Genomic DNA, 144179 nt, shown 5'->3' on the forward strand with positions numbered 1-144179 from the left:
CTGATTTTCATTGCTGCATGATTAGCAACCACACCTTCAGCTGCCTAGTTCCAAGGTCTCAAATTCAATAAAAAGTTCTCTATCTCTCTTGCCTTCTAAGATCCTCAAAACATAGCTGTGTGACCAATGTTGGTCATGTCTCCTAATATCTTGGTGACTCAGTGATAAATTTTGTCTGACAATGCTTCTGTGAAGTGCATTGGGATGCTTTTACTATGTGAAAGATAATATTTAAAGTTAACATTGCTCAAAGTCCAGTATTTTTTTTATTATAAAAAAAAGTCCAGTATTTTTTTATTATAAGTTTAGAGTGCCCAATTCAATTTTTCCAATTAAGGGTCAATTTAGCATGGCCAATCCCCCTAGCCTGCACAGCTTTGGGTTGTAGGGAGAATGTGCAAACTCCACACGGACAGTGGCCCAGAGCCGGAATCGAACCTGGAATCTCGGCGCTGTGAGGCAACAGGGCTAACTCACTGCGCCACCGTGCTGCCCTAAAGTCCAGTATTTAGCAGCATTATATTGGGGGTGCAAGACTTTAGTTATAAGTTGAGACTGGTGAAGCTAATATCAGTGTCCTCAGTGGAGAGAACGCTAAGGAGAGATTTAATAGAGGTATTCAAAATTATGAAGGGTTTTGATTGAGTAAAGAGGGGAAAGCTGTTTCTATTGGCCAAAGGAATATAAGGTTAGACCGATGGGGTAATGTGCAGTGCACTAATATTGGCATAGAACCATGTTGGTGACCTGTTTCTATGCTGGACATTGATGGTATTTTCCCGTGCCCCCACAGCAGTTTTAATGGTGAGTGGTGAGGAGGTTGACAATGTGGTGGAAGCTCCAAGAATACATTTCATGCTGGCTTAAAACTATGGCAGGATATTCTGCTCTTGACCGCCATGGCATGTTGTCATTCCCACTGGAGGCCAGTTTACATCCTGATAATAGGATGCAGATGAAGGCCCTACCTCGCCACCTGATCACCTGTGCCATCAGTGGGAAATCACATCAGTCCAGAACACGTATGGACCAACGTGGTGTGTGTATATCGGCACATACCTGGGGATGCCTCAACAGTTTGAGATGGAGATCTCCAGTGACTGGACCCTGGAGCACTCAGCAGTGGGTGGGAGCAGCATTTATCAGGTGGATCTTCCAGCTTCAGTGTATTCGAGGAGATCCATCCTCCAGCTTCAAAGGTGGGTATGTTACATCCAGACACCTTTTAGAAATGGCGCCCAGCGATGATGGCACTGTGAAACCATCCAGCCCACATCCGTGTGCGAAATGATGCAAAACCCCCCAGTGCATTTTAAATAAGGCTGCAAGTCAGGCAATATGATGTGAATTTCCACCAGCCTTCGCAGCAGGAAACACTTTATCCACATCCACCCAGTCCCTGCCACAGGATTTAGTCCTGGAAGGGAAATTTTCACCCATAGTATTTGATGCAAATGTCGGCCTCGCCGACAGTTTTGAGAATTAGTAAGAAAACTTAGCCATTTCTGACTGTCTAGGTTCAGACATAAAGAAGATGCTAGAGAAAAACCCATGGAATCAGACACTGGTGAGACCGTCCTTGTGTTAAAGGGAGAGAAAAAGAAAATGGCAAATGGAAATTCAGCAAACATGCAAAATTTGGATAACATAAGTGTGTTAGGGTAAAATGCATGCAAAGTTTTCCTGCCGCGTCTAGATTTTAGCTTTTGGAGTGGGCACATTTTTTGTTCATTTAATCCATACATTTACCAGTTTCATTTTAAAGGCAGCAGGGTGGATGGCACAGAGGCTTGTTGGACACTGGCAGATCCAGCAATTGCCATTGGCAAACACCAACTCTGCATTTCCCGCATGATGTTTGTGAGTTTGGAGGTTAAACCTTGTCATATCTAGCCAATTAGAAAGCTGGATGTGGCCAATTACATTTCCAATTAGTAAATATAAAATAAGTAGGCAGAGTAGTTTGTCCTGTGAACTTGATACCGGTCCCCATACGGTATGTGAACTTAATAATATATTTTATATATTTGTTAAGTGTTAAAACAAAAAGCAACTTGTGAGTTTTTTGAGCACTGGGACTGGTTTACTCCCAGTCACTTAATAGCAGTGTGTACATATGAAGTAAATTTACACGTAGGAAATAAATTAACTTCCAATGTGTGTTGGGTATTTTGAAGAAATAATTATTGAATCATACATCGCAAATGAAGGCTATTTGGTCCATTGTATCTGTGCGTGTGAGTTTTCAACAACTTTTATATAGCACCACTTATATTAAGTCCCAGGCATTTCTTGGAAACGTTATAAATGCACTATGACGCACGCAAACCACATCAGCAGATATTAGGATAGATGGCCACAACTGGTCAAAGAGGTGAGTTTAAGATTGCCTTAAAGGACGAAGAGGAGGTGGAAAGGTGAGCTTGGGGCCGAGGCAACTGGAGGCATAACCATCAATGGTGGAGTGATTAAAATCAAGGTTGCTTAAAAGACCAGAATGGGAGGATTCCAAAAACCTGGGCACTGTGGGGCAGGAGGAGATTACAAGACGTTGGATGGGCAAGGCCATGAAGGGTTTTGAAAACATGTATGAGAATTTTAAAATAAAGTTGTTTCCCTGACCAGGAACCAATATAGGTCAATGAGTACAGGGAAATGGGACTTGATGCGGTTATTTGGATAACCCCAATTTTACAGAGGGTAGAAGGTGGGGGAGCAGCCAGGTGTGCATTACAGTGGTCAATATAGGTAGCAAAGGTGTGAATGAGGGTTCCATTAGCAGATGAGCTGAGCTGGAGCAAAGTCCAAGGTGGGAATAGGTGGACTTTGTAATAGTACAAATAGCAGAAGCTTATCTCGTGATCAAATGTGACCCTGGTTTATTAATGCGTGGGGCTGAAATGGAGTTACAATAATTATACCTTGATCTGCTCAGCTATTCCTATTGGATATGACTAGGTTAAACGTGACAATGCAGATGCTTTCTGTATTTATCTCAGGACTAAAAAACGAATGTGTTTCAGAGAATCCTTGTTCCTGGTGTGTTACTGTGATGATATGCCTAAGCTATAATATATATGTTATACACGACCTCTGACCAGTGTGAATCTGCCATGCGACTCTGTACCTCGGAGTAGGGAAGTAGTGTTGGTGAGTAGATATATTTTGCAGTTGCTCTAGAATAATTAGTTAGTGTTAGTAGATTGTAATCATAGAATTTACAGTGCAGAAGACCATTCAGCCCATCGAGTCTGCACCGGCCCTTGGAAAGAGCACCCCATTTAAGCCCCACACCTCCACCCTATCCCCATAACCCAGTAACTGCATCTAACCTTTTTTTTTGGACACTAAGGGCAATTTAGCATGCCCATTTTTGGACTGTGGGAGGAAACTGGAGTACCCGGAGGAAACCCACGCAGACACTGGGAGAATGTGCAGCCTCGGCACAAACAGTGACCCAAGCCAGAAATCAAACCTGGGACCTTGGTGCTGTGAAACAACCATGCTAACCACTGTGCTACCGTGCTGCCCATGATATATTTATTCCAGTTATCTTTACCACGCATTTGTTTTATAATTATTTCAACTAGTCAAGAACTAGATGTTCTGGAGTGCATCATTCCACACGAACATGACCTGGTACCAGGACTGAAGGTTGGTGATTCTTAGCAAAATCCATGAAGGACATTTAGGAAGAAAAAAGTGCAAGAAAAGAGCCGAAGACACAGTCTATTGGCCGGGCATCAACTGAGATATTGAAGCAATGGTAAAAAACTGCACACAGTGCAGAAGAGTGAACGGCTGCACACAGCACAGGAAGCTAAAAAACTGCACACACTGCAGGAAACTAAAAAAACTGCACACAGTGCAGGAGAGTGAATGGCTGTACACAGTGCAGGAAACTAAAAAACTGTACCGGGTGTAGGAGCGTGAACGGCTGCACACCGTGCAGGAAGCTAAAAAACTGCACACTGTAGGAAGCTTCAGTTCAAACTGCTGAAAGAATCAGTCACTCCCAAGTTTAGAGAGGAAGCCAATCTTTGGAAAAAGGAGATTTGATAAATCCACAAGGGGATTTGAGGATAAATCCATGAGAATGCTCCAACCATTGCAACCAGTTGACACAGTCAGACTGAAGATTCCAAAGGGAATGGATGGTCAAAGTTTGCAATGGTACTGTGACAGGCAGGTCCACATTTGTATCTAATAATCATTGGTGATGGCATAGTCTTAAGGAGAAACAGAAGAGCTCTGCTGAAAGTTCAGCAACCTTTTGTAATGCAACCGCAAGAAGATGTTGTGAGCTATCCTAAGACAGCTGAAGAAGATACAGTTCAGCATGAAGAACCACAGCAACAAGACAAAGACGCATCAATGCAAGAAGAACAAGTAGCATCCACAACTTCAAAGGAAGATGAAGTAACTTCACAAATTCAACTGCCACTCAGAAGATCAACAAGGCAAAGACGTAAACCTGAGACTGAATTTGTGACTGTAAATGGTTAAATGTTCTAAAGATTTATGCATTTAATATTGCATTGTAAAAATGAAGTCATGAATGTAAATAACTACATTTCCAAAGGAAAGGGAATGTAATGATATACATAAGCTACAATGTTATGCACGACCTCTGACCAGCAGGTGGCAGTGTAAATCTACCCTGTGACTCTGTACCTCTGAGGAGGGGGGCGTGGTGTTTGGGAGTAAGTTGTGTTGGTGGATAGACGTATTTTGCAGCAGCTCTAGAATAATTAGGCTTAGTTTGTAATATATTTATTCCAGTTATTTTTACCACGTATTTATTTTATAATTTATTTTAACTAGTCAAGAATTAGATGTTCTGTAGTGCACAATTCCTACTAGCCAGTGCACAAGAACATGACATTACCTAGTTAATGTTGGGCAAATACCTTGTCCTTCAATATTGAGACAGAATTGTTGCTCGGTGATCTCCACAGAAGGAACACCAAGGGAAAAAAGGGTTGGTGGGTAGGTTGGCACGTAAGCTGCAGGTTAAGAACAAGATAGTGCCGCAAGCAGCCACTTTGGAGGGTCCCTAAACAAAGGGAGACCTCGGAGTGCAGGGGCGCACCCACGAGGCGTACACACAGTTGGTGGCCATGTTGGGTGTTCCCTGGACAAAGGGAGACCCCAGAGCGCAGGGGCCCAACCTTATGGTGAGAACGGTGACCGTGGACATTTTGGACAGCCCCTAACAAGGAGAGTGCAGAGGTGCGTGCACCAGGTAAGTATTGTTGATCCCATATGAATGGGATGGGGGGGGAACCACCCCCACCCACCCAACCAAGATTATTACCTGGAATGCCAGGGGACCTAATGGCCCGGTGAAAAGATCCAGAGTCTTCGCCCACTTAAGTTTGAAAGCCGACACAATCTTCCTGCAAGAGACGTACCTGAGGGAGAAGGGCCGACCGGGTAAGGAAGGGCTGGGTGGGACAGACATATCACTCGTGTTACAGGGCAAGGGCTAGGGGAGTAGCCGTGCTGATTAGCAAGATGTGATGGTGTTCATGGCAACAAGGATGGTTACGGACCAAAGGGGATGCTACGTCATGGTCAGCGGTTCCCTAGACTGGTAAACATGTATGCTCTCAACTGGGACGACACAAACTTCATAAAAGACCATGGTGGAAATCCTCAACATCGACCCACACCGAATCGAAGGGGGGGGGGGGCGACTTCAACTTCGTACAGGACCCACTGACGGACTAGTCAAACCCCTAAACGGGGAAAAATACAGGCATAGCTGGGGAACTGGGATCTTTCATGGAGCAGATGGGGGCAGTGCACCCATGGTGGTTCCTGCATGGGTAAGAGCGAGGCACTCCTGGGGAACCCGAACAGGGGAGGGACAGAGCTGGGAGGGTTCTACCATTCAAACTAGCCCAAAGTAAATTTCACTAGCTGGGGACACCGATTGACCAGGACTGGACACGGATCCATAAATGAAACCTGACAAGTCAGCCGGAGGAAGTTAAAAACGACCTACAGAGGTGGGATGCACTCCCACTTTCCCTGGCAGTCAGGGTGTAGATGATCAAGATGAACATACTGTCAAGGTCCCTCTTCCTGTTTAGAACAAGCTGCTGAAAGGACAGAAACTCCGGCACCTTCAGGTTAAATACTTTCTACGCAAGGAGACGACTAGGTACCCGAGGGCCATGAGAGACACTTTACTGGAAGAACTACAAAACACGGACAGTAAGGAGAGGGAGAACAGTGGAGCCATCTATGGGTGACTGCTGGAAAGGGAAAGGACACCATTGGACGGAGCTAGGTAGAAATAGGAAGACGAACTTGGGACGGAAGTGGGCTGGGGACTCTGGAGTGAAGCACTAAGTAAGGCCAATTCTATCTCCTCCTGCGCAAGGTTCAGCCTCATGCAGTTTAAAGTGGTGCACAGACACACCTAACTAGAACCCAAATGAACAGGTTCTTCCCGGAGATGGAGGATAAATGTGAACGGTGCCAGGTAGGTCTGGCAAACCACACCCACATGTTCTGGGCCCGCCCCAGACTTGGCGGGTTCTGGACAGCCTTCTCCGAGGTGATACACAAGGTTGTGAGGGTGGAGCCGTGCCAGAGAGTGGCGGTCTTTGGGGTTTCGGACCAATCAGAACTACATATGATTGACGCCCTGGCTTTTGCTTCCTTAATCGCACAGCGGAGAATTGTCTCAGTTGCTGATTGATGAGTTGGGTGTTCTGGATCACATACAAGTCACCAACACTTGAAGTAGTGCAACACTATTTTATTAAAAGGTTACCTATTTAAACATACTTGAACTGTGGGTAAATACAATACTAGCTTTAACTAAAGACCTTTGCCTTGTCCTAACCAATTGATGCACTTAGCACATGGTGAATGTCTGTGTTGCAGGCTGTGAGCTCTGTCCTCCTAGCTAGCTGCTACTCGAATGAGCGGGAACTCTGATGCCCCCTGTCTTTATAGTGCGTGTGCTCTCACTGGTGATTGGCTGCGGTGTTGTGTATGTTGATTGGTCCCACTGTGTGTCCATCAGTGTGTGTCTGCACCATAATATACTGGTGTATATTATGACATTCCCCCTTTTACATTAAAAAATGTGCCTGCGTGACAATAAATAGTGTGTGGTGAATGTTCCTGACTGTGTGTGAAATATTTACAGGTCTATGTACATAAAACTAAGCTATTTACATGGGAAGGTGCCTGGTGCAGAAAAAACAGTGTGTCACACAAATAACGAGATGAACACTATATACAAACCACTTGAACGATTAAAAGGAAGAACAGAACAGACCAGAGAGTCCATTGGTGCACAAAGTTCACAAATTAAGTCTCTGAGGTGTGCGACGAATTCTGGTTGACCGTCTCAAGGGTGGCACACCACTCATCGTCTGGATCGATGCTGTATACCGACAGCGGCTGGTGTCTTTGCTTCAGGGACAGCCTGTTTTTCATTACGACACCGACTCAAAAAGGTGCCTTCGGTTCCTCGGTGTCACTGCTGTGTGGGAGGTCGGAATCGGACTCGTGGGTTGAATTGCCCGAACATTCCTGCGAGGCTGGCTGAAGCGATATGAATTGGAAGGCTGAGCTGCTCGACAGCAGCCAGCATAGTGGCCAAGTCTTCCACATCGTAGGCATTGTCGAGATTTTGCGGGGCATTGCCGCTTTAAATGGGCGGAGCCACAGTTGCCGCACGTCATGACGTCAGCTCGTTCGCTGCTCCACCGCGCATGCGCGGTGCGATCATGCATGGTGCGCGCCTGCGCATTACATTCCTCCACGTCGCCGCCCCCTCGTTTGGTGCATACAAGCGTGGGAGTCCGCGAAAAGTGCGCGAAATAGCCGCCCTCATCCAGGCTGAGGCCCTGGAGGTGCTCAATCACTTGGACCCATTTCGCCTCGTGGGGACCTTGCCACGCCGTTTCAGCCGCTTGTATATCGGAGTACCGACTGGTGGCATTTTCATGTAGGACACAGTTCTCGATGGCGGTTGCTAGGGTGAGTTGCTTTACTTTGAGGAGCTGCTGACGTAGGGTGTCCGACTGAACATCGAAAACGATCTGGTCGCGTATCATGGAGTCGGAGATGGGCCCGTAGCAAGATTGCGCAAGGATGCGGAGGTGCCTTAGAAAGGATTGGAAAGGTTCGTCCTTACCTTGCAGACGCTGCTGGGCCACGTAGCGTTCAAAACTTTCATTCAGCTCTACGCTGCAGTGAGTGTCAAATTTGAGGAGAACTGTCATGAACCTCGTCTTGTCTTCGTCATCTGCAAAGGTGAGAGAGTTGAAAATGTGGATGGCATGGTTCCCGGCCGTGGAGAGGAGAAGAGCAATCTTTCTGGTGTCCAAGGCACCCTCCTTGTCCGTGGCTTCGAGGAAGAGCTGGAAGCGCTGTTTGAAAATCTTTCAGTTGGCCCCGAGGTTGCCGGCGATGCTGAGCGGCGGCGGCGGGCTGATGTTGTCCATGTTGCAGGATGACGGAATGCTGGCGGAAGGCAGATCACTTGCAGGTAGGTCTAAGAAGTGCTAGTATGCAACCACTCCTGGTATCATGATGTGCTCTGGAACACATACAGGTCACCAACACTTGAAGTAGTGCAACACTATTTTATTAAAAGGTTAACTATTCAAACATACTTGAACTGTGGGTAAATACGATTCTAGCTTTAACTAAAGACCTTTGCCCTGTCCTAACCAGTTGATGCACTTAGTACATGGTGAATGTCTGTGTTGCAGGCTCTGTGCTCCTAGCTAGCTGTTACTCGAATGAGCGGGATCTCTGATGCCCCCTGTCTTTATAGTTTGTGTGCTCTCACTGGTGATTGGCTGCGGTGTTGTGTATGTTGATTGGTCCCACTGTGTGTCCATCAGTGTGTGTCTGCACCATGATATACTGATGCATATTATGACACTGATCAGCTGCAGACTGATTGGCAGACCTGATAAATTTCTCCACTTGGAGAAGATCAAGTACACCGTCCAAGGGTCGAAAGAGGGCTTCCACAAAGCGTGGGACCATTCACCGGCCTGATCCAAGAACGTTTTGAAGCCAATAGTGATTAGGAAATGAGGGGGAACTGAGGGCAGAAAGCACAAAAAGTGGAGAGGGGTAGGGGGCGGGGGGAAAGAGAGAAAGACAAGGAAGGAACCCAGTGGAGTAGCCGAAAGAGACATGGGAAAAGAGGGAGGAGGGGACCAGGCAGGGACCCCCCCACCTAGTGAACCCACAAAGACAACCGGAACCGCATACGAAAAGAGTGAAGCACAGCAATACGACGGCCACAGTGCAGGGGGGTGCTAGAAAGGAGCCGACTTTCAACGGGGTGGAGGGGGGGGGGGGGGGGCGATGGAAGGAATGTGTGTAAAATTTGTACATAAGAAACAACATAACTTGTAAATATCATGTGCTTTATATGTTAAGCTGTTATTCTGTAAAAATTGGAAAATGACAATAAAAATATTTAACAAAACGTAATAATTACATTCACCTTGACGTCTGCAAGCAACTGTTGTCTCACTTTACATAACACCTCTCTCCTCCTTTGCTGACTCCCAGGCGCAAGCAATGGCCCAATACCAGAATCAGAGGGATGACATTGCAGAACTGGGTGGAAATGATCTGTCACCAGTTAATGCACCTTTGGTCAACAATTCAGAGCCAAGGAGAAGTTCATTTAACAAGAATTAATATTTTGCATCTTGAGAGAGCATATAAACCAGTTCTTTAGGGGACAAAAAGAAAGGGAAACTTTATGTTGCTACTTACAGGAAGTAACTATACACTAAGGTAAATCTGAGTATTGTATGATGTATGTTAGGTTTCACACAGTAGTTGGGACTCACTGACACCATTCTTTCTTAAACATTTACTTCATGATGTTAGAGAAGAAATATCCAAACTACATAAAGTACAAATATTGCTGGGAATCATAGATTTGCCCATGAATGTAGCATGTCAATACTCCTTTGTCTCTAATGATATTGATTTAAAAAATGGATTCACCAATAGGATCCTTGTTATAGCATTTTATTTAATTATATTTTGACAACTATTGACTGCCATGTTCCTAGGACCAAGAGGTGGCCATTCAGCTCCTTGATTTTATTCCAGAATTTAATTATATAATTACTGAAAAGAGAGACACAGTGCCAACGTTTTTCATCGTGTGCTCATTAGGGTGAATGCCAAATTACAAACTATCACAACAATTTGCACTACAAGAGAAACGGTTGCTGATTGGCTGTCAAGCAACTCTGGCCAAGCCATTGCCATGGAGACATTGGGAACTATAGGCTCCTCCGGTTACTTGGTAAATCAAAAAGATGCAAAGCTGGAATATATTCCTTTCTGTTAGCAGAAAATGGATCTGCTCCTGTAAGATTTCAGGGTTTCGAGGTATAAAACTTTTTTCCTCACTTGATCCATAAGGTATGAATAAGCAGTATTTATGAATCAAGTAGAATTTATTGAGCAAGATTTTATGTATATTTTAACAGGAAGCAGTGAAGACCACGCAGAAGTTAAGAGTTCGTGAAGTTGCCAGCACAAGTGATCTCTTTTTTTTTGTCTTTGAAGTCATGTTAAACTGTGTCCAGAAGAGTAATAACCCAGAAGTCATGATTTCATTGTGTCAGGAAGCATGATGGTTTTCCAACTTTCATTCTCCCTTATTCATCTCTTCCATTGATGCAATTCGTCTTGTGTCGTCCCACCTTTGAAACCCCTGTTTCATAAATAGTAAACTGAGCCACAGCTCGATCTCTTACTTCCTTGGGCCATTCACAGTTTGCATTCCTTTGCAAACAAAGTGTACATTTCCTTTAGATACAATATTCACAATTCCACATTATCTTGTAAATAATACTTCATACCATAATATCAGAAAATAAAGGTCTACTTTTAATACAGATGTCCAAATATAGTTAATCAATTAAATCAGCACATGGGCTTTGTTTAAAGGTAGAGTGTCATTCTAAGTTCAAATTACTGTAAGAGTCATTCCTGTTAATTTCCTTTGTTCTAATTTCTTTTACTTTTGGTCCGTGGACCCATAATTGGAATGTGCCTTTAAGAAGAAGAGTACTTGTTGGGACTGTGTGTTTCTGGATTTTGTATTCTGGGAGAAACCAGAATTGTCAGCACCGAGTAAATCTTGGGAATCGGTTTCGGAGGAGGTCAACTGGTGGGTTGGCCAGGGAAAATGTTCTGCCTGACAACAGTCAGTGATTGGTTCCTGCCAGATGTTTTTGTTTGGAGGAACCTGTCAGTAGCCTCGAGACCAGAGACTTTCAAACTCAGGGTTGCGACCTGCGGGTGGGTTGCAGACAGGTTTTGGGAGGGTTGCGGCGCTCGTTTGTGTTCCCGATCGCGGGAAGAATGCCCAATTGCCGCGACCAGCTTTTACAAATGCTGGCAACAACGGATTTTTGAGATTGCCGACCATCCTGTGCATGCTTGCCGGATCAAGCAGTGCGCAGGCCCGGAACCCAGCGACGTGGACAGCCTCCTCCTGGTGTCAGCGTGCTGTCCAAGGTCAGATTTCCTTTTCAGCAAACGAGGGAGTCCTCCCCTGGAAGGGCGGCGGAGAGCAGGTCATGCGCCCTGTACACTGGCGTCACATGTTCTAGGCAGGAGAGAGATTTCTCCATTTTGCAGCTGCCAGCAATGCTGGTGTGACTCCCTGGGCCTCTGGTGAACAACTGTCATGCGAGAGTACCATTAAGAACTGGGTGTTTATCAAATAGCTGTAGTGGATGTACCTGTAAGAAATGGGTGTTTATCAAATAGCTGCAGTGATGTCAGAGTGTGGGTGGAGCTGGGCTGTCTGTCTGCTTTACTTTCGCTTTGGGCTGAAGCTACAGGGTGTGTTTGGTTTCGTTTTGCAGATTGGGAGCTGCATCCAGAGAAACAAGGTGTAATTCTGGTCTCTCTCTGTACGAAAGGAATGTCTTCAAATCACTTGCTAATCTAAAAGTGACAACTGCTCTCAGTAGAGAATTTAAACCTGATCTCTGTGTTAAAGAGGGTATTTGTCTTATGGATGTTGCATGGAAAGATTAAGGGTTACTTATAGACTACTGTATTCTTTGGGGGGAGTATTTGAGTTGATAGTTGCTAAGGTGTTTACTGTGTGTGTTTAAACTGGATTCATAGAATAAGCATTGTGTTTTGTTTAAAAATACTTTTAGCTCGCTGTTGCACCACTCCTGTAAAGTGGGCCCTTGTGCTCTCCATAACCAAAATCTATTCAACTTTATGGGTCAGGTGAACTCCACGATATACTTTGGGGTTCTCTAAACCCTGGCCCGTAATACAACGCATGAAGAAGAAGCTGAAAACAGGAACAAAGCAGCATCAAGATGATAACTTGAGATATGGGATATTAATTGTTCCACTACAAATCACGATTCAAAGTTCATGAGTGTGATATGCTGAGAAGTACTGACAAATGAAAGTTTAAAACCCTCAAAACTTCAAAGACATTTGAAGACTAAACATGACGAGTTTGAGGGCAAACCTCTATTTTTTCAACGGATGCAGTGAAATCAAGTGACATCATGAGGATTAAGCAGGCTCATCAGTCGCATTAAAGGCAAGTGAAAAGGCATGGATAACAAAGGTCAGCTGATGTGGGTCGCAAAGGTCATCAAGCATGAGTCATGAAGGCTGGCCGGTTGGCAAAAATGGGTCCCAGGTACAAAAAGTTTGAAAAACACTGCTCTACGCTCTCCAAGGAAGAGGAGCTGTGTTTTCTCCCTCTCTTTGCTGCTGGTTGCTTGCTGTCTCAGTGAATCTGCAGTGAAGATCTATACAAGCTGAAGGAAAAGAAAGTATCCAACTGAAGGCATAACTTTTAGAAAGAAACTAACTGGAAGACATCCATCTGGATCAAGGATCCTTTTCCTTTTATTATATTTTATTTGCTTCTCAACCACGTCTGCTTTGTGGAATTGCTTGTGCGCTAGTCTAGGGTGTCATCCAATAATATTTAGTTAGTTATTCTGTCAAACTGTTTTACAATATGCACCAAATTGTACTTCGGGCAACTAGGAGAGCATACAGCCGCATCAATCAGACTCTAGAAACTCAAAAGCCATAAAAGAGCAAAATACTGTTTCTACTAAAACCTTCCTGTAAAGAATTCCTGCCAGCAACAGTTCAAACTGAACCACTTATTTTCAATTTTGGATAAAGAATAAAATCCATAGATATTACAACCTCTAAAAATGAGTAGAATTATCAAACTCCTACACTATGTAAAGGAAAAGATTTATTCTAGCACGCATAAATAAGTCATGTTACAAGGTTGACTGATTACCTTCAATTGGTTAATAATGTGACTATTAGTGCATTCAGGGCTGTTCAACAAGTGTGGGTACTACCTGTGTTGGAGATTGCAGTGCTGTGGTTAGACCTGCCTTCAGATGGAGAATTCAAGAATAAGAAATAGGGACATGATTGGGAAGTTTGCAAATTATGTGAAAATTGACCATGTGGTTGATAGTGCGAAATGCGAAACAAAAATCTGTAAATTGCAGGAAGATATCAGTGGATTGTTCAGGTGGACAAAAATGTGGAAAATGTAATTCAATTTGGAGAAGTGTGAGATATTGTATTTGAGAATGACAAACCAGGGGAGGGCTAGCCCTCCCAAACCTACAATTCTACCACTGGGCGGCGACGGCCGAGCGAATAAGGGGATGGATCAAGGAGCCAGAAGCCGAGTGGGTGCGCGCGGAAGAGGCCTCCTGTAAGGGGACCTCCCTCCAGGCCCTCGCCATGGCGGCACTCCCATCCCCACCCAAAAAACACTCCAGCAGCTCGGTGGTGATAGCCACCCTCCAGTCCTGGAACCAACTCGGCAGCAATTTGGCCTGACCAAAATGTCGGACAAAGCTCTCATCTGCAAAAATCATAGGTTCACATCAGCACTGACTGACTTCAAAAGGTGGAGACAGGATGGAGGGACACTGACAGTCAGGGACCTATACACCAACGGCAGGGTCGCAACACTGGACGAACTGACAGAGAAATTCCAGCTAGCCAGGAGGAACGAGCTAAGGTACCTGCAGCTCAATAACTTCCTACGAAAGGAGATAAGGACGTACCCACAACCGCCACGACAGGCATTACTGGAAGAGTTACTGGACGCAAGCATATTAGAGAAAGGAAACTAGCGACATGTATGACCGACTGGTAGAAAGGGCCGACACCGTACTGGACGCAACAAGAATGAAATGGGAGGAGGACCAGGGGATCGAAATAGGGTGGGGACTCTGGAGCAAAGCACTGCATAGGGTCAACTCCACCTCCACGTGCGCAAGGCTCAGCCTGGCGCAACTAAAAGTGGTACATAGAGCCCACTTAACAAGAACCCGTAAGAGTAGGTTCTTCCCAGAGGTGGAAGATAGATGTCATCGGTGCCAAGGAGGCCCGGCCAACCACGCCCACATGTTCTGGTCTTGCCCCAGACTTGTGGAGTACTGGACTGTCTTCTTCGAGGCAATGTCCAAAGTGGTGGGGGTGATTGTGGAGCCATGCCCGAAAGTGCCGGTCTTCGGGGTTTCAGACCAGCCAGATCTATTCCTGGGGAGGAGGGCGGACGCCCTTGCCTTTGCCTCCCTGATCGCCCGCCGTAGAATCCTGTTCGGCTGGCGGTCAGCAGCACCACCCAAAGCTGCAGACTGGCTGTCTGACCTCTCGGAATCTTTCCAAATGGAGAAAATCAAATTTGCCATTCGAGGGTCAGACGACGGCTTCCACAGAACGTGCGAGCTATTCACGCAATTGTTCTGAGACCTGTTTGTGGCCAACAAACAAGCAGAAGAATAGCCAGGTAGCCAGGAACCAGGGGAAAGCAGCCAAAGCATGAGAGGGGGGGGGAGGGGGGGGGGGGCAGCTAAATCTAAGGGGAAGGAAAGGCGGACCACAGGGGGGGGGGGGAACGAGGGAAGAGACAGGGAACAATAGAGGAGAGCCAGGGAGGTAAGTGGGGGGGGGGGGGGGGGGGGGGGAGGGAAACTTGACATCCACAGGAACAGAGAAAAAGGAGAATACAGGTGGAGGACGGGAGGGCCGGCGGAAGCGGCAGCATGCACGAGAAAACAACGGCGGCGAAATCCGACCGGGAGAAGCGAGGGGCAACACCGGCACCAGACCCACTCGAGGATTGCCCTCCGGAATTGTCTCTCCAGCACAAACAGATGCCTACTTATATATATATCAGATCCTGTGTACATAACGGCAAATATACTCTGTGCAAAAATCAAATAAAAAACATATATTTTTTAAAAAGAGAATGATAAACCAGGCAAGTGACTAGGTTTCTACTGAAGGTAGCAAGATAGGATGATGAGGTGGTCAAGAAGACATTTGGGATAATTTATTGGCCAAAGTCTGGAGTTTAAGAGCATGGAGGTTATGCTAAAATTGCATCAAATACTAGTTAGATCTCAGATAAAGTACTGCCTGTGGTTCTGGTTACTGCCTAACAGAAAGATGTGATCACGCTAGGGAGGATACAGAAGAAATTCCAGGATGTTGGCAGAAATTGGGAATTTAGGTATGGGGAAAGCTTGGCTTTGCTAGGTTTGTTTTCTATGGAACAGAGGAGACTGAGGGGAGATTGAATGATTTACAATAAATTATGAGCAACCTGGGGAAGGTGGATAGGAAGGCAGAGGTCAAGAACAAGGTTTATCTCCAGGATTGAGGATTGTGTTCCGGACATTATTGGGGAGGACCAGACGGGGTTTGTTAAGGGTAGGCAGTTGGTGGCCAATGTAAGAAGGTTGTTAAACGTCATCATGATGCCCCCGGAAGGTAGGGAGGTGGAGGTAGTGGTCGCAATGGATGCAGAAAAGGCTTTTGATCGAGTAGAATAGGATTATCTGTGGGAGGTACTGGGACGGTTCGGATTTGGGCGGGCCTTTATTGACTGGGCCAGGTTGCTGTATCAGGCTCCTGTGGCAAGCTTACGGATGAATAGGACAACATCGGACTATTTTGGACTGCACTGGGGGACGCGACAGGGATGCCCCCTCTCCCCACTGTTGTTCGCGCTAGTTATAGAGCCGTTTGCAATTGCTCTGAGAGCCTCAAGTCGCTGGTCCGCCAGGGGGTTGGTGGAGCACAGAGTCTCGCTCTATGCAGCCGAAGACCCAATGGAGGGCATGGAAGAAATCATGAGGATTCTAGGGGGATTTGGCCGGTTTTCGGGGTATAAGCTAAATATGGGGAAAAGTGAGATGTTTGCGGTCCAGGCGAGGGGACAGGAGAGGAGATTGGGGGAGCTGCTGTTTAGATTAGTACAAAGAACAAAGAAATGTACAGCACAGGAACAGGCCCTTCGGCCCTCCAAGCCCGTGCCGACCATGCTGCCCGACTAAACTACAATCTTCTACACTTCCTGGATCCGTATCCCTCTATTCCCATCCTATTCATGTATTTGTCAAGATGCCCCTTAAATGTCACTATCGTCCCTGCTTCCACCACCTCCTCCGGTAGCGGGTTCCAGGCACCCACTACCCTCTGCGTAAAAAACTTGCCTCGTACATCTACTCTAAACTTTGCCCCTCTCACCTTAAACCTATGCCCCCTAGCAATTGACCCCTCTACCCTGGGGAAAAGCCTCTGACTATCCACTCTGTCTATGCCCCTCATACTTTTGTAGACCTCTATCAGTAGGGGGAAGCTTTAGGTACCTAGGCATCCAAGTGGCGCGGGAATGGGACCGGCTGCATAAATTAAATCTGGCCCGGCTAGTAGACCAAATAAAGGACGATTTTCGGAGGTGGGACGCGCTTCCGTTGTCACTGGCTGGGAGGCTGCAGACGGTGAAGATGACTGTCCTCCTGAGATTCCTGTTTGTATTTCAGTGACTCCCCATCTTTATCCCGTGGTCCTTTTTTAAATGGGTCAACAAAGTGATCGCTGGCTTCATTTGGGCGGGCAAGACCCCGCGAGTAAGGAAGGTAATGCTTGAGCGGAGTCGGGGAGAGGGCGGGCTGGCGCTGCCAAATTTTAGCAACTATTACTGGGAGGCGAATATAGCCATGATCAGGAAGTGGGTGATGGGGTAGGGGTCGGCATGGGGGCGTATGGAGGCGGCTTCATGCAAGGGCACCAGTCTGGGGGTGTTGGTAACTGCGCCTCTTCCGTTCCCGTGGTGGTGGCGGCCCTGAGAATCTGGGGGCATTGGAGGAGTTATGTGGGAGCAGAGGGAGCATCGGTCTGGTCCCCAATCTGTAATAATCACCGGTTTGCCTCGGGAAGTATGGATGGGGTATTCCGGATATGGCGGAGAGCAGGGATTGAGAGGATGGGGGACATGTTTATAAAGGGGAGCTTTCTGAGTATGAGGTCGCTGGAGGAGAAGTTTGGGTTGGCGAGGGGAAACAAATTCAGGTATCTGCAGGTGCGGGACTTCCTCCGTAAACAGGTGTCAACCTTCCCACTCCAACCGCTAAGGGGGATTTAGGACAGGGTAGTTTCCAGAGGGTGGATAGGAGAAAGGAGCGTCTCTGACATTTACAAGGAACTTATGGAGTCAGAGGAGACGCTGACCGAGGAGCTGAAGCGCAAGTGGGAGGAGGAGCTGGGAGGAGTGATAGTGGATGGTCTATGGGCGGATGCGTTGAGTAGAGTCTACACGTCCGCAACATGTGCCAGGCTCAGCCTGATACAATTCAAGGGCGTTCATCGTGCTCATATGACAGTGGCCCGGATGAGCAGATTCTTTGGGATGCAAGGCTGGTGTGCAAAATGTGCGGGAAGACCAGCGAACCATGTCCACATGTTCTGGACATGTCCGAAGCTTGGGGGATTTTGGCAGTGGTTTGCAGATGTCATGTCCACGGTGTTAGAAACAATGGTGGCACTGAGTCCAGGTGGCGATTTTTAGGGTGTCGGAAGACCCGGGAATCCAGGAGGAGAAAGAGGCAGATGTTCTAGCCTTTGCTTCCCTGGTAGCCCGGAGATGGATACTATTAGCTTGGAGGGACTCAAAGCCCCCGAAGTCAGAGACCTGGTTATCGGACATGGCTAGCTTTCTCTGTTTGGAGAAAATTAAGTTCGCCTTGAGAGGGTCACTGTTAGGGTTCGTCCGGAGGTGGCAACTGTTCGTTGACTTCTTCGCGGAAAACTATTCGCAGAAGGGGGTAGGTTAGTTTAGCTTAGAGTAGGGGGTTAATAAAGGTGGGACCTGTAAGGAAGGGAGACAGCTTTTGCACTATGTTTATAGTTTCATGTACATTGTTTATTTTGTTGTTGTTACAATACCAAAAATACCTCAATAAAATGTTTATTAAAAAAAACAGAACAAGGTTTATAAGGGGTGGCACGGTGGTGCAGTTGTTAACACAGCTGCGTCACGGCATCAAAGACCAGGTTTTGGTCCCGGCCCCAGGTCACTGTCTGTGTGGAATTTGCACATTCTCCCCGTGTCTGCGTGGGTCTCACCCTCACAACCCACAGATGTGCAGGTTAGGTGGATTGGCCACGCTAAATTGCCCCTTAATTGGAAAAAAAAGAATTGGCTTTTTAAAAGCCAATTTTTAAAAAAAAAGAACAAGGTTCATAGATTTAAAGTAATTGGTGGCAGGATTAGGGGAGTGTTGAGGAGTAATGTTTTCATCCTAAGTCAATGTTTGACATTGCTTTGTGCCAAAATAGCTAAGCGCCCCACCCACACAAATGTAAAACTCAACATTCTTTTGGTATAAAGTACTCTGGCACTCAATATTGCCTTTGTGTACAGTCACTCCCCATAAATAGCCACACAAAGTTCCTCTTCCTTGTTGCATTTTTCGCAGAAAGAGCAGGTGCTTTATATGTTCTCTCAAATTTGAAAAAGCAAGAGAACTGAAACATTGGTTCTTGTTAAATGAACTTCTCCTTGGCTCGGAATTGTTGACTAAAGGTGCATTAACTGGCGACAGATCAGCACTTCCTCCTAGCTCTGGAATAAATCATCCCTCTGATTCTGGTGTTGGGCCGTTGCTGAGCTGTGGCTAGGTGTCGGCAGAGGAGGAGAGAGTCGCTGTTACTGTACTGAGTCTGATGACAGTTTGCTTGCAGAGGTCAAGGTAAGTGTATACTTTATATGGAATGAAAGGCATACTGCAGTTATTCAATTGGCTCTTGAAACTGTATGGACAGCTCCATCGAGGTAATTGACGAACACTCAACTTCAGAAAATTCTCTGATTTTATTCACCACCTGCTGTGCAAAGTTACACACAATATCAACTGGGTGGACTTGTAAACGTAACTCATGGTCGTAACTCATGGTTTTACTCACTTAATAGCTGCATGTGTGAGTGGGGTGTGCAGTGTTTGGGTGAGTAGGTTTAATTGTAAATTTGGCACTGTGTTCTGAAAACATTGACACCAGTCAGAGTCCAGGCTCCTCTCACTGAAATCTACATACTCTGGGTGTTTCGCCAAAGTGACGATTCCATCAAATACGATCCTAGAGTGTGAAGGAATTTGACAGAAACTGTTATCATAGCTGAGCTCCATCCTGTCCCCGTCCAACTGCCACACCATTATACACTGAGGTTCAGTACACAGATATTAAGAATGTTGTATTGCAGCAGCCATTTTGTACGGCCCCCTAACAAAGGGAAACCCCGGAGTGCAGGGGCACGTCCACCAGGTAATGGTGGGACAGTCGCCCCCACCAGGATAGTCTCATGGAATGTAAGGGGACTTAACAGTCTGGTGAAAAGATCCAGAGTCTTCACCCACTTCAGGAGCCTGAAAGCCGACATAATCTCCCAGCAGGAAACACACCTGATAAGAAAGGGCTTGGTGGTAAGAAAGGGCTTGGTGGGACAGACGTATCATTCATGCTACGGGACGAGGGCTAGGGGAGGAGCCATACTAATTAGTATGAGGGTGAGGTTTATGGTTAAGGACCAAGGGGGACGGTATGTCATGGTCAGCGGTGTCCTAGACGGGGCACCGGTAGTGCTGGTAAATGTGTAAGTGCCCAACTGCGACGACACAGACTTCATAAAAAAGGTCATGGCGGAAATCCCCGACATCGACACACACCGACTGATGATGGGGGGCGACTTTAACTGCATACAGGGCCCGTTGACCAACCGATCAAGGGCCAGAATGGGGAAAAAGACAGGCAATACTAGGGAACTGGGAACATTCATGGAACAGATGGGGGCAGTGGAACAATGGACGTTTCTGCACTCCGGCGAGAGGGAATCCTCGTTCTTCTCACCGGGTATACACTGGAATCAACTTCTTTGCAGTAGGGAAATCGGTGCTTCCAGGAATAGTAGGAGCGGAATACGCTGCGATACTCATCTCCAATCACGCTCCGCACAATATGGATGTGAGGTGAGAGATGGGCCATGCCAATGCCCCACATGGAGGTTGGACACGGCCCTCCTGGCCGACAAGGTCTTCTGTCAGAAAACATCACAGGCCATAGGCGGCTACGTGACTAACAACCGGAATGGGGAAGTCTCACCTTCCACATTCTGGGAGGCACTAAAGGCTGTGATCAGAGGGTAAATTATAGCCTACAAGGTGCGCAGAGACAGGGAAGAGAGGGTAGCCAGGCAACAGCTAATTGAGTCCATCCTGGACGTCAACAGAAAATACTCTGAGGCCCCGACTGTAGAGTTGCTGGCAGAGAGGAAAAAGCTACAAATGGACTTTAACCTGCTATCCACTAGGAAAGAAGTGCCCCAATTCTGCCAGACACGGGGGACCATTTACGAACACGGGGAAATGGCTGGCCGCCTACTGGCTCACCAGCTGAGAAAGCAGGCAGCCACGAGAATTAGCGCAGGTAAGAGACAGCAGGGGCAGACTGGTTATGGAACCAAAAGAGGTCAATCGGGCATTTGAGATCTTCTACCGAGGGCTGTACACCTCCGAACCCCCCAACGGGAATGAAACAGGTCCTTGACGGGACTGGACTTGCCATATGTGGGGGAGGACAGGCGGGGGAACTGGAAGCACCAATAGATCTGGGAGAAATCATGGAAAGCATAAGCTCCATGCAGGCGGGGAAGGTGCTGGGACCCCCCCCCCCCCACCCCCCCCCGCCCCCCCCCCACCCCCCCCACCCCCGGAGGGACACCAGGGGTGATCATCTCCCTGGACGCAGAAAGGGCCTTCAATAGAGCCAAATGGAAGTACCTCCTTGAGATACTGGAGCAGTTTGGGCTTGGAGCAAGATTCACCTCCTGGGTGAAAATAAAATCCTGTACAACGCCCCCAAAGCGAGCATTCAAACCAACACCACCAGCTGCGAATACTTCCAGCTACACAGAGGCACAAGGCAGGGATGCCCACTGACCCCGCTCCTGTTTGCCCTAGCAATTGGACCCATGGTGATCGTTCTGTGAGATGAAAAAAGCTGGAAGAGCATCTAAATGGGAGGCACAGAGCACAGAGTCTCACTCTATGCGGATGACCTGCTCCTCTACGTCTCAGAACCGCGGGGGGGCCTGAGAACAATCATGCAGCTCCTGAAAAAATTTGGAACCTGCTTGGGTTAAAAACTTACCTGGAAAAGAGCGAGGCAATCCCGGTGAACCCAAACGGTGGAGGGACGGAGCTGAGAGACTCCCATTCAAATTAGCCCAAAACAAATTCCGCTACCTGGTGATCCAAATAGCCCAGGACTGGACACAGATCCATAAGCTGAATCTGACCAGCCTGGCGGAGGAAGTCAAAATCACCTACAAAGGTGGGACACAATCCCCTTCTCCCTGGCCGGGAGGGTGCAGACGATCAAAATGACGTCCTGCCGAGGTTCCTATTCCTGTTCTGATCAATATCGATTTTCATCCTCAAGGCCTTCTTCCAAAACATAGACAAAACGATCATGCCGTTTGGCAGAAAAGTGAGGGGATGGATACCTGAACCCACCACGGAATGGGTGCGCATGGAGGAGGCCTTGTGCAAGGGGCAACCCTCCGGGCCCTCACCACGGCAGCACTCCCATCCCCTCTGACGAAGTACACATCTTGCCCAGTGGTGGTAGCCATACTAAGGACGTTGAATCAAATGAGGCACCATTTCGGTCTGACCGGAAGATGCCCCCCATGGCCCCCATCTGCGGAATCTTCAAATTCCCACCAGCCATGCTAGACACCACCTTCAAAAAATGGAGACAGGGTGGGGGACGCTGACAGTCAGGGACTTCTACATGGGGGACAGACAAGCGACACTGGGAAAACTGACGGAGGAACTGGAAATGACAGAACAGGAACATAGACACCTACAAATAAAGCATTTTCTCTGCAAAAAGACTGTAGGATACCCCAGGGCCCCAAAGCATTGAGGAGAGTCAACTCCACCTCCTCCTGCGCAAGGCTCAGCCTCATGCAGTTCAAAGTGGTGCACAGAGCGCTCCTAACCAGAACCCGAATGAGTAAGTTCTTTCCGGAGATGGAGGACAAATGTGAGCGGTGCCAGAGGGGCCCGGCCAATCACACTCTCACATGTTTTGGGCTTGCCCCAAACTTGTCGGGTTCTGGACAGCCTTCTCTGAGGCAATGTCCAAGGTTGTGGGGGTGAGGGTGGAGCCACGCCCAATAGTGGCAATCTTTGGGGTATCAGAACAACCAGAGTTATACACGGGGAAGGGGGCCGACGCCTGGATTTTGCTTCCCTAATCGCCCGCCGGAGAATCCTGCTCAGCTGGTGATCACCCACAGCTGCAGACTGGCTGGCAGACCTGGCGGAATGTCTCCACCTGGAGAAGATCAAATACACCATCCGAGGGTCGGAGGAAGGCTTCCTTAAAGCATGGGGACAATTTGCCGGCCTGTTCCAAGATCTGTTCGAGGCCAACAGCGACTAGAGGAGAAAATGAGAGTTGGGAGAAGACAGACAAGAATATACAACTCTGGGGGGAGGAAGAGAGGCAGGAACTCGGGTGAACTAAAGGGAGAGGCACGGAGGGAGGGCGAGGTGATGGAACACCCCCCGGAACCCCTCCCAAACCCGCAAGGCAGGCAGTAAAAAGCATAAAGGGAAGACGGAGGGAAAGGAGAGAATAGGAGCCAGGGGACAGTACACCCTGAATGGAAAAGGTGGGGGGGGGGGGGTGGGGGAGGAAGACAGATGACATCAATATGTATACAAGAATCACACGTACTGTAAATATTAAACTTAAAATGTTACTGTATATAAATTGAAAATATCAATGAAAATATTTTAAAAAATATAATATTGTATTACATCAGTAAGGACAACTTGACTTGGTAAAGCTGGTTTGTTGAAGCTCGGATATTCTTCTATCAATCATGACTCAGTGGGTAACAGGTTCACCTCTGGGTGGTGTTCCAGTCTCATGATAGGACTTGAGTACATAATTTAGCTTAATTGAGGGAGTGCTGCATTGTTGAAGGGGCAGTACTAAGGGAGTGCTAAACAATTGGATTACAGAGGAGTGCTGCAACTTCAGACACAGACGAGAGAGTGTTGTATTGTTGGATAGGTAGTTTAGAAGAAGTACTGGACTGGCAGAGGGGCAGTGCTAAGAGCATGTTGTCCTGTCAGATGGGGAAGGCTGAGGGAGTGCTGCAATGTTGAAGAATTAGTACTGAGGGATCATTGAACTGTTGGAGGGGAAGTACTGAGGGAACTTTGCACTTTTGGAGATGCTACAGGGAGGCAGTTCCAAGGGAGTTCTTCATTGTCTGGGGAGGAGTAGTGAGGGAGTTCTGCACTATTGGAGGGGCAATATCGAGGAGTGCTGCACTGTCAGAGTGGGAGTGCTGCACTGTCAGAGCGACAGTGCTGAGGGAGTACTGCACTGTGGGAGGAGCAGTACTGAGGGAGTGCTGCACTGCCGGCTCTGGAGGAGGGAGTGCTAATGGAATACTGCACTTTTGTGAAGGTGAGGGGTGGAGGTGGTGAGTGGAGTGCGTTGAATGTAATAACACTGATGTTTTTATTTTTTTCACTCAGAGCGGTGAATCTGTGGAATTTGTTATCGCAGGAAGTAGTTGGGGCCAAAACATTGTATGTTTTCAAGAAGCAGCTGGATATAGCACTTGGGGCAAACAGTATCAATGGATATGAGGGAGGGAGGTGGGATTAGGTTATTGAGTTGGATGATCAGCCGTGATCATTATGAATGGTGGAGCAGGGGCGATGACGGTCTTGTGCTCCTATTTTTTATATTTCTATGATTTGCTGAATTTAAATGATGGTTTGGATGATACATTTAACTGAGGCCTTCTCTGTTCAACTGGACATAAAGTAACCCCAAGATATATAAAATACCCTGAGCACCTTTTGCAAAATTCTCTGTGGTGCATGCCAAATTCACCCCTCAACCAACAACCCGATTAACTGGTTATTTATTCTCATTGTTGTGTGCAAATTGGCCAACATATTTCCTACATAACAATAGTGACTACAATTTAAATATAAATTCCTGATCGTGTTTGAAATGCTTTGCGGTGTCTTGTGAAAGTCACTACAGAAATGCACGTTTGTTTTCTATCTGGTATCTGTGACTCCATACTACATTGGGTGTTGCCTTTATCCATCAGGTGTGTGGGGGTTGGAGGGTGAGTGGGGGTTGATGTCCTACTCTTTTAGCTAATTGTGAAACTTCTGAATGTTTTGTGTCTTTGACCTGACTGTTTAAGTTACTGTGGTGGAAGGGGAGCCCCACCAAAAAGTTTGGTTTCAGTTGTGAATCATGAGTGTCATCTGCCAGGAAAGTCTCATCCAGGAACACTCATCGACTCGCCTCCAAAGTGACCAGGAGGACAGTATTTTACCTCAATGTTTAACAGCTTCAACTTTCAGATCACTTTTTTAATTAAGATACTCCATGTTTCACTCTTGAAGCTCCTGTGAGGCCTTTGAGTGTAAGCATGTGGTACTCGTATGTAGTTCAGGAGGAGGGTACTTGGAAGAGCTATCCAAATAGCACCCCCACCCCCTGCTCTTCCCCAAGGCCCTGCAAATTTTGTTGACTTCAATACTTATCCTTACCTACAATACTTGTAAGTATATTTACTGCTTTAGTATCCAGCATAATTCAGTAACAAAAGACATTAAGCAGTCAGAATGTTCTAAACATACTTACCAATCTGTGCTTTTGTCACAAATGTAACAACGCACACAAAAAGATTTAAGTTCATCTACACGTGCCCTGTGAATATGACTCTTTAAATTTGTCCCATCTGGATTTTCAGTTAGCTCCATGTGGTTATTGGTGAGCATATTTGGACTACATTATGCTAGAATGAGGCACAGGTGCTACAAATTAATGTTTTGTTTCACTCATTTGTCAGCAGGATCTAAGTTTGGGCTGTGTTACAAGGAGATGCAGAATCTTCTTTCAAATACCACCCCTTTAAGTAAATTTTATAGCAGATATTAAATATGGAAAGAAAAAATGATTTTACTGTTAAGTGATCGAAGGGAACTCTGTGTTTGCTTTCCCTAATCTCCACATGTAACATAAAAGCATAAGCAGTTGGCCATTTGGCCCTTTAAGCAGACTCTGCCATTCAATAAGATCGTATTGATCTTCTCTCTCAACTCCGCCTTGCCACATTATCGCAATATCCCTTCATTCCCATAATACCACAATGTCTATCGTTCTCTGTCTTGAACAGTCACTCCAGGGAGCATCCACAGCCCTTTGGGGTAGAGAATTCTAAACACTCTCAACCCTTTGAGTGAAGAAATTTCTGCTCCGTTAAGTCCTAAATGGCTGACCTCCTATTCACAGGCTGTGATGTGGTGAGCCACGTATGGCTCTTGTATATACTCACTGTTGTTTTATTATTACTATTGTCATCGACATCCACTATTGTATATACTTACTGTTGTTGCTGTTGAATTGTTGTGTTGATGCTGCTGTTAGCTCCGCCTGTGGCTCCGCCCCTCCGAGAAGGTATATAACCGGCCGATCTGAGACAGGCTCTCAGTGTGGGAGAAGCTACAGGTTGGCACACATCTAGTTGATTAAAGCCACTGTTCTTTGGTACAAACTGTCTCGACTGAACTGATGGTCATCAGTGATATCCAGTTCTAAACCTCCAGCCAGGGTAAGCTTCCTCCCAGCATTTACCGCATCAAGCTCATAGGAACACAGGAGCAGGAGTAAGCCATTTGGCATGTTAATCCTTCTCTCCCATTCAATACGATCATGGCTTTATATCATTGGCATTGAGAAATCATCAATCTGTGCTTTAAAAATACTCCATGACTGCGCTTCCACAGCCCTCGGGGGTTGAGATCCAAAGATTCATAACCATCTGAGTGAAAAACCTTCTCCTCATCTCGGTTCTATGTCCCTTCCCCTTTATCATGAAATTGTGTAACCTGGCTTTAGACTCCCTAACCAAGGGAGACATCTTGCCTTCATTGACCTTGTCTATCCCTTTAATCATTTTGTAGGTTTCAATGAGATCACCTCTCATTCTTCAAAACTCTGGAGAATCCATGCCCAATTTCCCAAATCCCTCATCACAGGACAGTTCTGCCACACCTGAAAAAAGTCCTGTGAACCTTCATTGCACTTGCTCTATGGCAATAATTCCCTCCTAAGATGCAGTCTAACCAAGGTTCTATCCAACTGAAGCAAGACTTTGCTATTCCTGTACTCAAATCCTCTTGCAATAAAGGTTAACATATCATTAGCCTTCTTAATTGCTTGCTGCATCTGCCTGTAACAACCTATTGATGTGGATGCCAGGTCCCCTTGCATATCTACACTTTCTAATCTCTTACCAGTTAAAAAATACTCTGCACATCTGTTACTTCTACCAAAGTGGATAACCTCACAGTTTTCTATATTATCATTGATATATATTGTGAACAGCAGGCGGCGCAGTGGTTAGCATTTCTGCCTCACGGTTCCAAGGTTCGATCCCGGCTCTGGGTCACTGTCCGTGTGGAGTTTGCACATTCTCCCCGTGTTTGTGTGGGTTTTGCCCCGCAACCCCAAGATGTGCAGGGTAGGTGGATTGGCCACGCTAAATTGCCCCTCAATTGGAAAATGAATTGGGTACTCTAAATTTAAAAACAAATATTGCGAATAGCCAGGTCCCAAGTACTGATACTTGTGCTACCCTACTAATTACAGCTTCCCAACGTGAGACTGACCTGTTATTTTTACTGTTTTCTGCCTGTTAACCAATCCTTAATCCATGCCAGTATATTACCCTCTATCTCATGTGCTTTAATTTTGCTAACCAATCTCCTTTGGGGTACTTTATCGAAAGTCTTCTGAAAATACACACTACTTCCACCAACTCCCTCTATCAATTCTGTTAATAACATCCTCAACAGATTCATCAAACACTGTCTCATTCATAAATCCATGTTAACTATGCCCAATCAGTTCATTATTATCTAAATGTTCATTTATCAAATGCTTGTCCTTTAATAGATTCCAACATTTTTCCTACCACTGATGTACGTATAAGAGTCCTTCCTGTTTATTCCTTATTTCCATTTACTTTCATTTTTGCCGTTACATTTTTGATCCATGGACGATTAATGGACATGTCTCTTTAAGGCAAGAAGCCTGTATCTTTAATTCAAGCAGTAAGAATCTGGAAGGCTGTGCTAGTTTAAACAGAAGCTGCAGACTGGCTGGCATCAGTGACGGAGAGCTGGGTTGGGACATGGTTTGATTGATTTGGCTGGTGGCCAATGAATTGGCTCATAAGGCTGTGCTCTGCCTGGGAACAGGTGATGGTTGGATCCTATTCCGCTGGGATGATTTTCAAAAGTCCCATTGTTTGAGTTTGCTTTCACTTTTGATTATGGCAGCACAGTGAAAGACAGATCCAGCTAACTCTCTCCAGAAAGATCCAGTTCACTCTCGCCAAAAGCCAATGTGAGGGCTGACTCTCTCTCCAGAAAGTCTCTGGGTGCTGTTTCCCTGGAACTAGAGAGGCCTGAAGACACACCACAAAGTGAAAGCACAGTTTCAGGGGAATTCAGGTGCCTCTCGGGGAAAGCGGCACAGTAGCACAGTGGCTAGCACTATTGCTTCACAGCACCAGGGGCCCGGGTTTGATTCCTAGCTTGGGTCACTGTCTGTACAGAGTCGACACGTTCTCCCCGTGTATGCGTGAGTTTACTCTGGGTGCTCCGGTTTCCACGCTCAAGTCCCGAAAGACGTGCTTGTTAGGTGAATTGGACATTCTGAATTTTCCCTCTGTGTACCTGAACAGGCGCCTGAGTGTGGCTACTAGGAGATGTTCACAGTAACTTCTTTGCAGTGTTAATGTAAGCCTATTTGTGACATTTAATAAAGATTATTATTATAAGCTGTGAGTAATGCATTTCTAACTTGGAGTACTTGAACAAATGAATCTACAAAGAAGATCATTACTGACTGTATCTGCCAGCTTGCTGTGAGGAAAAGTATGCTAACGACCACTTAGAATTTTTACCCCTTTCCACCCCTCTGTGTGTTTGTGTGTTAAAGTGGTATTGGGTATCAGCTTGGCATTAACCAGTTGTATTTACTGCATATTTCTAATTACAAATTAACCGCAATCGTGTTTACATTTACAAACCTGATGACTGATTTATTGGGCAGCCAAAGGCCAAAGACTTGAGGTATTTTTATAATTATTGGTTAATTCACATGTGTTGTGACTCCGGGACACGTGGGGATGGAATTGGATGGAATTGACCGCATGCTAGTCCAGGATGTTGTAACATAAGGGTCACAGGTCTGTAGTCCCCTGTTTTCCCTCTCTCTCCCTTCTAAAATAGTGGTGTACATTACGGCCCGTCCCAGGTGAGGTTCGACAAAGGGTATTAACCTGGGCGAGACTCCTCAATATGGTACCAATCATCCAGAATACTCCCCCAAAATTGTACACCCCTGCATGAGGAGGATTGACTGGCGCTGTGTCTTTATAAACCAACCCTCTTCTGGGAGCAAGAAAGTTTTAATCTAACAATGTTCCCTTTCCCTTGGATTAAGTTCCCAAACACAATAGTTATGTCTAAAATGAGCCAATTTAACCAGGATGTCTTCAGTGAAGATAGCTTAATGGTAAAAACTGGGCGGCATGGACTGGTTGGGCCGAAGGGCCTGTTTCCATGCTGTAAACTTCTATGATTCTATAAATAGTTAAACACGTAAGTAAGTAAAGTCACCATAGTCCCAGATGACCATAGGCTGCTTTCCCCTTTGAGGGGGAAGAGTTGACTGGTGGTGGTTGAACCTGAGGATCGTCACAAGGGGCAGCACGGTAGCATTGTGGATAGCACAATTGCTTCACAGCTCCAGGGTCCCAGGTTCGATTCCAGCTTGGGACACTGTCTGCGGAGTCTGCACATCCTCCCCGTGTGTGCGTGGGTTTTCTCCGGGTGCTCCGGTTTCCTCCCACAGTCCAAAGATGTGCAGGTTAGGTGGATTGGCCATGATAAATTGCCCTTAGTATTGGGTGGGGTTACTGGGTTGTGGGGATAGGGTGGAGGTGTTGACCTTGGGTGGGGTGCTCTTTCCAAGAGCCGGTGCAGACTCGATGGGCCGAATGGCCTCCTTCTGCACTGTAAACTCTATGTATATGTAAAGGCGGGGCTTCATGAATAACCTCAACTGGTACAGGAATTGAACCCACGCTGCTGGCCTTGCTCTGCATCATGGAGCTGTCTAGCCAACTGAGCTAAAACACATACATCACATTTAATTCAGGTTATAAGTAAGAATTGAGACCATAGTAAGTATATGTATATAAAAGATATATAGAACAGTCCTTGAGTTGTGAGGCGTAAATGGTGACGAGTTGTGGCTGAGACAGGTTGATTTTAATAGTTTTTTCTTCGGTTCAGGTATTCTGTAGTTCAGTGGAGAGATTTCAGTTCTTCTTCCGCTGCGATCCTTCTGTTGGCTGATTTACATTCACAATCAGAGAAAGATTTTTTAGATGTTCCAGCAACATATGGCTATTTTTGCAGGGGCCTGCCTTGTTTTTAGTATCGCCTTCAGTGTGACAAACGTCCAGCTGCATTTTTCACATCCCACACATTGAGACTGACAGACAGATTGTGGGCATCTCTCTCACTAGCGTTTAACCCCCATCTTTGTGTATTCGAACTGGAGTCCACAGTCTAGGCAATTATACCCAGGGTCTTTGGATGAGATAGTCCTTATGTTCCTTTGCCTTTTCCACAGATGGTAATCCGTCTTTGGATGCTTTTAGAATTTCCTTGTCTGAAACCACGGGAGAGGTTCCATTGTTCCTTTGAGAATAACACTACAGCCATTCCTGTCAGTAGCTGGTAGTACATTCTCAGTCATCTTGAAGGTCTGTGTCCTTATAAAGCTTGGGGGCGAGATTCTCCCGAATCCCCGTGATGGCCCGACGCCGGCGTAAAAAGCGACGCAAACCACTCCGGCGTCAGGCCGACCGGACGTTGCGGAATCCTCCGCAGTTCTGGGGGCTAGGCCGGCAGCGGAGGGGTTGGCGCTGCGCCAACTGGCGCCGAAGGGCCGGCGCGAATTAGTGCATGTGCAGAACCGCCGCCGTATTCTAGAGCATGCGCAGGGGGGTGTCTTCGCCGCGCGGGCCATGGCGGAGCCCTACTGAGGCTGACGCAGAAGGAAGGAGTGCCCCCATGGCACAGGCCCCCCCCCCCCCCCCCCCCCCCCCCCCCGAGGACCGCACCAGCCAGCCTACCAGCCTAGTCCCGCCATGTGGGACCATGTTCAATCCACGCCGGCAGGACTAGTCAGAAACCGATGGTTGCTCGGCCCATTGGGGCCCGGAGAATTGCCGGGGGGGGCAGCTGCCAACGGCCCTCAACTGGCGCGTTGTGATCCCCGCCCACCCCTGAAAACCGGCGCCGAAGAATATGGCAGCCGTGTCGGAGCGGCGGGGTGGGATTCCGCCGCCCCCCCCCCCCCCCGGAGATTCTCCGACCCGGCGGGGGGTCGGAAAGTTTGGGTCTTTTTATAGTCCCATAACTACTTATATAAATCCAGGGTTTTTTCACCATCGTGAAAACAGGTAACATTTGCTACCTTCAAAACTACAGGAACTGTTCCAGAATCTATAGCATTTTAGAGGATGTTCACCCAATGCATCCGCTCTCTCCATAGCTGCCTCTTTTAACACTCTGGCATGTAGAATATCAGGTCCTAGGGACTTTTCAACCTTGATTCCCATTAATTTTTCCAATGCAACCTTCTTTCTTACTATGTATTAATTTCTTTCTAAGCCTTTGGAGCTCTAATTCTGCGAGATTTCGTGTCCCTTCAGTGAAGACAGACACAAAATAATAATTTGGCTTCTCTGAAGTTCTTTTATGCCCCATTATAAATTCTCCTGATTCTTGGGACTGTAAAGGTTTCTATTGGAATGTAAAAAAGAAACCAATCATCAAGGCCAGGATTCTCCAAGCCCGCGCCGGATCGGAGAATCGCCGGTCACGCAGGAAATTCCCGACACGCCGCTCAGCCAGGACGTGATACTCCGCAGTGAACCGGCCGAGTTCCGCCGGCGTGGTTCCAACCTGGTTCTACCCGGCAGGAGCTCGGACCCGCGGCCGTGGGGGCCATCCTGGTGGGAGGGCGGGGGGAGCAGATTCCCGGGGGGGCCTACATGACAGCCAGGCCTGCGATCTGGGGCTACTAATCGGCGGGCATGCGCAATGGCGTGATGCCGGCGTGAATCACTCCAGTTTTCACGCCAGCGTCAACACTTAGCTGGGATTTCGGGAGAATCCCAGCCCAAGTTCACTAATAATTATTTCAGTCTTGTACAATCCTGAACTTTCTTTGTTCGCCATTTATTTCAGTCTTGTACAATCCTGAACTTTCTTTGTTCGCCACAGGTGACTGATGCTTTGTGTTTTTGTAGGAATGTATAGTTGTTGTAAACTATGTAATAATTCTTCAATTCACCTTAGCCAATTTACCCCTCATATCTTAATAATTCCCTTTGTTCAAATTTAACATCCTTGCTTCAGATTGAAATTCCTCACTTTTAAGCATAATGTAAAATTCCATCATATTATGTATCCCTAAATGTTCTTCTATTATAAGATTATTAATTAGCCCTTTCTCATTACATAATACTAGATCTAAAATAGCCTCTTTTCTAGTCACTCCCTCAACATCCTGTTTTGAAGACCACTCCTAACACAACCCAGAAACTCGTCCTCCACAGCAGTAGTGCTGATTAGGTTTTCCCAGCCTATATGCAAATTAGTAACTCATGTTTACCATGCTAGATGCTTCTCTAATCTCCTGATTAATATCATGCTAATTCTCCCAATGCCTGCATGAGTCTCATCCCCACAACCCAAAGATCTGCAGGGTAGGTGGATTGGCCACCCTAAATTGAATCTTATTTGGGGGAAAAAAAGAATTGGCTACGTTTGTGGTAAACCACTGTATTGTATTGTATTGTTCTGTTGTATTGTTACATGCCTGGGCTTGTCCCTGCTGGCTCCGCCTGTGGCTCCTCCCCTCGGGCTCATGTATAAAGGTGGCCAACCTCCAGCCCTGCCCTCATTCTGGGACCGGCTGCCAGCAGGTGTCTTTAAGCTGATTAAAGCCACAGTTTTTCTCCCGACTCCTCGTCAATTGATGGTACATCAATTTAATCAGCTTAAAATTTTCAGATGGATCCATCGCTAAAACCTGATCGCCAGGAGCTGGACCCCCAAGCAGCCGACGCCACTATTACGTTTGAACACTGGCTACGCTGCTTCGATCGTACGTCGTGTCCTCCGCGATCGCCGTCGTTGAGACCCACAAGCTGCGAATCCTCAACTCCCGGGTGAGCCCGCAAGTATTCCTTATCATCAGGGACGCTGACTCGTACGAGGATGCGATAAAGCTGTTGAAAGGACAGTATGTTAAGGTAGTCAACGAGGTGTATGCTAGGCATCTCCTTGCCACAAGGCGACAGCGCCCCGGAGAAACGCATGCCGAATTTCTGCGCGCATTGTGGGTACTCGGCCGGAACTGCAGTTGTAAGGCGGTATCGGCTGCCAAGCACACACAGCTGCTGATCCGGGACGTCTACGTCGCAGGCATGAAATCGAATTACATCCGCCAGCGCCTACTAGAAGGGGGTACACTCGACCTCCAAGAAACAGTACGGATTTCGGACTCATTAGAAGTGGCCTTCCGCAACTTGGATGCCCACACCTCCGACCACGCGGCACCCTCATGGACGTCGTGGGCACTGCCATCACCCGACCCGAGGGCGCCGCAAGCCTTTGCCACGCAGCAACCTGCCAATCCCGGAGGCCCAAAATGCTACTTCCGTGGCCAGGGTAAGCACCCCAGGCAACGCTGCCCAGCGAGGAGCGTGATCTGCAATGGGTGCGGTAAGAAGGACCACTTCTTTAAAGTCTGCCAGGCCACTTTTTCAACGCAACCTGCCACATGCGACCCGTGGTGGCCGCCAACTTTAAAAAAAAAAAAAAAAAAATTTAGCGTACCCAATTCATTTTTTCGAATTAAGGGGCAATTTAGCATGGCCAATCTACCTAACCAGCACATTTATGGATTGTGGGGGCGAATCCCACGCAAACACGGGGAGAATATGCAAACTCCACACGGACAGTGACCCAGAGCCGGGATCGAACCTGGGACCTCAGCGCCGTGAGGCAGCAGGGCTAACCCACTGCGTCACCGTGCTGACATGTGGCCGCCATCTTTGCCGCCATCTTCAACGCCACCCGCGACCGATGGGGGCCGCCATCTTTGCCGCCATTTTCAACGGCACGTGGGGGCCGCCATCTTCGACGCCACCCACCACGTGTGACCCGTGGGGGCCGCCATATTTGCCGCCATCTTCGACGCCACGTGCTACCTGTGTGGGCCGCCATCTTGACCGCCATCTTCGACGCCACCCGCCACGTGCGACTCACAGGGGCTGCCATCTTTGATTCGCCCCGCCGCCTCCCAGAACCCCTGCTCATCCGATCGGCCCACCCACCTTCCGAAGGTCGCCTCCATCACCCTCGACCAGTCTCCACCTCATCACCTCGCCAAATCCATGATGGCAGTCCGGATCAACGGTCACGAGACAACCTGCCTGTTCGACTCCGGGAGCACAGAGTTTTATTCACACAGATACGGTATGGCGCTGCTCCCTCCCAATCTTACCCGTGACCCAGAAAATCTTCCTGTCTTCCGAATCTCATTCCGTGGAAGTTCATGGGTACTGTGTTGCAACCCTTACAGTACGGGGCGTTTGAGTTCAAAGGGTTCAAACTCTACGTCCTCCCACAACTCTGCGCTGCCGTGCTACTAGGTCTTGACTTCCAGTGCCACCTCAAAAGTCTTACCCCGGAGTTCGATGGACCCCTGCCCCCCCTCACCGTATTTTACCTCTCGACCCTTGAAGTCACCCCACCACCGCTCTTCGCTAACCTCACCCCGGACTGTAACCCGTCGCCACTAGGAGCAGGCAATACAGTGCTCGGGACAAGGCCTTTATCAGGTCGGAGGTCCAGCGACTCCTGCGGGAAGGGATCATAGAGGCCAGTACTAGCCCCTGGGGAGAAGCACTGGATGGTCATCGACTACAATCCGACCATCAACCGGTACACGAAGCTCGATGGGTACCCTCTTCCCCGCATATCTGACATGGTCAACCAGATTGCGCAGTACCGAGTCTTCTCCACCATCGACTTGAAGTCCGCGTACCACCAGCTCCCTATCCGCCCGGAGGACCGCCAATACACTGCCTTCGAGGCAGATGGCCGCATCTACCACTTCCTCAGGGTCCCCTTCGGCGTCACCAATGGGGCCTCAGTCTTCCAACGGGAGAAGGACCAAATGGTTGACCAGTACGGGCTGCGGGCCATGTTCCCATATCTGGATAATGTCACCATCTGCGGCCATGACCAGCAGGACCATGATGCCAACCTCCCAAAATTCCTCCACACCACCCAGCTCCTTAACCTCACATACAATAAGGAGAAATGTGTTTTCCGCACAACCCGCCCAGCCATCCTTGGATACGTTGTGAAAAACGGAGTCCTAGGGCCTGACCCCAACCGCATGCGCCCCCTCCTGGAACTTCCCCTCCCCCACTTCCCCAAGGCCCTGAATAGATGCCTGGGGTTCTTCTCCTACTATGCCCAGTGGGTCCCCAATTATACGGACGAGGCCGCCCACTCATTAAATCCACCCTTATTCCCCTGACGGCTGAGGCCCGCCTGGCCTTCAACCGCATCAAAGCAGATATTGCTAAAGCCGCAATGCACACAGTAGACTAGTCCATCCCGTTCCAAGTGGAGAGCGATGCGTCCAACTTTGCCCTGGCCGCTACCCTCAACCCGGCGGGCAGAACAGTGGCTTCTCCCGTACCCTCCAGGGCTCCGAAATTCGACACTCCTCCATCGAAAAGGAAGCCCAAGCCATTGTGGAAGCTGTTCGACATTGGAGGCATTACCTGGCCGGCAGGCAATTCACTCTCCTCACTGACCAACGGTCGGTTGCCTTCATGTTCAATAACACACAGCGGGGCAAGATCAAGAATGACAAGATCCTAAGGTGGAGGATCAAACTCTCCACCTACAGCTATGATATCTTGTATCAACCTGTGAAGCTCAATGAGCTCCCAGATGCCCTATCCCGCGGTACATGTGCCAGCGCACAAGTAGACTGACTTCGGGCCCTCCACAATGGCCTCTGTCACCCAGGGGTCACCCTGTTCTTCCACTTCATCAAGGTCTGCAACCTGCCTTACTCCATCGAGGAGGTCAGGACCATGACAAGGGATTACCAGGTCTGCGCGGAGTGCAAACCGCACTTCTATCGGCCAGACAGAGCTTACCTGGTAAAGGCCTCCCACCCCTTTGAGCGCCTCAGCGTCGATTTCAAAGGGCCCCTCCCCTCCACTGACCGTAATGTGTACTTCCTCAACATCATTCATGAGTACTCACATTTCCCTTTTGCCATCCCATGCCCTGACATGACCTCTGCCACGGTCATCAAGGCCCTGCACAGTCTCTTCACCTTGTTCGGTTTCCCCACATATATCCATAGCGATCGGGGTTCCTCTTTCATGAATGATGAGCTGCGTCAGTTCCTGCCTAGCAAGGGCATCGCCTCTAGCAGGACTACCAGCTACAACCCCCGGGGAAACGGACAGGTGGAGAGGGAGAACGCGATGGTCTGGAAGGCCATCCTTCTTGCCCTATGGTCCCGAAGTCGCCCTGTCTCCTGATGGCAGGAGGTGCTTCCCGGTGCGCTCCACCTCATCCGGTCGCTCCTGTGTGCCACCACCAACGTGACCCCTCATGAGAGGATGTGTGTTTTCCCCAGGAAATCCACCTCCGGGGTCTTGATCCCGTCCTCGCTGACGGTCCCAGGGCCTGTCCTCCTCCGGAAGCATGCGAGGAGCCATATGTCAGATCCACTGGTCGAAAAGGTCCTTTTCCTCCATGCTAACCCCCAATATGCCGACATGGCACACCATGACGGACAGGAGGACACAGTCTCCCTTCGGGATTTGGCACCCGCAGGTTCCCTAGTGACCATCACCACTAACCCCGACCCTACACCGTCTCCCCCATTGCTACTCATCTACTACAAGACGCAGAAGACGACTCTCTCCCGGACACACAGGCCTCGACACCTCATCCGACACCAGTGTCCACACCACAGCCGGGACTGAGGCGGTCACAGTGGAAAGTCAAAGCCCCCAACAGATTCGATCTATAACTCAACCCATCCACTTCACCCCCGCGGGACTCTTTTTGAATGTGGTAAACCACTGTATTGTACTGTTGTATTGTTACATGCCTGGGCTTGTCCCTGCTGGCCCCACCTGTGCCTCCTCCCCTCGGGCTCATGTATAAAGGTGGCCAACCTCCAGCCCTGCCCTCATTCTGGGACCGGCTGCCAGCAGGTGTCTTTAAGCTGATTAAAGCCATAGATTTTCTCCCGGCTCCTCGTCTGCCGTCAATTGATGGTACATCATACTTTAAAGTAAATGTTTACATCATGGGGAGCTGAACTCGCTGGTGAGACCGGCTCCTCCGAGTTCGGGGTGCCATTTTGAAAGGATACCCCGATCTCAAAGTGAGCTTGAGGCCTCCCCTGCCCCCACCCCCACCACGGACAATTCCATCCCCTGCAGACATGGGCATTATGCCTACCCCTCCCCCCCCCCCCCCCCCACCAAATGAGCGCATTCCTCTATGGAGTTGCTGAGGGCCCCCATTTCAGGGCGTCCACAGGTCCCACATTTCCCAGAACTGGTCCCAATGACTCAACAGCCTGATTAATGCCCTCGATTAGGATCCTTAACAATTTTATATGCATCAATTAGATCTCCTCTCATTATTCTAAAGTCTTGGAAATATAAACCGAATCAATTTATTCTCTCCTTCTAAGGGAAGTATATTCTTCCTTCAGTAAGAAGGAGAAAACTGTATATAGTTCACCAGATGTGGGCTTATCTAATATTTTTACGAAATATAATTGTAGTAACATTCCCTGTACTCCAATTCTTTTGTAATAAAGGCTAGCATACCTAATTGCTTGCTGTACCTGCCTGTTAACTTTCTGGAGTTTTGTGCGTTAAGGTCCCTCTGAATATGAACATTGAGAGTTCCTTGCCATTTTTTACTTTTTTCCTATCAAAGTGGATAAGTTCAAACATTATATTCCATCTGCCATGTGCTTGCTCTCTATTCTTTAGCAGCCTCTTTGCAACGGCCTCACAGCTTAAATAGATATTAGGCACAAGAAGAAACTTTTATTTGTACCTTGCAGTGACTTAAGAGATTTCTCACACTAATAAAAATAGGAAAATAAAGAATGACAACAGTTTACCACATCACCAACACTAATCAGACCACACCTAGAATACTGTATACAGTTTTCCCCCTTATTTAAGGAAGTATATTTGCATTAGAAGCAGTTTAAAAATATGAACTAGGTTGATTCCTGGGATGAAGGGATTGCTTTATGAAAGGTTGAACAGATTGGTTTATATTTGAGTTTAGAAGAATGCGAGATGACTCGATTGAAACATGTAGGGCACGAGCACTATGAGGCCGGTGAATAGAGGGAGAGGTCGAAAACGAGAACCGCGCCAGACACCAAACGGTTTGCGATGCAACCAGCCAGCTCCCGTAGCTGAAATCAGGATCCCGCTGTAGGGTGGCGACAAACCTATTATCACCACTTAAGCTCTATTTCCATTCAATGAACCCATATACAACGGGCTCCCGTGATCCAGCGGCCTCACCGGCAAGTGGTCACGCTGGCGGCGATTAGTACACCTTTTTAAAAACGCGAACCTGGCGGAAGGGCTTGAGTGAGAAGCCGAGGAGGTCAGTAGCCATCTTTGCTCACAGGCAATGAACTCAGGGGCACTGAGCTTGCCGTCCCAGTGCTCGGCAGGGGGTGGGGCAACTTTGGCTGGGGGGCGCACCCTCAGCTAGGGGGCCACCATGGGGGGGGGAGGAGGGGGGGTGCTGGGGGGGGGGGCAAATCGCTCAGCTCAACCATGCCCACCCCTAGATCCAGGATATCCCTTTTCCCTGCCCATCTGCCCCACCGACCACCCATAACCCCACCGACTGCTGAGACTTCTGATCGTGCGGCTGAGGCTATTGCTGAATTGGCAATCGTAGTTAAGTGAGCACGTCACCCAGCCCAAGAGGATTCCTGTGGGTGGATGGGCCATGTGGGATTTATTGCCCAGCATCCTAATCAGACTGCAGTGCCTGGACACTGTGGGAGGCAACATAACACACGCAGCTGCAAACATCCAAAGACCCAGGGGATGGGTGAGTGCTAGGGGGAGGAGACCAGCGTCAGGTCCAGGTGAAGTTATGTGCAGGTATCTGGGGTACAGGGTCTGAGGTCTATTGAGAGGGGCCCGCCGCAGCTGGGAGTGCGTGAAAAGGGTGTTCCGGGTATGGGAGAGGAGGGGATCAGTGGGGGAATGGAGGGTCCTGGGGTGGAAGACATTGCTGTTTGTCAGTCTGACACCTTCTCCCAATTCCTTACAAATCTTGAATGGAATGGATGGCATTTTAGACCCAGCAGAACTTGCCCTAGTGCTGCTGCTGGCAGACCAGGCCGTCAGACGCCAGAGACGGCGGCGGCAGCAGACCCTGCAGAGGCTCAAGGCAGTAGCCCATGTGCCGTACCCCACCCCACACCCTGAGGATCTGGCCACCTATCAGGCCAGGGTGAGTCCCAGAGGGGGTGGCCCGCGACGGCCCAGGGTGTACAGGCATCGCTGATCGTTTCAACAGATGACGGACAGCGTGTGCTGCAGGAGGCTCCGCCTCAACAAGGGGATAGTGCGGCACCTGTGCCATGTCCTCGTGGACTTGGCACCACGTGGAGGAGGGGGCCATCCGCTTTCTGTGGCTGTCAAGGTCACTGCAGCCTGAACCTTTACGTCTGGGGATCATTCCAGTGCTCAAGCGGGGACCTGTTTGGCATCTCGCAGTCCACCTCCGACAGGTCACGGATGCCCTGTTTTCCTGGGTGGAAAACTATATGAACTTTGAGATGGACCAAGCCCAACAAGCTGCCCGGGCAGCAGGATTCTCCACCATCGCCGGGCTCCCCAGCTCCAGGGGCTGATAGACTGCACGCATGTTGCCTTGCACTCACCGGGCCATCTGGGCAGCACGGTAGCACAGTGGTTAGCACAGTTGCATCACAGCTCCAGTGTCCCAGGTTCGATTCCCAACTTGGGTCACTGTCTGTGCGGAGTCTGCATGTTCTCCCCGTGTGTGCATGGGTTCCCTCCGTGTGCTCCGCTTTCCTCCCACAGTCCAAAGATGTGCAGGTTAGGTGGATTGGCCATGCTAAATTGCCCTTAGTGTCCAAAAAGGTTAAGTGGAGTTACTGGGTTACAGGGATAGGGTGGAGGCGTGGGCTTGAGTAGGGTGCTCTTTCCAAGGGCTGGTGTAGAGTCGATGGGCCGAATGGCCTCCTTCTGCACTGTAAATTCTCTATGATTTTTTGGGAGTGCACACATTAACAGGAAGGGGTTCCACTTCCTGAACATACAGCCCATGTGTGACCACCACTTGTATCAAGCACGTATGTGCATGTTTCCCAGGGAGTGTGCACGACAGCAACATCCTGGGGCAGTCAGACATCACTGGCCTCTTTGAGGACCACTCTAGGATGGACAGCTGGCTCTTGGGGGATGAGGGCGTGGCTAATGACACAAGTATGGAGGGCGGAGACCGAAGCAGAAACCCGGTACAACGAGGCCCATGTGGCCACCCGGGTTGTCATTGAGCTGAATATCGGACTGCTTAAAATGCAGTTCTGATGCCCCCAATGCTCTGGTGGTGCCCTGCAGTACACCGCCCGGAGGGTCGCCCGCTTTATGGTGGTCTGTTGGGTCCTCCACAATCTGGCACAACAGCGAGGCGACATGCTGGAGGTTGGTGATGAGGAATACGTGCTCACCTCCAAGGAGGAGGACGATGATGATGAGCGGGTGCTGGACCAGCAGGGGCTGGAGGATGATCCCAGGGATGAACCGGAGTAGCAGTCGGAGGCTGCAGGACAGGCGGCAGCGGCGAGGGTCCGGGAAGCCCGAGGGGCCAGGGAGGCCCTCATACTAGCCCGCGTCACTTAGACGTGGCGTGGTTTGACATTGCTACCTTCCCCACCCTCTGGAGAGATGGGCCAAGGGTCCAGAGGTCAGCCTACAGTGCAGAGGCAAGTGACAGAGGCATCATACTGGTTGTGGTGTGGTGACCCCCCCCCCCCCCACCCCCAGTGCCCTCAGTTGGCCTTAACATGCTTAGCCTTCCTTGCTCTACCGCAACATCTAGGTGTGTCGCCCTGGTGGGTATCCTCTGGGGCCGGAGGGCCCCAGCGCACTTGGCGGCACATGCACAGCTGTGCTGACTGCGTGTCGTGGCCTCATCAGAGAGGTGGAACTCAGGGGAGCTGGTGGTCACCATCCCTATTCCATTGGAGCACCAGGGTTGGCACCCAGTGTGCCCTCTCCTCCCGCTCAGTGCCCATAGCACACTGGGGTTCACCTCATGATGGAGGGGCAGCTGGTTCGGGCCCCGGCTGCCCCTGCATCATCTGGCTTTGCCAATCCTGGCAGCTCCCAAGTGCCTGCACCATCGTGTCAACACCCTCGGCGATGCTCCTCAGTGACTGGGACATGCTCTGCAGTGCCTAGGTAATGCCCACCTGCGACTGGGACAAGCTCAGTAGAGCCTTGGGCATTCCCATCTGAGAGCGGGGCATGTCGTGCAGAACCTCAAAGGTCAGCCTGGTACTGGGTCACATCCCCCAGTGCATTGGGCATTCTGCTGAGACCCTCAGCCATGGCTGTCTCCGGCTGTGCCATGCCTTGGACATCTTCACTAATGGTGCTGACATTGTGCACCAGGCTCTCCACTGCAGTCGCCACCTTAGCAGTGTTGGCCTTGGTGCCACTCCTTGCTGGTATCATTTCCTGCGCTCGTAGACTCTGGGACTCCTCCAAGCAGCTATGGACCTGCCGGAGTGTCCCTGACATCTCCCTCTGAATGTCCCGGCCGCTCCCCGCCGCTCCCCAACGTCTCCATCAGCTCCGGGAATACCTCTTCCACAGGCTCAGCATGATCCAGCAGCCCTCCGACTGCTGTCTCGCCTGGGGGTTCCTGCCTCCACCTGATGTACATCAGCAACTGTGTAGTACTCACCAGATTGTGCCCCAGAAGCCTGACCACTAACGTTGCCCATCAAGGTGTGTTTATCTGCACTGGTGGAGGGTGGGGATGACCGCTGTGAGCTGTGATCATGGCAAACTCTGAGTTCTCCTCCGAGGTGGTCGCATGGGAGGGGGCCACCTCAGATCGGCGGCGCCATCGGCTGGAGGACCTGTGGGAGAATGGACATGTGGTCAGTGGGAGGGATGGGCCAGTCTGTATGGCAATAACGACTCACGTGTGACAGGTCCTCCGGATGGGGCCCTCACCTTTGCGACGTGCGCCAACCTCCGCATCGGTGGCCACTCTGTCCTCGGCCATCCTGTCACCTCCAGCACCTGCTCCTCGAAGGTTGTGGGGATTGTCATGTGTGGCACCCCTCTGCCAGTCTAGGCCCTCTCCCGGCGATTGTGGGAGAGCTTCTTCTGTGGAGACACAGAGGGTATCGTTAGCCGCAATGTGATTTACAGTGGTTGGGGGGGAGGTGAAGGCAGGGTTAGGGGTGGGGTTGCAGGGAGATGGGGGTGAAGGAACGGTTCGGGGCCACATGGAGGGTTTGGGGGGGGGGGTTGCTCGCATGGGGCCGGAAAGGTCTCGGGGGGGGGGGGGGAGGGGGGGGGGGGGGGGGTGCGGTGTTGGTGTTTATTCAACCGTCTTGCCCGGTGTAGGTCATTAACCTTTCGCGGTGCTGGAGGCCAATCCTCGTCCCAGGCGGCATTGGCTGCCCTATGGCTAATCCACAGGGATCCTAGAGGGAAACAGGAGATCCTTCCTCTACCCGACCGCATCTAGGAGCCTCCCCAGGTCCGCGTCTTCAAATTGTTGGCCAGTCGTCCCAGCGCCATGATTGCGCAAGTGCTGTTTAAGTGCTGCTTGACCCTTGGGGCGCTACAAGCGAACCTCGCCATCGGTAATTACTCCTGGTGGAGGCACAGCATCGCGGGGGCCCAGAAATTGCCAGGTTGGGCCTGTTGCTGTCATGCCAATGGCGTTTACCGTACAATTTGCATGCCTATGCTGACGTGCAGTGTGGAACGCATTCAGGCTGCTGTCAAGACATCGGAGCATGGCATTGCATTGGGCACCCGCACCAACCTGGGATTTTGGCTGACGCGTGTTTCCCTAATTCTGGCGTCGCTGGATGGTGAATTCAGCCCTAAGTCATGAATACATTCAAGCCACGACAGACTCTGAACTATAGGGGAGGCTGGCAGGAAGTGCAGTTGTGGCCATGATCAGGTCAGTCATGATATTATTAATTGATGGAACAGAGCAGGGGCCATGTGGCCTACTCGACCTCCTATTTGTTATATTCTTATTATATGTATCTTAGCACATCTCGGTGGCTTATTATTTTGGAGTGCAGTAATTGTTATGTAGGGAAATGTGGCAGACAAATTACATGCAGTGACAGCAATGTGATGATCATCCAGTTAGTGTGCTTTATTCAGATCACGCAGCTTGTATGTAGTGAGTCACCCAGTATCTGAAAGAGACAAGACCGATTTCAAGTCATTGATAAAAAGAATCAGAGAGGGAAATGAGAATTTTTTAAAATTTTTTATTTTTTGCAACATAAATTGTGGAGAGGAACGCACTGTCAAAAAAATCGATCGGGCTGCACGGTGGCGCAGTGGTTAGCACTGGGACTGCGGCACTGAGGACCCGGGTTCGAATCCCGGCCCTGGGTCACTGTCCGTGTGGAGTTTGCACATTCTCCCTGTGTCTGCGTGGGTTTCACCCCCACAACCCAAAAAGATGTACAGGCTAGGTGGATTGGACAAGGTAAATTGTCCCTTAATTGGAAAAAAAAATAATTGGGTACTCTAAATTTTTTTTTAAATCGAAGCAAATTCAATTGGAACTTTCAGAAGACAATTGATAAGGAGTTGGAGGGAAAAGATTGCACGGTTATGGGGAAAGAGGGAGCGAGTGGGATTTATTAGATAGTATGGAAGGTGGCAGGTATCAATGCCTGCAGGGGGAAAATAAATCAAAAATGGCCCATGTGCTTGTGTCAGGAAGCAGTCTCTTGTTCCACCACAGAGAGGATGAACACAGAACTCCAGCTCACAGGGTGCCTGGGCAGAGTATCACCATTCTGGGCATAGCTGAGTTTCTTGGCAGGTCATTGCTGACATCTTGCAGCTTCCTGGAGCAAGACGTCCTTCCCAGGGGGGCATATATTGCCAGGGCAGCTGAGGTCACCAAAGCCCGGAATTTTGTTGTCTCCCTCCAGGAATCTACTGGTGACATCTGCAGCATTTCACAATCTGCTGGCCACAAGTACACAACCCAGCTGATTGATGCCATGATTGCCAGAGTAGCCATTTACATCCTCCTTTGTTACTGATGAGGTCAGCAAGAAAGAGAGTGCCCTTGGTTTGCTGCACTGGGAGTACAGGGAGTCATGGACCGTACACATGTGACAATCAATGCATCCTCAGACTGAAGACAATATTCAGGACTGAGATTGATAGATTTTGACTGGTAAGAACATCCAAGGCATTTGGAACAAAGAAAAGTAAATAAAGCTAAGGTACAAATCAGCCATATTCTAATCGAGTGCTAGAGCAGCTGTGAGCAGCTGAATAACTTTCGTCTGTTCCTAAAGGTGCTATAACCTCCTCCTGCCTCACAGTGCCAGGGACCCAGGTTCAATTCCCTGAGGAGTGGGCTTAGGAAGGCTACTCTTTCAGAGGGTTTGTGCAAACAGAATGGGCTGAATGGCCTCCTTCTGCACTGTAGGGATTCCATGGAATCTATTCTACAACCAGTGAATACTTGGGTGAGGTATTGAAGATGTCAACATGAAACTCTGATAAAACTTGGCTCTTTTCCAGGAAATAAGCACAGCAATACTGAAACCAGAAACCTTATTTTATTCTTTTAAGAGATGTGGGTGTCAGTGGCTGGGCCAACATTTATTGCCCATCCCTAATTTCCCTCGAGCCTATTTCATAATAACTTGTATATTTATAACAAGGTTGGATTGTGGTTTTTAAAGAAAACGTCAAGGCGTACCTTTTGAAAACAATTTATTAATTCCTCAGGGATTACTCAGTGCAGAGATCTGCAGCAGGATTCTCCCGAATCCCCGCGAAGGCCCGACGCCAGCGTAAAAAGCGGCGCGAACCACTCCGGTGTCGGGCCGACTGGAAGTTGCGGAATCCTCCACACTTCCGGGGCTAGGCCAGCGCTGGAGAGGTTGGCGCAGTGCCAACAGGTGCCGAAGGGCTGGCGTGAGTTAGCGCATGTGCAGAATTGTCAGCGTATTCTAGCACATGCGCAGTGGGTGTCTTCTCTGCGCCGGCCATGGCGGAGCCCTACAGTGGCCGGCGCGGAAGGAAGGAGTGTCCCCACGGCACAGGCCCACCCGCAGATCGGTGGGCCCCGATCGTGGGCCAGGCCACCATGGGGCCCCACCCCCGGGGCCGGATCCCCCCGCGCTCCACCGAAGACCGCACCAGCCGGCCTACCAGCCAGGTCCTGCCAAGTGGGACCATGTCTAATCCACGCCGGATGGACTGGCCAGAAACCGACGGCCGCTCGGCCCATTGGGGCCCGGAGAATTGCCGGGGGGGGGGGGCCTCTGCCAATGGCCCCCGACCAGCGTGGCATGATCCCCCCCCCCCCCCCCACCCCCAAACAACCGGTGCCAGAGAATGCGGCAGCTGACGTCGGAGCAGCGGGGCGAGATTCACGCCTCCCCCACCCCCCCCACCCCCCCTCCGGGGATTCTCTGACCCCGCGGGAGATCGGAGAATCCCGCCGTGATGTTTTAAAGTTCTAAACCTTTCTAGATTACAATAATCAAAATAGGTGGTATACATTTGAAAGGCATATGGAACCCAAACTTATTTAGGGACAGACTTTTTAAAATTTGTTCATGGAATGGAAGCAAAGTCATCACTTCTTGCCTATCCCCCAATTATCCATGAAGAAGTTTTGATGAGCCATGTTTTTGAACTACTGCAGCCCATGTAGTGTATGTACACCTACAGTGCTTTAGGGTAGGAATTTCCAGTAGTCTGATCCAATGTCAATGAAAGAACAGATTTTGTTAAGTCAGTGTGTGACTTGGAGGGAACTTGGGGAAAATGATATTCCATACAACTGCTGTCCTTGTCCTTCTGGGTGTTAGAAGTTGCAGGCTTGGGAGGTGATATTGAAGAAGCCTTGGCAAGTTGCTGCAGTGTATCTTGAAGATGATACATACTACTACCGCTGCCTTGCTGGTGGAGGGAGTGAATGTTTATGGTGGTGAATGGGCTACCGATCAAGTGTCTGCTTTATCCAGGCTAGGGGTGAACTAAGATCAACAGATTTTTGTTCAGCAAGGGACATAGAATCAAGGTAGGTAAATGGAGTTAAAATACAGATCAGCCATTATCTGGTTGAAGGGCAGAACAAGTTTGAGAGGCTGAATGGTATCCTCCTGTTCCTATTTTTCTGGAAACACTGTCCTACAAAATCTAAGCTCACACACAACGAGATGAGTAAATGTCTACAGCAGAGGAGGAGGGGAGTGAAGGTGGAAAACCAAGCAATTGTTTGTAAGATTGTGATCACTTTTATTAAAAGGAATATACACGGGTACATGAAATATTAGGAAGGAAAGGAAAACGCTTATTGTCACAAGTAGGCTTCAAATGAAGTTACTGTGAAAAGCCCCTAGTCGCCACATTCCGGCGCCTGTTCGGGGAGGCTGGTACGGATATTGTGGTATAGTGCTTAACTTTCCTGCCTCTGTGCCAGAAGCTTCGGGTTCAAGTTCCACTCCAGGACTTAACGATCATGGAAGTTCCATTTATAACATGGCCAAAAAGGTTGAGTATCAATCTGCAAATCCTTCCAACATATGCCAGTGATAGGCAGTAAGAGTGAGAGAGATTCCTGGTTAACTATATGATGGGAAGAATGTTGGAGCCCCTGCCACGCTCCATTGCTCCAGATTACAATATGCATGTAAAAAGTGTATGTTGACACAAACTCAACTTGTTGAGTCACGTATCCAGGAAGCAAAAGCTGTTCTCGACGGGTTCAACTTTCAGTGGGAATTGGAACTGATCCAATCGAGCTACTCCCAGTTGAATTATTTCCAGTCGAGTTGTCAAGCTTCTTACAGTTGCCTTAGGTCCAAACCTGACCTGGTGATCAAATCTGATGACAAGGGTGGTGCCCATTCTTGTCTGATGTATGTCTACCTTACAGAGGCTGAACCTTCTCCTACCTCCCCCTCCATACATCAAGCGATTGTTTCCAAGACTGTAACTGACTACTTCTACTCTAGTGATCTTCCCTCTGTTATATTACTCTTTGGTAATATATCGTTACTCTTTGCTTTATATATCCAGAATGGTCTGATGGTGTGATTCTGAAGAAATCACCAATCTTCAACTGAGAGCAAAATAGATTTAATGAATAACAAATTGATTAATATTGAGTTCACACACTCTACAGAACTAAAACTAGTAATCAAGTAATTTAGAAGAAAGTATAAACGATTTTAAACTATACGTGCTAACTATGCTGTGATCTATCTCTCGAACACACTGCTGTCTAGTTACTCCTGGTTCGAAGAGACGCAAGATCCTTTCAGTTCTCATATTTATACAGGAATCTAGTGTTGCCATCTAGTGGTTGTGTTACACGATGATGTAGTCATTAACCCTTTATATGTCCCTATATATATATATATATATATATATATCACTACACCCTCCACAGTTTCCAACCTCAGTCCCATAGCCTGCTTCTACCTCCTTCCCAAAATCCATAAACAGGACTGCATTGGCAGACCATTCATATCAACCTATTCCTGCCCGACTCAACTCATTTCTTTCTACCTTGAATCCATCCCCTCTTCCTTTGTTCAGTCTCTTCCTACCTACATTCGCGATTCCTATGATGCTCTACACCATATCAACAATTTCCAGTTCCCTTGCCCTAAGTGCTTCCTCTTCACGATGAATGTCTAATTCCTCTACACTTCTATTCCCCACCAAGAGGGTCTGAGACCTTTCCGCTTCTTCACTGAACAGAGGCCCGAACAAGCCCTGTCCACCACCACTTCTTCACCTGGCTGAATTTGTTCTGTCACACAACAATTTCTCCTGTAACCTGTTCCACTTCCGGAAAATAAAAGATGTGGCCATGGGTACCTGTCCCAGTTATGCCTGACTTTTAATGAGTATGTGGAGTATTCCTTGTTCCAGTCCTACTCAGGCCAGCTCCCTCAACTCTGTTCCAGTATATCAATGTATCAATGCCACTTCAAACTCCCATCTGGACCTGGAAATATTTATTGATTTTTGCTTCCAATTTCCACTCTTCCTTCACTTTCTCAGGGTCTATCTCCGACACTTTGCTTTCCTTCTCTGACCTGTCTGTCTCCATTTCTAGTAATAGACTGACCACCAATATTCATTAAAGCCCACCAACTCCCACAGCGACCACAACTACAGCTTCTCACAGCCTGCTTCCAGTAAGGACTTTGTGCCATTCTCCCAGTTTCTCCACCTCCGCTGCAGATATTCTGATGATACCTTTGAAAATGGCACTTCTGACATATCTACCTTTTGCCTCAACTGGGGTCCCCCAATTTCTGCACCTCTGCCTTCACCCCTTCCTCTCCCTCCCAGAACCATGACAGGATTCCTCTTGTCCTCACTATCCACCCCACCAGCTTCTGCATTCAAAGGATCATCCTCCGCCATTTCCAGCAATTAAACAAAATCTTTATTATTGTTGTTACAGCCACCATGAAAGACATCTCCCCCATCCCCACACCCCATCTCCATTCTGGAGGAACTCTTTCCTCTGTGACTTTCTCTGGCCCGCTCTTCCATCACCCCCAACTCTTCATCTCCTTTCCACAAACCCCTTGCCACAACCTGCCCCTTTACCCCCTCACTCCTCACCGGTCAAGGGCCCAAGCACTGCTTTCATGTCAAGAAGCATTTCACTTGCACCTTCTCCAATTTTGTCTGCTGTATTCGCTGCTCCCAATGTGGTTTCCTCTACATTGGGGAGACTAAACACAGACTGGGACACTCAGTCTGCAGCATAACCTCAACCTTCAGCATAACCTCAACCTTCCTGTCGCTTGCTATTTCAACTCAGAATCTTGTGCTCACACCCACATGTCTGTCCTTGGCTTGTTGCAATGCTCCAGTGAATTCCAACGCAATGAGAAGAACAACACCTAATCTTCCGATTAAGCATATTACAGCCCTCAAGACACAATATTGAGTTCAACAACTTTAGACTGCGACATTTCTCCTCCATCTTTACCTGTTTTTAAATATATCCTAAACATTTTTTGTCCTGTTGCAAAAATCCACCCTCCTCCTCCCCCATCGAACCTTCTGTGACTTGTTTTGCTTTCACTGGGCACTGACCTTTATTTACACTGTTATGGGCCAGGGTTTAGAGAACCCCAAAGTATATCATGGAGTTCACCTGACCCACAACTTTTATTAGATTGTGGTATGGGGAGCACACGGCCCACTCTACAGGAGTGGTACAGCAGAAATGAAAAGTATTTTTTAAAGCAAAACAATGTTTATTCTATCAACTCAAGTTAACCTTTTTAAAACATACAGTGAACATCTGAACAACCATTAGTTCAAATACAACCTCCAAAGACTACAACACTAAGTAAACCTTTAAGCTTTCCTTTTTAACATCCATACGACTTAAAACAAAACCTTTATCAGAAGCACATCAGGTTAAAGTCACTACTGAAAACATTTATAATTCTGAATTCACCAAATGATCAAGAGTCTTTTGATGGCAGAGAGAACAGCAGTATACCTGCTTGGTCTGGCGTCAGCTCCAACACTGAAAACAAAACTAAACACACCCTGCAGCGAACAGCCTAAAACGAAAGTAAAAAGCTGACAGACAGCCCAGCTCCACCCACTCTCTGACATCACTGCAGTAGTAAAAACCCATTTTTTAAAGGTACTCTCACTACAGATATTTATATACAGACCCATTTATAAACACCCATTTCTTAAAGGTACTCTCACATGACAACAGAGTCTAATATCTAGCTTTGTGCAACTACTAGGATCTTCTCCTACCATTAACATTTCCTCTGTCTTTTGCCCGACACATCTCTGTTGCAAGCTCTCCTAGCTCCCACCAATCACTGGCCTTCTTCTCTACTCCAGCTGCGTCACCCCCTCTTATACAATATATAATCCATCACATTTCTCCCTCTGTTTAGCTCTGCTGAATAACCAACCAAACAGACTCAAAATATTAGCTCTATTTTCTTTCTCCACAGATGCTGCCAGACCTGCTGAGTTTTTCTTGCATTTTCTGTTTTTGTTCCAGTTAGCCTGGTTAAATTTATTGGTCCCTGGTGATCAACTCTTCTGAAAAGGAACACTTCCATTGTGGGATTGGGTGGGGTGTTGATAATTCTGACAGCAGGGGTTGGGTGATGAGGTGGGGGTGATTGAGAAGGCTGGGGACTCTTTTAATTGAGACCGGGTTGAGTCCCTCTCCAGACCAACTCACTCAGTTGCATTGCCACTAAAATGCCACTTATGTGTCTTAAGACATGGGCATATAGTTCAAAGGAATTTTTATCTATAAAACCGCAAATACTAATTGTCATTTCAGAATAAGAAGTGATTAAAAACATGTCTACAAAATTGCAAAATCCAACTGGTTCTAAACTTTTGGCCACTCCCCACCCTCCCTGTAGTATAGAACTGTCAGAACACTGCTTCAAACGTTAAGCTAAATTAATATAAAGATTGAGGAGCAAGTCCAACCTCACTGCAGTGGGACAGAAAATGTTGAGGCTATAGTTAAAATAAGGTGAAGATGAGGGAGAAAAGTCACAGTCTAAAGTTGTTGAACTCCATGTTGAGGCCTATGGGCTGTAATGTGCCTAATCGGAAGATGAGGTGCTGCTTCTCCTGTTTGTGTTGGACTTCATTGGCATTGGAAACTCCCAGATATGCAATTGATTGTTTGGGTCTGTCTGCTCATTGGATTAACGGTGTCTGTTTGGTCAATCTGATTCATTCTTTCCCACCTCAGTTAGGAGTGGCTTTTCCTATGGATCAAGAATGGGCAATCTTGTCAATCAGCAGAGACTTTAGAGGGAGAGAGGAAAAAACAGGAAAGCAAAATATAGGTGCCAAACTGAGTTTTGATGCCGGTTTTATGTGTCTCTGGTTCTAAAGGAGAGGAAACAATAACAAAGAACAGTACAGAACAGGAACAGGCCCTTTGGCCCACCAAGCCTGCACCAAACATGATGCCTGTCTAAACTAAAACCTTCTGCACGTCCAGGGTACGTATCCCTCTATTCCCATCCTATTCATGTATTTGTCAAGATGCCTCATTTAAAAAAATATATTTTTACGAAGGCATTTATATAAACAGTAAATACAAAAATAAGAGCAAGAACATTATAGTAAATAACACCCAAACTCCCTGTCCATCCCTTCCCCCTGTCCTGACTCCAACCCCCCCCCCCCCCCCCCCCCCCCCACCGCCCTGCTGGCCCCTCAATCCTCCTTGAAGAAATCGATGAATGGATTCCACCTCCAGGTAAACCCATCGACCGACCCTCTCAAGCCAAACTTGATTTTTTTCCAACCTCTGCCAGGTCGCTCACCCACAGCCTTGATTTTGATGGCTCCAGGTCCCTCCACCCAAGCAAAATCCGTCTCCAGGTTATCAGGGAGGCAAAGGCCAAGACATCAGACTCTCTCCTCCCCTGGACACCCGGGCCTTCCGACACCCCGAATATCGCCACTTCTGGGCTTGGGACCACCTTCACCCCCAATACCTTGGACATTATGTCCGCGAACCCCTGCCAGATCTCCTTCAGTTTCGGACATGCCCAGAACATGTGAACATGGTTTGCGGACCACCCTGCACAACGCCCACACCTGTCCTCTACCCCCTCAAAAAACCTGCTCATCCTAGCCACCGTCATGGGCATCCTGTGAACTACCTTGAACTGGATAAGGCAGAGCCTTGCAAACGACGAGGACGCATTCACCCTCCTCAGGGACTCCTCCCACATCCCGGCTTCCGTTCCTCCTCCCATTTCTGTTTGACCTCTCCTATTGGGGCTCCCTCCCAGTCCATTAGTTCCTTATAAATCTCGGACACCTTAGCCTCCCCCACTCCTTCCCTCGATACCACCTTATCCTGCAATCCCAAGGGCAGCAAACCCAGAAGGACGGCACCTATTTCCTTACAAAGTCTCGAACCTGTAAGTCTCTAATCCCGTTCCTGCTGGGCAGCTCATATTCCTCCTCCAGGTCCTCTAACCTCGCAAAGCTGCCCACAAATAAGACCCCAAACCGCCCTGTCGCCAGCCCCAAAACCTCATGTCCAGCCCCCTCCCGGTACAAACCTGTGATTGTCGCAAATCAGTGCCCACAATGAGGCACCTTCCAACCTCCAATGCTGCCGCTGCTGCCCCCAGACCCTCAGGGCCGCCACCACCACTGGGCTTGTGGAGTACCTGGCCGGCGTGAATGGCAGAGGTGCCTTCAACAGTGCTCCTAAACTTGTTCCCCTACAAGAGGCCTCTCCCACGTGTCAAGATGACTCTTAAACGTCGCTATCGTAGCTGCTTCCACCACTTCCCCCAGCAGCGAATTCCAGGCGCTCACCACCCTCTGTGTTTAAAAAGAAAAACTTGCCTCGCACATCTCCTCTAAACTTTGCCCCTCGCATCTTAAACCCATGTCCCCCAAGTCATTGATTTTACAGCCTGGGGAAAAAACTTCTGACTATCCACTCTGTCCATGCCCCTCATACTTTTGTAAACTTCTATCAGGTCGCCCCTCAACCTCTGTTGTTCGAGTGTAGAAGTAAGGATTCATTATTATTTCAGAGTTGCTGGAAATCTAATTAAAACTCTAGTTTATTCTTACCCCACATGGTAAGCGTGGGTTCTTTTAGACCAACTTAAAGTTAAATTGACATACTTGTTTATTAATTTAACTTGGATCATTGATATCTGGGACGGGATTCTCCGACTCCGCGCCGGGTCGGAGAATCGTCGGCGGGCCGTGCGAATCACGCCACGCCGCCCCGCGCCGGCACGTGATTCTCCTCAGAGCGCTGGTCGCGGGCTACTCTACATGCTCGGCCTGCCGATTCTCCGGCCCGGATGGGCCAAGTGGCCGTAAGAATAAAAACGAGTCCCGCCGGCGCCGTTCTAACCCGGCGGGATGGGAGAATCCCGCCCCAGGTCTGTCTACCCTAGAAAAAAAATAATCTGGATAAAAAGAATAAGTAATTTGTTGTGCTTGCTTGCTTTTGTAGAGACCCAGCAGGATGCAATACTCTACAAGATGTATGTAAATCAGGAGAGAGCCAGTGAAGTTGGACTTGCTCCTGATAATCTTTATATTAATTTATCTTAAAGTTTGAAGCAGTTCTGACAGTTCCACATTACAGGGAGAGTGGGGAGTGGCCAAAAGTGCAGAACAAGTTGGTTTTGCAATTCTATAGGCTTGTTTTTAATTACTTCTTATTCTAAAATGGCCACTTTGTGTTTGCTGTTTTTATAACAGCAGCTGACTCCAGTTTGTACTTATCAGGGGCGTCATTCTCCGACCCCCCGCCGGGTCGGAGAATGGCCGTTGGCCGCCGTGAATCCCGCCCCTGCCCCCGCCGAAGTCTCCGCTCCCGGAGATTGGGCGGGGGCGGGAATCCAGCCGCGCCGGTTGGCGGGACCCCCCGCTGGATTCTCCGGCCCGGATGGGCCGAAGTCCCGCCCAGGAATTGCCTGTCCCGCCGACGTAAATCAAACCTGGTATTTACCGGCGGGACCAGGCAGCGTGGGCGGGCTCCGTGGTCCTGGGGGGGGGCGCGGGGCGATCTGGCCCCGGGGGGTGCCCCCACGGTGGCCTGGCCCGCGATCGGGGCCCACCGATCCGCGGGCGGGCCTGTGCCGTGGGGGCACTCTTTCCCTTCCGCCTCCGCTACGGCCTCCACCATGGCGGAGGCGGAAGAGACTCTCCCCACTGCGCATGCGCGGGAAACTTTCGGCGGCCGCTGACGCTCCCGCGCATGCGCGGGGAAACTGACAGCGGCCGCTGACGCTCCCGCGCATGCGCCGCATTTCCGCGCCAGCTGGCGGGGCAACAAACGCCATTTCCGCCAGCTGGCGGGGCGGAAATCCCTCCGGCGTCGGCCTAGCCCCTCAATGTTGGGGCTAGGCCGCCAAAGATGCGGAGACTTCCGCACCTTTTTGCCGGCGCGATGCCCGTCTGATTTGCGCCGGCTTTGGCGCCAGTCGGCGGGCATCCCGCCGTTGGGGGAGAATTTCGCCCCTGATTGCAATACTTTGAATTAGTTGTTTGGGGGTGAAGAAATTCATTCTGCCCACCTTGCTTCTTGCATTCAGAATAATCTTATGCTCTGGAGTAAAGGGGGGACTAAATTGAGCCTGCTGCTGGTTGTTGTCTAGTGATACTTACTGAAAAGCTTATGGATTCAGCTGTGATGCCCACCACAGTTAAACAGTCTACCTGTGCCCACTGTGTAGACTCACAGATGAGGCACTTGTAGAAATGTAGGTTCTTATATGAATTACCCTGCTTGATTGGCAGTAATTTGTATACTGCAAGAAGTGGAAGGAGTGAATGCTTAAGGTGGTGGATGGGCTACCAATCAAGCCCTGAATAATGTTGAGTGCCTTTGCAGCTGCACTCATTCAGGCAAGTGAAGACTATCCTATCACACTCCTGTCTTGGGCCTTGTAGGTGATGGTGAGCGTTTGCCACAGAAGTCTCAACATCTGGCCTGCTCTTGTGGCCACAGTATTCATGTGACTAGTAGATTTGAGATTTTGATCATTGGTGACCCTCAGGATTTTGATAGTGGGAGATTAGATGATAGTAATATCATTTTTTTTTGCATTGAACACTAATTAATGAAGCTGATCCTTTGATTTCTTTTAGGGGCCTCTCATGATTGGACGATACGGCATCTGGATCTTCATGGCTCCAGCTCCTCAAGGTTTGGAGGTTGCCTCTGGTCTGCTGCACTTTCCTCGGTTGTTCCTGGTTATGTCCATTGTAGTACTCATCCTGCTTGTGATTACCTGCACTTCCTTATGGAGGTAGGAACTTGGAGTTATTTTGGGGACCGTTCACATTACCAGATCTCACAAAACTTTGTGTGTTTGAGTGGCAGAGGTTCACACTTCAGGAAAGGAAGGGGTAAGATTGCGCATCATGTTGACACCATGTTGGAGAATATTGAAAAAGCCTCCACTATATGAAGTGTCTTCTGAAAAACATACAAGTAGATTTAAATGAAAAGAAAAAGCTGGTGGCCAGTAGTAAACAATGGGATCTGAAATTTGTCAGGCTTTTTTTAAAGTGCAATGATCTACGAAATATGTAATGTGAGAAACACAGCAGAAAATGTTGTACGAACAACAACATGATATGGGCAGATAATTCCATCTTTTTCTTCAATTGTGTTTTCTAGGATTAAATATTGACCCAGAACTCGTCTTTGAAATAGTGCCATGATATCTTTTATGTCCATTTGAATGAGCTGAAGGGGCTTAGTTTGATCTCATCCAAATGATGGCAGGTGGCATTGTAGATAGCACTGCTACCTCACAGCACCAGGGACCCGGGTTTAATTTCGGCCTCTGGCGACTGTCTGTGGGGAGTTTGCACGTTCTCCCCGTACCTGTGTGGGTTTCCTCCATGTATTCCGGTTTCCTCCCACAGTCCAAAGATGTGCAGGCTAGGTGGATTGACCATGTTAAAATTAGTGTCCAAGGATGAGCAGATTAGATGGGGTTATGGGGTTAGGGTGGGAGAGTGGGCCTAGGTAGGATGCTCTTTCAGAGGGTCAGTGCGGACCCGATGGGCCGAATGGCCTCCTTCTGCACTGTGGAAATTCTATGATTCTATTCTATTCTATGATTCTATATCTGTCATGATATCCATATTAACATATCATGGTGCAATCACACACACACTGATGGACAGGTAGATGGACCAACCAACACACACACAACATCGCAGCCAATCACCAGTGAGAGCACACGCACTATAAAACAGGGAACACCACAGTTCCCGCTCATTCCACCAGGAGATAGCTCAGAGATCAGAGTTCACAGCATGTCACTCAGACATACACCATGTGCTGAGTGCCTCACTAAGATAGTGCTAGGGCTGGGTCCACAGGTTAGCTGGTGAAGTACGAACCACAGCCAGAAGTTAATAGTTATTATTGTGCAGAATAATAAAACAGAGTTGTACCATCTACAACCGTGTTGGTTCGTTTGTGTATCGGAACACCCAACACGACATGATACCAGGGCTGGAAACTCGCCAGCGACTGTGAGACCTACCTGCACCTCTTCAGAGACCCGCCATCCTGCGCCATGGAAACCATCAGCCAGCCGCAGTCGCTCCAAATCGCTGGAAATCTCGGCGTCAACTGGGAGCTATTTAAACAGCGCTTCCAACTCTTCCTAGAAGTCACAGACAGGGAGAATGCATCGGACACCAAGAAGATCGCCCTCCTCCTCTCCACGGCAGGGCAACACGCCATCCACATCTACAACTCCCTGGCATTCGCGGAAGGTGAGGACAAGATGAAGTACAAGACGGTCCTTCTAAAACTTGAGCAACACTTCAGCGTGGAAGTGAATGAGAGCTTCGAGAGGTACCTCTTCCAGCAGCGCCTGCAGGGTAAGGATGAGCCTTTTCAATCTTATTTGACACACCTCCATATCCTCGCGCAGTCCTGCGGCTATGAGGCCACCTCCGACTCCATGATTCGGGATCAGATAGTTTTTGGGGTCACCTCGGACACCCTACGCCAGCAGCTCCTCAAAATAAAGCACCTCCTCCTAGCCACCGCCATCGAAACCCGCGTCCTCCACGAAAACGCGACCAGCCGGTACTCCCAATGCCAGGCGGCCGAATCGGCACGGCAGGGGCCCTACGAGGCCGAGCGGGTCCAGGCGATCGTGTTCCTCCCGGCCCGCGGCCCGGACGAGGGTGGCCATTTTGCGTGCTTTCCGAGGCCTCCCGCGCTTGTACGCGCCAAAAGAGGGGATGTCGACGCAGAGGGACGTGATGCGCAGGCGCGCTCTACGCAGAACCGCACCGCGCATGCGTGGTGGCGCAACGAACGCCTTGACGTCACGACGTGCGGCAACTGTGGATCCGCACACTTAAAGTGGCACTGTCCAGCTAAAACTCCACAATGCCTCCGCTGTGGCAATATGGGCCACTACGCTGCCTGCTGTCGAGCAGCTCAACCTGCCAACTCTTCGCAATTCCGCCAGCCTCACAGTGACGTGCGGGCCATTCAGCCCCCATACACCAAGTCATACGCTGACGACATGCAGACCGGTGATACCGACGACCGGGAACCCTTCCGCGTTGCGGTAATAGACAGACAGGAACCGGATGTCCCCAAGTAGAACCCACCAGCCGATGCCAGTGCACAGCATTAATCCGGGCGATGAATGGTGTGTCACCCTAACGGTCAACCGATCACCAATCACATTCCGCTTAGACACTGGTGCCTCTGCCAATCTCATTGCATGGTCAGCCTTCCACACCTTGAAGCTTAAACCACCGATTCGGCCATCCCACTGTCAGCTGGTTGATTACAACGGGAACGTTATCCCGGCCATGGGGTCCTGCCAGCTCGAGGTTGCACACAATTCACATACAGCCACACTGTCTTTTAAGATAGTTGGATCCTCGAAGGACTCTCTGCTAGGCGCACAGGCGTGCAAGATCCTCCACCTCATTCAGCGGGTACACGCTCTGTCTCCAGAAGGCACGTCCGATTTGCCGGATGCAGACTGTAGGGAACAGCTCCACTCGCTCCTCGCCCACAACCAGGAGGCTTTCGAGGGCATGGGCACACTGCCCTACACTTACAGAATACGGCTCAAACCGGACGCCACCCTGGTCATTCACGCACCTCGTAGAGTCCCAGCACCACTCAAGGACCGCCTCAAGCAGCAGCTGCAGGACCAAGGAGTGCTTTCCCGGGTCACGGAGCCAACGCCATGGGTCAGCTCCATGGTGTGCGTAAAAAAGCCCTCTGGCGAGTTCCAGATCTGCATCGACCCGAAAGACCTGAACAATAACATCATGAGGGAACACTACCCCATACCCAAACGGGAAGAAATCACGAGCGAAATGGCCCGGGCTAAAATTTTCACCAAGCTTGATGCCTCAAAGGGTTTTTGGCAGATTCAGCTGGATCAGTCCAGCAGGAAGCTGTGTACCTTCAACACTCCCTTTGGCAGGTACTGCTACAATAGGATGCCATTTGGCATCATCTCTGCATCCGAGGTGTTTCATCGCATCATGGAACAGATGAAGGAGGGCATCGAATGGGTGCGCGTCTATGTTGACGACGTCATCATCTGGTCCACCACACCACAGGAGCACATCAGTCGTCTCCAGCGTGTCTTTGCTTGGATACGAGAGCACGGCCTGCGTCTCAACCGAGCCAAGTGTTCTTTTGGCCAAACTGAGCTAAGGTTTCTGGGGGACCACATATCCCGGTCAAGGGTGCTTCCGGATGCCGACAAAGTGGCAGCTATTGCAGCCATGTCGCAGCCAGCAGACAAGAAGGTAGTGCTACGCTTTCTCGGGATGGTCAACTTCCTGGGGAAGTTTATTCCCAACCTGGCCTCGCACACAACGGCTCTTCGCCACCTGGTCAAGAAGACAACAGAATTCCAGTGGCTGCCCGCACACCAGAAGGAATGGGAGGAGCTCAAGATCAAGCTCACCACCGCCCCAGTATTGGCGTTCTTCGACACTACTCGGGACACAAAGATCTCGACTGATGCCAGCCAGTCCGGCATTGGGGCGGTACTCCTACAACGGGACGACACTGCATCATGGGCCCCGGTCGCCTATACCTCGCAGGCCATGACCCCTGTGGTGTTGGGCGTTCTGACACACAGATGAGCCAACACAGTTGTGTTTGGTACAACGCTGTTTTATTCAAACTTACTATCTACAGTTTTGTCTTGATACTCTGCACGTGGGGACTCCCTGTCTGTGATGTTATTACAGGTCTTGTCGTTGTCCTTGTCCCCAGATCTACTGCCCACCAGGTGTCGTGTTTGTCCTTTTATACTGTCCCTGTCCTTGTCTGTGATTGGTTGTGGTGTTGTGTGTTCTGATTTGTCTGTTGGTGTGTCTATCATGATGTGTGTGTTTGAATATCATGACAACCCCCACAGAACAGCGCTATGCGCAGATTGAAAAGGAGTGCCTAGGTTTGTTGACCGGCATCGACAAATTCCACGACTATGTGTGTGGTCTTCCGCAGTTCACTGTGGAGACCGACCATTGTCCCCTCGTCGGCATCATTCAGAAGGACCTCAACGGGCTGACCCCTCGCCTCCAGCGCATTCTGCTCAAGCTCCGGGGGTATGACTTCCAACTTGTCTACACCCCGGGAAAGGACCTCATCATCACGGATGCCCTGTCCAGAGCAGTGAGCACACTGCCCAAATCGGAGGGGTTCGTTTGTCAGGTCGACGCACAAGTAGCCTTCACATCGGCCAATCTGCTGGCTACTGATGCACGTCTGGCCCACATTCACCGTGATACAGCGGCTGACCCCCTTCTACAACGTGTGATGCGCCACATGACGGAAGGGTGGCTCAAGGGGCAGTGCCCACAATTCTACAATGTCCGGGACGACTTGACCGTCATTGATGGTGTCCTCCTAAAGTTGGACCGGATTGTGATCCCACACAGCATGCACCGGCTTGTCCTCGAACAATTGCACAAAGGCCATCTTGGGGTTGAAAAGTGCAGGCGGAGGGCCCGAGAAGCTGTGTACTGGCCGGGCATCAGCGACGACATTGCCAACAGGGTGCTCAACTGCCCCACCTGCCAAAGGTTTCATCCGGCGCAACCCCCTGAGACGCTTCAGCCCCATGAGTTGGTAACGTCCCCCTGGGCAAAGGTGGGTGTGGACATCTTTCATGCGCTCGGCAGGGACTACGTCATTATAATTGACTATTTTTCCAATTATCCGGAGGTCATACGCCTGCACGACTTGACATCATCAGCTGTAATCAGAGCATGCAAAGAAACCTTCGGTCGCCATGGCATTCCGCTCACCGTCATGTCTGACAACGGGCCCTGTTTTGCGACCCAAGAATGGTCTTCTTTTGCCGCTTCATATGGCTTCACACACGGGACGTACAGCCCTTTGCATCCCCAGTCGAATGGCAAGGCGGAAAAGGGCGTCGATATCATGAAGCGGCTCCTCTGCGAGGCTGCTGATGCCGGATCTGACTTCTGTTTAGACCTGCTGGCCTATCGCTCAGCCCCACTGTCCACGGGCCTCTCGCCAGCCCAGCTGTTGATGGGTCGTACCCTCAGGACCACTGTGTCATCCATTCATGTTCCTAAACCCGACCATGCTCCAGTACTGCAAAGGATGCGACAGCAGCGTGTTCAGCAGAAGGTGGCACATGACACTCGGGCGACTGATCTTCCTGCCCTGGCACCTGGAGACAACGTCCGCATACACCTACCGGAGGGTGGCTGGTCGGCAACCGCCGAGGTTCTCCGCCGCCTGGCTCCCCGTTCGTTCCTGGTTCGCATGCCTGATGGCTCCATTCGCCGGCGTAATCGGCGGGCCCTTCGGCTGCTTCCGCGCTCGCTACGTGATCATGCACTGATGCCACTCCCTCCTGTTATCCCTGATGCCGACTTCGTGGAGCTTCCTGCCACTCTGCCCACTCCTCTCTCGCCCGTAGCCAGGCCCATTCCTCAGCCGGTGCATCCTGACCCACCCTTGAGGTGGTCAACCCGAATTCGTCACCCACCTAATAGACTGGACTTATGAGCCTGTTAGCACATTGGACTCACTGAATTGTTGCGCAATACTGTTAACGTGTTTTTATCTTGTCGTTCCAGGAGTTCTCTTTCGATATTTAATGATTTCACTTGTTTTGTTTGTGGTACAACCTTGTTGCTCCGTTGCACCTGACACCTTCCTATGTATATAGTTTAGCCTCATGTACATGTTGTGAATATTGCACACACATACTCAGTACACACCAATATTTATTACCATGTAGGCACATATTCTTGTGAAAAGGGGGGATGTCATGATATCCATATTAACATATCATGGTGCAATCACACACACACACACTGATGGACAGGTAGATGGACCAACCAACACACACGCAACATCACAGCCAATCCCCAGTGAGAGCACACGCACTATAAAACAGGGAACACCACAGTTCCCGCTCATTCTACCAGGAGATAGCTCAGAGCACAGAGCTCACAGCATGCCACTCAGACATACACCATGTGCTGAGTGCCTCACTAAGATAGTGCTAGGGCTGGGTCCACAGGTTAGCTGGTGAAGTACGAACCACAGCCAGTAGTTAATAGTTATTATTGTACAGAATAATAAAACAGAGTTGTACCATCTACAACCGTCTTGGTTCGTTTGTGTATCGGAACGCCCAACATGACAATATCCTTCATGGATTTTGCCATTGCTTCAACAGATGAATATCTAGCAAAGAAAGACCATTTACAGCCTAGATTAATGTCACCTTGTGTAACATTAGGATAAGTCTCAAGTTGCAGAACTGATTACAAATGCTGCACATGAAATTCGTGTTGGAGAGATCGATGAAGGTATTGGCCATGATTGCCTGTCCTGAAGGCACTTGACTCGGTGTTCACCTCTATTTACCTCGAATGTCAAAACCGATTGATGACAAAGACTTTGCCATTTGGTTCTGTCCAAGGTTATAGGGATTCAGTTTATAAGTTCTGAAGTTGGCTTTCAGAGTATTTTTGTATCCAGGTTTGGGCCGTCTTGTGGTGCGGGTTCCAGGGGCGGATCTACTATGACACTAATGAAGCTTAAGCTTCAGGGCCCCTAATCCCGGAGGGGCCCCAGAAGCGACTTTAGTCCACATTGCTTAAAAATTTTGGGTCTACTGTATGAGAAGGGGTTTTTAAAAAGTAATAATACAGTGTAATTCAATACAAAATAATAGTTAAAATAAAAATTAAAAGGTTACTAAAGTATCACGTAAATGAAAAACGTTCAAATTAAGGATGTTTCATTCTAAATATATTTATTTTAAAAATATTAACATTTATGACAGAAATACAGAAATACAAACAGTAGATGACGTGTCGTAACAAAAAAGGGAGCCATTGAAAAGGCAATCACAATCCAACGTGAATTTTCAACGTGATAGCACTCGTGATAGCAATCTAGACAAGAATTTTTTTCAATAAAGTGTTCATAAGGGTACAATATTTTAATTACCCCTACTCAAAAATAAATGTTATATTTAGAAGTAAGGTAAGTAATAAAGGTGAAATAGTGTTAGATTAGCCTAAGCCTATTGTTTTTAAGAAGAGGTGAACTGAAGGTAGGCTACGACCGCATGGCCTAGGCTAATACTATATTACAAGCATTTATGAAAAAGTAATAAAAGGGTGAATTTGTGTTAAATTACAGGTGTTTATTATGAAAAGTGTTCAAATAATAGTAAAATTGTGATAAGCAAGAGGATTGACCCATATGAGCAGATTGCGAAAAGGTTCAAGTTCCTCTCAGAATTGGTGAGCAATTCTGAAACTGATGAGGACAGTATTAAACTTATAATATTGTATTACAAAGATGATATTGACCACAAATTAGTAAACGAGTGTTATCAGTTCAAAGAATATTTGCACCTTAGGAAATCCCAGGACACAGAAGAAAACACGCCATCTAAAATGCAATGCGCAGAAGTTCTTCAGCTTATTTCGTGAGCAACACCTAATTGAAGTGTTCCCCAATATTACTACTGCGCTTAAGCTGTACTTGACAATGCCTATCATGGGCTGTGAAGCAGAAAGGAATTTTTCAAACTATCCTTCCATGACTGAAGAGTGCTTAAATTCTTTATGCATATTGTCTCTAGAAAATGACATTGCCAGGAAGCTCTCATATGACAAAACTGTATGTGAATATGTTGCTAGAAAAAACAGAAAACAAAGTATTTTGTAAAATGTAGCATTTATTCTCATAGGTGTCTAAAATAAAAGATTATATTGACTGGGGTCTTTCCTATGTTTTATTTCATCATTCTATGATGCATTATGCATGTATATAACATTTCCCTAATTTTCATCCCCCCATAACTCGAAAACTATAAGGCATAGGAAATGTTTATTCACACCAGTGACTTTGACATGTGAGATAATCCAGTACAGCAATTTTAATCAAAATCTGAGATGTAGTGGTTAAAATTTTTTAAAATTTGTGGTGATCTGTCGTGGAACACCCCGATTGAAGAAGATAACAGTGGTTACTCAGACCTCGTTGCTGGTTGCGAAGGGGCCCCCATAACAGTTCAAGCTTCAAGGTCCCAAAAATATAGGTCCGCCACTGGCGGGTTCCCATACTCAACTGGCTAATGGAAAAAACTGCCTTTGCTATACGGGAATCTTCCATGTGAACCGCATGACCAACCCAGGACGCTGAGCTCTGATGAGCATGTTCCCGATGTCAGGTCTGCAACACCTTGCAAGAACCTCTGTGTTTTGTCCTGTTGCCTGTTTGCAAATTGATATCGGACAGCAAAAATGGAATGTTTCAAAATAAAACAGAAAATGCTGGGAAAAACTCAGCAGGTCTGGCAGCATCTGTGGAGAGAGCTAACATTTCGAGCTTTATTATGGACTATTTCTAGTTTTTAACGTTTTATGTGATATCGGTAGGTTGTCCCAAGACTCGCACCCATAAAAATGTGATTTAAGAACCACTGCCTGGTAGACTTTAATCTTTGATCTGAGACAAACTCCATGTTCGTTCAGAAGTCTGTGAATGAGCATCTCCAACTGTGCAGCATTCCCTCAGTGCGTCACTGAAGTGGCAGCTGAGATTGTGTGCAGAAATCTTCTAGAATAGAACTTGAAACCACAATCTCCTGAGGGCTACCTATCACTGTGTTATGGCTATGTACAGAGTTATTGATGGCTGTGAAACTGAACTGGGAGAAAAATGTGATCCCTGTTGTATTCAAATCTGACCCTTCCTGGAAACATTTCTATGTTCAGGTCTCCAGGCCTGTTGAGTGTGCAACTGAGTCTCACTCACATTGGCATGACAGGCAGACCAATAGCCCTGAAAAGTCACTCCACCAGCCCCAAGAATTGCCACAAACTGGCTGCTGCCTTTTGCTTCTGGCAGCTTAGATATGAAGACAGGACAAGAGGTGACTCTTGACACTGCACCATTTCCAATTGTCCAAGCATAACTTAACTAGTGTGTGGTTGGTTCACAGTGTCTGATAGGGGTCCCGAAATTATATAGAATGACAATGGATGTTCAATGTAGAAATAGGCCTTTTTGGTCGAACGGGTCCATGGTGTTTATGAGCCACATGAGCCTCATCCAACCCTACTTCATTTCATCCCAACAGCATATTCTTCTATTCCTTTCCCATTCACATATTTACCTAGTTTCCTCTTAAATGCATCTAGGCTATTCACCTAATGTCATAGCAATTGTCACATTTACAGGTGGAAACATGTTCACTATGTCCATCCTATCATATCTTTTTTGAATTTAGAAGATCTCTATTAGGTCACTCCTTTCTTTTCCAGAGTAAAAGGTTCCCCAGGCTGTTAAATTTTTCCTGATAATTATTACTATTGATTCTAAGACCATTAGACATAGGAGCTGGGTAAGGCCATTCGGCCCATCGAGTCCACTCCACCATTCAATCATGGCTGATTTCAACTCCATTTACCCGCGCTCTCTCCATAGCCCTTAATTCCTCGAGAAATCAAGAATTTATCAACTTCTGTCTTAAAGACACTCAACGTCCCGGCCTTCACCGCCCTCTGTGGCAATGAATTCCACAGACCCACCACTCTCTGGCTGAAGAAATTTCTCCTCATCTCTGTTCTAAAATGACTCCCTTTTATTCTAAGGCTGTGCCCCCGGGTCCTAGTCTCCCCTGCTAATGGAAACAACTTCCCTACGTCCACCCTATCTAAGCCATTCATTATCTTGTAAGTTTCTATTAGATCTCCCCTCAACCTCCTAAACGCCAATGAATATAATCCCAGGATCCTCGGACGTTCATCGTATGTTAGGCCTACCATTCCTGTGATCATCCGTGTGAATCTCCGCTGGACCCGTTCCAGTGCCAGTATGTCCTTCCTGAGGTGTGGGCCCAAAATTGCTCACAGTATTCTAAATGGGGCTTAACTAGTGCTTTATAAAGCTTCAGAAGTTCATCCCTGCTATTATATTCCAAGCCTCTTGAGATAAATGACAACATTGCATTTGCTTTCTTAATTACGGACTCAACCTGCAAGTTTACCTTTTAGAGAATCCTGGACTAGGACTCTCGAGTCCCTTTGCACTTCAGCATTATAAATTTTGTCACCGTTTAGAAAATAGTTCATGCCTCTATTCTTTTTTCCAAAGTGCAAGACCTCGCACTTGCCCACGTTGAATTTCATCAGCCATTTCTTGGACCACTCTCCTAAACTGTCTAAATCTTTCTGCAGCCTCCCCACCTCCTCAATACTACCTGCCCCTCCACCTATCTTTGTATCATCGGCAAACTTAGCCAGAATGCCCCTAGTCCCGTCATCTAAATCGTTAATATATAAAGAGAACAGCTGTGGCCCCAACACTGAACCATGCGGGACACCACTCGTCACCGGTTGCCATTCCGAAAAAGAACCTTTTATCCCAACTCTGCCTTCTGCCTGACAGCCAATCGTCAATCCATGTTAGTACCTTGCCTCAAATACCATGGGCCCTTATTTTACTCAGCAGTCTCCCATGAGGCACCTTATCAAAGGCCTTTTGGAAGTCAAGATAGATAACATCCGTTGGCTCTCCTTGGTCTAACCTATTTGTTATCTCTTCAAAGAACTCTAACAGATTTGTCAGGCACAACCTCCCCTTACTAAATCCATGCTGACTTGTCCTAATCTGACCCTGCACTTCCAAGAATTTAGAAATCTCATCCTTAACGATGGATTCTAGAATCTTGCCAACAACCGAGGTTAGGCTAATTGGCCCATAATTTTCCATCTTTTTCCTTGTTCCCTTCTTGAACAGGGGGGTTACAACAGCGATTTTCCAATCCTCTGGGATTTTCCCTGACTCCAGTGACTTTTGAAAGATCATAACTAACGCCTCCACTATTTCTTCAGCTATCTCCTTTAGAACTCTAGGATGTAGCCCATCTGGGCCCGGAGATTTATCAATTTTTAGACCTCTTAGTTTCTCTAGCACTTTCTCCTTTGTGATGGCTACCATATTCAACTCTGCCCCCTGACTCTCCTGAATTGTTGGGATATTACTCATGTCTTCTACTGTGAAGACTGATGCAATGTACTTATTTAGTTCCTCAGCTATTTCCTTGTCTCCCATCACAAAATTACCAGCGTCATTTTGGAGCGGCCCAATGTCTACTTTTGCCTCCCTTTTGTTTTTAATGTATTTAAAGAAACTTTTACTATCATTCCTAATGTTAATGGCTAGCCTACCTTCATAATTGATCCTCTCTTTCCTTATTTTTCTCTTTGTTATCCTCTGTTTGTTTTTGTAGCCTTCCCAATCTTCTGACTTCCCACTACTCTTTGCCACATTATAGGCTTTCTCTTTTGCTTTGATGCATTCCCTAACTTCCTTTGTCAGCCATGGCTGCCTAATCCCCCCTCTGATAACCTTTCTTTTCTTTGGGATGAACCTCTGTCCTGTGTCCTCAATTACTTCCAGAAACTTCTGCCATTGCTGTTCTACTGTCTTTCCCACTAGGCTCTGCTCCCAGTCGATTTTCGTCAGTTCCTCCCTCATGCCCCTGTAGTTACCTTTATTTAACTGTAACACCTTTATATCTGATTCTACCTTCTTTCTTTCAAATTGCAGACTGAATTCTACCATATTATGATCACTGCCTCCTAAATGTTCCCTTACTTTTAAGATCTTTTATCAAGTCTGGCTCATTACATAACACTAAGTCCAGAATGGCCTGTTCCCTCGTGGGCTCCATCACAAGCTGTTCCAAAAAGCCCTCCTGTAAACATTCAATTAATTCCCTTTCTTTGGGTCCACTAGCAGCATTATTTACCCAGTCCACCTGCATATTGAAGTCCCCCATGATCACTGTGACCTTGCCTTTCTGACATGCCCTTTCTATTTTGTGGTGCATTTTGTGCCCCTGGTCCTGACCACTGTTAGGAGGCCTGTACATAACTCCCATTATGGTTTTTTTGCCTTTGTGGTTCCTCGACTCTACCCACACAGACTCCACATCATCTGACCCTATGTCGTTTAGTGCTATTGATTTAATTTAATTCCTAATTAACAAGGCAACCCCACCCCCTCTGCCCACCTCTGTCTTTTCGATAGGTTGTGAATGCCTGGATGTTTAAATGCCAGCCCTGAACCCCCTGCAACCAAGTCCCTGTGATGCCTACCACATCATTCCTGCCAGTCACAATCTGGGCCACAAGCTCATCTACCTGTTCCGTACACTGCGCGCATTTAAACATAGCACCTTTAATTCTCTATTGACCGTCCCTTTTTGTTTTCTTAGTGTGGTGAACCTTGGTTTACTGAGCCTTTCCATACACTGTGTCATATTTTGTGAGATGGGGACTATCGTAACCTCTCCTGAGTTCTGTATTTTTGTGCTTTTTTGTATTCCTAAGCAGCTACGCTTCCCACTGATTACTTCACCTCTTGGTTCCCTGACTCCCCCCCCCCCCCCCCCCCCTCCCCCCCCAATCTCTAGTTTAAAGTCCTATTGACCACTCTATTTACTCTTTTCGCCAGAACACTGGTCCCAGCTCGGTTCAGGTGGAGACCATCCCAACGGTATAAGTCCCCCCTGTCCCAAAACTGATGCCAGTGGCCCATGAAAAGGAACCCCTCTTTCCCACACCACTCTTTCAGCCACGTGTTAACTTACCTTATTCTTGCCTCCCTATGCCAATTTGCACGTGGCTCGGGCAGTAATCCGGAGATTATGACCCTTGAGGACCTGTTTTTTAATTTGAATCCTAGCTCTTTATAATCTCTAAACAGGTCCTCTTTCCTAGACCTGCCTATGTTGTTGGTACCGACATGGACCACAACAACTGGATCCTCCCCCTCCCTCTCCAGTATCCTTTCAAGCCGGTCAGAGATGTCCCGCACCCTAGCACCGGGCAGGCAACATACCATGCGGGACTCTTTGTCCTGCTCACAAAGGATACTATCTATCCCCCTGACAATAGAATCCCCTACAACTACAACTTGCCTATTTACTCCCTCCCCGTGAATGGCCTGTTGAACCATCGTGCCTTGGTCAGCTGACTCATCCTTCCTGCAGCCCTGTTCGCCATCCACACAGGGAGCAAGTGCCTCATACCTGTTGGACAGGGTCAAGGGCTGAGGCTCCTGAGTTCCTGACTGCTGGTTCCCTTTACCTGCCTGACTTGCAGTCACACCCTGCTGTCCCTGGCCACTGGCAGGATTTAAACTACTTACTCTGACAGGTGTGACTGCCTCCTGAAACACAGTGTCCAGGTAAGTCTCCCCCTCCCGGATGTGCCTCAGTGTTTGAAGCTCAGACTCTAGCCCATCAACTCTGAGCCGGAGCTCGAGCAGCCAACACTTACTGCAGAAGTGGCCGCTGCAGCTCGCAATGGGATCTGCCAGCTCCCACATCAAGCAGCTCAAGCACATCACCTGACCAGCCATCTCTAATTAATTAATTAGTTTAATTTAAGTTTACGAGTTTAGCTGTGTTTTTTTTTAAATTTGGGGCAGATTTGCTATCAATCAGATCACAGCTTCCCTCTTACGTCACTTTTGGGGGAAAAAGTGGAAAACAGGAAGTTACCGTTAGGTTTCTATACTCACATAGAGACTGCTCCTCCTCCTCCGAACGGCTCCCGAAACTAGGCCCGAAGAAAGAGAGAGACTAAAACTGTAGGGAAAAAACACCTTCTCCCACTCTGCACCGAATTACCTCACTGCACCAAATTACCAAGTTTCAAATTCCCCACTCTGGATGTGTCTCACTCAGGCTGCGTCTCTTTGACCTAGCATCCTAGTAATTCATTCTTGCACCTTCTGCAGTTATGCCTATCTATTATTTTTATAACATGGGCACCAGAACTGATTTCCATACTCTTCACTTTATACCAAGCTGCCACATTTGTAGTACTGATATTTGTGTCAGAACCCTCCAGGCTAACAGACACCACTGGATTTGGTGTGCCCCGGATTTGATTTGCAGAGTGTGTCTCACCTCTCTTGCTGCATATGGGCCCACAGGTTGGTGAAGGGGGAGAAGGACAGAAAAAAGCTGTGTAAATTGCTGGTATTGAGTACAAAGCAGTGCGGGAAGTGTTTTGTCTTCACCAGCAACTACTCACAAGAGGGGTTTACTTTGTGGCAGAGTGTGTACCATCATTTTCCAATGCAGCATGCCATGGATGAGGTTTCCAATTCTGGTTGGGTGCATTCCTGGAGGTTTATTATCACATGACCTCTGTCTCCTTCAACCACCCTATACCCCCTACTTACTCCAGTACAGGTGGCCCCAAATGTCTACTCTCATGGTCCTCTGCCTTCCCATAGCCAATTGGAAAGCAAACTACCTCTTCCTTACCAATTGGATGATACTTAAATGTCAGACAGACAATATTTTGTTCCACCTCCAATATGTTTTATAAATTGATAAACACAAAAGATTGTTTTTTTTTAAATGCCCAAAGATTTCATTCATCCTAGGATTTTGCTCGCAACAATAATCTTTAATTCCTGGAGATTCCCCAAGACAACCCATGGAGATCAGCAATCCTAACAATAAGGTCTACAGAAAATGATCAGTTGGGCTTGTAGATCTTGGCAAGAAATTGGTGGCTAACTCAGTCACTCACAAGCGCAGTAATATCTTTTACTAAAGATTGCAGCGTGATGGTGCTGCTACTTTGTATTAACACTGTGCTTCCACTCTCTTTTTCTGCTTACTAGACTTGCTGAAAGAATAAGAAAAGGATTTAGAGGTCATGAAGGACAAAAAGTGATGTCTATGGTGAGTAAGGTACACTTCATGTGCGAATGCCGAGTGCAATTCCATTCAGCCCTTTGATTCAGTAGATAGCCTGGGGTTACGAAAGAAAGGACTTTCATTCGCCTTTCTTAACCTCGGGGGTATCCCAAACTGCTTTATTGTCAACAAAATAGTTTTGAAGTGTCACGAGAAAACACAGCAACCAGTTTGTGTACAGCAAGCTCCCACAAACAAACGGGAAGTAATCACCACATCACTTGTGATTTAAGAAAGAACACTTGGCTGAGACACCAGCGCAAATTGCTTTGCTCATTTTTGAATAGTGTGGGATTTTCACATTCACCCAAGGTCAGACTGGGCCTTGTTTAACACTTCATCTAAAAAAAGGCACCTTCCATAGTCCAGCACTGCTTTGGTACTCTGCTGGAAGTATCAGCCGAGCAATGTGCTCAAAACTCTGAAGTCATAATGTCAGATTTTTGCTACCAAAGTAGGCAAGTCTGGAAATTTCCCGACTTGGGAGACCCACCTAGATTTAAATGGCCCGTTATATCTAACTTTCGCTCTGGGGAGGTGGGGGCATGATACAGTTGGGCCTAGCAACCTTGGAAGCAGATCTTGGATAACCATGGAGGTAGCTAAGAATGCCGAGGCAGGCTGGTTAGCAAGGCTGCATCAGTTCTGTGGAGCATTGTTTCAGTTGCTTTAGAAGCTGTTAAGCCTTCTGCTCTCACTCCCCTGGTTCTCCCCACCCCAAAACTCCTCTTATCCTCATGCCCCTTTGCATCTGCGTGACATCATCATCTCCTGTCACATAGTATTCATCATAGGCAGACTTCAGGAGCCATGTAGCGATGCAAAAAGTCTCTAACAAAAAGTCTCTAACAATCTAATAAAGCTCTCGATCATGATGGTGAAAAAACTGCCATTCATTAAACCCATTCAAAGTTTTTAAATCTCCTCAATTGGTTAGTCTCTATCAAAACTAACTTATATTCAAATCTTGTAAAAGACAGCTAATCCATTAAAAGTATCTTTAAATTGTCAGTCAAGCTGTGAACTCCAAGCCCTCTGCTAAGATAACTGTTGCTTTTGAAACGCATTCATAATGCCATAAAAATGGCTTTGAAAATTTTTAAACAAGAGAACTCTATTCAAATTGCATGACGAGGTGGTAATGTGTTTTTTTTTCTGACTTGCACGAGTTGGCCTGATGTCAATCAAAGCAGTCCAGCAGAAGGGCTTCTTTTTAAAAATTTCATTGACCGCTTCAGCCTGTTTATTCATGTTTAGAGAGTGAGGGATTTAAAATTTGTCAGATAGTGATTCTTAAACAAGCATTATTCTCCCACCATGAGCATTTATGTTTATTCCATGAATTAATGACTCCCACAAGGCCCTTGTTATAGCCAAAATGAGCTCAGTTTGAACTCAGCACTAAGTTCAAATGGCGCTGCTGAGTTCACAATTCCCCACCTATGTGAATAAAAATGCTACCTTTTGGAAATGAGGGCAGGATTTTCGCATCTGGGTCCCACCCACCACTTTTAAAGGTATGAAATTTCTTTCCTGCTCTGCAGAAATCAGCCCCATAGAGTCATAATGACAGAGAGGAGGCGATTTGCCTCATTTGAGTCCATATCGGATCTCTGCAGAGTCATCCAATCAGTTTAATCATCAGGCTCTTTCCCTTAGCACTGTAGGTATATTTCCCTTCTGTCCATCCAATTTCCTTCCGAAATTATTGATCATCTCTGTTTCCACCACCCTCAAAGGCAACGTATTCTAAGTCATTACAAATCGCTCTGTATACAAATCGCTCTGTAAAATGCTATCTTCCCGCACCCCCCCCCCCCCCCCCACATCCCTCCATACCTCTTTCCCAAACCTTTAATATGTCCATAGTCCTTGTACCATCAACTAATGAAAACAGTTTTTCTTTTTCCACCTTATCTAAACCTTAGCACTGCTGCCTCACAGCTCCATGGTCCCGTGATCAATTCCAGCCTCAGGGTGACTGTGTGGAGTTTGCACTTTCTCCCCGTTTATGCATGGGTTTCCTCCGGGTGTTTCGGTTTCCTCCCACATTCCAAATATGTGCAGGTTTGGTGGATTGGCCTTAGCCAATTGCCCCTTGGTGTCCAGGGATTAGGTTGGGTTACAGGGGTAGGATGGAGGCATGGGCTTAAGTAGGGTGCTCTTTCAAGGGCTGGCGCAGACTTGATGGGCCGAATGGTCTCCTTGCTGCACTGTAAATTCTATGATTCTACCATCACATACATTCCGATCAGATCTCTTCTTAACCTCTTTTGCTCCAAGTAGAACAATTCCAGCTTCTCTATCGGTAAATTCCCTCACCCCGGAGCCATTCTGGTAAATCTCCTCTGCATCCTTTCAAGGACCTTCAGATTGTTCTTAATGTGGTACCAGGACAGGGTGCAACACTCTAGTTGTGACCTAACCAGTTCAGTTAAGCAAAACTTCAGCTTTACTACTCCATATCTCGACTTGGGAATCTTAAGATCCCATATACTTATTACTCTTTAAGTATGTCTTCCCATCTTCAAAGATCTATGCATATAATCTGCCAGGTACCTTTTTAATAATCTTTATTGTCACAAGTAGACTTACATTAAGACTGCAATGAAGTTACTGTGAAAAATCCCTAGTTGCCACATTCCGGGAGGGAGAATTCAAGATATCCAATAAACCTAACAAGTCTTTCATGACTTGTGGGAGGATACCGGGAAACACGTGCAGACTCCACACAGACAGTGACCCAGCTGGGAATCGAACTTGGGACCCTGGAGCTGTGAAGCCATAGTGCTACCGTGCTGTGTCCCTATACACTGTTCGGAATTGAGCCTTTAAGTCCACATTGCCCACAATGTATCATCTCGCACTTCTCTGTTTTAAATTCCACCTTTACTCCCCATTCTGCTAGCCTTCCTATATGACCTGTTGTAGTCGATTGTATCATCTTCACTATCTGCCGCACCTACAAGTTCGATTAAAATGCCTCAACAATTGGTGGGAGTAAAATGGGCTGATTGAAGGAATTTAAGATGTGCTGTTGGTATAGATGTACTGAAGTGGAGTGTACCAGGAATCGGTGCTCATGAATGAGCAGGACTTGAACTCCCAACTTTCTAACCCAAAGGCAAGAGTGCTACCAGTGAGCCACAGCTTAACTGTTTTTGTTAGTTCTTATAACAAATGTACTTAGTGCATTTCTTGAGAGCTAACAGTCAATTCCAACTGTTAGATACATTTTATCATTTGGCTTTTTGAATTGAGAAATATAGATAATAGTACAAAAGCTTAAAGTGCAAAAAATGATTCAAGATTATTATGAATAAAGTACATCAGGAAGTACTCATTGGGATGTTTGAAAATCATTGAATTGTTGGAGGATCAGGTAATTTTTAATAATGTATTAATTTCCAGGCTGTGAGCATCGCTGGCTAGGCCAGCATTTATAGCCCATACACAATTGCCCCCGAGAAGATGGTGGTGAGCTGTCCTTTTTGAACTGCTGCAGTTCATGTGGCGTAGGTACATCCACAGTGCTGAGGGAAGTCCAGAGTTGGTAATTTGTGGACCGTAGCATAGTGGATAACACTGTTGCTTCACAACGCCAGCGATCTAGGGTTCGATTCCCAGCTTGGATCACTGTTTGTGTGGAGTCTGCACATTCTCTTCATGTCTGCGTGAGTTTCCTCCGGGTGCTCTGGTTTCCTCCCACAAAGTCTCAAAAGACATGCTTCTTGGGTGAATTGGACATTCTGAATTCTCCCTCAGTGTATCCGAACAGATGCCGGAGTGTGGCGAATAGGGGATTTTCACAGTAACTTCATTGCAGTGCTAATGTAAGCCTACTTGAGACACTAATAAAGATTATTATTATTTTGACTTGGTGGGGAAGAATGAGTAAGACCAGAGAGATGTTGATCATTGACTGACAAAACAATCACTCACATCCTGTATCATTCTGTTTACTCTGCAGAAGAAACATAATGTTCCTGTTCCAAAACTTCCAAATGCTAATGGAGTGATTACAACAATTGGTATGTAGTGGCTGCAGTGTTTTAAAGAATTGTCACAACACCCTGGGCTAGTCCACACACACATTGACAAAACAACACAGAGGGAGAAGGCTGGTTGAAAGGGAGAGAAAATATTAACAAAAATAAAAGGATAAAGATATTTGCACTGGGATGATTTCTAGTTAGAGACTTTCTGAAGTTCAGCTTTTGCTTTGATACTTCTTCCTTCTAGGCTCAAGATGGTTTTCTCTGGAAAGGTTGTCTGCCTTCTCGGCAGACTCAGCATCATTCCAGGTTCACCACAAAGGATATGTCAGGCTCTCACAGCTTTCAGGAGTGGCACGGTGGTTAGCGCTGCTTCCTCACAGCTCCAGGGACCCTATTCAATTCCAGCCTCGGGTGACTGTTGGTGTGGAGTTTGCACTTTCTCCCAGTGTCTGCGTGGGTTTCCTCTGCGTGCTCCAGTTTCCTCCCACAGTCCAGAGATGTGGGGTTGGATTCTCAGTTTCTGAGACTAAGTGCTGACGCCGTCGTGACAAGTGTGAACCTTTACGATGGCAAATACGGCACGACACGTGCAACGATTCACCAACTATAAAGGCGCTAGCACGGGCGTCACGAGAAACACCACCGTTTACAAGCGAAATGGCGTTGGATTTGTCGGTTCCGTGATTGCCGCACAGCGATTCATCCCCCCCCCCACACACACACACATAGACTGTCGCAGCCAACATGGCTGGAAAGAGAGCAGCGAGCAGCGCCATGGTACTGGGACGCAGAGCTAGACATCCTCTTGGACGCCCTGGAAGAGTGGCGGCTGATCCTGTACCCCAGCCCGGGAGGAACGCCTGGGGACAGGTGGCAGCCGCCGTCAGCGAAGTCACCCGGACTGCTATCCAGTGCAGAAAGAAACTGCACGACCTCCTCAGGGTAAGTAGGCAGCGCTGTACCCCTGGCACCAACCCCCCCCCCCTCCCCCCCCCCCCCCCCCCCCCCCCCCCACACACACACACGCACACATGTAACCCGGAACCCCCACCACCACCACCACACACACACATAGGTAACCCGGAACCTCCCCCCCCACACCCTCAGGGGGGACCGCCGGAACCCCACCCTGCCCCACATGCCGGCACCCATGCCAGCCGCAATGGCCGGGTGCGCTGGCCACTGACGCCATCGTCTACCCAACCCCTGGGCTGCATGCGCCGGACCGTCTAACAGTGTCGTTGTCTCCCCCATACCCCAGGACAAGGCCGCGCACAACCGCCGGGAGTGGGAGAAGACTGGAGGGAGACCATCAGACCTGCGTCCCATCACCATGCCCGAGCAGAGGGCACTGGATGTGGTCGGTAGCCCGGAGGAGAGGGAGGTCACCGAGGCGGAGGTCAGCGGCGGGCGAGGAAGTGAGACTCCCTGCCTAGTTGCGGATCCTCATGACACGTGTGCCCCCCCTCACCCTCACCACCCACCTCACCCCCCTTCATCACCCTTCTTACCCCTCTCACCCTCACGCCTCACCCCCATTCGGCTGCTTCACCGTACATGCCGTTTTCTGTCTTACCGGACCTGCTGGAGATGGGCCCGGTCCACCCAGTGCCCACCGCCCCCAGCCAGTGCCAGAGCCGATGCCCCCCGGACGGCAGAGCACTGACTGGGAGAGCAACCGGAACACCAGCCCACTGCCCGAGACTCCGGATACCCCGGAGTTCAGGTCAGATGGGGACAGAGACTTTCCGCCACAGCTGTCTCCCACACCCTCCACCATCTCAAGAGACTATCACCTCTGTGGGAAAATTAGTGAAGAGGCTCCTGGGCCACTATCTGGTGTGCACCACACAGTTGGTCCAGTACAGCAGGTGGAGGTAGGAGCAGCCAAGGGGCCAGATGGCCGGAGGGCAGTCCAGCCCCAGGAACCAGCTGCCGCCCAGACCGGTCCCGGGCTCCTGGAACATCCAGTCCCACCCACAGTGGGGATGCAGGCAGAGACCCAGGGACTAGAGGAGGAGATGATGGCCGGCATCCACCTGTGGGTGCAGGTGGAGGAGTCCATGCATGTGCAGGAGCTGGGTGTGGTGCCGGTCATGAGTGCCACCAAGGCCAAAACCACACGGGTGGCATCCGCGATGGGGGTGATGGTGTCGGTATGGGTCAGAATGTGCTAGGCTTGGTGCATTCTGTGCAGGTGGGGGCCGAGGCCCAGGACAGGGCTGCCCTCTCACAGACAATCAGGGGATGGCTCCACTCGCACCACGTACCTTGGATTAGCCCGGGGACCATCGGGCATTCCGAGGGGGGAGGAGGAGGTGCTGGGGTCCATGCCGGTGGCTCCCGAAGGGGAGGTGCCAGATTAGCGCAGCACCTCGAACCCCCCAATCTGCTGTCCCTGTGCATCCAGTGGGCAGAACAGGGCAGCACCATGACACCCTGTACGCCCGAGGAACAGCTGGGCCCATCCAGGACGGGCCGCCCCTGGAGACAAGTGCCAACATGGACCCTCGTCGCAGGGCAAGAGTCACAGCAGGCTGCCTCCACCCCTACTGTACCGTCTGGGGAACCACCTATGTGAGGCACGATCAATTGGACAAAAACGATAGTTGAATCCAGCTGAGGCTTTATTGCTATCAGATGTGTGGCCTCCCACAGCAGCTGGCGAAATGGCTGCTGGCTGGAGGACACGCATATTTATACCCCGCCTCCTGGGCGGAGTCATCAGGCAGGGACTACCGGCGAACCTGTAGTACAGGTCCTACCGTACATCACCTAATACAGGTGCAACAGTGGTTTACCACATTCACCCCCTGTTAAAAATTGAGTCCGGCGGGGGCGGGGAATACGATATACAACAATGAGTTAATATTTACAAGATGTGAGCAAACACATGTCCTTTGATGTCCGGTGGACCGGTCAGAGGTTTAGCCAGTCCGGGGTCTTGATGTTCCTCTGGGAGCGACGCCATGGTGTCGGCAATGTTGGTGCTGATCTGGTCGATGGTGACTCTGGGAGTGTGCCGAATTCCTCTTCATCATTGGGCTTGGGCAGGGGGAGGACGGATTGTCCTGGGGTGAGTGCTGTTGGGAGCGATGGGGGAGGGGAGGGGGCGTGTGGCGCTGGGGGCGGAGGGGTGTGGGGGTGGAACCTGCTGGTGCCAGGTCCCTGAGGGAGACAGTATCCTGGCAGCCGCCGGGGAACGCCACGTAGGCGTACTGGGGGTTTGCGTGGAGCAAGTGCACCCTCTCCACCAGCGGGTCCGCCTTGTGGAGTCGGACGTGCTTACGGAGAAGCACGGTTCCCGGAGCTGTGAGCCAAGTGGACTTCCTGGGGAAGGCAAAAAGACGTTTATGGGGTGTATTGTTAGTGGCAGTGCAGAGTAATGAGCGAATGGAGTGGAGTGCATCAGGGAGGACCTCCTGCTAGTGGGCGGCCGGGAGGTTCCTGGACCGTAGGGCCAGCTGGACGACCCTCCATACCGTCCCATTCTCCCTTTCTACCTGTCCGTTTCCCCGGGGGATATAGCTTGTCGTTCTGCTGGAGGCGATACCCCTGCTGAGCAGGAACTGACGTAGCTCATCACTCATGAATGAGGATCCCCTGTCACTGTGGATGTAGGCAGGGAAACCGAACAGAGCAAAGATTGTGTTTCGGGCTTTGATGACGGTGGCAGACGTCATGTCGGGGCATGGGATGGCAAACGGGAATCTGGAGTATTCGCCGATCATACTGAGGAAATATGTGTGACGATCGGTGGAGGGGAGGGGGCCTTTGAAGTCCATGCTGAGGCGTTCAAAGGGGCGGGAGGCCTTCACCAGACGCGCGTGGTCCGGCCGGTAGAAGTGCGGCTTCACTCTGCACAGACCTGGCAGTCCCTGGTGATTGTCCTTCCTCGACGGAGCAGTGCAGATTTTGTGCCTTAATGAAGTGGTACAACCGAGTGACTCCTGGGTGACAAAGGCTGTCGTGCAGGGTCCGGAGTCGGTCTACCTGTGCGCTGGCACATGTACCTCGGGAGAGGGTGTCTGGGGGCTCGTTGAGATTGCTGGGGCGATACCTAATCTCGTAATTGTAGGTGGAGAGCTCGATTCTCCATTGCAAGATTTTATCTTTCTTGATCTTGCCCCGCTGTGTGTTCTTGAACATGAAGGCTACCGATGGTTGGTCAGTGAGGAGAGTGAATGTCCTGCCGGCCAGGTAATGCCTCCAATGCCGCACAGTTTCAACGATAGCTTGGGCCTCCTTTTCGACGGATGAGTGCCGGATTTCTGAGGCATGAAAGGTGCGGGAAAAGAATGCCACGGGCCTGCCTGCCGGATTGAGGGTGGCAGCAAGGGCGATGTCTGATGCGTCGTTTTCTTGGAAGGGCAGTGTGTCATCTACAGCGTGCATTGTGGCCTTGGCAATATCAGCTCTGATCCGGGCAAAGGCCTGTTGTGCCTCGGCCATCAGGGGAAACTGGGTGGACTGTATGAGTGGGCGGGCCTTGTCCACATAGTTTGGGACCCACTGAGCGCAGTACGAAAAGAACCCCAGGCAGCTTTTGAGGGCATTGGGGCAATGGGGGAGGGGGAGCTCCATGAGGGGGCACATGCGGTCGGGATCAGGCCCCAGAACTCTGTTCTGGACCACATCGCCGAGGATGGCTAAGTGGTTTGTGCTGATCACGCACTTCTCCTTGTTGTAAGTGAGGTTTAGGAGAGTAGCGGTGTGGAGAAATGTAGCAAGGTTGGCGTCGTGGTCCTGCTGATCATGGCCGCAGATGGTGACATTGTCTAGATAAGGAAAGGTGGCCCGCAACCGGTACCGGTTGACCATTCGGTCCATCTCCCTTTGGAAGACCGAGACCCCGTTTGTGACGCCGAGGGGGACCCTAAGGAAGTGGTGTAGGCGGCTGTCTGCCTCAAAGACAGTGTATGGACGGTTTGGTTTACGGATGGGGAGCTGGTGGTAGGTGGATTTCAGGTCTACCGTTGAGAGGACCCATTACTGCATAATCTGGTTAACCATGTCAGATATACTTGGGAAGGGGTACGTGTCGAGCTGCGTGTACCGGTTGATTTTTCAGAGTTAGGCTCTGGAGGTTGCACTGAAAGTCCAGGCCGAGGATTAGTGCAGCGCAGAAGTTTGGGAGGACGTAGAGGCGGAAGCCGCCGAATTCTAAGTCCTGGACCGTGAGCATGACCGTACAGTACCCCCGGATCGCTACGCAATGGGATCCGGAGGCCAGGGAGATTTTTTGGTTGGCGGGGTGTATCGTGAGGGAGCAGCGCGTTACCGTATCCGGGTGTATGAAGCTTTCGGTGCTCCCGGAGTCCAGCAGGCAGGAGGTTACATGTCCGTCGACTTTCACGCTGGTGGATGCGTTGGTCAGGTTATGGGAACAAGATTGGTCGATTGACATGGAGGCGAGTCTTGGTTGCTCGTCGGATAATGGGACGGCTGGTGGTGCCCATGTGCTGAGGGGTAGACAAGATGGCGGCGCCTGAAGATCTTGAAGGTTACAAAATGGTGGTGCCCATGGAATGCACGTTGCGGGGGTGGAACAAGATGGCGGCGCCCATGGAACACGTGTTGCGCAGAGGGGAAGATGTCACCCACTGACCGCATGTGGTCTGAGAGGGGGGGATGGCGGCGCTCATTGTCCGTGACCGAGGGGGGTGTGGGTGATAGCGGCTACTGAGCAGGCCTGGCACACCGCGGCGAAGTGGCCCTTCTTCCCGCAGTCTTTACAAAGGGCAATGCGGGCCGGACAGCGTTGGCAGGGGTGCTTCTGTTGGCCGCAAAAATAGCATCGGGGGCCCCCGGGGTTCGCTGGCTGGCGTGCAGCGCAGGCGTATTGGGTGGGCAGCGCCCCCGCTGGGGTGGCTGTCTGTGGGGTTCATGAAGCGTAGGAGGGGTGGGCCGCACGGCTGGGGGTGTAGGACTGGACGTTGCGCAGGGCGACCATCGTGGAGAGCGCTAGTGTTTTAGTCTCTGCGAGGTCGCACGTGGCCCCTTCTAGGAGTCGCTGGCGTATGAGATCTGTCCCAATTCCAGTCACAAAAGCGTCCCGCATAAGGAGGTCTGAGTGTTCTGTGGCCGTAACGGCCTGACAGTCACAGTCCCGGACTAGTGGGATTAGGGCCCGCCAGAAGTCTTCTATGGACTCACCATGGTGAGTGTGTGCCTGGCGAAGAGCGTGTTCGTCTTTTGTGCGTAGTTGTCCTTGAGTCGAGTCATGGCTTCGGCGTAATTCGGCGCGTCCTGGATTAACGGAAAGACTTTGGAGCTCAACCTGGAATATACAATCTGAATCTTCTGAGCCTCCGGAACAGGGGTTGGCGCCGTGTTGATATACGCTTCGAAGCAAGCTAGCCAGTGCTGGAAGTCCTTTCTGGCGTCGCTTGTGTGCGGATCCAGTTGCAGGCGATCCGGTTTGATACGGAGGTCCATCCTTAGAAACTGATAGCAATAAATTGAGGCACGATCAATTGGACAAAGACGATAGTTGAATCCAACTGATGCTTTATTGCTATCAGATGTGTGGCCTCCCAGAGCAGCTGGCGAAAAGGCTGCTGGCTGGAGGACACGCATATTTATACACCGCCTCCTGGGCGGAGCCAGCGGGCAGGGTGAACCTGTAGTACAGGTCCTACCGTACATCACCTAATACAGGTGCTACAGTGGTTTACCACACTATGCGCGGTGTTAGGGCCCGTAAGACCAGAAGACACCAGTTAAGTTGGCACAGGTGCAGGGCACAGTTTAGCTATAGAGGCTAGGGCACAGACTGTATATATCTCTTCACATTAAACACTTGTTAACACTGTTGAAACCTGCCTCTGGGGTCTGTCTGATGGGGGTGGGGTGGTCAGTGCTGGCCAGTGGGAATGGGGGGTGAGGGACGAGTGAAGGCAAAGTGGGTGGACCGTCTTACCACCCCCTCCCCAGGGATTCGACGGGACCATTTGATAGACTGACCAGCTCTCATGCAGGGATCACCCAGGTGGAAGATGCTGCTGTGGGCATGAGTCAGACATTGTCATACGATGTGGAGCATGGAGTTCATCGCAGAGCGGGCTGTCATCATCCTCCATCCCATAGACCAGACCCGCTGCCACTAGCAATCCAGTGGCCCTAGCTCGTGGGGCCACAGGTATGTATTACAGAGGAGGTGTGCATGCGGGTGGTGTGGTGGCGTGAGAGGTGAGGGGGTGTGGTATGGTGGTGTCCGTGCCCCAGTCCAGCGAACCCCCCCCCCCCCCCCCCCCCCCCGCCAAGTCTGTGAACAGTGTCGCGGCGAGTGTGTCCCATGCGTGCTGGCCCTGGCAATGGCATTGTGTGGCCTCCCGTGCCTGGCCAGGCCCCATGTCCTGCTCATTATTCCCGTCTTCCTCAAGCACATCGCCCCTCTGCTGCGCGGTGTTCTGGAGGACGCAGCAGACCACCGCAATGCAGGCAACCCCTCTTGCCTCGTACTTGAGGGCCCCTCCAGAACGGACCAGGCACCTTAAGCACATCTTCAGGACACGGAACCATCTCTCGACCACACCCCTGATCGTTGTATGGGCATCACTGTAGTGGGTCTCCGGCCTCCGTATAGGCATCACCAGCCATGACCGCAACGGGTAACCCCTGTTGCCCAGCAACGAGCCCCGCAGCCGGGGGGGGGCATGCAAAATGCGCATCTGATGATCTCCGATCACCTGTATGTTCATCGAATGGTAGCCTTCCTGTTTGTGAACAGTGCCCTGTTATCCGCCGGTGGCCGTGACATGCATCCCATCGATGACCCCCTGGACCCGGGGCATCCCGGCGACGGCAGCGAACCCTACTGCCTGGGCACCCTGGTGTGCGCGGTCTACAGGGTGTTCGATGTACTGCTCTGCCAGGGCATACAGGGCGTCTGTGATGGCACGGATGCACCTCCGCCGATGCCTGGGAGATGCCAGACAGGTCCCCATTCGGCAACTGGAAAGACCCCGTCGCTTAAAAGTTCAGCGCTACCGTCACCTTGATGGCCACCGGGAGCGGGTGTCCGCCCCCATACCCATGTGGTGCCAGGTGTGCCATCACCTGGCAGATGTGTCGCACTGTGTCCCTGCTCAACCGCAGTCTCCTTCTGCATGCCCGGTCCGGAAGGTCCTAACATTGTACGGCGCCGGTACAGGCGGGGCCTCAACCAGCTCCTCCTTGCCACCTCCTCCTCCTCGGCCTGTCAGGTGGGTGGCCCTCCAGCCTGAGCGGCTGCCACCTGCCCCTCTGTGGCCCGCTCCTCTGCTGCAGTCTCCGTCTCCTCCCTGGGCGGCCCCCGCTCATGCTGCCACAGGGCTCCATACAGGGCAGCGGCCATCGCTACAGCGGCCAGCATCGCAGGTTGATGAACAAAAGCCATTATTTTCTGCAGGGGGTGAAAGGCAAACAGGTTATCATGGCGCATAAACCCGTGCCCAACCAGGTCCCATGAGCTACATTGTTGCCCCGGTTGGCACCGTGGGCCCCAACCATGCATGTCCCCCACACCCTGGCCCCGCTGGTGCCCTGGTCCTGGCGCCAGTTGGGTGCTGGTTGGGTGGGGTGGTCGGGGGGGGCGTGGGGGAGGGGGGCGTGGGGTGGAGGGGAGGGGGGCGTGGGGTGGGGGGGGGGGGGCTGTGGTGTCATATGACCCAGGCGCCGGGGTGGGTGGCCAGCAAGATGGCTGCCGTAATCCCCTGTCCTGGTGGGGTACTCCCCGGCTGCTCGGCCTGTCCTCCCATCCCCTCCCCCGGCCTGGCAGCCCCCCCCCCCCCCCCCCCCCCCCCCCCGCTGGAGCCAACACGGTCGCTGTCCAGGCCGGAAGCCTACAGTCACCCTACGCCACTTTCTGCCTGCTCTCTCTCCTCTCTCTCTCAGCAGCCAGCACGCCAAGTTCACAAATGTTTAAAGGACATTAGAAACACACCATCGGGAAATCAGCCCATCCGAGGCGCGAGGCCCCAGAGAATCGGGCGTCAGGCCTGCTAATGATATGCCTCCTGTACTTTCAGGCCGCATGGCGAGCGCCGCGATTACGTTGTTTTTGGGGGGCCGGAGATGGCGCCTGGCTCGATTTTTGGCGTCGGAACCTATTCTCCGCCCGATCGCGTTTCGCGATTTCGGAGTTGGCTAACAGAGAATCCAGCCCGTACAGGTTAGGGGGATTGGCCATGCCAAATAGATCCGTAATGTGCAAAAGGTTACTGGGTTATGGGGATAGGGTGAAGGCTTAAGTATGGTGCTCTTTCAAAGGGCCAGTGCAGACTCGAGCTGAATGACCTCCTTCTGCACTGTAGGGATTCTATGTTTCAGAACAATAAAGCAGTTTGTTCACTTCAGCAAGCAGGAGAGATAGAGGGAGCATTCCTTTCACTTTCAAGTTCTAAATGCTTTTGCCCAGTTCTCACAAAGCATCATGCCGGAACCAATCACTGACCATTGTCAGGCAGGCCAACCCACCAGTTTACGGGAAACCAATTGATCCGACTCACTCCAAACCTGGTTCCTAAGATCCATTTGGTGCTGTGGAGTCTTGACTACTCCTTTCCAAAAACAAAACCTGGGAACGCAGTAGCCTGACAGTAAGGCCGCTTCAACTTTGCGTCTTCTGCTTAAAGGCGGCACGGGACCATAGTGGATAGCACTGTTGCTTCACAGCACCAGGGTCCCGGATTCGTTTCCCGGCTAGGGTCACTGACTGTGTGGAGTCTGCACGTTCTCCCCGTTTCTGCGTGCGTTTCCTCCGGTTTCCTCCCACAGTCCAAAAATGGTGCAGGTTAGGTTGATTGATCACGCGAAATTGCCCCGTAGTTTCCAAAGGTTAGGTGCGGTTGCTGGGTTACCGGGATAGGGTGGAGGTGTGGGCTTGGATAGGGTGCTCTTTCAGTGGCCGGTGTAGAGTCGATGGGCCGAAAGGCCTCCTTCTGCACTGCAAATTCTATGATTCTATGAAGGCACATTCCAAGAATGGGTCCAAGGACCAAAATAATAAAATAACATAACAGAAATGTGAACAAAGGAAATAAACAGGAAGGACTCTTACAATTTAAAACTCTTGCTAGTGCTGGTTAAACAATCACATATATCTTGATAAAGGTACTGAACTGCAGCAGACACTGGGAAAGGTCAGTAGTGTGTGCTTTACATATTCACTTAAATATTAGCAGCTGCTTTTTTTGTAAGCTTCTGTAAGTTAGAATGCCCTCTGCTGGTTCATTGAATAAAGAAACAAAAGAACTTGCATTTTTATATGCCTTTCAAAATCTCCCAAACTGCATTTGAGCCAGTAAATTACTTTTTTAAAGCAAAATACTCTCTGTGCTTGTGGTGAACCACTGTATTATATTGTACATACTGTTCTTACTGTTTGTTACATGTCTGGGTTTGTCCCTTCATAGAATTTACAGTGCAGAAGGAGGCCATTCAGCCCATCGAGTCTGGAAAGAGCACCCTACCCAAGGTCAACACCTCCACCCTATCCCCATAACCCAGTAACCCCACCCAACATTAAGGGAAATTTTGGACACTAAGGGCAATCTATCATGGCCAATCCACCTAACCTGCACATCTTTGGACTGTGAGAGGAAACCGGAGCACCCGGAGGAAACCCACGCACACACGGGGAGGATGTGCAGACTCCGCACAGACAGTGACCCAAGCCGGAATCAAACCTGGGACCCTGGAGCTGTGAAGCAATTGTGCTATCCACAATGCTACCGTCCCTGCTGGCTCTGCCCCTCGGGCTCAAGTATAAAGGTAGCTAACCTCCAGCCCTGCCCTCATTCTGGGACTGGCTGCCAGCAGGTGTCTTTCAGCTGACTAAAGCCACAGTTTACTCTTCCGACTCTCGTCTGTCGTCATTGATGGTACATCAGTGCTGGAATTCCAAAATAAAAACCGAAAATGCTCAGCAGATCTAACCACTTCTGTGGAGAGAGAAACAGAGTTAACGTTACAGGTTGATGAATTTTCATCAGATCTAGGCCTGAGCCTTTTGCCTGTCAGGCGCAGATACCCTGAGGGCCTGGAAACCGACACAAAACGCACGTCTGGCTGTGATCGGCCCCGGAGCGCAATTGAATGCTGGCTGGTCAATTAACAGCCTTCGTGAAATGCACGCTGTGGAAAGTTAAACATCAAGAACTCCGGTGGCACAATGGTTACCACTGCTGCCATGGACCCTGGTTCAACTCCACCCTTGGGTGAATGTCTGTGCGGAGTCTGCACTTTCTCCCCGTGTGTGCGTGGGTTTCCTCCGGGTGCTCCGGTTTCCTCCCACAGTCCAAAGACGTGCAGGTGAGGTAGATTGGCCATGATAAATTACCCCTTAATGTCCAGGGATGTACAGGTCCGATGGGGTTATGGGAATAGGGTGGGGCAGGGGTTATGGGAATAGGGTGGGGCAGTGGTCCTGGGTAGGGTACTCTTTCAGACGGTTGGTGCAGACCCGATAGACTAAATGGCCTCCTTCCTCCCTGTAGAGATTCAATGAAAAAGGTGGTGCAGGTGCATGTTTCCAACGAGCTACCAAAAGGCTGACAGCTGCTTCAGGGAGCTGCCATATTGTTATAATTATATTAACGCAAAAAGAAAATGTTGCAAACACTCTCGATAATGTAAATTCAAGCTGCCGTGTTGGGTGTTCTGGTTCACAAACAAGCCAACAATGCTGGAAGTGGTGTAACGCTATTTTATTAACTGTTCAATATGCTAACATACTGTAAACGTGGGTATAAGCAATATCAGCTTAACTGTGGACCCTTTCCTATCACTAGCTATGGTGAGGCACTCAGCACATGGTGAATGTCTGTGATGCAGGCTGTGAGCTCTGTGCTCTGAGCTGGCAGCTGCTAGAATGAGCGGGAACTCTCCTGTCCCCTGTCTTTATAGTGCTTGTGCTCTCACTGGTGATTGGCTGCAGTGTTATGTATGCTGGTTGGTCCTACTGCATGTCCATCAGTGTGTGTATGTGATTGCACCATAATGTACTGATGTATATTATGACTCAAGCAACTGGCAGCATAACCTGCAACATCTCAGAATGGAGAAGGAACATGAATCCCGCCTGAGCAATAGCCCTATGTGCCAGGCATAAAAGTGCATGGGCCAATTGTGGACAATTGCATGTTCGATGGGCATGCTTCTCACTCTGGCGCCACCTGCCAACAGGAAATATCTTGTGCGGGCGTCACAAGGCATGGATCCCCACTGTCCCCGCTCCCGTTTGCATTAGCAATTGAGCCCCTGGCGATAGCCCTACAGGGTGTGAAAAACTGGAAGGGCATCCAAAGAGGAGACAGAGAGCACAGAGTTTCACTCTATGCAGGTGACCTGCTCCTGTACGTCTCAAAGCCACAGGAAGGACTGAAAGCAATCATGCGGATCCTAAAAGAGTTCAGAACCTAGTCTCAACCTGGGCAAAAGTGAGGCATTCCCAGTGAACCCAAATGGGGGAGGGACAGAGATGGAGGGACTCTGGTTCAAAATAGCCTAAAAACAGATTCCGATACCTGGAGATCCAAATAGCCAGAGACTGGACACAGATCCACAAATGGAACCTGACCAGCCTGGTGGAGGAAGTAAAAAAGGGCCTACAGAGGTGGGGCTCACTCCCACTCTCCCGGGGGGGGGGGGGGGGCAAGAATCCAACAGTCCCCAAATCAACACTGCAAAGGAGGAAAATTAAAGGAGGCCTGGCACTGCCAAACCTGCAATATTACCACTGGGCAGTAACAACAGAAAGGGTGAGGGGATGGGTGCATGACCCCAACTCGGTACAGATGGAGGAGGTCTCCCTCCAAGGGAACGACACTCCGGGCCCTGGCCACGGCAGCACTCCCATCCCCCGCGGCGAAATACACATCGAGCCCAGTGGTAATGGCCACACTGAAAACGTGGAGCCAGTAAGACAACATTTTGGACTGACCGGGATGTCCCCCATGGCCTCCATCTGCGGTAACCACAAATTCCCGCCAGCTAAGCTAGACGCAACGTTTAAAAAATGGAGACAGGACGGGGGAACGCTGACAGTTAGGGACTTCTACGTAGGCCACAGACTAGCGACGCTGAACGAACTGACGGAGGAATGGGAATTGCCGGCAGGACAAGAAATGAGATACCTTCAAATAAAACATTTCCTCCGTAAAGAGACAGTAGGTACCCCAGGGCCCCGGAGACCACACTTTTAGAGGACCTGATGACCATGGACAGTAAAGAGGGGGGGTCTCTGTGGGGAAAATATATGGACAGCTTCTGGATGAGATCTGACGGAAATGGGAGGACGAACTGGGGACAGAAGTGGGGCGAGGTCTCTGGAGCGAAGCACTGAGCAGGGCCAACTCCACCTCCTCCTGCGCAAGGCTAAGCCTAATGCAGTTCAAAGTGGTGCACAGAGCGCACCTGACCAGAACCCCAATGAACAGGTTCTTCCCGGAGGTGGAGGACAAATGTGAGCGGTGCCAGAGGGGCCCGGCCAACCACACCCACATGTTCTGGGCTTGTCCCAAACATGCTGGGTTCTGGACAGACTTCTCCCTCTGAGGCAATTCCAAGGTTGTGGGGGTGAGGGTGGCAACGTACCTAAATTTGGCAATCTTCGGGCTATCAGGGCAGCCAGAGCTACACATGGGGAAGAGGGCCGACACGCTAGGTTTCGCTTCTCTAATTGCACACCAGAGAATCCTGCTCGGCTGGCGATCAGCAGCATCACCCACAGCTGCAGACTGGCTAGCTGACATTTTTGAATTCCTCTACCTGGAGAAGATAAAATATGCCATCCGATGGTTGAAGGAAGGCGTCTTTGCTGCATGGGGGCAATTTGTTGGTCTGTTCCAAAAACTGTTTTGAGGCCAACAATAGCCAGTAGAGGGAGAACTGGAAGGAGTAGAAAAGAAAGAAAAACAAAAGACAAGGAGCAACACAAGGGACGCACAACCCATGGGGGGAGGGAGGAGAAAGGGGGCAGAGAGCCTGAGACAGGCAAAGAGGGACAACACGGGGGGAGGGGGGAATCCCCCCCCCCCCCACCCACTCATCCACAAAAGAACCATGGCTGAAGCCAACCAAGGGAGAATAGAGGGAGGGGAGCAAGAAGAAGGGGAAGCAGACCCCCAAATCGACCAGGGGGATAGGAAGTGGGGTGGGTGGGGGTGATGGGGAGGGGTTAGGAAAGGTGGGGCTGGGGGGAGGGAGTGCGGGGGTGGGGGGAGAGTTCGGGGGGTGGGGGGGGAGGAGGGGGGAGGACACACCAAAATAGATTGCAGCAATCTGTAAATAAAGTAAAGTAAGATAGATGTCTTTTTGCGCTACACTGTACAATAACTAAACATGAACGTCAATGTACATAATGTTGAAAATGCCAATAAAAAGATTTTAAAAAAGAAATTAGGAGAGCAAAAAGGGGACAATGAAAGGATACTGGCAGGTAAAATAAAGGAAAATCAAAGGTTTAAAAAAAAACATTTTTAGTGTACCTAATTCATTTTTTTTCCAATTAAAGGGTAATTTTAGCGTGGCCAATCCACCTACCCTGCAATTCTTTGGGTTGTGGGGGTGAAACCCACGCAGACACGGGAAGAATGTGCAAACTCCACACGGACAATGACCCAGAGCTGGGATCGAACCTGGGACCTTGGCGCTGTGAGGCAGCGATGCTAACCCACTGCGCCACCCTGCTGTCCCCGGAAAATCACAAGTTGTTGTACATGTACAGTCAGCATAGTTTTGTTAAAGGGTGGTCATGTCTGATCAACTTGATTGAATTTTTCGAAGAGGTGACTGTGGTAATCACCACTGTTGTATATATTAGGAGATGTGTGGTAAGGCCCTGTACTACAGGTACCGGGGTAGTCCCTGCCTGCTGGCTCCGCCCAGTAGGCGGAGTATAAATATGTGTGCTCCCTATACAGCAGCCATTTCGCCAGCTGCTGTAGGAGGCCACACATCTTGGAGTAATAAAGCCTCAGTTGTATTCAACTCTCGTCTCTGTGCAATTGATCATGCATCAGTGACCAGGTGCAATGCATTTGACGTAGTCTACTTGGACTTTGACAAGGCTTTTGATAAAGTGCATCAGGGGAGTCTGAAAGTGAAGGTAATAGCCCATGGTATCTAAGGAAATTGGACAAATTGGAGTTTGCTTTAATTTTTTTTTCTCTCTTTCAAGTTGTGCCTTCTCACGGCGCCGAGGTCCAAGCTTCAATCCCTGCCCGGGGTCACTGTCCGTGTGGAGTTTGCATATTCTCCCCGTGTCTGCGTTTCATCCCCACAACCCAAAAATGTGCAGGTTAGGTGGATTGGCCATGCTAAATTGTCCCTTAATTGGAAAAAAAATTGGATATTCTAAATTTAAAAAAAACTTGGGCAGTCTCTCTTCCTGGACTGGGAAGATCTCCATCCAGTTTCACTTGACTACCTTGAACCAATCATGGCCCAATAGACTTGGCCCTTGGCCTGACAGTATTATTATTGGGCGCTGAGTGGACTGCTGCTTATAGTTTACAGGTACTGTGGTAGTATTCTTTATCTTGATGTCTTCTCCTGTGTATATTGTTAGTTTTGCTGCAGTTCTCCTCAAACTCAATGGCTGGTCTCCTTCTTATGAATTTTGAAATGTGTGTTCTTTTAATTACTGTGGAAGGAGCCCTGTGTCAACTTTAATCTTCAAGGACCTATTGTTTGCCAAGAGCATCACCGTGGTCGATGCCATTCTGCCCACTTTCATGTTGAACAATGAGTGAACATTTAAATCTGTAGTACAGGACTCTTCATATTATTCACTTGCGATGTACTACAGACCCTTACTGGGTAGACTTTACTTACTTTTACATCGGGGCCTTAAGTGACTTTTCCTGTGGCAGAAAAAAACATTCCACCTCTTTATACCGGCAGGCTTCAAGGAAGTAATTACACTCCCACCAGTAACACTCTACTTTACTTCAATCCTAGGCAGCAATAGGCTCTTAAATCTTCTCACCCTTTTCGTGGCTGCATTTGTTTCCTGGTTCAAAATTACATTTTTGGCACCATTGCTGACTGTAGCTTTCCGCCCTCACTGATGGACTGCACCATTTTGTGCACTCCTGTGCACCCTTTACAGTGCTCTCCATTGTGAATGCTAACTCCAGCATCGCCTTAAAATATATACCTGCCTCTGCAGTAGCTTCCTTTGGCTGGTCTCATTATTTACCCCGCAGACGAAACGATCTCTTAGCATATCAGTGAGAGTGTCTCTGAAGTTGCAGTGCTTTGCAATCTGTCTCAACTTGGTAATATAAGTTGCAGTAGTGTCCCCAGGAGCTCTCCTGGTTGAGTAAAAATTAAATCACTGCAATATTACAAATGGCTTGAGTAGTAGTGTGTTTTCATCAATTCAACTATTTCAATGAATGACTTGGAGTCGGGATCTGATCCTGCATATTAAATTGTAGGCCTGGGTCCCACACGTGCTCAGAATAATTGTCTTTCTCGTCCCCTCCTCCTTTATTCCGTTGGCCTAAGTAGCCCAAATGTTCAATATATTGTGTCCAATCCTCCACAGAGGATCTATCTGTCTGAATATATGCATATCTGCAAGCACTCTTCCCATGATTTGGGGACCGCTTTTTTGTCTTTTATTTTCCTTCAACTATAATGTTTCCCATTCACTAGTTAGGTAAATAACAACTGCAACGTTTATTTGTATACAACTACAGTGCAGAGGTCATGGCTGTGAATCAGCTTCCAGGATCGAACTTGCTAGGGTGCTCTCCCACCCTGGTCCCTGATTGGTTACCCGGGTCACGAGGCCCTCTCAACAGATCACCCCATAAAGGGGACATGCAATACAAGCAGAACCATGACCAACAACTGCTGTCTGAAAAATGGAAATACTGGCAGCACGGTGGCTCAGTGGTTAGCAGTGCTGTCTCACAGCGCCGAGGTTCCAGGTTCGAACCCGGCTCTGGGTCACTATCTGTGTGGAGTTTGCACATTCTCCCCGTGTTTGTGTGAATTTCGCCCCCACAACCCAAAGATGTGCAGGGTAGGGGGATTGGCTACGCTAAATTGCCCCTTAATTGGAAAAAATGAATTGGGTACTCTAAATTTATTTTTAAAAAATGGAAATAATAGTTATGATCTGAAACTGTTGAATTCAATGTCCGGAAAATCTTAAAGTACTTAAATGAAAGATCAGCTGCTTTCCTAGACCTTCCACTCAGTTTCAATAATATTGTGTAGGAGGCCCAGGACAGTGGTCAGAGTGGTCGGGGTAGGACTTCCACTCCCATAAAGGGTACAGAATTGAAATGGCAATTAATCAGAAGCTCAGGCTTGATTTTGCATACCGAAAAGAAGTGTTCAGCAAAGCGATCACCAAATCTACATTTGGTCTCCCCAAATCTGCATTTGGTCTCCCAATGCAGGAATTGTGGGCGGGATTCTCCGGAAAAATTTCCAAGTGTTGCGGCAAGTGGAAATTGATGTGGGTTTCACGGCGCTTGACCCAGCGAATCCGGCAACGCAATTCAATGTTTTTAATTCGTTCACTTAACGAGGCCTCACGGGCATCTCGCTGCAAATAACACCTCGCCAGCCGATTCGCCAGAACCGCGCTCACCAGCCCCCCGCTAACAAGGTCGAGCTTAAACTGCACTTTCTCAGTCAACCCCAGCCAGCTCGCAATAATGGCGTCGAGAAGACCGGCCCCAAGATTCGGGGACGTTGACCTGGGAGGCTCCTGCACGCGGTGGAGGCCAGGAGGGATGTCCTGTTTCACCGGGGGTCCCGACCTACAATGACCTACACCGGGCAGCACAAATGCGGAGACAACAACGCCACCCCTCTTCTCCCCCAACCACACCATCACAACCCCTCTCCCACCACTGAACCACGCGTGTGGCTAATGATGCTCTTTCTCATCTCCTCAGGAAAAGCTCGCCCACAATTGGCGGGAGAGGGCCCAGAAGGGCAGTGGGGTGTCAGACATAAGAATTCTCACCTCCTTCGAGGTGCTTGCCCTGGAGGTGAGTGGGGTGGCCGAGGACAGATCGGTCACCCACGCGGAGGCTGGCGGACGCCGCAGAGGTGAGGAACCACCGGGATCCATCCGGGGGACCTATTCCTGACTGACTGATCCAACTGTCCCACTGACCACATGTCCATTCTCCCGCAGGTCCTCCAGCCGACAGCGCCGGCCCATCCTGGGTGGCCACCTCTCCTGACTCCGAGGAGAACACCTTGGAGGAGTTCTCTGAAGATGCAACTGGTATAATCGCCTCACAGCTGTCATCCCAACCCCCTCCACCAGCGCAGATACACAAACCTCGGTGGGACATGTTAGTGGTCAGGCTTCTGGGGCACAATCTGGTGAGCCCCATACTGCTGATGATGCACAGCAGGTGGAGGCAGGAACCCACAGGCGAGACAGCAGCCGGACGGCTGCTAGACCCAGCTGGGTCCCAGCCTGATGCTGAGCCTCTGGAACAGGGTTATCCGGAGCTGATGGAGATGATAGGGAGCGGCCTGGACATTCAGAGGGAGATGGCAGCGTCACTCCAGCCGATCCATAGCCATTTGGAGGAGTCCCAGAGGCTCCGGGCACAGGAGATGTTGCCGGCAATGTGTGGCACCGAGGCCAACACTGCTAGGGTGGTGTCCGCAGTGGAGAGCCTGGTGCACTATGTCAGCACCATGAGTGAAGGTGTCCAAGGCGTCGCTCAGTCGATGCCGGCCAAGGCTGAGGGCCTCAGCAGAATGTCTGACCTTGATGAGGTTCTGCGGGAAGGAGGGGGGGTTGGTAGGGGGTGGGGGATTGGGGGTGCGTCATTGCGGAAGAAAGTGACAGAGGCATCATAATGGTTGCACAAAAGGTTGTTTATTGTGCTGTACAATACCCCATTCCCGATAGGCGAGGAAGTCAGCCATCGCTGAGGTGTGGTTCCCCATGGCAAGTGCCCCAGACAACTGAGCACCGACGGGGAGAGCAGCCCAAACACCAGTCCTCTGCCCAAGACTCAGGACACCCCGGAGCTCGAGTCGGAGGATGACACTGATTTTCCGTCACAGCTGTCTCTCACACCCTCCACCTTCCCAGAGTCTCTCACCTCGGTTGGGCACATTAGTGAAGAAGCTCCTGGGGCACTCTCTGGTGTGCACCACACAGTCGGTCAGTTACAGTAGGTGCAGGTAGGAGCACCCAAGAGGCCGGACAGTCGGAGGGCAGGGCAGCCCCAGGAACCAGCTGCCCTAAGCAGATGGGTCCCGGGCCTCTGGAACATCCAGTCGCAGCCACAGTGCACATGCAGTCAGAGACCCAGGGACCACAAGAGGGGTTGTCAGTGAGCATCCTGCACCTGCGGGCACAGGTGGAGGAGTCCAACTGCATGCAGGAGCAGGGAGTGGTGCCGGCCCTGCGTGCCACCCAGACCAACACTGCAGGTGTGGCATCTGCGGTGAAGGCATTGGTTTCGGCTATGGATCAGCGGGTCCAAGGCCTGGGGCATTCTGTGCAGGCGATGTCCGAGGCCCAGCACAGGGCTGCCCCCTTACAGGCAGCCATGTGCCAGAGCCACCTGGATAATGCAGCGGCATTCCTCAGCATAGCCCAGTCACAGCAGGTCATGGCTGGGAACGTCGCTGGCATTGCCTAGGTGCTGGTCGGCGTGGCGCAAACACTGAGGCAGGTGGGCCAGTCACTGGCTGACATGACACAGGCCCAGAAGGTGGTGGCACAGTCACAGATGGCGATGCTCCTGTGCTCTATGGCGTAGAGCGAGCAGACCCTGGTCGAGACCAGAGCGGGCCTCCAGGACTGGCAGCAGGCCTCAGGGGATGGCTCCACTCACACCCCCGTCCCAAGGAGTAGGCCGGGGGCCATTGGGCGCCCCGAGGGAGGAGGTGCTGATGGGGCCCATGCCAGTGACTCCTGCAGGGGAGGTGCCGGAACACCGCAGCACCTCGGACTCGCCACCTTCCCCCCTCCCCTGGTGCATCTGGTGGGCAGCGGGCAGAATAGGATGGCACCACGCCACCTGGGACTCCTGACAACGGCCGGGCCCATCCTTGTCGCAGGGCAGTGGTCACAGCAGGCCGCCTCCATTCCTGCTGTACCGTCTGGGGAACCACCGAGGCGTAGCGTTGGGGCCCTTAAGGACATAAAGTTAAGTTGGCACGGGTGCAGGGCACAGCTTGGTCAGAGAGGCTAAGGCATAGATCTGTACATACTTGTTCACAATAAACACCTGTTACCATCTCCGTGCTCTGTTTGATGGGAGTGAGGGTTGGGCTGGCAGGGGGGCGGGTAGTGAAATGGTGCAGGCTTTTTGGGTGGACCATGCGCCCCCCTCTCCGCATCGTCCTCGTTGGACGAGGTCTGCCCTTCCTCTTCCTTCATCCTCCTCCTCCAGCTGTGCGTTGTTGTGAAGGATGCAGCAGGCCACCACGATGCGGGCGACCCTCTCAGCCTCGTACTGGAGGGCCCCTCCAGAGCAGTCGAGGTACCTGAACCACATCTTCAGGAGGCCGAAGCCCCTCTCGATCACACTCCTGGTTGCTGTTTGGATGTCATTGTATCGGGTCTCTGCGTCGGTTTGTGGCCTCCGGATAGGTGTCATCAGCCACAGCCGCAGCAGGTAACCCCTCTCGCCCAGGAGCCAACCCCTCAGCTGGGGGGGTAACCCTGCAGCTTGTGCGGCTGCCACCTGCCCCTCTGCAGCCCGCTATATTGCTCCACTGCAGCTTCCCGCTCCTCTTCGAGTGGCTCCCACTCATACGGCCGCAGGGCATCCCACAGAGTTGCGGCGACCAATAGGGTGGCTGGTTGAACTCCAAAAGCCATTGACTGCAAGGGGTGAAAGGCCAACATGTTAGCATGGTACATACTCCCGTTATGGGGTTATGGGGATAGGGTGTAGGTGTTGACCTTGGTTACGGTGCTCCTTCCAAGAGCCGGTGCAGAATTGATGGGCCGAATGGCCTCCTTCTGCACTGTAAATTCTATGATAATAAAATCAATGAGTTATTCCGTCAAATGTGAATACATTTAGCCTCTTAGGTTTTTTTCGCTTGCATGAATTAGGTAGACAAATGATGTTATGTACAAGTTGTGATGATCTTGATGATTATACAAAGCCAATTAATATTTATGAGTCCAATCTTAATTTTAAAAAAAATAAATTTGTGAGTCCATACTTTATGAGTTTGTTCGGTCGAGTTGCTTTCTTCTTCTGTTGTTGAAATGGTGATGTTGATGTTGTTATTTCATTGTGAATGTCGTCAGTGTTCATCAATGAGGTATTTGAATGGTCGAATCACTTTGTTGTCTGATTTATGCTTTTTTTTTCTATGCTTGCAGTAGCGATTCTGTGTTACATCTTTGTTGTCAGACCTTGACCTTTTCCTGTGTTTGTGCTATTGATTCTGCATGTCATCTTTCCTGAAAGCTGGTTTGCTTGTTTGTTGTGGAGCAAATGTGAACTTGTGAGATTTGTTGCCGTGCCATGGCATGTTTGTACTCTTGCCACTGTTTTGCAGTGTGCTGTGGCATTGTCCTTCATGTGCAGAGTTGTACCATGTTGTACAGGTCGTTGTTTCATTGTTGTCGTTTCTGTCTTGGCCGTTTTTGTTGTCGTTCTTGTTGTTGTCGTTCTTTTTGTTGTTTTTGTCGTGTTTGTTGTTTCAGTTTTTGTTGTTTTCGATATTCTTGTTGTTTTTCTTGTTGTGCTTGTTGTTTCTGTTATGCTTCTTGTTGTTTTTGTTCTTCTTGTTGCGCTGCATGTTGTTTTTGTTGTTGCTGCTGTTGTTCTTGTTTCTGTTGTGCTTCTTACGGTTGTTGTTCTTGTTGCGCTCAATGAGTGTTCCGTATGGATGATTTGAGTCATTGTCACAGTTATTGGTGTCAGTGTCCTTTGTGGTATCTATTACATTGAGCGTTTCTTCTTGAGAATTGTGAGAATGATCTGATGTTGCATTGATGTTGGTGACATCAGTCATTTGTGGTGGATTCGATTCCTCTTCTTTGCTTCCTTGGTGCTCCTCTTCTAGAGTCATTTCTGGTTCACTTGAAGCATCATTGATTTCTTGATGCTCCTCTTTTGGAGTCATTTCAGGTTCATTTGAATCATCTTTGGTTTCTTGATGCTCCTCTTCTGGAGTCAAAATCTTCAAGATTTCTATTGATGTGGTCTCTCTGGACTCATCTGATTGTTGAGTGCTTCTGTACAGATGAGCCGGGATCTGTCAGTCTCGCTGTGATCCTGCACATCCTGTATGTCGATTGTGATCACATTGTCACTATTCTCACATACAGCGGGTAGACATTCAGTGTCTTCTTGGTGGTTAAATGAGCTGGGTAGACTTTCATAGTCTGCTGCTGGTTGCGCAGATAAGGTGGATAGACCTTCTTGGTCTTGTTCATGCATGGCGTTCGCTATGGAGTGTTTGCTTGCTTCCATTTTTGAGTTTGACACCAAGCTGTCTTGCGTGGAGGCTTGCATCGCTCTCTCTGTGGAGGCTTGTGTCCCTCTCTCTGTGGAGGCTTGCGTCGCTCTCTATGGAGTCTTTCTTTGCTCTCTCTGTGGAGTCTCTTCTCGCTCTCTCTGTGGAGTCTCTCATCGCTCTCTCTGTGGAATCTTTTATCGCTCTCTCTGTGGAGTCTTTCACCGCGATCTCTGTGGAGTCTTTCATCGCTCTCTCTGTGGAGTCTTTCATCGCTCTCTCTCTGGTGTCTTTCACCCTCTCTCTGTACAGTCTGTCATCGCTCTCTCTGTGGAGTCGTGCAGTGTTCACACTGTAGAGTCGGTCTGCGCTCTCTCAACGGAGTCGTTCTGTGCTCTTTGTGTGGCGTTGTCTTCTTTTTGGGTATTTTACAGGTTGCTGTCATCCAATGATTCGACGATCTGCAATGGCATCATGGTATTGGAATCATCTACCATGAGTAGAGTCGTGTTGAGCTTTGCAACCGTGTTGCTGATGCTGTGATCAGCATATCCGAATAACTCAGCCATGTCTGAGTAGTATTGTGTGCATTGTTCAGTAGACAAATCATCTCTTTTTGTTTCAGAGTTGTTATCGTTCTCTTCAAGTTCTCTTCATGTTCAATGAACAAATCATCTTCTTGGGTTTCGGATTTGTCATTGTGCTCTTCACTTTAGGTGGTGCAGACTGCTTGTTCCAGGGTGTTGTGAAAGTTATTTTCAACTGCTGGTGTAAGTTCAGGCATTGTTCTGTCTTTTGAGGTAAGAAAATTGGGTTTTGCAGCTTCAAATTTCTTTTTTAAATTTTTGTGCATTTCCCTTTTAAGTGGGCGTGGTCCGGGTCCTTTGACGTCATGCCGCTCATGACGTCATGCGTAGGGCGCGATTGCGCATGCGCAATCCGAATTTCCTTTACTGTGCACTCTTTTCGTAACTGCGCATGCACGGCTTCCTGCGCATGCGCAGAACACTTTCACCGGTTTGCGTCTTTTAGGGTAATGCGCATGTGCGGCCTGGCCAGACTGGACATGTGCAAGATGGCTGCCGCTCAGAACTTCCATCTTCTTCTGTTTCAACCCTGCCTCTGCCTCGTGGTGAGCTTTCGCGCCACTTTTACCGATTTTGTTTTCTAGATGATGATTCTGTGTTTGTAAAGACTCAAAATAGTGATTTTGTTTTTGTTCATAAGCAAAGCATTTTTGTATAGCAGTTTCTAGAGTTAGATACTTATCTTGTGAAAGTTCTTCCTTCAAATTTTTGTCAGATAGTCCATAAATTAATTGATCCATTATCATAGTGTCTCTGAAATCAGCATAATCACAGCCTAGTGGTATTAACTTGAGATTTGTAATAAAATCAGTGAGGGGCCCTCCGTTTCTCTGGCATTTATGACAAGAGTTAAATCTTTCCAGCATCTCACCAGACTGACTCTTACAATGTTCATCTGATTTTTTGAGTATTACTTCTAATTTGGTGTTGTCTTCACCTTCTAAGTAATTAAAGCAATTATAGATTTCTCTAGCTTCATGCCCTCCTATTGAGAGTACTTGTGCTATTTTCGTTATGTCAGAGACTGTGCTTAAATCATTAGCTGTGATAAATATTTAGAATATCTGTTCAAATCTTTTCCAGTCATAACTTAAATTACTGGTTGTTTCCAGCTGCCCTAGAGATCCAATGAGTCCCATAGTTAGTCGTCGAGGATCCATTTGCTGCGAAGTCTTCCACAGTCGAATATCTTCTCTTTTTGTCTAATCTAATCTAACTATTTCTGTTAAAACCAACATGCCTGGTACCATGTTTTGTTACCTGTGTGGTAGGTAAAATGTGTTACTCAAACCTTGGTTCGTGATGAGGACTTTGGAATCTCGATGAAGAAGACTCAAAATCGTCCAGTAGTATCAAAAGGTTTATTGAGTAACTATAACAATAATCACATGAGTTCTTTACTTTAAGTTTGATACTAGTGATAAGGTTAAAAAGATCAATCGACGGTAACTATACGTAACTCCACTAGCCATCTGAACTAGTCTGCTATTGCCCTGGTCACAGTGCACCCAAGAGAGAGAGAGAGACCCAATGTGGTTGCCTTTTACACCCCTGTTGGTCCAGCAATCTAGTGATCATGTGGTGCTACTGATTACACATTAACCCCTTGTGTACAAACACATATAGAGATCACTACACCTACTCCCGTGCCCAATCAGGTTTGACAGCTACATGGTGGCCCCGGTTGGCACTGTGGGCTCTGCCCCCTCATGTTCCCCCCACACCCTCATCACTGCCCCATTGGTGGCCGGCACTGTAGGGGCCTATGGCCCTATCACCCATCCCTGATCCCAAGGGTACCATTAGCTGGCACTGCCCTCGCTGAGGGCTGCCATGGGTGTGGCCCTGAGTGGTCCCCTGGTGGGTGTTGGCCTGTTGGGTGGGGAGTTTGGGGTGGGGTGGTGTGGGTGCACACATTTGGCCAGTGTCACTGTGTAGAACCAGGGTGGGTGGTCAGTGGGTATGCAGCAAGGTGGCTTCCGTGGACAGCACGGTGGCACAGTTGTTTGCACTGCTGCCTCCCGTCATCGAGGTCCCAGGTTTGATCCCGGCCCTGGGCCACCATCCATGTGGAGTTTGCACACTCTCCCCGTGTTTGCGTGGGTTTTGCCCCCACAACCCAAAGATGTGCAGGGTATGTGATTGGCCACGCTAAATTGCCCCGTAATTGGAAAAAATAAAGTGGGTACTCTAAATTTATTTTTTAAAAGATGGCAGTCGTTGCCTGGGCACCTCCCCAGTCCTGTGGGGGGTCACCCCAGCCGCCCGTCCTGTCCACCCCCTCCCCCGGCCCTGGCAGGGCCCACCTCACCCCAGCAAGCACAGCCAGTATCCGGTCCGGTAGCCCTCAGTCGCTCCTCTCAGCGTCCTACCTCTTCTCCTTCTCCTCTCAGCAGCCACCAGGCCAGGTTCACAATTTTTGAAATCACAAGTGAACCACGCCGTCAGGAACTCAGCCCGTCGGAGTCGGAGAATCGCGGAGCCACCGGAGAATACTGTGTCAAGCCTGCTAATGATATGCAAATGCCGTTTGAACGCCGCGTGTCGGTGGTGCATTTCCGCCATTTTTGGGGTGCCGAAGAATTGTGATTTGGGGTCAAACCGTCGCCTACCTCAATTTTGACGTCGGAGGCTATTCTCTGCCCAATCGCGTTTCCCGATTTTGGTGTAGGCCATCTGAGAATCCCGCCCTAAGTGTTGATGCCAACAGAGAATCCGTGGACATTTGCGAAAAAAGAATGGCACTGCAACTGGACCGATTCCACTATCGTTGAGGGCCCATCACCGATGCTGCGTGGAGCACACTCTATTCCACTCAGAAATGGTGCGGGATACATAGAACATAGAACATACAGTGCAGACGGAGGCCATTCAGCCTATTGAGTCTGCAGCAACCCACTTAAGCTCTCACTTCCACCCTATCCCTGTAACCCAATAACCCCTCCTAACCATTTTGGTCACTAAGGGCAATTTAGCATGGCCAATCCACCTAACCTGCATGTCTTTGGACTGTGGGAAGAAAACGGAGCCCCCGGAGGAAACCCACGCAGGCACAGGGAGAACGTGCAGACTCCGCACAGACAGTGACCCAGCAGGGAATCGAACCTGGGACCCTGGCTCTGTGAAGCCACAGTGCTATCCACTTATGCTACCGTGTTGCCCGATACGCCGGATTCATTATCGACACTCGGGAGGCTGACAAGCTGCAGCCGCACATACATATTACACTCCCTACACACACTTATCCTAGCCAAAAAGGTGGCACTGATTGTGCTGGAGTGCATCTATACAGATGATGTGTCGGCTGGAGGACACTTATATGACCCATGACTCGCGTTCACAGTGGGCTGTTAGTGGTGTGTGCAGCTACATAGGTGCCTTGCCAGCTGCGGCAATGGTGCTCCATATCCGTCCACCCTGACCGCCAGCCCACCTCCTAGCCACCCTCCACTACCCCCCCCCCCCCCCCACCGCCCGCCATGCCGTCGGGAACTCAGCCCATCGGAGATGGAGAATCACAGCGGGCCCGGAGAATACCAGGTCAGGCCTGCTAATATGCATACAGTGTCTACTGTTCGTGCGGAGTGAAAGGCATTGTCGCCATTTTTGAGTTAACGGAGAATCACGATTTGGTGTCAAATCAGCACCTGCCGCAATTTTGGCATCAGAAGCTATTCTCTGCCAAATCGCATTTCCCGATTTCAACGTCAGCAAACGGAGAATCCTGCCCTGCATCTCTAACGGTGCAGCACTAATTGGAATATCAGCCTGGAATTTGTGCTCAAGTCTGTGGAGCTGCTACCAATCGAGACCAGTCTGTCTCTCGATATAGAGCACTGGGCCATAAATCTATGCTGAGCATCGAGACAGCAGGAGGAGCATTCAACAGTAGAACAGTACAATGAGACGCCTTGCCACTCGTGTGCCTGAGACATAGAAGGAAAAAAAGTCAGCCATCATTCTCTTGTCTGATATCTATTCAGAGAATCCTGCGGTGAAGTTTGGATATTGGGTGAGCAATGGACTATAGCTTTGCTATAACTCCACATTCTCATCAATTAGTGTGTAAAGAAATTCCTCCAAACTTAATTTTTATCTATTAGTAACTACTTTATATTTATGTTCCCTGGCTCTTGACATGGACACAGGTGGAACCAGCATGTTGCTGAGTTCCTTTATAATGGTAATGGCCTTTAACAGGTCTCATTTAATCTTCTTTGTCGCCCCAAGGTGTCTAAATTTTTCCTAATAGTTGCAAGTATAAGGGCGGCATGTTGGGTTAGCACTGCTGCCTCACAGCGCCGAAGGTCCGGGTTGGAACTCGGGTCATTGTCCGTGTGGAGTTTGCACATTCTCTCCCTGTGTCTACATGGGTCTCGCCCCCACAACCCAAAGATGTACAGGGTAGGTCGATTGATCATGCTAAATGGCGTCTTAATTGGAAACATTTAAAAAAAATACTTGCAAATGTTTGTGGAGCAAAAGTTATCTTGAGACATCTGGCCTTGGAAGGCAATGTCATTATTCCATCTAATGCTACATTTGATTCATAGGAATAGGAGTATGCCATTCCACTTATCAAGTCTGCTCTACCATTCACTTAAATCATGGCTGATCGCGACCTTAATTCCATTTACCCACCATGGTTCTATATCCCTTACGTAACAAAAGTCCAGAAATCTTAATTTTGAAATTTTCAATTGACCACCGCACCCCAGCTAATCTTAACATGGAGAGAGTTCCCTGTTTTTATTATATATTTAATAATAATAATCTTTATAAGTCACAAGTAGGCTTACATTAACACTGCAATGAAGTTACTGTGAAAAGCTCCTAGTCGCCACATTCCGGTGCCTGTTCGGGTACACAGGGAGAATTCAGAATGTCCAAATTATCTAACAGCACGTCTTTCGGTACTTGTCGGAGGAAACTGGAGCACTCGGAGGAAACCCACGCAGAAACGGGGAGAACATGCAGACTCTGCACAGAACAGTGACCCACGACGGGAATCGAACCTGAGACCCTGGTGCTGTAAAGCCATGGTGCAAACCACAATGCTACCGTGCTGCCCATCCACTACCTTTCATATGAGGAAGAGTTTCATGACCACCCAAATGACCCGTGCTCTAATTTTAATCCCATAAGCAGAAATACTTTCTCGCTGTCCGCTCAATCAAATCCTTCGATCATCTTCAACTCAATTAGATTATGCCGTAATCTTCTCTGCTCAAGGAAGTGTAAACCCTGTCTTTGCAATTTAACCCATTTAGCTCTGGTATCTATCTGGTAAATCGGGGCTGTATCACCTCCAATGCTAACATACCTTCCCTGAGATGCAGGGGCCAAAACCACATCTTCAGCTTGATTCAAACGTAGAACCTTTACTGTTATGAAATTCCTGAAGATATTCCATCTAGATTAGAAAAATAATTCTCCTGGCACTTTCCACATTTTTAGACATTTAAAGCTGCTCCTCAAAGGTTCCTCAGATGGCTATTGGTGTGCTAATCACAAAGGTCAGGGAAATAATTCCTACCACCAAAGGAACAACCAACCTTGGTAAACATTCTCATAACGTGTATGTGTCCATTTCTGGATCTTGTGAGTGACTATTGACTGAATGCTGACCCTTTGCTCCCACAGACCAGCAGACAGGAAAGGGGGGCAACATATCACTCCGGCGTGTCCCAAGTATTCCTTTGATCAGTCTTGTACAGATTGAAGAAAGCAATGACGACAGTTTGTATGAAGTCGTGAGAGACATCCAGCTGAATGTGTGGCAGACTGAGCAGGCGAGTTCAGATCCAAAGAACTTGGAGTACATGACACCATGTAAGGAAGTGTCTTCGCAAGATCTAAGGCAAGTGGATGGGTGTAGCAGCGAGGACAAGTACTCAATAGATGGACAGACACAAGCACCAATTTATGCAAAAATAGTTAAACAGAGAAACAAAGTGTGCCAATTGCAGTTTCAAGGGAAACTTGAAGCTAACGATGAAGTGGAGGTGGAAGAGCCCCCTCCAGTCCCAGAAAAGCACTTCAATGATGAGAATTCAGCAGAGTGTTGATGGTATCAGATAAAGAAACTACACAGACGGAGGTAAGTTTATTAACTGTTACATCCATCTCAATAGAAGAAAGCAGCTGGTACATGGGAACACCAGCACTTCCGAGTTCCTCTATTTATTCCCCATTATTACGATCTCCATAGAGATAGATAACTTTAACAGAGATTCAAACTTCCAGTTACTAGCTGAAAGAATGACTTGGCAAGATTTCACATTTTAAAAATGACTACAAATGACTAAAAACACTGTTGAATGAATGTTAATTTCTTTTAGTGAACTTATACTTCACAGAGAGCGACATTTTCTTTTTGTATTTATCATACATTGCACTCGCCACAGAATTAGTCCTTTTAGCAAACAGTCCATAGTATACCCAACTTCCAAAGGGTTCCCATATCTTTATTTTGCCAAGTAGTAGCTTCAAATGATCATCTCCGGGCAATACATTCAGTTTCTTAAAACCACCACCAACAGTAAAGCCAGTTCCAATAGGTTTTTTTTCTCCTGGCAATGTCAGGACATATCTCCCAGTATCGCTAGAAGGTTGCAGTATGCATCTCTTCGACTAGAAACTCTCTTCCTCCTGAATCTGTTGCAAAGCCAAACAATTTCTTCTCTATGCAGACCACACAGAAACTGCTGTCATTCTGAGATATTCATTTGAGTTGCAAGGAAGCCTGTAACCTGATCCCAAAAATGGCTTCCTCTGCATTCTTCCCCAGGGAATGTGCAACACATTAGTCTTCTATCTAGGTTGAAATATTGATCAGCTAAACTTGACCCCAATTCTCTTTCATCTTAAAAGTAAATGGACAGCTTACAGCACAACCAGATACAACTGGTATCTTCAACAACTTCACGTGGGCTTTTGGAAACTTGAGAGTCTACTTAACGTAAATTCAAAGACTATTTACATTGTCAAGGTGTAAATACCTTGCACCTTCTTAGTAAAACAATCTACCTTCCTTTTATCCCTAACAATCAAACTAGCCAGACTTACTGTCAAACTGCAGAATAGACAGCACAACCTCCTTCAATGGCACAGTGGTTAGCACCGTTGCTTCACAGCACCAGGGACCTGGGTTTGAATCTGGCTTGGGTCACTGTCTTTGAGGAATCTGCACATTCCCCCATGTCGGAGTGGTTTCCTCCAGGTTCTCCGGTTTCCTCCCACATATCCCAAAAGACATGCTGTCAGGTGAATTGGACATTCTGAATTCTCCCCCTGTACCCGAACAGGCGTCTGAGTGTGGCGACTAGGGAATTTTCACAGTAACTTCATTGTAGTGTTAATGTAAGCCTACTTGTGACACTAATAAAGATTATTATTATTTACCCTAAATTTAAAGCTATAGTCCCAAAATAGAATCTTATACACCTCATGGGCGAAATTCTCCGTTATCGGCGGAAACTCCGCCGATCGGCGCAAAAAACGGCGCAAATCCCACTTGCGTCACGTCATAAAAATGGGCCGATAGTCTGCGGCCCGAAATGGGCTAGCAGCGACGTAACGGGATCCGCACTTGTGCAGTGGTTCACGCCATGCAGCGTCATACGCGCTGCACGGCGTGACGGCTCATAAGGCCGCGCAGCTCCCCCCCACCCGACCGGAACAGCCGACCGCAACACCCGACTTGATGGCTGGCCGTCGCTCAGCCCCGAGGTTCGAGTCACGCGATGTGGAGGCGCTCCTGGATGCGGTGGAGCAGAGGAGGGATGCCCTGTATCCCGGGCACGGCCGCAGAGTTGCCCCACGCCACAGCCGGCGTCTGTGGAGGGAGGTGGCAGAGGCCGTCACCGCTGTGGCCCTGACACCACGGACAGGCACCCAGTGCCACAAGAAGGTGAACGACCTCGTCAGAGCAGGCAGGGTGAGCGTCCCCCATATCCCCCATATCCCCTCTCCCCCAAATCCCCCCTCCCCCATATCCCCCCTCCTCCATATCCCCCCTCCCCCATATCCCCCATATCCCCCCCTCCCCCATATCCCCCCCTCCCCCATATCCCCCCTCCCCCATATCCCCCATATTCCCCCCTCCCCCATATCCCCCCTCCCCCATATCCCCCATATTCCCCCCTCCCCCATATCCCCCATATCCCCCTCCCCATATCCCCCCCTCCCCCATATCCCCCCTCCCCCATATCCCCCCTCCCCCATATCCCCCATATCCCCCCTCCCCCATATCCCCCTCCCCATATCCCCCATATCCCCCCTCCCCCATATCCCCCATATCCCCTCTCCCCCAAATCCCCCCCTCCCCCATATCCCCCCTCCCCATATCCCCCAAATCCCCCTCTCCCCCAAATCCCCCCCTCCCCCATATCCCCCCTCCCCCATATCCCCCCTCCCCCATATCCCCCCCTCCCCCATATCCCCCATATCCCCCCCTCCCCATATCCCCCCCTCCCCCATATCCCCCCTCCCCCATATCCCCCCTCCCCCATATCCCCCATATCCCCCCTCCCCCATATTCCCCATATCCCCCCTCCCCCATATCCCCCCTCCCACATATCCCCCCTCCCCATATCCCCCCTCCCCCATATCCCCCATATCACCCCTCCCCCATATCCCCCATATCCCCTCTCCCCCAAATCCCCCCCGCCCCCATATCCCCCCCTCCCCCATATCCCCCCCTCCCCCATATCCCCCATATCCCCCCCTCCCCCATATCCCCCATATCCCCCCTCCCCCATATCCCCCATATCCCCCCCTCCCCCATATCCCCCCCTCCCCCATATCCCCCCTCCCCCATATCCCCCATATTCCCCCCTCCCCCATATCCCCCATATCCCCCTCCCCATATCCCCCCTCCCCCATATCCCCCCTCCCCCATATCCCCCCTCCCCCATATCCCCCATATCCCCCCTCCCCCATATCCCCCTCCCCATATCCCCCATATCCCCCCTCCCCCATATCCCCCATATCCCCTCTCCCCCAAATCCCCCCCTCCCCCATATCCCCCCTCCCCATATCCCCCAAATCCCCCTCTCCCCCAAATCCCCCCCTCCCCCATATCCCCCCTCCCCCATATCCCCCCTCCCCCATATCCCCCCCTCCCCCATATCCCCCATATCCCCCCTCCCCCATATCCCCCCCTCCCCCATATCCCCCCTCCCCCATATCCCCCTCCCCCATATCCCCATATCCCCCCTCCCCCATATTCCCCATATCCCCCCTCCCCCATATCCCCCCTCCCACATATCCCCCCTCCCCCATATCCCCCCTCCCACATATCCCCCCTCCCCATATCCCCCCCTCCCCCATATCCCCCATATCACCCCTCCCCCATATCCCCCATATCCCCTCTCCCCCAAATCCCCCCGCCCCCATATCCCCCCCTCCCCCATATCCCCCCCTCCCCCATATCCCCCCCTCCCCCATATCCCCCATATCCCCCCTCCCCCATATTCCCCATATCCCCCCCCTCCCCCATATCCCCCCTCCCACATATCCCCCATATTCCCCCCTCCCCCATATTCCCCCCTCCCCCATATCCCCCATATCCCCCCTCCCCCATATCCCCCATATCCCCCCTCCCCCATATCCCCCATATTCCCCCCTCCCCCATATCCCCCATATCCCCCCCTCCCCCATATCCCCCCTCCCCAATATTCCCCATATCCCCCCCTCCCCCATATCCCCCCCTCCCCCATATCCCCCATATCCCCCCTCCCCCATATCCCCCCTCCCCCATATCCCCCATATCCCCCCTCCCCCACATCCCCCCTCCCCCATATCCCCCCCTCCCCCATATCCCCCATATCCCCCCTCCCCCATATTCCCCATATCCCCCCTCCCCCATATCCCCCCTCCCACATATCCCCCATATTCCCCCCTCCCCCATATCCCCCATATCCCCCCTCCCCCATATCCCCCATATCCCCCTCCCCCATATCCCCCATATCCCCCCTCCCCCATATCCCCCATATCCCCCCTCCCCCATATCCCCCTCCCCCATATCCCCCCTCCCCCATATCCCCCCTCCCCCATATTCCCCCCTCCCTCATATCCCCCCTCCCCCATATCCCCCCCTCCCCCATATCCCCCCTCCCCCATATTCCCCATATCCCCCCCTCCCCCATATCCCCCCTCCCCCATATCCCCCATATCCCCCCTCCCCCATATTCCCCATATCCCCCCCTCCCCCATATACCCCCTCCCACATATCCCCCATATTCCCCCCTCCCCCATATCCCCCATATTCCCCCCTCCCCCATATCCCCCATATTCCCCCCTCCCCCATATCCCCCATATCCCCCCTCCCCCATATCCCCCCTCCCACATATCCCCCATATTCCCCCCTCCCCCATATCCCCCATATCCCCCCTCCCCCATATCCCCCATATCCCCCTCCCCCATATCCCCCATATCCCCCCTCCCCCATATTCCCCATATCCCCCCTCCCCCATATCCCCCTCCCCCATATCCCCCCTCCCCCATATCCCCCCTCCCCCATATTCCCCCCTCCCTCATATCCCCCATATCCCCCATATCCCCCCTCCCCCATATCCCCCCCTCCCCCATATCCCCCCCTCCCCCATATCCCCCCCTCCCCCATATCCCCCCCTCCCCCATATCCCCCTCCCCCATATTCCCCATATCCCCCCCTCCCCCATATCCCCCCTCCCCCATATCCCCCATATCCCCCCTCCCCCATATTCCCCATATCCCCCCCTCCCCCATATACCCCCTCCCACATATCCCCCATATTCCCCCCTCCCCCATATCCCCCATATTCCCCCCTCCCCCATATCCCCCATATCCCCCTCCCCCATATCCCCCATATCCCCCCTCCCCCATATCCCCCATATCCCCCCTCCCCCATATCCCCCATATCCCCCCTCCCCCATATCCCCCCCTCCCCCATATCCCCCATATCCCCAAGTGAATCCAGCCCTAACCTTAACCTCTGCAATGCACGCGCAACCGATGGCGTGCATTCATATACCTGCCTAACACTGTTGCCTTTTACCCCTGCCACCACCCCCCCCCCCCCAGGAGAAGCGCGCACACAACAATAGGGAGCATGTGAGGACTGGAGGAGGGCCCGCTGATGAGAGGCCACTGACCGTACACAAGGAAAGGGCCCTGGAACTGGCTGGCGGACCTGACGACCGGGAGGTTGCTGATGCAGAGGTCGGGGCCCCACGAGAAAGTGAGCCACCAACAGCCCGTCCCCATATCCCCCCTCCCCTATATCCCCCTCTCCCGTATCACCTGATCACTGCCTGATGTCTAACCATGCATGCTTCATTGTGTATCGCAGGACCAAACGTCCAGGCACCCATCCCCGCAGATGCAGACCGCCCGCAGGATGCCCCTCCGAGACCACGGGAGACGGAGAGACCCGCACCCTCCAGCATGCGACGCCCGCAGGATGCCCCTCCGAGACCACGGGAGACGGAGAGACCCGCACCCTCCAGCATGCGACGCCCGCAGGATGCCCCTCCGAGACCACGGGAGACGGAGAGACCCGCACCCTCCAGCATGCGACGCCCGCAGGATGCCCCTCGGAGACCACGGGAGACGGAGAGACCCGCACCCTCCAGCATGCGACGCCCGCAGGATGCCCCTCGGAGACCACGGGAGACGGAGAGACCCGCACCCTCCAGCATGCGACGCCCGCAGGATGCCCCTCGGAGACCACGGGAGACGGAGAGACCCGAACCCTCCAGCATGCGACGCCCGCAGGATGCCCCTCGGAGACCACGGGAGACGGAGAGACCCGAACCCTCCAGCATGCGACGCCCGCAGGATGCCCCTCGGAGACCACGGGAGACGGAGAGACCTGGAGCAACAGGGAGACGACACCCCCGTCACGTGCGGGAGCGACCACCCAGCAATGAGGGGGGCAGCCACAGGCCCCCGTCACATCCGAGCCAGGACACCACTACCCAGGACACCACTATCCAGGACACCCCTACCCGGGACACCACTACCCAGGACACCCCTACCCGGCACAGCACTACCCGGGACAGCACTACCCAGGACACCCCTACCCGGGAAGACGAAATACCGGACAGTGACTCAGAGTGGATGGGTGGAGACGAACCCCCACCCCAAAGTGCCATGGACTCAGAGTGGGACGAAGAGCACGACACAACGCCACTGCTGTCACCAACACCCTCCACCATCGCAGAAACACTCACCACGGTTGGGCACTTTAGTGATGAGGCGTCTGGTACACTCACTGGTGCGCACAACACAGCCGTCCCGGTACAGCAGGTGGAGGTAGGAGCAGCAGAGGGACCGGGCGGTCGGAGGGCAGCCCAGGCCAAGCGAACATCTGCCGCCCAGATGGATCCCGGGTTCCTGCAGTTACCACACCCACACATAGATCCGATGCAACCACCGACACGGAGACGAGCGAATAGGGTGACGGGTGGCTTGCGGCGGCTGCGGTCGCAGGTGGAGGAGTCCACCCGCGTCCAGGAGCTGGGAGTGGTCCCGGTCATGCGTGCCACCCAGGCTGACACTGCACGGGTGGCGTCCGCGGTGGAGGCAATGGGTGCGACGGTGTCAGACATGGGGAACGGTTTGCGAGGCCTGGGGCCTTCCGTGCAGGCGGCGTCTGTGGCCCAGGAAATGGCTGCCCTCTCACAGGAGGCCATGAGCCAGTGCCAGCGCCAGATGGCAGAGGCGCTCAACGCCATAGCCCAGTCTCAGCAGGCCATGGCCCAGTCTCAGCAGGCCATAGCCCAGTCTCTGCAGGCCATGGCCCAGTCTCTGCAGGCCATGGCCCAGTCTCTGCAGGCCATGGCCCAGTCTCAGCAGGCCATCGCTGAGGGCATCGGCGCCAGTGGCCATGTGCGAGCTGGCGTCGCACTGTCGCAGACAGGGTTCGACAACCCCCTGGGCTCCATGGCTGCAAACCTGCAGACCCCTGTCGATACCAGCACGGGCCTCCAGGACTGCAGCGCCAGATGTCGGGGGCGCGTCGGATGGCCAGTCCGTTCGCATCCCCCACCCATGTAGAGGCCTGGGGGCCATCGGGCACCCCGAGGGAGGAGGAGGTGGTGTGGTCCGTCCCGGCTCCCTCTGTAGGGGAGGTCCCGGTACACCGCGACACCTCGGACTCCCCCCCTTCCGTCCCAGGTGCATCGGGTGGGCAACGGGCAGGACAGGCTGGCAGCTCGCCATCCCAGTCGCCCGGGCCGCAGCCTGGCCCATCTAGGCCAGGACGCCCCAGGAAACGGCCGCCAAAGGGATCCAGTGTCAGAGGGCAGGAATCACAGGAGTCCACCTCCAGTTCTGCTGTACCGTCTGGGGAACCACGTAGACGTAGTCAAAGGGCCCGTAAGGCCAAACAATTAGACACTGAGTAAGTTGGCACGGGTGCAGGGCACAGATGAGTTTTAGGCGCTAGGGCACGTGCATGAACTCCTTTGGTTATTAAAGTCAATGTTACACCTACCGAAGCTGCCTTTGTGCTCTGTCCAAAGTGTGCGGGGGTGTCATGTACGTTGAGCGCAAGTGTGTGTGTGAGGGGTGGTCTTACCTCAGCCCCAGGTGAGTCTGCCCCCTTCCCCCTGGGCCGCCATCAACATCCCCCGGGCAGAGGACGGGACCGTGCGCTGCAGTGTCACAGCCGCATGCAGGGATGGTCCGGGTGGATGGTGGTACTGTGGCCATGGGTCAGACATAGTCCAACGATGTAGAGCCAGGAGCTCATCGGAGGCGGGCTGTCATCATTCTCCATGGCCTGCGATAGACACGCGTCCACCCGCAACTGGGTGAGCCCGGCCCGTTGTGCCGCCGGTGGATCGGCAATTGGGAGTGGGGGGGGTGGTGTGCATGCGGGTGGGGTGTGTGGGGTTGGGGAGGGGGGTGATGGTGCTGGGTGGATGGATGGGTGGGGGGTGTGGGTGGTCGGCTGTTGTCATGGTGTGCGGTCTGTGGCCATACTACCCGATTCCCACGCCCATCTAGTCAGTGAAGCGGGCGTCTATCAGTCTGTCCCGTGCCCGCTGGGCCAGCCGGTAACGGTGGACAGCCACCCGTCTGTGTCTACCCCGTCTGCCCTGACCATTGCCCCCATCCCCCTCATCTGGGGAGGACTGGGCCTCTTCCTGCTGCTCCTCCACTCCGCCCTCCTCTGCCTGCGGCACATCGCCCCTCTGCTGGGCTATGTTGTGCAGGACGCAGCACACCACAATGATGCGGCCGACCCTATCTGACCGATACTGGAGGGCGCCCCCAGAGAGGTCCAGGCACCTGAAACGCATCTTCAGCACGCCAAAGCACCTCTCGATCACTCCCCTTGTCGCTACATGGGCATCATTGTAGCGGTTCTCCGCCTCATTGCGTGGCCTCCGTATAGGCGTCATCAGCCACGATCGCAATGGGTAGCCCCTGTCGCCCAGCAACCAGCCCCTCAGCCGGGGATGGCGTCCCTCGTACATGCCGGGGATGGATGACCGCGACAACACGAATGAGTCGTGTACACTGCCTGGGTAACGGGCGCAGACGTGCAGGATCATCATGCGGTGGTCGCAGACCACCTGTACGTTCATCGAATAGGTCCCCTTCCTATTAGTGAACACGGCCCTGTTATCTGCAGGTGGCCGCACGGCGACGTGCATCCCATCGATCGCGCCCTGGACCATGGGGAACCCGGCAATGGCAGAGAAGCCCACGGCCCGGGCATCTTGGCTGGCCCGGTCCACGGGGAAGCGGATGTAGCGGTGCGCCATGGCATAAAGGGCATCTGTCACTGCCCGGATGCACCGATGCACCGATGTCTGCGATATGCCGGACAGGTCCCCACTCGGTGCCTGGAATGACCCCGTTGCATAAAAGTTCAGGGCCACCGTAACCTTGACGGACACGGGGAGAGGGTGTCCCCCGCCAGTGCCACGCGGTGACAGGTGTGCCAGCAGGTGGCAGATGTGTGCCACGGTTTCCCGGCTCATCCGGAGTCTCCTCCTGCATTCCCGGTCCGTGAGGTCCTGGTATGACTGCCGGGGCCGGTACACACGGGGCGCCCTCGGGTGCCTCCGTTGCCGTGGGGCCGCGACGTCCTCCTCGTCCTGTCGGTCAGGTGTCCCTCCAGCCTGGGCGGCTGCCGCCTGCCCCTCTGCGGCAGCCTGCGCCGCCTCTCTGGCACGCTCCTCCTCCTCCTCCTCCTCCTCCTCATCCAGGGCAACATAGACATGAGCGGCTGCCACCACGGCGGCCAACATCGCTGGATGATCTGAAAACATGACGACCTGGTGGGGGGGAGGGGAACGACGACATGTCATCATTGCCCATATCCCCTCCTCCCCCCAGCCAGGTGGCATGGACCGCATGGGTCCAACTGTTGGAGGCTGGCACCTGGCCAGGTGGACCAACTCATTTGCCCTCCCATCACCCACCCCGGCACGGACCCCCCCCCGCCCCAACCTCCACCCCAGCACGGACCCCCCCCCCAACCTCCACCCCGGCACGGACCCCCTCCCCAACCCCCAACCTCCACCCCGGCACGGACCCCCTCCCCAACCCCCAACCTCCACCCCAGCACGGACCCCCTCCCCAACCTCCACCCCGGCACGGACCCCCTCCCCAACCTCCACCCCGGCACGGACCCCCTCCCCAACCTCCACCCCGGCACGGACCCCCCCCCAACCTCCACCCCGGCACGGACCCCCTCACCAACCCCCAACCTCCACCCCGGCACGGACCCCCTCCCCAACCCCCAACCTCCACCCCGGCACGGACCCCCTCCCCAACCTCCACCCCGGCACGGACCCCCCCCCCCAACCTCCACCCCGGCACGGACCCCCTCCCCAACCCCCAACCTCCACCCCGGCACGGACCCCCTCCCCAACCCCCAACCTCCACCCCGGCACGGACCCCCTCCCCAACCTCCACCCCGGCACGGACCCCCCCCCAACCTCCACCCCGGCACGGACCCCCTCCCCAACCCCCAACCTCCACCCCGGCACGGACCCCCTCCCCAACCCCCAACCTCCACCCCAGCACGGACCCCCCCCACAACCTCCACCCCGGCACGGACCCCCTCCACAACCTCCACCCCGGCACGGACCCCCTCCACAACCCCCAACCTCCACCCCGGCACGGACCCCCTCCACAACCCCCAACCTCCACCCCGGCACGGACCCCCTCCCGAACCCCCAACCTCCACCCCGGCACGGACCCCCTCCCCAACCCCCAACCTCCACCCCGGCACGGACCCCCTCCCCAACCCCCAACCTCCACCCCAGCACGGACCCCCCCCCCAACCTCCACCCCGGCACGGACCCCCTCCCCAACCCCCAACCTCCACCCCAGCACGGACCCCCCCCCCCAACCTCCACCCCGGCACGGACCCCCTCCACAACCTCTACCCCGGCACGGACCCCCTCCACAACCCCCAACCTCCACCCCGGCACGGACCCCCTCCCCAACCCCCAACCTCCACCCCGGCACGGACCCCCTCCCCAACCCCCAACCTCCACCCCGGCACGGACCCCCTCCCCAACCCCCAACCTCCACCCCAGCACGGACCCCCTCCCCAACCTCCACCCCGGCACGGACCCCCTCCCCAACCTCCACACCGGCACGGACCCCCTCCCCAACCTCCACCCCGGCACGGACCCCCCCCCCAACCTCCACCCCGGCACGGACCCCCTCACCAACCCCCAACCTCCACCCCGGCACGGACCCCCTCCCCAACCCCCAACCTCCACCCCGGCACGGACCCCCTCCCCAACCTCCACCCCGGCATGGACCCCCCCCCCAACCTCCACCCCGGCACGGACCCCCTCCCCAACCCCCAACCTCCACCCCGGCACGGACCCCCTCCCCAACCCCCAACCTCCACCCCGGCACGGACCCCCTCCCCAACCTCCACCCCGGCACGGACCCCCCCCCCCAACCTCCACCCCGGCACGGACCCCCTCCACAACCTCCACCCCGGCACGGACCCCCTCCACAACCCCCAACCTCCACCCCGGCACGGACCCCCTCCCCAACCCCCAACCTCCACCCCGGCACGGACCCCCTCCCCAACCCCCAACCTCCACCCCGGCACGGACCCCCTCCCCAACCTCCACCCCGGCACGGACCCCCTCCCCAACCTCCACCCCGGCACGGACCCCCCCCCCAACCTCCACCCCGGCACGGACCCCCTCACCAACCCCCAACCTCCACCCCGGCACGGACCCCCTCCCCAACCCCCAACCTCCACCCTGGCACGGACCCCCTCCCCAACCTCCACCCTGGCACGGACCCCCCCCCAACCTCCACCCCGGCACGGACCCCCTCCCCAACCCCCAACCTCCACCCCGGCACGGACCCCCTCCCCAACCCCCAACCTCCACCCCGGCACGGACCCCCTCCCCAACCTCCACCCCGGCACGGACCCCCCCCCAACCTCCACCCCGGCACGGACCCCCTCCCCAACCCCCAACCTCCACCCCGGCACGGACCCCCTCCCCAACCCCCAACCTCCACCCCGGCACGGACCCCCTCCCCAACCTCCACCCCGGCACGGACCCCCCCCCCAACCTCCACCCCGGCACGGACCCCCTCCCCAACCCCCAACCTCCACCCCGGCACGGACCCCCTCCCCAACCCCCAACCTCCACCCCAGCACGGACCCCCCCCCAACCTCCACCCCGGCACGGACCCCCTCCCCAACCCCCAACCTCCACCCCAGCACGGACCCCCCCCCCAACCTCCACCCCGGCACGGACCCCCTCCACAACCTCCACCCCGGCACGGACCCCCTCCACAACCCCCAACCTCCACCCCGGCACGGACCCCCTCCCCAACCCCCAACCTCCACCCCGGCACGGACCCCCTCCCCAACCCCCAACCTCCACCCCAGCACGGACCCCCCCCCAACCTCCACCCCGGCACGGACCCCCTCCCCAACCCCCAACCTCCACCCCAGCACGGACCCCCCCCCCCAACCTCCACCCCGGCACGGACCCCCTCCACAACCTCCACCCCGGCACGGACCCCCTCCACAACCCCCAACCTCCACCCCGGCACGGACCCCCTCCCCAACCCCCAACCTCCACCCCAGCACGGACCCCCTCCCCAACCCCCAACCTCCACCCCAGCACGGACCCCCCCCCCAACCTCCACCCCAGCACGGACCCCCCCCCAACCTCCACCCCGGCACGGACCCCCTCCCCAACCCCCAACCTCCACCCCAGCACGGACCCCCCCCCCAACCTCCACCCCGGCACGGACCCCCTCCACAACCTCCACCCCGGCACGGACCCCCTCCACAACCCCCAACCTCCACCCCGGCACGGACCCCCTCCCCAACCCCCAACCTCCACCCCGGCACGGACCCCCTCCCCAACCCCCAACCTCCACCCCAGCACGGACCCCCCCCCAACCTCCACCCCGGCACGGACCCCCTCCCCAACCCCCAACCTCCACCCCAGCACGGACCCCCCCCCCCCAACCTCCACCCCGGCACGGACCCCCTCCACAACCTCCACCCCGGCACGGACCCCCTCCACAACCCCCAACCTCCACCCCGGCACGGACCCCCTCCCCAACCCCCAACCTCCACCCCAGCACGGACCCCCTCCCCAACCCCCAACCTCCACCCCAGCACGGACCCCCCCCCCAACCTCCACCCCGGCACGGAACCCCTCCCCAACCCCCAACCTCCACCCCAGCACGGACCCCCCCCCCCAACCTCCACCCCGGCACGGACCCCCTCCCCAACCCCCAACCTCCACCCCAGCACGGACCCCCCCCCAACCTCCACCCCGGCACGGACCCCCTCCCCAACCCCCAACCTCCACCCCAGCACGGACCCCCCCCCCCAACCTCCACCCCGGCACGGACCCCCTCCACAACCCCCAACCTCCACCCCGGCACGGACCCCCCCCCCAACCTCCACCCCGGCACGGACCCCCTCCCCAACCCCCAACCTCCACCCCGGCACGGACCCCCTCCCGGCACTCCCCCGGAGCCCAGCCTACTCTAACCACCCCCCCCCCACCCCCCGCCGCACACACACACAACCCGAGACACACCTCTCCTCAGGCAATCAGTCTGCGGCCACGCTATTTCCTGCCCAGAGCCAACCCCCCAGGCCGTCACTCACCTCCTCGCTGGTCGGCGTGAGCCTGGAGCACCGGGTCACGCCGATGAAAAGGAAGTTTGATTGACGTCGACGTGAACGGTCATCACGTCGACGGGACTTCGGCCCATCCGGAAGGGAGAATATCGGCAGGCCGAAAATCGGCTGCCTTGCGCAGACCCGTGACATTCTCCGCGGCAGCGGCGCCATTAACGCCCCGCCGACTTTTCTCCCCTCGGAGACTTCGGCGGGGGCGGGGGCGGGATTCACGGCGGCCAACGGCCATTCTCCGACCCGGCGGGGGGTCGGAGAATGACGCCCCATATTTGTAACATCAATAGTTGCTCTTCAGAAGGGGTTGTGGGTCTTCGGCTTTAACTGGTACAGTCCATGTAGTGAAGACACTCTCACACTAGGGCAGTCCACAAATTAGACTTGGGGCAATGAACAAACAATGATTTATGTCCAAATCAGAATGGTGAAGGTTCAAGGAAATAGAGGCCCACACAAGTTTATCGGGCATCGAACCCTGGGACAAGGAGTCGTTAAGCCTATCCAACATTAGAGGAAGGAATTGTTCTGCAATGTTCTTACAAACACAATGGGGAAGCTATCAGGGCCAGGAGCTTTACCCATCAGCATCAACCCAATACATGTCCCATGTTCCTTTGGTCCCAATGGGGATTCCAACTCTTCCAGCCTCTCTCTCTTTCCACCACTGGGATGGATAACCCATCCAAAAAATCTGTCATGGCCGAACTCTCTGCTGGGGGCTCCATTCTATAGAGATCCCAATAAAATGTTTCAAAAGCCGCATTGTCCTGAGGTGGGATGGAAACCAGGCTGCCAATCAAGTCGCGTACCTGCACAATCTCCCAGAAAGCCGCCTACCGTTTTAGCTGGTGAGCCGAGAGGCAACTGACCTTCTCCCTGCATTCATAAAATACGCCCCTCTAATGTCACAGCTGGTCCACCACCTTATCCAGGCTGGGAAAGTGAGTACTGATGGTCCACCTCAAGGATGGAGTCCACCAGCCTCTGCTGTGCGCACTTTGTAGGAAATTATCTCCTCCCCAATGGCCACCTTAAAGGCTTCCCACAGCATAAAGGTGGGATAGACTCACTTTAATTAAATTTAATATATTCCCCAATGGTGGTGGACATACGTTCACAAAATCTCTTGTCTGCTAATAATGCCATATCCAATCTCCATGGCTGACAGTGGGAGGGACCTGTCTCTAGTGCCAAATGAAAAAATTGTGGGCAAGGTCTGAAATCACAATCGCTGAGTAACCCGCCCCCTCCACCAAAGGGAGGAGAGACCTATCATTGAATCATAGAATCTCTACAGTGCAGAAGGAGGCCATTTGGCCCATCGGGTCTGCACTGACCCTCTGAAAGAGCACCCTACCCCCGTAACCCCACCCAACCTGTACATACCTGGACACTAAGGACAATCTCAACACCACAAGAAAGTCAATACGTGAATATACCTAGAGCAGATTGGAGAAAAGGAAAAATCTTTATCACCCAGGTGACAAAAAACCCTGTCCTGAGACCCCCCTTCCCCACACTTAGACACTACGACATCCAGCTATACATACAGAAAGCAGTAAGGTGAACATAATCCACTAAAACCTACAACCTGCTTGAAAACTGGCATTTCTGGGGAGCTATAAGCAGGGCATGACAAGTGGAGGGCACAAAAGTTGTTGTGCCCTAGCTAATCTCCAGTTCAGTCATAAACCTGTACTCTGCTCTCAGCCAGCGTCCCAATTTTTGGACATGAGGAAAGGTTACAACAGTCGGTGTTTTTAGCAGCTTGGAATAGGAAAGCACAATACATGACTGGGTTTGAGAGGTGCCATGCACGGGAGATCTTGTGTATTGCACTGGAAATTTACATTCACTATATAACATTTTAAGACCGTTTCACTTTTTGAGCAACTCTTCGGCTTGAGTTTGCAATCTCAATGTATCGTTGGTTTTGTAGCTGGGGATGGAATGGGAAGAGGAATCCCGTGATGTGTCGGTACTGTAAACCCTGATTGGATGTATTCCTGGAGATTTCATCACAGGACCTCCTGCCTTCAATCAGTCGACCCCCCCACTTTTGCCATTAGTTTCTGACATCCTTGCATTGACCCCCACATTGCACCATGGCAAGTGAACAAACCTCTTCTGCGCCATCTCTGACATTTTTATAACTCATAAATTAAAGTATTCAAAGAAAAAATAGGGGGGGGAGGGGCGTTGCGGGAATAGTACTTTCCTTCCATGCCCCAATGACTTTTCTCCAGGCTTGCTTGCAGCTGCGTGTAGGCGATGAAGCTTCAATACCCGAGTGGAGAATCTTGGGAAGTTGGCAACCCTAATCTTCCTGTGTCCTTGGTGTCAAAGCTGAGCGATTGGTTAGAAATGCTGCGAGGTATTGCTGCCACATTCTTCGAAATAACTCTTGTGAAACTTAGTGTTCTTTGATTTTTCAGAGTCTTACTCCCAACTGAAGAATGGATTAAGCTGCTTGTAGCAACTTTTAAACGTGAGCACTGGTACCTTCATAATTAAAATACTGTGACACTGAACAATTTATTTCACCACTGGAGTAAATCACAGTAACTACGCTCTAATGATTCACTATAAACGATGCATGGGGCACTTTTTTTTTTACAGATTGTAGTGCGTCCCCATGCAAACTTGTTGCATGTACTTCATGTCATAACATGGCTCAATTTGTAGGACGCACACTCTAGTCAGACGACCTATTCAGGTTCTTGATAATATAATCCAAGCTGATTCTCCAAGGAGTGCTGCATTGTTGGAGGTGCCATGTTTTGGATTTTGAAGATCATTTGTTCAGATTCAAAGAAGAGCTGGGAGTTCGACCGATTTTAATGGTCCTTCCTCACCAATGAAGCAAGAACACAGTCACTTGTTCTTCAAATCAATGCTGATCTTGAGATCCAGCCGCATGTTAAATGGTTGCTGTCTTTTCTTAATACTAAAGTCATTGCATTTTAATGTAAATTGTTTGTGGGAAATGTTTGTAATGTGCTATATAAATGAAAATACTTTCTATTCATGTCTGCACAGTGTGCATACATGTATGTATGTACTTATATATGCATTTGTGTATATAAAAGATAACACTATGAGTTTGTGTATGTTATGTGTATATCAGCTGATGAAGATTTGGATTATTCAGGAATTGCTCCCTGGCCTGTGTTTGGTTGGCTGATCAGAAGTGGGGATGTTGGGCAGCACGGTGGTGTACTGGTTAGCATGGCGCCGAGGTCCCAGGTTCGATCCCAGCTCTGGGTCACTGACCGTGTGGAGTTTGCACATTCTCCCCGTGTTTGCGTGGGTTTCACCCCCAGAACACTATTTATGCGCCAGGGCCAACGTGAACGGGACGCTATGATCACCTCCAGGTTCCCTCACTCGGTGGGGGAGTGCTTGCTAGGAGCATGGACACCGCATCCCACCCCCACACTCCCCAGCTGGTCTGGTCTGGTCTATGGGATGGAGGATGATGACAACCCGCTCTGCGATGAGCTCTGGTTCTCTGCATTTGACAACGTCTGACACCTGCCCCAATTAGCACATTCCACTGTCCACCTGGGTGATCCCTACATGCGAGCTAGCCATTCCATCACACGGTTCCATCGATTCCCTGGGGTGATGGAGGGGAGTGTGGTGGGGGTGGGACACCGGACCGGTCTGCGCTGGCTGGGCTGTGGTCCGTGAGCGAAGCCCATCCCCAACGTACACTTATTCCCCCCCCCCCCCCACCAACCCACGCACCCTCTGAGGCCAGCCCAGCCCTCACACCTTCTGACGGAGCACCGAGGCAGATTGTAAAATTGTGCACAGCTGTTTAATGTGAAAACCTATATACAAATACGTGCCGTAGCCCCTATCACTAAACTGCACCCTGCAACGAACGTAACTAGTGGCTAACGTGCCCTGCCTTGTGGGCCTAATGCTACGTCTAGGTGGTTCTCCAGACAGTACATCAGGAGTGGATGTGGCTGGTTATAATTCCCGCCCTGCCACCTGGGTCCCTTTTGGCGGCCATCTTCTGGGGCGATAGGGCCTGGGTGGTACGGGCTGCTGCCTCGGTGTCCCAGGTGGCGTGGTGCCGCCCTGTTCTGCCCGCTGTCCACCAGATGCGCCGGGGACATGGGGGGTGGGGGGGGGGGTCCAAGGTGCTGCAGTGTTCCGGCATCTCTTCTGCGGGAGTCACCAGCGCAGATCCCATCACCTCCTCCTCTCTCGGGGTGCCCGATGGCCCCCGGGCTACTCCATGGGATTGGGGTGCGAGTGGAGCAATCCCCTGAGGCTCCCCTGACACTTGCCGTTGCTAGTCCTGGAGCCCCATCTGATCTCGACCAGTGTCTGCATGCTCGCGGCCATGGAGCACCGGAAGTGGACCATCTCCGTCTGAGAATGCGTCACATTACGCTGCGACTGTGCAACCACCTTCTGGATGTGTCGCATCAGCCAATGACTGCGCCATCTCCCTCTGAGACTGGGCCACCTCCCTCTGTGTCTGTGTCACGTTGTTCCAGAAGCCCAAAACCCATCTGGATGGCAGCTAGTCCCTGGGGTCGGCCTGCACTCTGAGCGTCCGCACCTGACCCCCCCCCCCCCCCCCCCCCCCCTTCCGGGTGCTGCTACTTCCGCCTAATGAACCAGATCAGCTGTATGATGCGCACCAGAAAGTGTCTCAGGAGCCTCTCCACTAAATTGCCCAACCGAGATGAGTGTCTCTGGGATGGTGGAGCATCCGGAGGAATCCCAAGCAGACACGGGGGGGGAACGTGCAGACTCCGCACAGACAGTGACCAAGCCGGGAATCGAACTGGAGTCGCGGGGGTGGCAATGCACATATCACTCCAACTGATTTGGGAATGAATGCACTGACTCTCTAATATTAACTGGTACATTGGGGAGATGTTAAAGTACAGGAAATCGATCAGGTGTCGCTCTACTGGGGCATGGTTGTGGGTCTACAAAAAGTAATAGTTGAATTATCTCTGGATCTTCATTGCGCCCAGACTTTCATTCGGCAGGAGACTGTTATCAGCATCACTGTAATTTCATTCAGGGCCACAAGGGGGAGTACTTCATCAAAGGACACCTATTTAGGGAAGGAAGTAGCAATACCAAACAGCAGCTGTGTAGTTTCCCTATATTACAACAGTGACTACACCTCAAATATACTCTCCTGGCTTCAAAGTGCTTTCCTTCAGGCATCCTGAGATTGTGCAATATATGTTAGATATAGGTTATACAAATACAAGTTAATTGTTTCTTTACAAGTCAATAATAGCATAAAACCTCTTTCACAAAGTCACAGATCAGAATAGATATTGCTGAATGATAGAGGAGCATTATTTTGGGGGGCAAATCCTTATAGTTTTTATTGCTGACATTGCGTTTTACTCTTTTATCAATATGGCAAAGTACTGAATTTCCATGGGGGACTTTGTGCTGAATTTGCAGTTTTACAAAAAGGTAATCCAACATGTGAAAGACAGTAGGGATTCTAACACAGCTTGAATAGAAGGAAGGGACGGACGATTGGACAGCATATAGTTTTTTAAAAACATTTGGGGAATATACTATGTCAGTAATTTGAGACAAGTGAGGTGTGCTTGAGAGGAAAAAGTTGACTTTAAGCCTACAGTTCTCAAAGCTGGACCACTGGGTGTTTTCCTTACATCATATTTGGGGATTTTGTAAGCTAATTGAGAGAGATTGATTGCCATAATTGATTAACACTCCATATTGTTGTACTGTATCATGCAACAACAAGAATAGTAGAGGTGAACTAAATGAAATTTGATCTTTGTTGTCCAGAAATTCCTATGCACCAGTACTGGATGAGCAGCACTGAGAAGGTCGAAGCCATCAACTTTGGTCCCTGCCATAAAGTCATAGTGTTTTTACAGCACGGAAAGAGGCTCTTTGTCCCATCGTGTCCACACTATCCATCAAGCACCTCTCTATTCTAATCCCACATTTCAGCACTCGGCCTGTAGCACTTTATGCTGTGGCATTTCAAGTGCTCATCTAAATACTTCTTAAATGTTGTGAGCATTCCTGCCTCCACCACCCTTTCAAGCAGTGAGCTCCAGATTCCAACCACCCTCTGGGTAAATCTCCTGTCCATTACCACAAATCTATCCCCCTGGTTATTGACCCCTCAACTAAGTGGAAAGGAGGGCGGCACATGGCACAGTGTTTAGCACTGCAGCCTATGGCGCTGAGGACCCGGGTTCGAATCCCGGCTCTGGGTCACTGTCCGTGTGGAGTTTGCACATTCGCCCTGTGTCTGCGTGGGTTTCACCCCCACAACCCAAAGATGTGCCAGGTAGGTGGATTGGCCACGCTAAGTTGCCCCTTAATTGGAAAAAAATAAATAAATTGGGTACTCTAAATTTATTTTAAAAATTAAGCGGTAAGGTTCTTTCCCAGCCAACCTATCTATGCACATCACAATTTTATATGCTTCAATCAGTTCCCCCCTCATCCTTCTCCTCTTCAAGTAAAACAACCCCAGCCTATCCAGGCCCTCTTGTGAGCTGAAACACAACATCCCAGGCAACATCCTGATGAATTTCCTCTGCACCCTCTCCAGTGCAATCACTTCCTTCCTATAGTGCGGTGATCAGAACTGTACACCGTATCCTGCAGAGGCCTAACCAAAGTTTTCTACAGCTCCATCATAACCTCCCTGCTCTTATATTCTCTGACTTGGCTAATAAAACCAATTATTCCCTATGCCTTCTCAACCACCATACCTACCTGTCTTGCTGTCTTCAGGGATCTATGGGCATGCACCCCAAGCTCCCTCTAAATTTACTCGGATCCTACCATTCATTGTTTATTCCCTTGCCTTATTAGTCCTCCAAAAATGTATTACCTCACATTCTTCAGCCCATCTGTTCTGCCCCTCTAACCAGCCCATCTATATCATCCTGTAATCTAAGGCTTTCCTCCTCATTAATTACCACCAATGTTTGTGTCATCTGCAAACTTACCCTCCCTTCTCTAGCCACCAGCTCCATCCCTCACCTGCCAACCATCTGGGGCTGAACCAGACTGTTCACAATTTTGGTGTTGTCTTTGACCCTGAGATGAACTTCCAACCACATGTCCACACCCTCACTAAGACTGCCTATTTTCACCTCTGTACGATGTTACGACACCCAGGGCTATGGTGCGGTCAATTCCAGCTCTCCTTGACCCGGGGTCGCAACACAATTGAATTAACCAATAATTCTTGGAAGAATATCCAAAGTCTGTGGCCCTTGACTGCCCAATAATTACAGTCACTGGGTTTGTAAATGTAAACACAATTACTTTTTGTTTATAACAAGAACGATAATGAAATATGCAGCAAATATAACTGGTTATCTTTTATCTCATTCCTATTCCCCCAATTTAACTTTCCCCCACCCTCTATACGCTACACACACACACACACAAGACAAACAAGCACAGAGGAAAAGAGAGGGGTGAAAATGGTAAGTAAAAGGATAACGAGTCTCTGTTTCAGATTGTTGTTTTTAAGCAAACTTTCATTCAAGGCTTTCAGTTAGAGATTTCTGTTTCCAGTCTGTAGATTCATTCATTCATGTTCTCTGTAGGTTCAGAAACGCCAGGCAGAATAAGGCCTCTTGGCCAATTCATTGGCCACCAGCCAACCAATCGAACCAAGTGCCACCCCATCTCTCAGGTGCCAGAGAGTCTGGGTCCTGCTGCTCGGACACTAGCACCATACACTATGTTGAAACGTTCAGACTTCCTCATTCTCTCAGCTGCTTGGCTTAAAGATACATGTTCATTAAGCATCCATGGATCTAAATGATAACAGCAAAAATAAAGAAAGCAGAAATAAGGGAATCAACAGGAAGGATGCTAACCTACCTCCCTCCCTAAAAGGAATTAAATGTCAGGGCCCAGACGTTTTACTATGAGGTATGCAAGAGATAAAACACAAACACATCCATCCATCCATCCCCATTATATCAGTTCCCTTCCAAGTCTTCGCTTTGGTAACCAGCCAGTCCTTAAAGCTGTGACAAAACATCCGCAATCACATTATCCTTTCCGGGAATGTGTACAATTTTAACATTGAACTGTTGTAATAATAAACTCCAATCTTGTGTCGTCCGGTGTTTTATACTCTTCTATAAACGCAAGCGGATTATGTTCCGTATTTCATAGAATTTACAGTGCAGAAGGAGGCCATTTGGCCCATAAACTAAGCTTGGTCTATTGTCATGTCGGACATATGCAAAATGCTGAAGGGCTAGTAACATTGCCCCTAGGCCACTGGCATCTGTGGCCATTTTAAATGGTCTGAAAAGTCTGGGGCGGCTAGCACTGGTTTGCTCACTGACGTGGCCTTCAATCTCCCAAACTCTACTTGGTGTTCAGTGGGCGATAACGTTTTCACTTGTTTCCGCAACATATCCAACATACCCTGTATTTCAGTCTCTAACTGAGCCAGTCGCCATGGTTATAGTCAAGATGGATGTGGTTCAGGGTTTCCCATGTCCACATCATGACTAGTTAAGGGAGTGCACCCTGACGTTTCCCTACAACTCTGTCCATATTCTTTCAGTATCTTTATTAAATCTTTCCTTTGTTCTCCTTCTGCTGATAGGTTTTAGCACTCCCTCTGATATCGCCAAACAGTGCCTTGTTTTCACTCTTTTCGTCAAAAGAAAATACATGCTGTGCTTCCCTTTGTCAAGTTTCTGACTGTCCAAATTGGAGAGGACCCCTGGAATGAGATTCTTCTGCATTTCTGTCTCCTTCTGTCTCTCGGGTAATGCAGCCAGTCTTTTCTGATCGTCCAATGAATGTTTATCCAAATTTCGAAGATCTTCTGCAGCCAAATTACAAGCAGTATTGTCAATGCTGAGGGAAACATCTTCTTCATTTTTAATCAATAATTCACCCCTCCAGCTTTACATCCTCTCTTTTCCTTTCACAAAGTTGGTTGACTTTATATGCACCATTCTTTGTTTAACAGATTTTGCCTCTTCATCAGAGTCTTCGTAATCACAGTTCTTGGGCTGGATTCTCCAATTTTGAGACTAAGTGCTGACAACGTCGTGAAAAGTGTGGACTTTTACGACGGCAGAAACGTCCCGACAGGTGCACCGATTCAGCAACTCTAAAGAGACTAGCACCGTCGTCACGTGAAACGCCACCGTTTGCAAGCGAAGCGGTGCCAGATTCGCCGGTTTAGTGATTGCCGCACAGTTGCAGCCTCACATCAGCGATTCATTCCCCTCCCCCCCCCCCCACACACAATGCCGCAGCCAACGTGTCTGGAGGGAGAGCAGCGCCCCGGTTCCTGGACGCAGAACTGGAGACCCTCCTGGACGCCGTGGAGGCAAGGCGGATGGTCCTGTACCCCGGCCCGGGAGGAAAGTCGTCAGGCGCCGCCGTTTGCCGTGCCTGGGCACAGGTGGCAGAAGTCGCCTGGACTGCCATCCAGTGCAGAAATAAACTGCACGACTGCCTCAGGGCGGTCAGGGTAAGTAGGCAGCGCTGTGCCCCTAGCACCAGCCCCCCCACACACATGTACTCTGGAACCCCCCCCCCCCCCAGGAGTACGGCCAGAGCACCACACTGCCCCACATACCTGCACCCGTGCCAGCTGCAATGGCCGGATGCCCTGGCCACTGGTGCCATCATCTACCCAACCCCTTGGTTGCATGCGTCGGACTGTCGAACAATGTCATTGTGTTTACTCCCCGCTCAGGACAAGGCTGTGCACAACCGCCGGGAGCGGGAGAAGACAGGAGGGAGACCATCAGACCTGTGGCCCCTCACCGGGCCCGAGCAGAGGGCACTGGACGTGGTCGGCGGCCCGGAGGAGAGGGAGGTCACCGAGGCGGAGGTCGGCGGCGGGCAAGAAAGTGAGACCCCTGCCTATTTGCGGATCCTCCTACACCTCCCTACACCCCCCTCACCCCAATCACCCCCACGCCTCACCCACGTCCGGGTGTCTAACCGTACATGCGTCTTGTGTCTTACAGGACCTGCTGGAACTGGGCCTGGTCCATCCGGGGTCCCCTGCCCCCAGCCAGTGCCAGAGCCGGTGCCCCCCAGGCGGCAGAGCACTGACTGAGAGAGCAGCCCGAACACCAGCTCTCTGCCCGAGAATCAGGAGACCCCGAACTTCGGGTCAGAGGGGGACACTGACTTTCTGTCACTGCTGCGTCCAACACCCTCCACCATCCCAGAGACTATCACATCAGTTGGGGAAACTAGTGAAGAGGTACCTGGGACACAATCTGGTGCGCACCACAGTCGGTCTGATATAGCAGGTGGAGGTAGGAGCAGCCGAGGGGCTGAACGGTCGGAGGGCAACTCGGCCCCAGGAACCAGCTGCCGTCCAGATGGGTCCCGGTTACCTGGAACATCCAGTCTCATCCATAATGCAGGTGAAGGGAGGGACCCAGGGACTAGGGGAGGAGGTGACAGCAGGCGTCCAGCACCTGCAGGTGCAGGTGGAGGAGTCCATCCGCGTGCAGGAGTAGGGGGTGGTGCTGGTCACGCGTGCCACCCAGGCCGAAACCACACAGGTAGCGTCTGCGGTGGAGGCAATGGGGACGTCGGTGTCGGATATGGGTCAGCGTTCTGAGCAGCCGGGGGCCAAGGCCCAGGACAGAGCTGCAGCAACCATGTGCCAGAGTCACCTGGAGATTGCAGCGGCGCTCCTCAGCGTGGCTCAGTCACAGCAGGCCATTGCTGAGAGCATCGGCAGCAATGCCCAGGTGCAGGCCAGCGCAGCCCAGACCCTGAGAGAGGTGACCCAGTCCCAGAAGGAGGTAGCCCACACCCTGCAGGATGTGGCTCACACCCTACTGGACGTGACCTATACCCTGTGGGACGCAGCCCACTCACTGGCTGATGTGGCATAGACCCTCAGGTGGTGGTACAGTCGCAGAGCGATGTTGTGCAGTCCCAGACGGAGATGGGCCACTCTCTGTGCTCCATGTCTGCAAATGTGCAGACCCTTGTTGAGACTAAAGTGAGCCTCCAGCACTGGCATCGCCAGGTGACGGTGGGGGCCTCAGGGGATGGTTCCGCTCACACCCCGACCCATTGGGCACCCTGAGGGAGTAGGAAGTACTGGGGCGCGTGCCGGTGATCCCCGCAGGGGAGATGCCGGAACACCGCAACACCTCGGACTCCCACCCTCCTGTCCCTGGTGCATCTCGTGGGCTGTGGGCAGAACAGGGTGGCACCACGCCACCCGGGATGCCCAAGCAGCAGCCAGGCCCATCCAGAAGATGTGCGCCAACGGGGACCCTCGTCGCAGGGCAGGAGTCATAGAATCATAGAATCTACAGTGCAGTTCGGCCCATCGCGTCTGCACCGGCCCTTGGAAAGAGCACCCTCTCATAATACACACCAGTATATCATGGTGCAGACACACACTGATGGACACACAGTGGGACCAATCAACATACACAACACCGCAGCCAATCACCAGTGAGAGCACATGCACTATAAAGACAGGGGGCATCAGAGTTCCTGCTCATTCGAGTAGCAGCTAGCTCGGAGCACAGAGCTCACAGCCTGCAACACAGACATTCACCATGTGCTGAGTGCGTCAACTGATTAGGACAAGGCAAAGGTCTTTAGTTAAAGCTGGTATTGTATTTACCCACAGTTCAAGCATGTTTAAATAGTTAACCTTATAATAAAATAGTGTTGCACTACTTCAAGTGTTGGTGACCTGTATGTGTTCCAGAGCACATCATGATACCAGGAGTGGTTGCATACAAGCACTTCTTAGACCTACCTGCAAGTGATCTGCCTTCCGCCAGCATTCCGTCATTCTGCAACATGGACAACCTCAGCCCACCGCCGCCGCTCCGCATCGCCGGCAACCTCGGGGCCAACTGGAAGATTTTCAAACAGCGCTTCCAGCTCTACCTCGAAGCCACAATCAGGGAGGGCGCCTCGGACACCAGAAAGATTGCTCTTCTCCTCTCCACGGCCGGGGACCATGCCATCCATATTTTCAACTCTCTCACCGTTGCAGATGACGAAGACAAGACGAAGTTCAAGACGGTTCTCCTCAAATTTGACACTCGCTGCAGCGTAGAGGTGAATGAAAGTTTTGAACGCTACGTGTTCCAGCAGCGTTTGCAGGGTAAGGACGAACCTTTCCAATCCTTTTTAACGCACCTCTGCATCCTTGCGCAATCTTGCAGCTACGGGCCCACCTCCGACTCCATGATACACGACCAGATCGTTTTCGATGTTCAGTCGGACCCCCTACGTCAGCAGCTCCTCAAGGTAAAGCAACTCACCCTAGTGACCGCCATCGAGACCTGTGTCCTACATGAAAATGCCACCAGTCGGTACTCTGATATACAAGCGGCTGAAACGGCGCGGCAAGGTCCCCATGAGGCGGAACTGGTCCAAGTGATTGAACACCTCCAGGGCCTCAGCCTGGATGAGGGCGGCCATTTATCGTGCTTTTCCCGGACTCCCGCGCTTGTACGCACCAAACGAGGGGACGGCGACATGGAGGAACGTAATGCGCAGGCGCGCACCACGCAGGACCGCACCACGCATGCGCGGTGGTGCAGCGAATATGCTGACGTCACGACGTGCGGCAACTGTGGCTCCACCCACTTAAAGCAGCAATGCCCTGCAAAATCTGGACAATGCCTGCGATGTGGAAGACTTGACCACTATGCTGCCTGCTGTCGAGCAGCTCAGCCTTCCAATTCATATCGCTTCAGCCAGCCTCGCAGGAATGTTCGGGCAATTCAACCCACGGTCACCGAGTCTGATTCCGACCTCCCACACTGCAGTGACACCGAGGACCTGAAGGCACCTTTTCGAGTCGGTGTCGTAACGAAAAACAGGCTGTCCCGAAGCAAAGACACCAGCCGCTGTCGGTATACAGCATCGATCCAGACGATGAGCGGTGTGCCACCCTGACGGTCAACCGGTCCCAAATACGATTCCTCCTGGACACTGGTGCCTCCACCAATCTCATGGCGTGGTCTGCTTTCCAAAGCCTTTGTGTAAAACCAACCATTCTTCCATCGGTCTGCCAGCTATTGGACTACAATGGCAACATCATTCCTGCTACCGGCTCATGCCAACTCGAAGTGACGCACAAGTCACGAAAAGCCATCCTTCCTTTTGAGATCGTGGGCTCCTTGAAGGACTCTCTGCTTGGCGCACAGGCGTGCAAATTCCTAAACCTCGTTCAAAGAGTTCACGCTCTCATGCCCATTCCTTCCAGGATGCTGACTTCAGGGCGCAACTCAACACCATCATAGACCAGCACCACGACATCTTCGAAGGCATGGGCAAGCTCCCATATACTCACAAGATCATACTCAAACAGAACGCCTCGCCTGTGGTGCATGCACCTCCCAGAGTCCCAGCACCCCTCAAGGACTGCCTCAAGCAGCAGCTGCAGGACCTCCAGGACCAAGGAGTGATCTCCAGAGTTACGGAACCAACCGACTGGGTCAGTTCCATGGTGTGCGTAAAGAAGCCTTCCGGCGAGCAAAAAGGCTCCCCCGAGCAAAAAGGCGATCCGGCCCCCCCCCCCCCCTTCCGGCGAGCAAAAAGGCTCCCCCGTGCAAAAAGGCGATCCGGCCCCCCCCCCCCCCCCTTCCGGCGAGCAAAAAGGCTCCCCCGAGCAAAAAGGCGATCCAGCGCCCCCCCCCCCCCCCCCCCCCCCCACCCCACCCCACGCACGGCAGCAGAGCACAGCGCAGGACAAGCGGTGGCCAGGACCAAAGCGGCGGCCAGGACCGAAGCGGGGTCCGAACCTGTAAGGGAGGAAGGAATGGAGGAGCCACCCCCCCTCCCCCCAGCAGGAGAGCGCAGGATGCGACCAGCGGCGGCCCAGACCGAGCAGCGGGGACAGCAGCGGGGAACGAAGCGGGAACCATCCGACCGAACCCCCCCCCGGCGGCGACCACTACGAGGCAGGAACAAAGAGGGACTCCGGACCAGAAGCCTCTCTCTCTCTCTCTCTCGATCGACCTGGGTGAGTGAGGGAAAAGGAAGGAAAAAAGACCTTTTGCAAAAACAAAACTCTGAAAAGAAAACTTTTAAACTTTTAAAACTTTTTTAAAAAAAATTATTTTTACACTTTTCTTGTTCTCACCCAAAACAAGTTCACCTGAGAAGAATTTTATAAAAGAGGGGAAAAGTAAAGTGGTAAAGGCGAGAAGGGAGAGGAAAAAAAAAGGGGGGAAACTATGCCAGGAGGGAGCCAAAGCAGAGGGGGCAATGGGCGAGCCAGTTCAGGTGAGCCAATCAGCGAGCAAAGCGGCAGAACAGAAGTATCGCCGCATCAAAAAGAGCTGGGCAGACAGGTGCAGTCTCCCCCGGGGCCAGGGGGGAGCTGGAACTGGAAGGCAGCCTTTGCCGATGCGCTGAGGGAACATGAAATGAAATGAAATGAAAATGAAAATTGCTTATTGTCACAAGTAGGCTTCAATGAAGTTACTGTGAAAAGCCCCTAGTCGCCACATTCCGGCGCCTGTTCGGGGAGGCTGGTATGGGGATTGAACCGTGCTGCTGGCCTGCCTTGGTTTGCTTTCAAAGCCAGCGATTTAGCCCTGTGCTAAACAGCCCCTGCGTGGCCTCCCTATCAGCAGGTAAACAAGGCAGAGGCTAGGGCAGACATAGAGGCCGCAGTGCAGGCAGCCTGGCGGAGGTGCAGCAGGCCCTGGGCAGAGCAGAGGAGAAATTGGACGCCCAAGGGAAGAAACTGGAAGCCCAAGAGGCGACCATCAAGGATCTGGAGAAAGCAGCGACTGACGTGAGCGACCGGATCATGGTCCTGGAGAGGGAGGTGGCGAGACTGGGCACAACACAGGGGAGGGAGCCTGAAGGGCAGAGTGGACGACCAGGAAAACCGCTCGAGGGGGCAAAATGTCAGGATAGTGGGCTTACCAGAGGGGATCGACGGTAGAAACCCCACGACATACGTGGCCGAAATGCTGGGCAACTTAGTGGGGAGGGAAACCTTTCCCAGCCCACCAGAAATGGACAGAGCACACCGGTCGCTGCGCCCGAAGCCCAAAGCAGGGGAACACCCGAGAGTAGTTATAGCTAAACTGCACCGGTACCAAGATAGGGAAACAATCCTGCGCTGGGCCAGGAAAAACAGAACCTGCAAATGGGAAGGACATGCCATTAGAATTTAAGAGGACATTGGGGCAGACCTAGCCAGGAGACAGGCCGAGTTTAATAGAGCGAAAGCAGCTCTTCACAAGAGCAACGTGCGTTTTGGTATGCTGTACCCAGCGAAACTCTGGGTCACATACCAAGAAAGAGACGTTTGTCGAGGAACACGGGCTGGAAAACCCCCAGCGAAGGTAGAAATGAGGGGCCCCTGGCAAGGGGCAACAACACGCCGATGGGGGGGAGGGGAGGGGTGAGGCAACGCCAGGCCCCCCCGTCCCCGCCACGGCGAGCGCACCCTGAACTAAGAACAGACCACTGCCCGAGGGACCGCTTCAGGTGGGAGGCCAGGCCCCAGCACGAGGGAACGAGAGTAGCGGAGAAGGGAGAGCAAGCAAGAGGAGTGCAGTGTAGGACAGGGGAAGAGCGGGCAGAAAACCACAGAGACCGGGCAGGGGAGAAGCGAGACAGTAACTCCCGAGAAGGGGGCCACCGTACTAGCGGGAAAGCTAGCGCTGGGGGCATGCAACAAAGCATGGCAAGGGAACTCAGTCACTTTATGGAGCAGATGGGAGCGGTGGACCCCTGGAGGTTCGCCCACCCAGGGGACAAGGAATTCTCCTTCTTCTCCCCACTGCACAATGTATACACCAGAATTGACTTCTTTGTGGTAGGGAAAACGGTGCTTCCAGGGATAGACAAGGTGGAATACTCCACAATTGTGATATCTGACCACGCTCCACACTACATGGACGCGAGGCTGGAGATGGGCAGGGCCCAACGCCCCACATGGAGGTTGGACGTCGCCCTACTAGCTGACAAGGCCTTCAACGAAAGGTTATCACAGGCCATTGCAGAGTACACAGAGAACAACCAGAACGGGGAGGTCTCACCCTCCACGTTCTGGGAAGCACTAAAGGCTGTACTAAGAGGGGAAATCATCGCTTTCAAAGCGAGAAGAGATAGGGAGGAAAGGGTGGCTAGGCAGCAGCTGGTCGACTCCATACCGGAGGTAGACCGTAAATACTCTGAGGCCCCGACCGTAGAGCTCCTGGCGGAGAGGAAAGAGCTACAAAGGAACTTTGATCTGCTCTCCACCAGGAAAGCAGTGCACCAACTCCGCCAGGCACGTGGGACCCTATACGAACACGGAGACAAAGCCAGCCGCCTGTTGGCACACCAGCTGAGAAAGCAGGCAGCCAACAGAGAAATTGCACAAATCAGGGATACCAGAGGCACGCTAGAAACAGAACCAGAAAAGATTAACAAAACCTTCAAGGCCTTCTACCAAGGGCTGTACACCTCAGAGCCCCCAATGGGGGAGTCTGGGATGAAACGGTTCCTTGATGGACTGGACATTCCAGTCGTGGGCGAGGGCAAAAAAACGGGGCCTGGAAGCACCACCAGCACTGGGAGAGATCATGGACAGCATTAGCTCCATGCAGGTGGGGAAGGCGCCGGGACCCAACGGGTTCCCGGCGGACTTCTACAAATAATTTGCGACAGCACTGGCCCCGCACCTGCGGGAGATGTTCACAGACTCGCTAGCGAAGGGCACACTGCCACCCACGCTAGCACAGGCCTCAATCTCGCTAATACATAAGAAAGACAAAGACCCAACGGAATGTGGGTCATACAGACCCATCTGACTGCTGAACGCAGATGCCAAAATACTGGCCAAAATCCTAGCCAAAAGGTTAGAAGACCGTGTACCTGAGGTGGTCGCAGAGGACCAGACGGGCTTTGTCAAAGGTAGACAGCTTACCTCGAACATCAGGCGCCTGCTGAACGTGATAATGACCCCCTCCGGGGAGAGAACACCAGAGGTGATCGTCTCCCTAGATGCAGAAAAGGCCTTCGACAGAGTCGAATGGAAATACCTCATAGAGGTACTGGAGCAGTTCGGGCTTGGAACAGGGTTCACCTCCTGGATAAACCTACTATACAACGCTCCCATGGCGAGCGTACGGACCAACAATACCAACTCCCGATACGTCCAGCTGCACAGGGGCACCAGACAAGGATGCCCACTGTCCCCGCTGCTGTTCGCTCCAGCGATCGAGCCACTAGCAATCGCGCTCAGAGCAGCAAAAAGCTGGAGGGGGATCCGAAGGGGAGGCAGAGAGCACAGAGTCTCACTCTATGCAGATGACCTGCTCCTCTACATTTCGGATCCACAGAGCAGCATGGACGGAATCATCGAGCTCCTGAAACAGTTTGGCGCCTTCTCGGGCTACAAACTCAACATGAGCAAAAACGAGATCTTCCCGATACACCCACAAGTAGGTGGGGCAGCCCTAACGGAACTGCCGCTTAAACAAGCCCGACACAAATTCCGCTACCTGGGGATCCAAATAGCCCATAACTGGAAAGGGATCCACAAATGGAACCTCACCAGTCTGACAGGGGAAGTAAAAAAGGACTTGCAAAGATCGAACACACTCCCACTCTCCCTCGCGGGGAGAGTCCAGACGATCAAAATGAACGTGCTGCCCATGTACCTCTTCCTATTCAGATCCATCCCGATCTACATCCCCAAGGCCTTTTTCAAAGCACTAGACAAACTAATCATGGCATTCGTATGGGAGGGGGGGGAAGAATGCTAGGATCCCAAAGAAGGCCTTACAAAAAAGAAAATCCAGGGGGGATTGCCCTCCCAAACCTACAATTCTACCACTGGGCGGCGACGGCCGAGCGAATAAGGGGATGGATCAAGGACCCAGAAGCCGAGTGGGTGCGTGCGGAAGAAGCCTCCTGCATGGGGACCTCCCTCCGGGCCCTCGCCACGGTGGCACTCCCATTCCCATCCCCACCCAAAAAACACTCCAGCAGCCCAGTGGTAATAGCCACCCTCCAGTCCTGGAACCAACTACGGCAACAATTTGGCCTGACCAGAATGTCGGGTAAAGCTCCCATCTGCAACAACCATAGGCTCACGCCAGCGCTGACTGACGCCACCTTCAAAAGTGGCGGAGGACACTAACAGTCAGGGACCTATACATGGACGGCAGGATCGCAAGACTGGGCGAACTGACAGAGAAATTCCAGCTAGCCAGGGGGAACGAGCTAAGGTACGTGCAACTAAAAAACTTCCCACGAAAGGAGACAGGGACATACCCACAACCACCACGACAGACACTACTGGAAGAATTACTGGACGCAAGCATACTAGATAAAGGAAACTGTAGTGACATGTATGACCGACTGGTAGAAGGGGCCGACACCGTACTGGACGCAACAAGAATGAAATGGGAGGAGGACCTGGGGATCGAAATAGGGTGGGGACTCTGGAGCGAAGCACTGCATAGGGTCAACTCCACCTCCACGTGCGCAAGGCTCAGCCTGACGCAACTAAAAGTGGTACATAGAGCCCACTTAACAAGAACCCGTATGAGTAGGTTCTTCCCGGAGGTGGAGGACAGGTGTGAGCGGTGCCAAGGAGGCCCGGCCAACCACGCCCACATGTTCTGGTCTTGCCCCAGACTTGTGGAGTACTGGACAGCCTTCTTCGAGGCAATGTCCAAAGTGGTGGGGGTGATTGTGGAGCCGTGCCCGAAAGTGCCGGTCTTCGGGGTTTCAGACCAGCCAGATCTATTCCTGTGGAGGAGGGCGGACACCCTTGCCTTTGCCTCCCTGATCGCCCGCCGTAGAATCCTGTTCGGCTGGCGGTCAGCAGCACCACCCAAAGCTGCAGACTGGCTGTCCGACCTCTCGGAATCTCTCCAAATGGAGAAAATCAAATTCGCCATCCGAGGGTCAGACGACGGCTTCCACAGAATGTGGGAGCCATTCACCCAACTGTTCCTGGACCTGTTTGTGGCCAACAAACAAGCAGAAGAATAGCCAGGTAGCCAAGAAACAGGGGAGGGTAGCCAAAGCATGAGGGGGAGAGATAGACCGGGAAGGGGGTGGGCAGCTAAATCTAAGAGAAGGAAAGGCGAGCCACGGGGGGGGCAGGAGCGGGGAGAGGGGGTAGAGGGAAGAGATGGAACAATAGAGGAGAGCCGGGGGGGGGGGGGGGGGGGGAGGAGGGGGAAGCAGGGAAATGTTAACAAACTTAACGTCCACAGGATCAGAGAAAACGGGGAAGACGGGAAGGTCGCAGAAGTGGAAGTGCGCAGAAGCGGAACGAGCTGACAACGGCAGCGAATTCCGTCTGGGAGAAGCAAGGGACGACAACACCACGAACAGATGCCTACTTCTGTGTGTAAATAATTTTGCCAAGTGTACAGAGCTGCTGCTGTTGAGCGGGGGCATAATACCGTCCGATGGCTTCTCAGGGAAAATTAAAACGTCAGCAGCAGCGACCCGTAGGGGAGTGGGGGTGAGTGCACCGTTGGGAGGGTGTGGGAAGACTGAGGGGCGTGGGGTCACATCTAGTCAATTGCTATTGTATATTCTCTTTTTGCACTATGTTAATGTTCACTCTATTTTGCTGTGTTAGGATTATTACTATTTATTATGAAAAACTGCAAAACATTAATTAAAAAAATATTTTTAAAAAGAAGCCTTCCGGCGAGCTCAGAATCTGCATTGATCCAAAGGATCTGAATCGCAACATAATGAGGGAGCATTACCCAATCCCCAAGCACAAAGAGATCACAGGGATTTGGTACTGGGTAATAAACCAGGACAGGTGTTAGATTTGGAGGTAGGACGCAAAGAATAGAGGGGTGGCCATTTTGGTGGGGAAACGGGTAGCATTTGAAGCAAAGAACATTGTAGCAGATAGCAGAGGTAGATATGTAATGGTGAGTGGCAGGCTGGAGGGAATGGAGGTCGTGTTGGTTAATGTGTATGCCCCAAACTGGGACGATGCGGGATTTATGAGACGGCTGCTGGGGCGTATACCGGACCTGGAGGTAGGAAACTTGGTTTTAGGAGGGGACTTTAATACGGTGCTGGACCCGGGGCTAGATAGATCCAGCTCAAGGACCGGAAGAAGGCCGGCAGTGGCCAAGGTACTTAAGGGGTTTATGGACCAAATGGGGGGAGTGGATCCATGGCGATTTCTTAGACCTAGGGCTAGGGAGTTTTCCTTCTTCTCCCATGTCCATAAAGTGTACTCCCGGATAGATTTTTTTGTTTTGGGAAGGTCGTTGATCTCTAGGGTGGAAGAAGCTGAGTACTCAGCCATAGCGGTTTCGGATCATGCCCCACATTGGGTGGACCTGGAATTAGGAGAGGAAAGGGAGCAGAGAACACTCTGGCGATTAGATGTGGGACTGATGGCGGATGAGGGAGTGTGTGCAAGAGTGCGGGGGTGTATTGAGAGATACCTGGAGGTCAATGACGACGGCGAGGTCCCTGTGGGAGTGGTATGGGAAGCACTAAAAGCGGTGGTCAGAGGAGAGCTGATCTCCATTGGGGCCCACAAAAGGAAAACAGAGGCCAAGGAAAGGGAAAGATTACTGGGGGAGATTTTAAGGGTGGATAGGGAATTTGCAGAGACCCCGGAGGAGGAATTGTACAGGGAGAGGAGACGACTCCAGACGGAATTTGACCTTCTGACCACCAGAAAGGCGGAGGTACTGTGGAGGAAGGCACAGGGGAGGAGGTATGAATATGGGGAAAAGGCTAGTCGCCTGTTGGCTCATCAATTGCGAAAGAGGGCAGCAGCGAGGGAGATAGGAGGAATTAGAGACGAAAGGGGAGACACGGTGCGAAGGGCAGGAAAGATAAATGAGGTGTTCAAGACCTTCTATGAGGAACTGTATAGGTCTCAACCCCCAGAGGGAGAGGAGGGGATGCGGCAGTTCCTGGACCAATTCAGGTTCCCGAAAGTGGAGGAGCGGGGGGTGGTAGGCCTGGGGGCACCGATTGGGGTGGACGAGGTTATTAAGGGACTGAGAAGCATGCAAGCAGGGTAGGCCCCGGGACCAGACGGGTTCCCGGTGGAATATTACAGAAAATATGTGGACTTGTTGGCCCCGTTGATGGTGAGGACGTTCAATGAGGCCAGGGAAGGGAGGACTCTACCCCCGACGATGTCGGAGGCGACGATATCGTTAATTTTGAAGAGGGATAAAGATCCATTGCAGTGCGGGTCCTATAGACCCATTTCATTATTGAACGTGGACGCCAAATTGTTGGCAAAGGTACTGGCATCGAGGATAGAGGACTGTGTCCCGGGGGTGGTGCACGAAGACCAGACAGGGTTCGTAAAAGGGAGACAACTGAATGTTAACGTGCGACGACTATTAGGGGTGATAATGATGCCCCCAGTGGAGGGGGAGGCAGAGATAGTGGCGGCAATGGACGCAGAGAAGGCATTTGATAGGGTGGAGTGGGAGTATTTATGGGAAGTGTTAAGGAGGTTTGGGTTTGGGAACGGGTTTATTAGCTGGGTTAGACTTCTTTATGGGGCTCCAACGGCAACCGTAGTTACAGGTCGACATAGATCGGAGTATTTCCGACTATATAGGGGAACAAGACAGGGATGCCCGCTGTCTCCATTGTTGTTCGCGTTGGCAATTGAACCTCTGGTCATGGCGTTGAGAGACTCCAGGAAATGGAGAGGGGTGATTAGAGGGGGAGAAGAACACCGAGTCTCGTTGTACGCGGGTGACCTATTGTTATACGTGTCGGACCCTGCGGGGGGGATGATAGAGGTTATGTGAATTTTGAGGGGGTTCAGGGATTTCTCGGGGTAGAGGCTAAACATGGGGAAGAGTGAATTATTTGTGATACATCCAGGGGACCAGAGTAGAGAGATAGAAGGCTTGCCTCTAAGGAAAGTGGAAAGAAACTTCCGATACCTGGGGATTCAGATCGCTAGGAGCTGGGGAACCTTGCACAGACTTAATCTGACACGGTTGGTAGAACAAATGGAGGAGGACTTCAAGAGGTGGGACATGCAGCCTCTATCGCTGGCGGGCAGGGTGCAAGCAATTAAGATGATGGTCCTCCCGAGGTTCTTATTTGTATTTCAATGTCTCCCTATACTAATCACCAAGACCTTTTTTAATAAAATAGACAGGAGCATCACGAGCTTCGTGTGGGCAGGGAAAGTTCCGAGAGTAAGGAGGGGGTTCCTTCAGCGTAGTAGGGACAGAGGAGGATTGGCACTACCGAACTTGGGCGATTACTATTGGGCCGCCAATGTGGCAATGATACGTAAATGGATGATGAAGTGTGATGGAGCGGCGTGGAAAAGACTGGAGAGAAAGTCCTGTAAAGGGACGAGTTTGGAGGCGCTGGTGACGGCGCCGCTACCGATCTCACCTAAAAAGTTTACCACGAACCTGGTGGTGGCGGCAACATTGAATATCTGGGGACAGTGGAGGTGACAGAGAGGGGTGCGGGGAGCCCTGGTGGGGTCCCCAATCAGGAACAACCATAGGTTCGCCCCAGGAAGAATGGATGGAGGATTTCAGAGCTGGTACCAGTTGGGAATTAGGAGGGTGGGAGATTTAGTTATAGATGGGACTTTTGCGAGCTTGGGAGCATTGGAGGAAAAGTATAAGTTGCCCCGGGGAAATTTCTTGAGATATATGCAGGTGAGGGCGTTTACTAGACAACAGGTGAGGGAATTTCCGTTGCTCCCGACACAGGGGATACAGGACAGGGTGCTTTCAGGGGTGTGGGTCGGAGAGGGCAAGGTGTCAGAGATTTACCGAGAGATGAGGGAAGAGGGGGAGGAGTCGGTGGGCGAACTAAAAGGAAAGTGGGAAGAAGAACTAGGGGAGGAGATAGAGGAGGGTATGTGGGCTGATGCCCTAAGCAGGGTAAATTCCTCTTCCCCATGCGCCAGGCTTAGCCTGATTCAATTTAAGGTGCTACATAGAGCACACATAACGGGAGCAAGATTGAGCAGGTTCTTTGGAGTGGAGGACAAATGTGGGAGGTGTGGCGGGAGCCCGGCAAACCACGCACATATGTTTTGGGCGTGCCCGGCACTGGAAGGGTATTGGAAGGGAGTGACGGGAGTGATTTCGCAGGTGGTGAAGGCCCGGGTCAAACCAGGCTGGGGGTTAGCTCTATTTGGAGTTGCGGAAGAGCCGGGAGTGCAGGAGGCGAAAGAGGCCGACGTTGTGGCCTTTGCGTCCCTAGTAGCCCGGCGCAGGATCCTACTCATGTGGAAGGAGGCGAAACCCCCCCGGGTTTAGGTCAAAGATAATGGGGTTTTGTTACTTGTGTATTGTTAAAAATTTCTGTATTGGTATTGTTGCGTTTGCTTTGTAAGAGGGGAAAAATTGTTGTTTGGGAAAAAAATTTCAATAAAACATATTTTTAAAAAAGATTTGGAGGTAGGTGAGCACTTTGGTGATTGTGACCACAATTCGATTACGGTTACTTTAGTGATGGAAAGGGATAGGTATATACCGCAGGGCAAGATGGTAAGATGGGTAAGATGGGTATAGAGGGTTATGGGCCAAGTGCGGGCAACTGGGACTAGCTTAATGGTAAAAAACTGGGCGGCATGGACTGGTTGGGCCGAAGGGCCTGTTTCCATGCTGTAAACTTCTATGATTCTATGATTCTATGATTCTAAGAGTTATATCTGGGGGAAAGGCAATTATGATGCGATGAGGCAAGACTTAGGATGCATCAGATGGAGAGGAAAACTGCAGGGGATGGGCACAATGGAAATGTGGAGCTTGTTCAAGGAACAGCTACTGCGTGTCCTTGATAAATATGTACCTGTCAGGCAGGGAGGAAGTGGTCGAGCAAGGGAACTGTGGTTTACTAAGGCAGTCGAATCACTTGTCAAGAGGAAGAAGGAGGCTTATGTAAAGATGAGACATGAAAGTTCAGTAAGGGCGCTCGAGAGTTACAAGTTAGCTTGGAAGAACCTAAAGAGTGAGCTAAGAAGAGCCAGGAGGGGACATGAGAAGTCTTTGGCAGGTAGGATCAAGGATAACCCTAAAGCTTTCTATAGATATGTCAGGAATAAAAGAATGACTAGGGTAAGAGTAGGGCCAGTCAAGGACAGTAGTGGGAAGTTGTGCTTGGAGTCCGAGGAGATAGGAGAGGTGCTAAATGAATATTTTTCATCAGTATTCACACAGGAAAAAGGCAATGTTGTCGAGGAGAATACTGAGATTCAGGCTACTAGACTAGAAGGGCTTGAGGGTAACAATTCTGGAAAGGGTGAAAATAGATAAGTCCCCTCGGCCAGATGGGATTTATCCTAGAATTCTCTGGGAAGCTAGGGAGGAGATTGCTGAGCCTTTGGCTTTGAGCTTTAAGTCAACTTTGTCTACAGGAATAGTGCCAGAAGACTGGAGGATAGCAAATGTTGTCCCCTTGTTCAAGAAGGGGAGTAGAAACAACCCCGGTAACTATAGACCAGTGAGCCTTACTTCTGTTGTGGGCAAAATCTTGGAAAGGTTTATAAGAGATAGGGTGTATAATCATCTGGAAAGGAATAATTTGATTAGACATAGTCAACACGGTTTCGTGAAGGGTAGGTCGTGCCTCACAAAGCTTATTGAGTTCTTTGAGAAGGTGACCAAACAGGTGGATGAGGGTAAAGCAGTTGATGTATGTATATGGATTTCAGTAAAGCGTTTGATAAGGTTCCCCACGGTAGGCTACTGCAGAAAATACGGAAGCATGGGATTCAGGGAGATTTAGCAGTTTGGATCAGAAATTGGCTAGCCTGTACTGCGCTGTAATGTTCTATGTTCGATGTACATGCGAGATGGCTCGGGCCAAGCTCTTCGCCAAACTTGACGCCTCGAAAGGATTCTGGCAATTTCAACTAGACAGGTCCAGCAGGAAACTGTGTACCTTTAACACCCCTTTTGGCAGATATTGTTACAACAGGATGCCGTTTGGGATCATATCGGCGTCAGAAGTATTCCACAGGATCATGGAACAAATGATGGAAGGCATTGAAGGTGTTCGCGTCTATGTTGACGACATAATCATTTGGTCCATGATCATTTGATATGCAGGAGCATATTAGTCGCCTCCAGCACGTGTTCAAACACATACGGGAGCAGGGCCTACGCCTCAACAGAGCCAAATGCTCCTTCGGCCAGATGGAACTCAAATTCCTAGGGGACAACATCTCCCAGTTGGGTGTGCGGCCGGATGCGGACAAGGTGGCTGCCATCACAGCCATGAAAAAGCCAGAGGACAAGAAGGCGGTCCTCCGATTTCTGGGCATGGTCAACTTCCTCGGGAAGTTCATCCCTAACCTCACCTCTCATACCACAGCTCTCAGGAACCTGGTCATGAAGACGACCGACTTCCAATGGCTTCCTGCCCACGAGAGCGAATGGACAGAACTTAAAACTAAACTTACCACGGCTCCGGTATTGGCCTTTTTTGATCCAGCAAAAGAGACAAAAATTTTGACTGATGCCAGCCAATCTGGCATTGGGGCAGTGCTCCTGCAACGCAATGAGGCCTCATCATGGGCCCCCCTTGCATATGCGTCACGTGCCATGACCCCCACGGAACAGTGCTATGCGCAGATAGAAAAGGAGTGCCTGGGCCTGTTGACCGGTGTCGTCAAATTTCATGATTATGTGTACGGCCTTCCCCAATTCACCCTCGAGACCGACCATCGCCCGCTGGTCAATATAATACAAAAAGACTTGAACGACATGACGCCTCGCCTCGAGCGCATTCTGCTCAAACTCCGGCGATACGACTTTCAGCTCGTATACACCCCGGGCAAAGCCCTGATCATAGCCGACGCTCTGTCCATGTAGAATCCCAAGTTTCTTTACCCGTCAGTCTGGCCTCAATAAAAGTCGAGATGGATTTGCAGGTACAGCATTAGTTATTTTATTTAGCTTGCAAGCTTTTCCTCAATTCTCAGGAGCACGAAGCACATCCTGCTCCGTAGACTTCTGGAATCAAGTGAAGATGTGGAACAAAGGAGTCTGTACTGATACATTCAAATGGCATCAAGTTTCACATACACGATGCCCATAGGTCATCCTATATCCCTCCTGACCTGTTGATCTATTCTGATTGGCTCACTTCCAATCCCTTCCTCTGGCCCCTATTACCCAGCATCCTTTTCTCCTCCTTTGGTGGACACACCTCTTCCTGCTTTGCCATACGTTCTGAAATCCCTTGTCTGTAAACTCACCAGAATTAGACTGGCCTACCTCTACATTACATTAACTAATATCTCTAAAGTAACTATTTTATATCACATTCGTCATCCAGGGCAGTCAACACCCCGTGTGACCCAGCGGGATTCGTCTGCCAGGTTGACGCCCATGTGGCCTTCGTGGCCTCCAATCTACCGGCCACGGATGAACGCCTCGTCCAAATTCGCCGCGAGACTGCGGCTGACCCCCTGCTACAGCGTGTCATGCGCCACCTGACAGACGGGTGGCTCAAGGGCCAATGCCCGCAGTTCTACAACATCAGAGACAATCTGGCGGTAGTCGATGGTGTCCTCCTGAAGCTGGACCGCATTGTTATCCCACACAGCATGCGCCAGCTCGTCTTGGAACAGCTACACGAGGGCCATCTTGGCATGGAGAAGTGCCGCTGACGGGTATGAGAGGTAGTGTACTGGCCCGGCATCAATGACGACATCGCCAACACAGTGCTCAACTGCCCCACCTGTCAGCGGTTCCTGCCGGCCCAACCACGTGAGACCCTACAGCCCCATGAGTTGGTCACGTCCCCTTGGTCCAAGGTCGGCATCGACCTGTTCCACGCGCTGGGCAGGGACTATGTTCTGATTGTAGACTATTTTTCAAACTACCTGGAGGTGGTACGTTTGCACGACATCACATCGTCTGCAGTCATTCGTGCCTGTAAGGACACCTTTGCTCGTCACGGCATCCCACTCACTGTGATGACGGACAATGGCCCCTGCTTCGCAAGCCAGGAATGGTCCAACTTTGTCAGGAGGTACAACTTTGTGCATGTGACACCCTGTACCCCCAATCCAATGGCAAAGCGGAGAAGGGCTTCCACATAGTCAAACGGCTCCTCTGCAAGGCTGCCAATGCGGGATCCGACTTCTACCTTGCCCTGCTGGCCTATTGCTCGGCCCCACTGTCCACTGGCCTGTCGCCAGCCCAGCTGCTCATGGGTCGCACCCTGAGGACGACGGTGCCGTCCATTCACGTCCCAGACCTCGACCACGTTCCGGTCCTTCAACGAATGCAACTGTCTCGTGCACAGCACAAGGCGGCTCATGGCTCCCGTGCAGCTGATCTCCCTGCTCTGGCTCCAGATGACAACGTCCGCATCCATCTTCCGGATGGTGGCTAGTCTGCAACCGCTGTGGTTCTTTGGCAGGTGGCTCCCCGCTCGTTCCTGGTTCGTCTACCGGATGGTTCCATTCTGCGCCGTAATCGACGTGCCCTTCATCTCGTTCCGCGCTCGCCACGTGATCCTCTGCCATTGCCACGCCCTCCTGTTGTCCCTGACCTGGACTATGCGGAGATTCCGGTCACTCTGCATCCTCCTCACTCTGACGCAGCCCAGCCCGCTCCTCAGCCGGTGGCTCCTGACCCACCCTTGAGGCGGTCAACCAGAATTCGTCGCCCACCTCAGAGACTTAATTTGTGAACTTTGCACTAATGGACTCTCTGGTCTGTTCTGTTCTTCCGTTTAATCATTCAAGTGGTTTATATATAGTGTTCATCTCGTTATTTGTGTGACACACTGTTTTTTTCTGCACCAGCCACCTTCCCATGTAAATAGCTTAGTTTTATGTACACACTCCTGTAAATATTTCGCACAAACGTAGTCAGGAACATTCACCATACACTATTTATTGTCACGCAGGCACATTTTTTTAATATAAAAGGGGAGAAGTCATAATATACACCAGTATATCATGGTGCAGACACACACTGATGGACACACAGTGGGACCAATCAACATACACAACACCGCAGCCAATCACCAGTGAGAGCACACGCACTATAAAGACAGGGGACATCAGAGTTCCCGCTCATTCGAGTAGCAGCTATCTAGGAGCACAGAGCTCACAGCCTGCAACACAGACATTCACCATGTGCTGAGTGCATCGACTGGTTAGGACAAGGCAAAGGTCTTTAGTTAAAGCTGGTATCGTATTTACCCACAGTTCAAGCATGTTTAAATAGTTAACCTTTTAATAAAATAGTGTTGCACTACTTCAAA

The 144179-nt window shown here is 51.1% G+C and overlaps 1 protein-coding gene across 4 annotated transcripts; it reads left to right on the forward strand.

The window, feature by feature from the left end:
* Positions 1-18788: 18788 nt before the first annotated feature.
* On the forward strand, positions 18789-119047 carry LOC140415336 (uncharacterized). 4 transcript variants are annotated; one of them, XM_072501047.1, is made up of 7 exons: positions 18789-19094; positions 50873-50982; positions 54623-54783; positions 69717-69777; positions 73763-73823; positions 102434-102890; positions 118382-119047. In XM_072501047.1, exons 3-6 carry the CDS (start codon positions 54632-54634, stop codon positions 102856-102858), a joined length of 699 nt encoding a protein of 232 aa, XP_072357148.1. In that variant the 5' UTR covers positions 18789-19094; positions 50873-50982; positions 54623-54631; the 3' UTR covers positions 102859-102890; positions 118382-119047. The 4 variants fall into 4 exon arrangements, with proteins under 4 accessions (XP_072357148.1, XP_072357147.1, XP_072357146.1 ...); XM_072501046.1 differs by lacking the exon at positions 50873-50982; XM_072501045.1 differs by lacking the exons at positions 18789-19094; positions 50873-50982 and adding an exon at positions 23798-23889.
* The last annotated feature ends 25132 nt before the right edge of the window (positions 119048-144179 follow it).

This window comes from Scyliorhinus torazame, chromosome 1 (assembly GCF_047496885.1).
Source record: "Scyliorhinus torazame isolate Kashiwa2021f chromosome 1, sScyTor2.1, whole genome shotgun sequence".
Classification (NCBI taxonomy): Eukaryota; Metazoa; Chordata; class Chondrichthyes; order Carcharhiniformes; family Scyliorhinidae; genus Scyliorhinus; species Scyliorhinus torazame.

Bases quoted from the DNA above. Each gene is read 5' to 3' on its own strand.
- LOC140415336 (XM_072501045.1), top strand. From the start codon at position 23,866: ATGGAATACTGCACTTTTGTGAAG. The intron at 54,784-69,716 runs GTAGGAACTTGG...TCTGCTTACTAG, and splicing joins ACCTGCACTTCCTTATGGAG to ACTTGCTGAAAGAATAAGAA. The intron at 69,778-73,762 runs GTGAGTAAGGTA...TTTACTCTGCAG, and splicing joins GACAAAAAGTGATGTCTATG to AAGAAACATAATGTTCCTGT.